General features: G+C 44.0%; 3 protein-coding genes across 6 annotated transcripts; all 3 read right to left on the bottom strand.

Annotated features, from left to right (window-relative positions):
• Positions 1-9,970: 9,970 nt before the first annotated feature.
• On the bottom strand, positions 9,971-13,504 carry LOC310812778 (histamine N-methyltransferase-like). Its single transcript, XM_083681480.1, has 7 exons — positions 13,444-13,504; positions 13,035-13,184; positions 12,900-12,952; positions 12,075-12,182; positions 11,088-11,221; positions 10,839-10,932; positions 9,971-10,488 (listed from the first exon to the last, which is right to left on the bottom strand). The coding sequence occupies exons 2-7, from the start codon at positions 13,166-13,168 to the stop codon at positions 10,136-10,138; spliced, it is 876 nt and encodes a 291-aa protein (XP_083537606.1). The 5' UTR covers positions 13,169-13,184; positions 13,444-13,504; the 3' UTR covers positions 9,971-10,135.
• A 4,449-nt stretch (positions 13,505-17,953) lies between these two features.
• On the bottom strand, positions 17,954-24,378 carry hnmt (histamine N-methyltransferase). Of its 4 annotated transcripts, none has more exons than XM_083682592.1 (8): positions 24,268-24,378; positions 23,664-23,830; positions 23,434-23,486; positions 22,379-22,486; positions 22,052-22,182; positions 21,665-21,758; positions 20,701-21,011; positions 18,117-18,455 (listed from the first exon to the last, which is right to left on the bottom strand). In XM_083682592.1, the coding sequence occupies exons 2-8, from the start codon at positions 23,798-23,800 to the stop codon at positions 18,246-18,248; spliced, it is 1,044 nt and encodes a 347-aa protein (XP_083538718.1). In that variant the 5' UTR covers positions 23,801-23,830; positions 24,268-24,378; the 3' UTR covers positions 18,117-18,245. The 4 variants fall into 4 exon arrangements, with proteins under 4 accessions (XP_083538721.1, XP_083538718.1, XP_083538719.1 ...); XM_083682593.1 differs by lacking the exon at positions 24,268-24,378 and adding an exon at positions 24,121-24,256; XM_083682595.1 differs by lacking the exon at positions 20,701-21,011 and having other exon boundaries at positions 17,954-18,455.
• A 3,922-nt stretch (positions 24,379-28,300) lies between these two features.
• On the bottom strand, positions 28,301-123,900 carry thsd7ba (thrombospondin, type I, domain containing 7Ba; the record flags this gene model as incomplete). Its single annotated transcript, XM_083682035.1, has 28 exons — positions 28,301-28,744; positions 29,298-29,385; positions 30,448-30,640; positions 31,223-31,305; positions 32,079-32,174; positions 32,811-32,984; positions 34,378-34,549; positions 38,103-38,248; positions 40,823-40,940; positions 41,259-41,374; positions 41,651-41,792; positions 43,195-43,348; positions 43,960-44,093; positions 53,172-53,350; positions 54,141-54,407; positions 60,117-60,308; positions 66,511-66,614; positions 67,301-67,433; positions 68,958-69,073; positions 74,564-74,795; positions 77,701-77,892; positions 77,986-78,039; positions 88,379-88,579; positions 93,761-93,919; positions 95,868-96,037; positions 96,764-97,012; positions 100,614-101,454; positions 123,747-123,900. 28 exons carry the CDS (start codon positions 123,898-123,900, stop codon positions 28,663-28,665), a joined length of 4,941 nt encoding a protein of 1,646 aa, XP_083538161.1. The 3' UTR covers positions 28,301-28,662.
• Positions 123,901-127,738: the final 3,838 nt, after the last annotated feature.

Raw genomic sequence — 127,738 nt, 5'->3', positions numbered from 1 at the left:
ACATTAACTTGTAATGTGTTGTTACATTACATAAGGCATTGGTAATAGTCCTCTGTGGCTCAGTTGGTAGAGCATGGCGCTAACAACGCTTAAGTTGTGCGTCCGATTCCCGCTGGGACCATATATACTGAAAAATGTATGCACTCACTGCAATGTAAGTCGTTTTGGATAAAAGCGTCAGCTAAATGGCATATTTTAATAGCTTTCTTAGTGCTTAGCACTGGAGTTTATTGTTTCCTGTAATAAGTGGAATACTGAACAGTCCAAATTTCTCTTGTGTAACAACAAAAACTCAACAACATGAAACTCCTCTTCTCAACGTGTGTCAGTGGTGGGAGGGTTTATAGACACTGTGTTCCGTGTGACACTGAACCTTATGCTTTACTTCCTCCTGGATGGCACCTGAGTGGCATAGTTGTCAACGGATGGATGAAGGCGGTAATCACACAAGCACGTTTTCTAATCGTTCTCTGTGAATGTCAGCATAGATCACAAATTAAGCTGTGACAGGTCGCTGATGTTCTCATCAAAAAAGACCGGAGTCTTGTTTGTCTCCATAGTTCAGCTCGATTACAGGCTAATGTCCATTTACATCAGAGGCCTGATACATTATGGCTCGGGGATCTGGCCAGAAGGTCAAGGAGACTGGACAGAGGAGTCTGAACCTGATCAACATATATTCATGTGGCCTTGAGAATAACACTTCTCTTTTATCAAGTTACTTCGACCGCTTTGAGGAGATCATATCTGATTCATTTTATGCATGGAACATACATCTTATTTTCATAGAAAATTGTTATTCCAACAAACACGGTTTATTTTCCATTCCATTAAAACCTCTCACATATCTATATGGTTTTCATATCTCTAGTCTAGTGGGGGCCAGCCTTTTAACTCAGGCAAGTGCACCCTATCTGTTGCCTTTGGTTCATCGACGAATTTCAAACATGAGAGGAATCATTGTCTGTCCGCCTGAGTACTCTCCTCTCCTCTCTCCTCTCCTCTCTCTCTCTCTCTCTCTCTCAGTCACGAGGAGAGTTCTGCTCCATTTGAGCCGGCATCCGGTGAGCGGAGACGTGAGCGGGGGAGAGGAGGACGGCACGGGCCCGTGTGGATCTGCAGGAGTCTGGACCGTCCCGCCTCTCCTCTGTTTTCATTAGCAGGCTAGTCACAGAGAAGTGGCGGAGCGGCAGAGTGGAACCTCTCAGCGCGGCCCGTGGGGACTGTCAGGAGAGTGACGGAGACAGATCGCAGGTGGACCCAGAGCAGACCTGCCACAGATTAACTCGTCTGCCAGCGAGGGGGACTCCATCCACAGCACCATTTGTTTTCAGCTCGAGAGATAATTTTTCTAATTAACCTTAAAGTGCATTGCTTCAAGTCGCCCCGTCTTGTAGAAGAACTGCCAGGAAACTGCCTACCTTTTTTTCCCCTGGATGTTTACAAAATAACAATGCTTTTCCACCTCCAGCTCCAGGTGGAAGGCACAGGCGTTGTCCTTGACCGTTACTGATGGCATCTGAGTTCACGCCTCTGGAAATTGAACGTGCTGTGTGTTGCCAAACGCACACATTTGGCGTAGCGTGTTTATGCTGCATTTTTCATTTGGAGAAGAAGGTTGCAGACCCTGACCTCTGACCCTGACCTCTGCTTGATCAGACCAATGCATTAAAAAAGGTACATATAGTCCTCATAGTAGAATCACATAGTGGAATACATAGCAACACCACAGAGCGTTCTAACTGTACAGCAACTCACTTTCAGGGAAGACAGAATGAAGTAATTTAAATGTAGACACTGTCACCAATGCCATCCACATCCTACACTCATCCAGAGAGAGATATTCTACTTATATGCCATTTAGCTGACGCTTTCATCCAAAGCGACTTACATTGCAGTGAGTTCATACATTTCAGCATATATGGTCCCAGCGGGAATCAAAACCACAACCTACGCGTTTGTTAGCGCCATGCTCTACCAACTGAGCCACAGAGGACCACATGTTTCTGCTTTCAAAATGAGAGCGCAGAAACACAAGGAGCTTTGTCCACTCCTATCTAAAGTATTTTTTCCCTTCACATTAATTTAGATAAATACAAAATAAATGTCCATACCGCATTCCTCCCCACCATGCGTATTGGTGAACAGAAAGAGAAAATAATGGTAACAAAGCATGATCAACCCCTGTTAGCAGCCAGGAGGGTCAAACGCCTGACTGAGGAATCTCTGGGAATGTGACCGGCATTTAATGTCCGGCCTCATATTTTACCAGCAAATGTTGCCCCCAGGGACATGGCCTATGCTTCCCTGCAAATAAATCCAAAATGGGTATCCCAAGAAGATTTCCCTGAGCCTAGAGAGGTTCATGCTTTAGATTAAAAAATGTGTAATTCTGCAGCCATCTGGCTGGGGAGAAGGAATTTGAGAGCTGTGCGGATGCCGGGCCGATGCCACATCTTGGAATGGGCTATTGCTTTCTAAATGGCTTTGGGCTGTGTGTCCTCTCTGTATTTGTGCAATGGCATTAGCTTGTTTTCTATACACCCCCCCCCCCCCCCCCCCCCCCCCCCCCCAAAGTTGAAAAAGTAATCTTGACTCAGAGCAGGCTGTTATGATAAGACATCTTAACTGGGTCAAGGGCTTGGAGTAAGTCATTCGACAGTAATTACAGCACTCTGCAATACACCGCTGTTCGAACACAAGCCTACCATGAGCTTTGAGATAGAAATCCACTCCAGGATTTGGAAATCCATTGTCTCTGACTTGCCTCACGAGTGAAATCATTTTCCTGGTATTTTGTTTCCTTTGAGAAGCTGAGTCTGTAATTAAGCTTGCTGAGTTATTATCCACACACAGGGGAGAGAGGGAGGGGAAAGAACAGGCTATTCACCTACACTACGCTGTAAATTGTCCACTCAATGAAACTGAAATGTATTTAAAAAAAAAAAAAAAAAGGCCTATTGACATATCAAACAATGATACTTGAGGCATATTGTATGCAGTCATTTTGCAATGCTGCTGGCTCCTTGCTTGAAACATTTATTGAACAATTGAAAGAACCAGTCTGGAATTTAATAATAATCAATATCCTGTCCATGGAGGGCAACATTAGTATTAGGAAATGTTTTGTTTAAATAGAAAATGCACATCATTTCGTCTGTCTTTACTGTATATATATTTACATATATATTTCTTTATATGTCATTAAAAAAGTGTACCGTTCCGTTATGCCCAGTTAAAAGCTAGATTCATTCAAAAAAAACGTTTAATTTTCGCTCAGGTTCCTGATCTTATGTGTGACTGTTGCATTATAAAATGTATAATCCTTCCCTGAAAGAAGACGAATGCGTGAAGTCAATGTAGCAGAGCCCCTTAAACAATAGATAGTGCATGCCTCTGGTTCCTCTGTTCCTCTCCAGCACGCTAAAAACCCTCTGGCCGAGCATTTGAAGTTTCTAATCCGGCGCTTCAGAGACTAAGGTCACCTTTCTTCCTATTTTTTTTATTTGCTCTCGCTTAGTTATGGCATCCCCCTATTTCACACACTATTAAAAGACACCCGCTAATGCGCGAACGAAGTCCCTGGATCCTGGAATGGAAAACGATGACATTTTTTAATTCTGTCTTTCAAAAAAGACCTTAGGCGTCTTGTGCAGGTTTATGACCCTAAGATCAGTCACTTTTTCGAGCTGGATGTACTGCCCGGGGCTATTTCGGCGAGAAACTGATTTTCATATTGATGTGCGACGTTGAGCCCTCTCCAGTCCACATATTGGCTCATGCATCACCTGGACTCTGCAGCTGTCAAGCCTCACTGATAGCAAGTGAAGCAGACAATTCCTCCCTTAATAAATAAACAAGTTAGCTCGCTGCTGGTGTATACCTATTACATTCCAGGCTTCCTCCAGGCATCCGGATACACAACACATACATTTCATTACCATTAAGATTGCATCTGTTTCAATCACTCACATTGTTCTCGCCCTCTCCCTTGATTCCACACGCGGCCTGATTATGACTGTTTTTCTACAATCATAGCTTTAAATGCATTAATGATTAGATCATTCTTGGATCATATTTGCCTTTATGCTGAGCTATCATTAATTTCCCAGTGCTCGATGGGTTTTTGAATTAATTATATGTTTCATTGTGACATTGATGTCACACTACAGCGTATTGTAGCCGTAATGTTTCCAGGTTAGAATCTATTTATATCAGACACAAACGTTTATACAATTACCTGCTGTAGCAGTTTTAACTTTCGACTTGTGAGCTGTGAAATATACTTCTCCATGTTCACATTTACACGGAAACATTAACTCCCCCACATCTCACAGTAGACTGTGTCACTGCCCACAATAAAAAGTAAAAATTGAGACATACTGTAAATATATAATTCATACTACTGCCTCTGTAATCCATGTCAGGGAGAAAAGCGCAGTCTGAGAATTACATGAAGCTGAGCATTGCGTGTGTTACAGAGAGTGGAAGACTGAGGGGAGATTATCCGGAACCAGATGACTCTTTCTTGGAGGAAAAGGGGCCGTGCTGCAAGACGCAGCTGTACCCTGGGGCTAGGAAAGGTCTAACAGCAGGGCGTCTGCAGTCTGCGGCCCTGGCAGCGCATTCCCTGTCTCTGAGTATGTCAGGTTTAGCATAGGATATCTTCTTTCTGTCGTTGACATTTTCATATCATCTATCATAATATAGTAAATTGACATTTACAAAAAAAAACAAAAAACTTTAGATCGACTGCTTTGTTCTGTAATGCAGAGGAAATCTCTGTATTTGTTCAGAACATGTTTGCCTCATGCGACATGACAATGTTACATTCAAGTCATTTGCAACGCTGCCTGCATAAACCCTTTGTCCAAATTATATTACAGAAAACATCGACAGGATCAACATTTTAAAAGCAACATTGTTTGTCTTGTTTCATTATGTACTCAGTGAAATTGACAACATTTAAAACACAGTTACATACATGTGTTCATTACATGAATAGTGTCAGGAAGAAAAGACAGTCAGATGCTTTCTAACATTCCACTGGGGGGACGGCAGGGCAGGGCAGGGCAGGGCCACCGCAAATGTCCAGCTCCTTGTGAGCTATGACTCCAGATGAGAAAAGCCAGGCTGCTTGGCCATCTGTACAGATTGCACTTTATTGAACCAAAGCTTGTCAGCATTTTTGGAAAGCTGGTAAAATATAATTGTGTCATCCTTTATAAAGCAGTGTTGGGATGACACCACACAGAGGAGCCTCATTACTCTGTGTTTTATTGGGGTGTGAAGATGGAACATTCCCTTTGTGATGAATAACGTCTCTCTCGCACCGAGTCAAGGTAAAACACACAATGGCAAGGTGCCTCACTGGCTGTGCATGGATCATTTCAAATGAAATCCATTCGGCTGAGGAATTAAGCCTGGTAACCATAATGGGTTTTATCGGACTCTCATCAATACGCCTATTGATCTGCAGAGGCTGAATCGACGTATGTGAGAACCGGAAAGATGGGGCGATGCATATTTGACCATCGCCACAAACAAATGCACGCGGGGGGAGAGTGACAAGGGTTCATCAGTCATGAGCTGTTTAACCCCACTGCAGAATAACCACTGATGAAAGTCAACATGGAAACAGGGAAACGGGTACGACAAGAAGGGTCTCCAAGAGACGCACATGTGTGAAAATGTAATGTTATAAATTATTGGCCAATAAACGCACAGAACACACTGTACTGTAAATTGAATATTCAAGGTTTGAGGATCAATTCATTTCTACCGATTGTTTTCATATATCCATGGGAAATCTGAGACAATTCACATGCCTCTGCTGTGGGGAACTCCTCTATCCAATCAAACCACAACTGGATGAGCTTTAGAATTGATATGTGAATTTCCTGAACGAGACAGTAAATAGCAGCCTCCACCTGTGATATAACTGTGTCAGGCTCCAACAGCCGTCTTTGTTAGTTTTAGGACCTCGGGAGCTTTGTAAACAGGTTTTATGGATCCAAATCAGTGTCATTTGACAATTCAACGGAACACTTCATTAGATTGGGTTTTGCTTGGAGACACCAGCGTGGCAAAATGGAAAAGAGGAACCAGGGGATCGTGATTAGATGTTATTAAGGCGAAGGGCCACTCCAGAGACCCGTCCCTTTAAATAGTGCATTAAGTTTGAAACTTCATTTCCTATGCACAATTTAGCTCATTCCCACGGGAGGGAAGAGATTTAAGATTCGCTGCATGGATTTGAACAAAGAAATTGCATTTAATAAAAGCAAAGTTAAGACACAACTTGATTAATAAAGTATAATGGAGCCAGAGGAGGTCTGTGGGGAAATGTGAGTGCCTGGTTTGTTATGTGGGATGGGGTTTAGACACAGATAATCCTTCTGCTGGTAATAACCTTTGGAAAATCTTAGGGTTTGGGTTTTTGTTGGAGAAAATGTCTCTTAGCTCTTTTGTCTTTTTGACACCATCATCAGTCATGCTAATGCCATCTTGAAAACATCAATGAGACAAATACAGTTTGAAATATTGTAGTTTACATAATTTGCCTGTTTCTGTTTTTTTTTATTTTATTTTTTTACATGAAGTACAACTCAAGTTAAAACATAATATACTACATGTGAGAGGAATCCGAGCTTTACGAAATGCTACAATCCAAGTCTTCCTCAGTGATGAACACCATTGAGCGTAATTAAGGAGGATGTTGCCCTCAGCTCTTGCTTAGTATTGACAAAGTGAACATCTGACACTGGCTCTTTAATTAAATGAGCAAATGTAGGTACGCCTTAAGACTTTGGCTCGAAGCCCAAATTAATTAACTTCTCCACAAATTTTATCACATTTTTCAGACACATGGAACAGTTCTCCTGAAGTTTTACTTAATTTCTCGTTTTTTTTTTTTCTTTCACAAATGAGACTCACAGCAGTCACGCAAAGAAAGGCCAGAAAAATATGATTGATGAATTTCAAAATAGATATTCCTTTTCATCTCATGGATCAAGATATGAACTGGGATCAATTAATAACATTGATAACACGGTTCATATTCAACAAAACAGATTAAATATGTGACATGCTAGAACAAATATGCTGAACCACAATAACACCGGTACATCACTGTCACTGCTATCTGGAGTAATCTCCTATATCCACCCACAGAAGAATGGGCCTTCTGAGGTAAATGTAAGGCAGGGTTTCACTAGATTAATGAGGCAGACAAAGGTAAACTTCATTACAGCACAGTGGACCCATTCCACCTCCTTCTGATTTGCAGTTAATCGCCCAGGATTGATTTAAGCCCTTTGCGCCTTGGTAGGATCTCACAAGACCTTGTATGACTGCACACCCAACCAGACTCAAAGCTAAGCCCCGTAGCTGGAGTCTCCACCTTGTTCGTGAGTGATTTAATTGACGCCTTCTACAGGACAGAACAAAAAACCCTAGGAATCGTCAATCAAAGGCCCTATATTCCACTGGGCCCACAGAGGACGGGTACTATATAACTGCAACTGCTAAACAGTACTAATTCCCCCAGAATGAAATACTCTACAGAGGCCAGCCATTTACAGGACTGATATCAGGGTTATATTTCAAGGCTGTGCTCTGGCTTTTACCCATTAAACTCCATTTGATGTATTAAAGGGGCCAGTTTATGTCCGGCTCAAGTCACGGACTATCACCTATCACCTATCACTGACATGATACGTGATAGAAGAGGCTCTGATTGATACTGTAGTCCCACAGGGCTTCAGAGGAGAGAAGAGAGACTACGCTTTAATGGGGAGAGACATTTGTTCATTTTGTTTGAGGTTTGGTCGTGTCAGAAATGGCAGATCCTGCTTCCCTGGACTTAGAGACGATACTGTTGGTCCAGGTAGCTTTTCAACAGCAGACTAGGGAAATAACAACAATCATAAGAGACAAGGATGTCCAAGAACGGACGCCTTTGTTGGTTGGCTTTTACTCACTAATAAGGAGATTGAATATGAATATACTGTGCTTGACTGTAAACATGTTTTTAATCTAGAGTTTCTTCAAAGTGTAATGAAAACATTAACCTCTCCTCTTTTCAATGAACTTGGAAGTAGGACTTCAGTTTCTTCAGTAGAAGTCAGTGACTCTGAAACCATGAGATATGTACCAGTATATTCTTTTTTTTTTTTTTTTTTGACAGTTTGAGATTTCCTGAAACTGAGGGATGAGAAAGTTCAACCTCAAAATAATTGCCCAGAAAGTGTTGCTGTTTTTCTGGAAGTAACACCACACACTAAGACATGTCAACAAAGTATAGCACTAACTGTCTTGTTAAGCAAAGTCGTGCTGGAGTATGATGTGGCAGAATTTATAGAGAGACAATATCTCATGAACAGTGAACATTACTCTAGTCTATGCCACTGTATTTACAAAGCATTTTGTGGTAACAATGGGTACTCAAATAAGTCAACATAAACAATCTACGATGTAATAGCTACATGTAAGAAAATACCAGGTAATTTCTGCACTGTAAAACCAATCGCTTCCCAATATTCCGATTGCGTTGGAAGAACATTACATTATAGTGCCTTCAGGTTGATTATCTCAACGGTTGTTGTGACAAATATTCCGTCACAACATGGAAGGAGAAAGCCCAGCCAGGACCTAATGAATCCGAGCAGGTGCTGCAAGCCCACCGACATCAGGGGGTATAGCGTATTGACAGGGTTTTATAATGGATTTCAATTACTTCTATATTACAGCTAATGAGGAAAATGAGAAACCAGAATGCATGTGCGATACCGAGAGGCAAGGCCATCCTTCCACTGCAGTGTGACGTATTGATGCAGTACACACAGGAGCACAGTGAACAGGGTGAGCTTACTAAGTTTATATCAAGTATTGTTGATACTTCTATCAGTACTAACCCTAACCCTAACCCTAACCCTAAAATACTCCAATAAGAGGGAATATGAATACACAATGAATAAGGAGTCCCCAAATACAAGGCCCTCCACACGAATGTGACTCCACAATTTGAGCACTCACCTCTTTCACCAGTGCCACAGGCCAAACCAGCCAGAGATATACTTCTATCACACATTCACCTTTTTAAAAAGTGTTAATAAACATACACAATACTCTGTTAACTGTATTTGGTTCTAGTGCTGACACGACTTTGCACCCGTTTGAGGGTAGGCTACGACGCAAATACAGTTTCATTTCTTATATGAAAACCTACAGCATCATCTGCTGGCGATCTTGATTCATGCATCTAGGTAGTGCTACTTGATTACTTTAATGCTACAGCGCCATCTACTGGCCTTGAGTTGAAGAACGACCTGTCTGACCAGGCCGTGTACTGTATGATACAAACTATACCATACTGACTATGCTTCCGTGTTACTCTGAGAACTAGAGGCATCTACCCGTGAATGGATTCTACATGGTTATCAAAGTAGTCAAGACCATTTCATACGACAAAAAAGGTATAGTTTAAAAGGTATAGTTTAAAGGGTATAGTTTATGCTACTGTGATGAACTGCAATGCAGGTTTGATTAAGTCCAGAACCCCAGATAAGGTATTCCCAAACCAAAAGTAGGCCCATCACAAAACACCACAAACAACACTTACACGATCAAAGATATGCTATTTGATTTACTGTGCATGGTACAGTATGAGAAAACAAATGGGGTTGCTTGTGATGTCGTAATATATTTTCTGCAGATAAAACATGTGGAATGAGGAAGCATTAGACACCTGGAGCACTATTTTATTTAAAAAATAACAGACATAACTATGGTTTGGTGAGAGCTGATCAAAGCTAGCACGTCATATCATATCCCTTCATCAACGGAGACGTTCAGAGCTACGTTAGAGAAAGTTCACAGGTGGGCTCTTCGCAGCACACTCTGACGCCGGTAGTTGCAGTATCATGGTAGTTGCAGTATCATGGTAGTTGCAGTATCATGGCAGAGCACAGTCTGATTATGAGCGGTAGGATTTAAATTTAAAAAGTGATACATTAGAGTGAAACATCAACTGGGCTATGAAAGTTAGATTTGAGTAAACGCCACGTTATCCAACAGCACACACACGAAGCCATCCGATGAGCGAGGACACACACTCATCACGCCGAAGGACAGCTCATGCACTAACAAGCAGGCAACTCAAGCTGCAGTCAAACAGGATCCGTCCATCTTTTTCCTGGCTGCACTTGGTCCGGAGCAGGTCCAGGATCCCGGCCCTGATCTCAGGCGTCAGGGACTGGTGGAAGTGGTCTTGTTCGGTCATGAAGTCAAGCAGCAGCTCGCCCATCTCGCTGCCCTGGTTAAAACAATCGGTGATATCTAGCGTGTTTGGAGCGATGTGCTCCTCATACTTCAGACCCAGGGCCTCCAGGTGGACTTTGATGGCCCCTGCAGACTGGTAGTCAGAGATGGACTTGGTACACAGCACTTTTCTGAAGGTCTTCCACAGTATATCCCAGCCGCTGTTTGCTGGACGTGGGATAAGATAATGGCTGTTTATTTATATATATTTGTCCCCAAAAGTCATAGAAATGTAGTAACAGTTAAGTTTATCGAAATATTAACTCCACTGAAATCAGATTTTTTTGAGGTGTATAAACTGCCTCCAAAGTTTCGTTTAATTGATAATCGTCGACAAAAATCGACGTTACTCCTACTGTGCTGTCCCCAAGCTAATGTGTTATAGAACTCCCTTCCGTTCTGTTCTCCCAAAACTGCACCCCAGAAATAAGCCAATCATTTTCTCACAGCACTAATTAGCATAGAGTTGTATGATAAACCAGAGGATTCTGGGTCCTCTTATTCAAGGCTATACTGACCTGCCTCATGGACAATGAGAAGCTTGCCGTTCTTCTTCAGAAGACTGTGGAAAAACTTGATACTGGCAGGGAGGTCAGACACGTAGTACAGCATCTATACAGGGACAAAAGTCACGGTTATACGCAGTTGTGTAAACATGCAAAGCATGTTCCACTGAAAAACGCTCTAAATGAAATTCAATCCATGCTATGAAGACTAACATGATTAGATCTTCGGGGTATTTTCCAAAGCAAATGGAAGCCTCTTACCTGTATCATGTGCATGAAGTCAAACCTTTTGATCTCTCCTCCTTTGTCTTTGACCTGCTTCTCATATTCATCACAGGTCATAGTGTGCCATGCAAACGGAATCTTCTGGAGGTTGGAAGTCTTCTTCACCAGAGCTACAAAACAGATGCAGGATAAATAATAATAATATTATTAATAATAATAATAATAATAATAATAATCCTAAACTTTATTTATTTAAAACAGTGTTCAAAAGTGCTTTACAAATAGATAAAACAGATATGTAAATAAAAACAAAAATATAACTTGAAACAGTAAAACACAGACACATTAAAAAGAATAAGAGCCCCATCAGAAACTAAATAAAAGTATAAAAACAGTAAGGATAACACAGGATAAACAGACTAAAGAAGAATAAACTGATTAATCAAACACACCGACTGTATGATATACAGTCCATCATACAACATTATCTTAGCGATAAGAATTATTCAGATGTCGTGGCCTGGGGTGGTCCAGTGGTCTAGCACCATGGCCTGGGGTGGTCCAGTGGTCTAGCACCATGGCCTGGGGTGGTCTAGTGGTCTAGCACCATGGCCTGGGGTGGTCCAGTGGTCTAGCACCATGGCCTGGGATGGTCCAGTGGTCCAGCACCATGGCCTGGGGTGGTCATGTGGTCTAGCACCATGGCCTGGGGTGGTCCAGTGGTCTAGCACCATGGCCTGGGGTGGTCCAGAGGTCTAGCACAATGGCCTGGGGTGGTCCAGTGGTCCAGCACCATGGCCTGGGGTGGTCCAGTGGTCCAGCACCATGGCCGATAGTGCACACGTATGCCCATGTCGGTATGGGTTAGAATCCCTGCTGACATGCTCTCTCCTCCTTACTTTCCTGTCTCTCTCCACTGTATCTATCTAATAAAGATGAAAAATATAAGAGTGGGACTGCCCCACTCAAAAAAATAACCTTTAAAACCTTTAGAAATGATTCAAATGTGGACGTTTTGCATACCTCTGAAGTTCTCTGTGAGTTCAGTGCTTGGCTCCAGGATGTCAGCAGTGACGGGTGCTGCCGGGACTTTAGACTGCAGGAGAGACAGGATGTGAACGTCCATCTCACCTGAAACACGAGATGAACCGTTTAAACTGATCTAGAATGTATCTAGTATTTCTTTGTTGTTGCTTAAATCCCATTTAATCAATTAGTTTGAATCCTTAAAATTCCCTTACTGTGTATTTTGTTCATTGATATGAAACAAATACAAATAAATTGTGCAAGGGTGATTCTTGACCAATGCAGCGGTGAGGGTTTGAGGAGAAGGGGTTAAATCTACCAGAGGCGATGCAGTCGTACGACGTTGCATCGCCACCTTGTGGTTGGTCGCATGTGGGCATACGCTTCGGAAGCGTGTTAGGCTGTGCAAAAGTTTGTTGTGCATACATTGTCGATTTAATTTATTTGATAATGCATAATAGTAATGCATTTCAAATAAATAGCGATTCCCATAGGAATACAGCTAGAGATCAGCTATAGATAATAGAAACGCATGACCAGAGTCAGCTGTAGGTAGAATTGCGGTTGAGGGAAACCAGAGAAAATAAGCAAATTATGCATACAGCGTAATGAATAGCACAACTATGTGTATACTTTGCTGTTCTTACACAAACACATACTGAGATCTGTACGATCAAATCGTATACGTCAATGTATGCATTCAATCGTGTACTGTGAGAACCCTCATCTTGGAGGGAGCGACAGCAAGACACTAGGATTTGGGCAAGTGTGAAGCAAAATGTGTGAGCGGTTCTCCTGAATTAAAATCGCGTGGTGCATTACCTCCGCCACTTCCAACTCCCAGCACATCCATGTTGGTTTTCCCCTCTGCAATCCTAGGAATGAAAATGACAACGATAATGTCCCAAATGCATCCCAACAGATTATCTACGTTTTCCCGCTTCTTCTTTACACTACCTTTCAAATTCACCAGGAAGAACCTTGTCAACGAATGAGAGGATAGCCTTATGTTCTCCTGAGTGTTTCAGGTAAAATTTAAAGCCTTGAACATATCGGCCCTCGTATGCAGCTTGCTTTGGTTCAGCGGCCATGGCTGCAGCCTGTGATCTAGACAAAAAATATCACATAAACAAGCTATTATTACACAATTACACACTATATATAACACAGTTATTACACTGAACTGAACTCATTATTACAGGAGCAGTCACAGAAAAGCGGTGCTATTTTTGCTGCACAATTTAAGTACCAGACTGTGTAGTACATAGTCCCTATCTACAGTACATCACACAATTCAACATTTAAAATGGTTAATACACATCCAAAGACTATATCAATGACTTTAGCAAGAATCATTGACAATTACCTTAGAACGTATAGAGAAGTGTCCTCTCTCCCCTAAACAGCACGGTTTAGTTTGAAGTGTGTGTTCCTACGCCCCGACTGGGCAAACTTAAAGCTGTGATTATGTAACTCTCTCTACAAGATAGATCGTCCCACTGCACAGTACTGCTATATAAACCATAGGCAGCTGTTCTGATACACAAAATGGTCCCCTGTCAAATATACAGGGATACATTACAAATGCCACCAGCTGTTTAAATAGTAGGATCAGCCTTCCAACTCAACAACATCTAGAATAGGATCATTTATTTTGGTTTCCTAATCAAACAATAAAGACTTAATCATCTTAATCATTAATCATTAATGTGTGTAATTCATGTATTCAATCACTATTAAGCACATACACATGCAGAATAACTTGAAATAGACAAATGAACAAATGGTTGTATTACATAACCAACTGAAACGTACTTTACAATAACTCAGTTGACCGAGTCCCTTGAATCCTGCCTTGCCTTTCCCACTGGCTGAGATCCAGCCACAGCCTGTTTCATGGTTACTTTTGGTCGGACTGACCCAATTCAACCCCCTAATTAATAAACATCCAACGACCCACCATTATCACTGCCGCTTCTGTCCACACTGTGAGCTGCTGTGAGCTGCTGTGACCTGCTGTGACCTGCTGTGACCTGCTGTGACCTGCTGTGACCTGCTGTGAACTCTCTTCCCAGTAAAGCAGATCGTTCTTCCAGCCGAGTCACAGCAGACGTTCATTTGAATTGGCCATTGTAGGCATATTTACTGAGCATACACATGTCTTCCAACATACACAAGCATATTTTATTTTTTGCTGACATTTAACAAGGGGATTTCTTGAAACGTAGGCTAATTAGATTTAAACGATGCTATTTATCATGAGTACATTCACTGATTTTGGCTTTGCTCTCGACCATGTACAGTGCCAGTCAAAAGATTGGACACACCTTCTCAGTAAATGTTTTTTCTTTATTTTTTATTATTTTCTACATTGTAGATTAATATTGAAGACATCAAAACTATGAAGGAACACATATGGAATTATGTAGTAAACAAAAAAGTGTTAAACAAACCAGAATATGTTTTATATTTTACATTCTTCAAAGTAGCCACCTTTTGCTTTGATGACAGATTTGCACACTCTTGGCAAGGTGTGTCCAAACTTTTGACTGGTTCTGTACTTTGAATACTGAAAGCCACTTACAATGCCCCCGCACCAGCGAGGACCAGCACACAAAGACAGTTCCCTCCACAGACAACAACACCAGTTCATCAGCTGCCAAGTGTCCTGGACTAACAGGCTGCTCAAGTAGAAGGATCACCAGACTGCAGGCCAGTTACTTTGCCTGCGTACTATGATGTGAAATAAAAAAAATAAAACCGTTATATTTCATATTGATGTATGCGTTATAGACCAGCTGGTTTGAGATGTGACTCTCACTGATGTTGCATGTTGTTGGAGAATTGACGGTTACTGTTTTCTTAATTACAATTTAAAAACAGAAAGGTTCCTTTTACCATGAAGGGAGCACCGTGAGACCTTAACTGGGGACTTGTATACTAGTAAGACTTTTATTTTGACACCTGTCAAAATAAAAGTGTCAAACAAATAAATAGTGCAGGGGTGATACCTGACCAATGCAGCGGTGTGGGTTGAGGAGGAGGGGTGAGGAGGAGGGGTGAGGGTTGACTAGGGCAGGGGTGAGGGTTGAGGAGGAGGGGTGAGGATTGACTAGAGCAGGGGTGAGGGTCCTCTGTGGCTCAGTTGGTAGAGCATGGCGTTAACAACGCTTAGGTTGTGGGTTTGATTCCTGCTGGGACCATATATACTGAAATGTATGCTCTCACTGCAATGTAAGTTGCTTTGGATAAAAGCGTCAGATAAACGGCATATACAGTATACTGTCAGTGTGGCCCCAGGGGAGGAGCCAGGGCTGTTGGGATAGACCTCAGTCGTGTGTGTAGAGGCTTAACAGGTGTCATGCTCACGGCTCAGTTTTAGTTGTCGCCAATAAGCTGTGTGGCTGTCCGATATTAACCCTTTCAGACAGACAGACACACACACACACACACACACACACACACACACACACACACACACACACACACACACACACAAATAAATAGCTGATAAGCTTCAAACATTCAGCAGTTTAGAGAGGGGACATTGCAACAACATTAACCAGATACTTCAATGATTAATAGCTTTAAATTCTTATACAACAGACTCTGGAGGAACGAAGCAGCAACGCATGGGTGAATGAGATGAGTGTGGTTCTAAAGTCCATGTCACACAGGCAACCAATCAGCAAGCCAGAGAGAGCCAGCTAGCCTCATATCTAAGGTTGACTGAGGACTCATTTGTGATCCTTCAACTGTAGCTACCAAGCTGGGAAACCACAATAAAGTAGCCGACCGCTGAGACACAGAGCTCATATCACAGCTGCCTGTCGTCAGCCGCGGCTGGGACATCACCTCAGTCTCAGATGAATGTTGTTAGTGGTGTATTCAACAACAATGCCTGGAACTAGATTTCCAAACTGACACCCACCTGACACATGAGAAGTACAGCACTTACCAGAGTAGTTACGCCCTGCGTTTCACAACAACTAAACCACAACCACAACCTCTTGCTGATGAAAGTCATCTCGAAGGTCAGTGACTCATTGAGGAAGAGCCTTGAGGAAGAGTCCTTTTTTTTGTGTAGAATTGTCTTAGAACAATATAGGCCCACAGTACAGTCTATGGCTTACCGCACTGCACATCATTTGTTTATGGGCTGTGTACCCTAGCTGAGCTACACAGACTGACCTCAAGATGGCGCCAATACTTCAGCTATAAGATCAAACTTCTGTTGCTCAAACATTGTGGATTTTGGCTCCCTTTCAAGTCAACAATCTTTTATTAAAAGCTAATATTGTGCGGGCAAAGCTAAATTAAATGATCTTTGCATTGCAATGTAGGCAGTTGTCAGTGTACAGAGTAGGTGTGAGGGGGGGTTAAAACAGTGCAAGCAGGAGTGTGGACCGTAGGGACTAATACATGGTGAACAAAAGCTTGAATGTAATAAAAGGAACCTTTTAAAATAAAGGGTGAGGTAAAATAACTGAATAACTGAAAGACTAAGAGCTCCCTGAGTAGAAGCAAGGCTAAAAAAGGTGTGTTTGAAGATGTCTTTTAAAGACGTCCACAGTGTCTGCCCTCCTCCGGCTCTTCGGTCGGGGGGACATATAGAGGCTTACACTGCAAATAAAAGTCTGTTTTGAAACTGCCACGCAGTTAAATGCCCAATATATGTGAGGTTGGTCTTGTTCAATTCATATCTCCATGTGTGCTGCATGTGTAGCCTAAAGAAATGAGTCCATTGTATTGACTTGAGTTTATTACCTTGTATACAGCTGCCTGTCATCAGCCTGCACTATTATTTGTACACAGAATACACAGTATTTGGCTGCTACTTACTGTCTTTACTGACTGTTCTTTTTGCACTGTTTAAATTATTTTTATTGAATGTTTTACTTTTAGTATGTCTTGTCTTATCTGTTGTGCCTGGGCACTTTATCTGTCTCACCGTGGGAGAGTGAGAAACGTCCTCTCGATTCCTTTGTATGTCTTGACATGTGAAGAATTGACAATAAAGCCACTTTGACACTTTGACTTTGATACTGTATTGCATAATATGCACACTGGCCTTAAAGTAGTAAGGGTAGAGTTGAAGCTGTTGCTCAACAGTCAAAGTCACATCTTTGCTATATTATATAGAGGCACTGAAGACAGGCACTGACTGGGCCTGAACAGTATTTTCACCTGCTGTCATGACTGTAGAGTCCCTACCTATCAGACTGTAGAATCACTACCTATCAGACTGTAGAGTCCCTACCTATCAGACTGTAGAGTCCCTACCTATCAGACTGTAGAGTCCCTACCTATCAGAGACTGTGGAGTCCCTACCTATCAGACTGTAGAGTCCCTACCTATCAGAGACTGTGGAGTCCCTACCTATCAGAGACTGTAGAGTCCCTACCTATCAGAGACTGCGGAATCACTACCTATCTTCCGCCGTAGATTGAAGACCCATCTCTTCAGGCTACATCTTAACTGTCCCTCCTAAAGACCACTTCATCCCCACAACCCCCCTTTACAAGTTTCTCTCCTGTAAATGAATTAATAAAATTTAAAAAGTAATTTTTCCTTCTTCTAGCATTGTGACTGCCAATAGCCCCTGGTCCTAGCATAGATTACTTGTTCTTATGATGACTGATGGATAGATGATTCACTTACTTAGACAAATGTATTTGTTGTAAGTCGCTTTGGATAAAGGCGTCTGCTAAATGCCATAAATGTAATGTAATGTAAATGTACAGTGAGTAATCTGGAATATTCAGTACAGTAGGTTTTATCACAATTAGTTGAGGTTGCTGAAACACAGTAATGTCTATCAAAACAGGAACGGACACACTGATACTGATTCCTGATGGTTATCAATATCTAAAAGCATCTTTGTACCAAGTTAGGTAGAACAAGTTGTACACTTTTCAGAGACGTTTATTAAAATTGATGAGAAACACGAAAAATGAAATGACTGACCACACCTTCCATCAGCGGTGCATGGACTAAACCTAGAACATTGTTGTTTCTAAGTCAGAGGGTCAACGACGAGCACACAGAGGTTGTTGTTAAATATAACCTTTCCGTCACGCTCGGTGCTGCAGTCTGGGTGACGCAGCAGGCCCAGCACACCTGCTCTCAGCTCACGGGAAGCTGTGTTACTGAAGTCTAACACCTCAGTCAGAAAATCGAGCAGCAGTTCTCCCTCCTCATGGCCCTCTGTGAAGCACTCTGTGATGTCCATTTGAGACGGCAGCTCATAGCTGGTGTAACGGACTCCCTTAGAGTCCAGGAAGCTTTTAATATCACCTGTAGTGACACACTGGCTGATCTCAGTATTGCACAGCTGGGTCCTGTAGGTCCTCCATAGCTTACCCCAGCCACTGTCACCTGAAAGGTCAATGAACAGCACACAGAACAGCACAGAAAAAGCAACTGAGAACATTTTTTTTTGTAGAATTGTCTTAGAACAATATAGGCCTACAGTACAGTCTATGGCTTACCGCACTGCACATCATTTGTTTATGGGCTGTGTACCCTAGCTGAGCTACACAGACTGACCTCAAGATGGCGCCAATACTTCAGCTATAAGATCAAACTTCTGTTGCTCAAACATTGTGGATTGGCTCCCTTCCAAGTCAACAATCTTTTATTAAAAGCTAATATTGTGCGGGCAAAGCTAAATTAAATGATCTTTGCATTGCAATGTAGGCAGTTGTCAGTGTACAGAGTAGGTGTGAGGGGGGGTTAAAACAGTGCAAGCAGGAGTGTGGACTGTAGGGACTAATACATGGTGAACAAAAGCTTGAATGTAATAAAAGGAACCTTTTAAAATAAAGGGTGAGGTAAAATAACTGAATAACTGAAAGACTAAGAGCTCCCTGAGTAGAAGCAAGGCTAAAAAAGGTGTGTTTGAAGATGTCTTTTAAAGACGTCCACAGTGTCTGCCCTCCTCCGGCTCTTCGGTCGGGGGGAAATATAGAGGCTTACACTGCAAATAAAAGTCTGTTTTGAAACTGCCACGCAGTTAAATGCCCAATATATGTGAGGTTGGTCTTGTTCAATTCATATCTGCATGTGTGCTGCATGTGTAGCCTAAAGAAATGAGTCCATTGTATTGACTTGAGTTTATTACCTTGTATACTGTATTGCATAATATGCACACTGGCCTTAAAGTAGTAAGGGTAGAGTTGAAGCTGTTGCTCAACAGTCAAAGTCACATCTTTGCTATATTATATAGAGGCACTGAAGACAGGCACTGACTAGGCCTAAACAGTATTTTCACCTGCTAACCCTAACCCTTTTCAGAGACATTTATTAAAATTGATGAGAAACACGAAAAATTAAATGACTGACTACACCTTCCATCAGCGGTACATGCTAGGGATGGGCATGATTAATCGACGATCGATTAATTGATCATTGGAATTTCGTCGATGACATTATTTTTTTAGTCGATGAAACTAGGCTTCGCGTCGTGCCAAACAACTCCCCTAACCTGTTGTAAAATCAGCGAAACCCGCGGCCTCTTGGGGCTTATTGCTTAATTTTACCACAAGGGGGCAATATTTGAAAAGAACGCCACAGGCCTACTCAGTTACCTGCGAGTTTCCGTGTATTTCAAAAGTAATCATGAAGAGGTCACGGCGAAGTGTGGTGTGGGACCATTTTGTTTTAAAAAATGACTTAGTTAACTGCAAACACTGCGAAGCTGTGACTCAAATGATGTACCACTTGAACAACGCGCATCCGACCCTGGTTAGTGGCGGTGCATCCTCCTCAGCCTCGACCTAGCATCACCTCGGTGTTAGCACGGGGAGCTGCGGTGCATCCTCCTCAGCCTCGACCTAGCATCACCTCGGTGTTAGCACGGGGAGCTGCGGTGCATCCTCCTCGGCCTCGACCTAGCATCACCTCGGTGTTAGCACGGGGAGCTGCGGTGCATCCTCCTCAGCCTCGACCTAGCATCACCTCGGTGTTAGCACGGGGAGCTGCGGTGCATCCTCCTCAGCCTCGACCTAGCATCACCTCGGTGTTAGCACGGGGAGCTGCGGTGCATCCTCCTCAGCCTCGACCTAGCATCACCTCGGTGTTAGCACGGGGAGCTGCGGTGCACAGCGCCGAAGTCATTGTTGGGTCGGCTAATCTCCCTCTTTCTCGACTTGGTGCCTTTTTTGATAGTTTTGAGTTACATTTGGCAAAACCTGTCCGACCTAAGTATTATATATTTTTGGTTAAGTTATTGTTTAACATGATTGTTTTTTTTTTAATATTATTATTATTTTGGAAAAAAACGAGGGTCAGTTGTGTTTCTAAGCACCGGCTTCGCTGCAGGCTCCAGCGATATCTTCACCTGAACGATCCGGTTTAACTGCCACTAGAGTTGTTCATCTTGTAATAAAGATCTCAATGAGGAAAACACGCTGTGTTTTTGTATTTTCATTGCATTTTGAATATAGCCTATAAATAGTGAATTTTAATATAAAAATATTAATTATTAATCGAAAATCGATCGTTAATTCTCCCGACGATCGACTAAGACAATTTAGTCGAATGCCCATCCCTACCTAGAACATCGTTGTTTCTAAGTCAGAGGGTCAACGACGAGCACACAGAGGTTGTTGTTAAATATGACCTTTCCGTCCCGCTCTGAGCTGCTGTCCGGGTGACGCAGCAGGCCCAGCACACCTGCTCTCAGCTCACGGGAAGCTGTGTTACTGAAGTCTAACACCTGAGTCAGAAAATCGAGCAGCAGTTCTCCCTCCTCATGGCCCTCTGTGAAGCACTCTGTGATGTCCATTTGAGACGGCAGCTCATAGCTGGTGTAACGGACTGCCTTAGAGTCCAGGAAGCTTTTAATATCACCCGTAGTGACACACTGGCTGCTCTCAGTATGGCACAGCTGGGTCCTGTAGGTCCTCAACAGCTTACCCCAGCCACTGTCACCTGAAAGGACACCGTCAATGAACAGCACACAGAACAGCACAGAGAAAGCTCTAAATACTGTACCGTGCTTGACAAATCCTTTACCAGGAAATTCACACAGTACCAGTGAAAAGTTTGGACGCACCTTGCCAAGAGTGTGCAAAGCTGTCATCAAAGCAAAAGGTGGCTGCTTTGAAGAATCTAAAATATAAAACATATTCTGGTTTGTTTAACACTTTTTTGTTTACTACGTAATTCCATATGTGTTGCTTCATAGTTTTGATGTCTTCAATATTAACCTACAATGTAGAAAATAATAAAAATAAAGAAAAACCATTGAATGAGAAGGTGTGTCCAAACTTTTGACTGGTACTGTATACTTCTGGTAAGGGTGATGTGTGTCCTTGCTTTGGGAAATGCGGCATAATGTTTTATCTCCCAAGGCATGTTATGCTGATGAGTGACACCTGAAGCATTTATAATATGCGGCTATGATGGCTTCATTAAGACTCAAAGGTTGCAATTTCTTCAAGGTGGAACCCTATATGCATACAAAGTGCTAATGTTACAGCAAAACAACAGATTTACACTCCGCCCTGGATACATTCTGTGTTACTGATTTCAGTGCAAAACTGCTGACCCCTTTAATGCCAACACAGAATCAACAGACTTACCAGACACAAGAATGATCATAAGTTTCCCATTCTTATTCAAGAGACTCTGGAAGAAGGAGACGGCAGCACCAGGATCCTTGACGTAGTACAACATCTGTAGATCATACAAACATCTACTTCAGACTCTCTGAGGAAGGCCTTACACACGTCAGCAGCTCCGGGTGCAGACAACCCCATTTCAGTGACCCATTTGTTTTTATTTCTAGGATAGTCACTGTGTGAAATGTTATCATCTTAGCTGAGGACTTTGATTTCCCCTTTCCGTGTTTCTTTCAAGCTGGGCTGTAGCGCGTTGGGGGTACACACTCCACACTGTCATATACTTTACATTGTTTGTTATGATGGAAGACTGCTTTAGGCGTTTCTCAACGCAACACAATTTACAACCTGTATCATGTGAACGAAGTCCATCTTCTTGGTCATGTTATTCTCTGTCCAGTACTTTTCAAACTCAGAGGCGGTCTTCTTGTTCCAGGTGAAGTTAATGTACTCTAGGTTTGGTGTCTTCGACACTAACACTGCAAAAGCATAACAAATAAAGGGTCAGGAGAGTCACTGAGTCAATCGTTCATGAAATAACACACAGGATTCAGCCTCGACAAGCTGAAAAGTCTGCGCATGGAATTGAATTAGCTGAATTAGCTGAATTAGCTGAATTATCATTCCCAACATTAGCATCAAGGAAGTGGACCATGCCACTGTAGTCTGCTCTACCCTTGTAGTTGTGTAGCTGCTGGGCACTGGGCTCCACCACCTCGTTATCCACCGTCAACCCTGGGTGCTTCAGACGCAGCTGAGACAACATCTCCAGGTCCATCTCACCTGCAGGCACAATCAGCCGAAGTACATACCAGATATTTTAAACATGCCAGAACCACGAGGAGAGCAAGCACGAGAGCCTGAGGGGATACTTGTTTGATGCTATTTGATTAAAAAAAAACATCAGGGAACACAGCTATCAAATCTATTCCTTAACTGAACTCTGATAAGTCAAATGAACGACACGGTTGGTCTGAACATGAGTAATGGCACTCAGCAAAACCGAGTTAGTTAACAAACTATATGTGTCTCTTTTACATTTAAGATCAGTGAGAGACCGCCAACAGACTCCCACAAGGTGACATGGAGGTAAATTATTGACTAATAGCAGGACAGATGTTTACCGAAGCCTGGAGAATAATTACAAGTGTGTTTTTCCCCTAACAGGGCAAAGAATTTTGTGCAACAATTAATTGTGGCCATAAATTAGAGAGAGAGAGAGAGAGAGAGAGAGAGAGAGAAAGAAAAAGAGAGAGATAACAGATTTGAAACCATTTCTAAATCAGCTCACTCCACTTCTAATACAGACATATGGTTCCAAAGTCTGTCAATCGTCTGCCAACTACATAATAAGTGATGAACGCTGTCTAATCCATGGATATCAATTTATTTGTCATGAGCAATGAGCAATAGCATGCATAGTCTCAATATGATTTGAATATTGCTAAATTCATTTACTAACATCCATAAAATTAGATTCAAGATTCTCTATTTGTCACGTACATACAAGTATGCAGTGAAATGCAAAAGTGACAGTGCCACAGAGGAGTGCAACAATAAATACATTTTCTAGGTTTAACAGGTCCTTGTATAGAATTTCCCCTGATAACTGATCTCTTTTGTTCATTATATAACAAGTATCATCAATTTGCACTAATAACTTTATGTTGGTTATGGTGGTCTTTTGTATACTAGCTTCCTGGTAGAGTTTGATTTGATATCTATCTTACCTGCTCCACTTCCGACCCCAAGGACATTAAAATGGCCTTTTCCATCCCCAATGCTAGGAAAGAGATGGTCATGCGTTAACTGGGAAGACATCGATTTTCAAGATAGAAACTAGGACTACTAGTGAAATAAAACTACAGTCATAAAGAGGATCCCAAACAGCTTGGCAGATGTTATGTTCATGTTCAGAACGTAATTACATTTTTATGGTTGTGCATCTGGGAACTGTTACCTGGCCAGTATGTCAGGGAGGATGCCATGAATGAAGTCTTGCATGCACTGATGCTCAGAAGAGCGCTCCAAGAACAGCCGAAATGACTTCATGTATCTGCTGTCATCTTCTGACAGGCTCTTCAGCGGAGAGGCCATGGTAATCACTGTTGTTCGGTCAGACAATCACTGGGTCGAAACATATGCAGTATATCAGACACCCAAACCGTAATAGTTGATATTTATTGATATCAAAAACACATGGTTTACGTGATAACCACCACGTACGTAAATATATACCAATACTGGACAGTAGGCGAACGACACTATCATATGACAATGCTTTACAGACAATACATCCAACTGAGTTAATTTGGGTCACGATCGGCCTGTTGTAAAGACATTGAGACACAGGGCTGATGTTGAAACCCGTTAAAAATGTTAAAAATCGCCTGTACTGTTCGTTCTGTATTTCTCACCGAGAGTTAATAAAACGTGTGTGGGCGGGATAGAAAACAAGCCTGACTCGTGCAAGTGTTTCCATTGACATTCTTGGGAAACACGGTTTGACGTTTGTGTTTTTGCGATGTTGTAGGCTGACATAGAAATGTAAAATGTCCACTTACTTTACTTTCCACAGGATACTAAACCAATTGATTTGGTACGCGTTATGTTACGACTGTGGATCCCAAGAAAACGCGCAAGATATATAGCCCCTCCTACGTGTCCTTTGCTCTGCAGACGGGGTTTTAAAGCAACGACGTCTCCGCCCCATTGCACACCGAATCAACGAATTACGTTAAGAAATGCATAAACGAAACAGGCCTACATTTTATCAGAGCTAAATTAACCCTTCATATACATGATGCAGGCTTATAAACAAACTCATAAAATCTGATAGAAGTCCTTACAGTACATTATGACATGTACACATTTGGTACCTTGCAATCAAAGTAGGCACATTTGGTCCTGTGCCAAATAGACATGATTTCACATGTTTTACTGAATCATCTATGTAGGCCTTATGAAGGTCTGAAAAGCCTGATACAATTCAAACGTTTCGCTGAAGGTAATCACATTTGCATGCAACCGGACATTTCAGTCGACCTTGTTTACTGTGCTGGAACTAAAACCTGCACACCTGCACGGTCCCCAGAACCCGGACTGTGGAACACAGACTAATTGGTTACTGTGTTTTTTGTTCTGCTGTTGAGATAAACGAATAAGCCAAGCTGCCACCTCATTCATTCTCTATTTGAGTGTCGTCTAAATATTCATTAGGACATGTTCTTGCTTTTCACTCAAATCAGCCAAACCACATTAAATTGTATTAACAATGATTTGGCTGCTGGTAAAAGATAAATCATGATTAAAATGGAACCTGGTAATTCCCAAACTGTTCAGGCCCTCATATAAAACTGCAAAATAAGGCAATGCCTTGAGAGAACTCAAATGGATGAATTAGATATGACATGATTGCCCCATCTCCTTGCTGCTCATCTCTGTGGCCTTGACACAACCGTTTGGATTCACCGTTCTCTTAAATGAAAGTGACAGTCTTAACGAAATGAATTAGATCAAACAAAAAATGTAAACTCTATTTCCCCACATCCTCTGAGAACCCTGGACCTGGGACAAACTGAGAGGCTATTTGGCAATCTGTGTGGAAATCTTCTCAGGCTAGAATCCATCAGCAGGTCCAGCCAGTCATCTGACATGAGTAATTACAATTTAGATTAAGACCCCCCAAAAAAAGCACCTTAGAATCATTGGGAATCACATCAAACATTGGGGAAAGTGAATCCGTCAGACATCTTGGTTCCATTTGTAACTCAGTGGGCCAACTGGATGAAAGCACATTCTTCACTTCAGTGAAACAGGTGGAGTGGGGTTGCTCTCACTGACGAGATGAAAATGGCAGAGGATTAGACCATTGCTGTAATGTTTATCATTTCAACATCAGTTGATAGATGCAGTGCTTGACAATTACCAATGAATACATGACAGAGGAAGTAGAATGGGGTGAAGAACACTCTTATTTGCAGCACCAGGATGAGAGCAATATACTGAATAACATTTACAATAGCCTAATGAAAATACTTGGCATGATTTCAGTGTTGTGGAGTAGTTCCACTACATGTGGTTGAACGATCAGTTTAAGTGCATTTTACAGTAGCTTGGTGGTCGTTAAACTAAATTAAAATCCTAGTGGTGTTTCCTGTAGTTAACTACTTTTTGCCATGTAGCGGTGTAGTAAGCTACTGTCACTACTTACTAAATTTTTCCAAAAGAAAACAAAACAAATCATTGGAATTAAGCAATTATTCCAGCCCTTGAATTTCAATTTCCCTACTATTTCTTACTTCACTGCCTACCGTCTCCGCACTTTGCTCCACCTCACTATTCTTCTCTCTCCTAGTGATTTCAGAACATTTCAATCCCAGGCTGTCACATGGTCTTCCTTCAGTAACTGATTATCATGTGTTGGTTGAAGTTGTTTCTATGTAGTGAACTCCTTTTTCAAAGTAGCTTTAGTTTGACAAACTATATTTCTCTCACGGGCAGCTTGGGTACAGTTCAACTTCTTTCCGGGTAAATAACAACACAGCACAATTCACAGTAGATCATGTGAGGCCTCGTTTGTCATGCTGTCAGTGGTACAAAAGGAGTCCTCGCATGTGTAGGGCAGAGTTTGTGTTACTGTGATGCAGTCAAGGAACTGAAACTTATCTCGACTTCTTAGTAACGTCATAACAGTAGTCAGGAGGTCAACAAAACAAACCGGTTTGTACTCTTCTGAGTTTCATTGTGTTGTTGTCACTTTACACACACAGACACTCCCAAAAAAAACCAGATACAAATACAGGCATATGAAATCCATTGAATTTGAGGTACATTTATTTGCACATCAGAGTATCACAATTTATTTGCATTTCCGTCCGACTCTGTGTGTACACACAATAAATAACTGAAATGACAAGGTACTGTAAAATGATAATTTACTGGGTGTACCAATGCGTTGATAGAGTGCAGGGTAACACAATAGAAGAGTCAATGTAAACAAAGGCATTTCAGATGGACTGATACGACCCTCCAATGATCACTGAAAAACATGTTCCTTAGAAATACACATGGAAATAAAACAAAATACTTGCAAGGCCACTTATAGAGAATCAATGATTTCTGTCAAAACTGATCAAGCATGCATACATACAATTGGGTGTTGAAATATTCATTGTTTTAGCAAGAAACAAAAATATCTGAACACCCATCACAGATTATAAACCTTTTGTAGGAGACATTCAGAGTTCTAGTAATTCACAATTGCAAATCATGTCCATTCAGAACAGAACATAGGCAAAGAGGAACAAGACAGGCCATTGTCATAACCAAAATAACAGACTAAGCAACTTCATTCTGTACTGTTCTTTAGGGACCATTCAGCAGATGTGTTGCTCAACTTAAAATCGTGTGCTTTAATCATATTTGTAGCTGTGAGGTTTCGAATGCATAACTAGCTGAATTATAAATTGTGTTATAAATAGTTAAATGTTTACAGAAATGTATCAATTAAAAAGTTTACCAATAAATAAATAAATATTACTTTGTAAAATGATGGAAGCAAACCTTTTAATATTTCTCCGATATGACATCACATTGGTTCCTTACCCTGAAAGGAGTCTATGGACAACTTCAATCCACACTTCTGTTTATCTGGGCGCTGTCACTAACAGCTAATTGTTAGCATTTTTAACCAAAACCCATTGCAAGTCAATAGACCCTAAGTTAGCATGTTCAAAATGTCATGCTAAAATCATCACAAATCAAGTAATTGTGTCTCTTCAGAGAACTTGAGATGATTTGGACATGACATTTCAAACATGCTAACTTAGGGTCCATTGACTTGCATTGGTCTGTAGTCTCTCTGTCAGTACTCTCTGTCAGTACTGCCTGCCTGTCTACAGACAGCTCTTGTTGGCAGTCAGTAGTTCACACAAACTCACACCAAAGCAGGAAACTCTCATGTCAAAGATAAATTCACTTGTTTTTGGATTCAAAACAACTTACTGGCGACATAAAAACAAGTAAATGATCATTCACCTGCACGATAGAGTTACTGAGCCACTTCGATCTCCATCTAGTTTCAATCATAGTGGGATACAGGTAAAATACATCGGTCTTTGCAGTATTTTAAATGAATGTGTAGTAATACTCCTAGTAATCAGAATGATAATCACCCGATGCAATGTAATGTATGATCATTGTGTTCATGTTCTGTTGCTATGTTGGAGCAGTTATTACAAATTTGCATCACAAAATGATGAGTGTTTTAAGTGACCAAGCCTTTTGAATGGACCAGAGCACTGTATCATCTTCACTTCTGACAGAACTCTGGCAAGCCCGGATTTGGTATACTGTTGAAAATCAGACCATACACATCCCTATGACATAATCAACAGAAAACACAGCATTTCACAGCCAAAAACTTGCAATTACAATGAAAACACTAGAAAACTTGTTTGAAAAGAAAAACAAGAATGAATCAGCACTAATGTAGTGCATAGAGCATTTTGTTTATTGGTCAATAATCAAAAAGTCACTCTCAGTCTGTTTGTTTACACAATGACCTATGGAGAACCTGTGAAGATGTTTCACTCCACCCGGAAAATGTTCCGGTACTGGCAAAACATCCTCCGAGGTAAATGTCAGATGTTCCATTGGTCCACTTGTTTGAATGTCATGAGTATCTCTGTCCGTTGATCCCAAACACTTGTCCTCCCATGTCACAAAGCTCGATACGCTTAATACATGTTTCAGGTGAGAAGGACTTCCTTCCGATTCTGATGGAAAATACACAAACGTCCACACCTGGCAAATCCCTGCCTACTGAGGTTAATGCAAGAGACCTTCTGAGAGGGACCTTGATGTTTAAAGGGGTTGCATACATTACTGTATAGAGGGCATGTCTGTGTGTGGCCCCGTCCAGGGTGGGGTGTGTCCTAGTAAGGATGGCACCATGGTCACATGTCCACATCGCCATCGTAGGCTAGGGTCAGAGGCTTCTGTGGTGGGGATGAGCTCTTGGTCGTTTTTGGCATTTTGCTGGAAAAAACACAAATGAATTATATATTTCTCCATCAATCTTTAGTTTAGGAAAAAATAAACACAGTATTGGAATGTGATACGCTGTATTCATGCCACAGGACTTTGTACAATGCGAACAGGTATTATGTAAAGTGGAGAGGGAGCTTGTGCTCAAACAACGTCAAATGATAAAAAAGATAAAAAAAACACTGCATTAAAAAGGTGAGGCACAACACTCATCCATTAAAATTAAAGTCTACATTTTATTTTACAATTCGGGTTAAAACCGTAAAGTTGACCTTCATCAGACACAAACAAAAACAAAAACAACAATAAACAAGGGATCAATATCATCCTCCTGAAATATTGGTTACTGCCAAAAGCACTGAGCTGCGATTCACTTCCATTGCAAAAGAAAGACGAGAGCGCCGAGAAATCCTTTCCTCTTTCCACTATTTCTACAACCCTTCATAATAAACGTGGTCTGTAATGGATTTTTCATTATGAAAGTTAGACTGAATAGGAACGAATGCATCGTGAGAGGATTCTCTTGGAAATGTAATATACGTACCAGACCAGGAATGATAATGCGATTATGAATAATATCAAGATGAATCCTCCAGCAGTCACACCGTAGACCCAGAGTTTTATTCTTCCGTCTGTGCAATCAGAAAGCAGGAGCTGTGTTATTAGATGCATACCTCTGCACCATTCTTCTACATCTCAATACTTTCTTTAATATACTGCACAGTGACAACATTTGGCCCTGAATACTCTGAGGCTTTAAAACATGTTTTACTCTGACAGGAAAGACACTGACGCTGTGGGCTCAGTGTAACTGAGTTGAGATGGTAAGCTCACTCCTCAAGTTCAGATACCGACCACCCACGCTGTCGAATTGCTAGCTGTTCAATAGCGTGGCTGGTTTACATTGTGTGTTTGAGGAGATGGTCACGTGTGTTGGCAAGCCAGAGGTCGTAGGTTCGAAGCTCGGTCGGAGCAAGTCGAATTGCGGGGCGACTGTTTGCAACAACTTCACGTCTGTTTAATTGGTGCCGTGACCCAGATGCGCAGTTGGGCTCAGCTCAACGGCTGGGCTTGCTGTGGTGTTGTGAGTTTAGAATTGCTGTCAAATTGCTAGCTGGTTTACATCGGGTATTTGAGGAGACAGTCACAAGCCAGAGGCTGCCAGTTCGAGACTCGGTCGGAGCAAGTCGAATTGCGGGGCCACTGTTTGCAACAACTTGACGTCTGTTTCACTAAGTCTAGATCATGATAAGCCAACTCCTTTAGAAAAGTTACCAAATATTGAGTGTGCGTCAATGAAGTGCGTCAAACTGTTTTAAGCTACGCAATGAAGACACTTGCCATGTTTGGAGACAGGCAGTTATGGTCCAAGCGGTTGCTTATTGACTGTAAATACAAGTAAATGACTTGTACACAGGGGAAATGGTGGGAAATGTAGTTAACCATATAGCATACATAATTTAGTTCAACAGAATACACATACAGTAAATACAGAGGCCCATACTGTAGTAGTAGGTGATGATATTTCTCCCCCAGGCATGCTCTCTAAAAGGCACTGTAGTTACACTGTAACAGTTTAAAAAACCTCTTACATCCCTTTATCCCTTCCCCTGGCCATGGTAACCTTGCAGACATTGAAGGCCAGAACAAATCTTATGGACCGTGAGCTATTGCTGTGATATCTATGTCAATACCTGGCCCAACAGGCCTCAGGGTCCACTCATTGAAGAAGTCTTGGATTTGAGAAGGCCCGGGTTTTAACCTCCCAGAGCTGGTCTTCACATCGGCCTTCTTGTTGTCAGCCCCGGGTGTCTTGGTGCAGTAGTCTAAGAAGCCGTGGGTGGTCATCACTTCTGTGTAGCCCTTCTCACAGCCGCACACACCACTCTGAGGGGGGAGAGCAGCCTCGTTTAAAGCCCGTCAATGGCTGGGCGTTGTGAGAGATTCATAGTTTGCCCAGCAAAGCAACAAAACACAGTCGATACTGAAGGTCTGTGGTGTACAGTATAGCATGTGTTGCCTCTGCCTACCGTTCAGACAGATTTTGAGTGTTAAGAGAGAGACTGGGGGAAACAAATATGCACATCTTAGTTGCAGTTTCACAGGACATCCTCTAAGGGGCAGTAAATGTCCAACCTGGGAAAATGGGCTTTCTCGCTTTCTTTGCAGAAATGACATGGTCTGTTTCTCATGTTCAGACTCTGTCTTTCAGTCACGCAAATGCTGATATGCGCTCTCTGCATAGCCTGAATTGGATCCCCTAATTTCTCTCATTTTACGTTCATTAGAATCTTACTTACCCTGTATGGTTTTCTTTGCATCAATACATGGCCTCAAGCATAAGGTATTAGATCTTGTTTTTAAGGCCATGGATTGTGGAAAAGGAAAACATACAGGGTAAGCAGATCAATAGATATGTAATAGATGAAAAGAAATACACTATTTATACCCATGGCACAGACATCTTACCGGGGTGCAGTGAGAGAAGGGTTTCGTACAAGGGGGGTAACAGTGTCGAACTGTTGTTGGTTGGTTCTGCAGAAAGCATCCCCCTTAAGCGCAGAAACACAGAAGTTCTTATTACCATTTTACCCATTGATAATTAAATTAATGCAGTTTCACGCCTGATTAATGGGTTGGGATCCTATCAGAGTTTATGATCAATCTGCAAACATTGTAATTCTGGAATGGAAAATTACATGTCAAAATATCAAAGAGTAATGCCTTGGGGCTTTACGCTTTCTCTGCAATGAGAGATTACTCCTGCAGAGCTTCGGTTTGCCCAAGACACTTTGTTACCCAGATAAGATCTGGTTTACCTGCTATTTACGACACATCAAGCCTAGAGCCTTAATTTCCTCTTTGAGAATACCTTTGTGCTGCTACCATGTACTGCTTCATTACCCACAAATAAAAAGGTGTTTTATTACGTTTGTAAAGATTGAGAGTCTCCTGTACATTCAGTGTATTATTGATTACTTGTGTTAAGGGGGGGGGGGGGGGGGGGGGTCAATGCTACTGGTGCTGAGCATGAGCAAATCTAATCTAAGGGTGTTAAAAGAAAGAAAATTTTTCGTCTGTGAATCTGTGAGTGTGTGTGTGTGTGTGTGGGTGTGTGTCTGTCTCTGTGTGTGTGTGTGTGTGTGTGTCTGTGTGTGTGTGTGTGTGTCTGTCTGTCTGTCTGTCTGTCTGTCTGTGTCTGTCTGTGTGTCTGTGTGTGTGTGTGTGTGTGTGTGTGTGTGTGTGTGTGTGTGTGTGTGTGTGTGTGTGTGTGTGTGTGTGTGTGTGTGTAAGAGAGCACCATTGTATGAAGGTGACTAACTACCTGTGACGTTGACCCCATCGGAGCGCTGGCACCACACCACTCGTTCATTGTCCCTCCATCCACTGGTCCTCCACTCGTAGCTGTGGCATTTCCCTCCTGCGACACACAGGCAGGGGAACGCTACACTCATTAGGGTCCTTTGTTAGGCATCTAGGCATGACTACAGGCTTCCCTGAGCATTAGCCACAACTCCACTGTCTGGCTGTCTACCACACTTTACAGGGAATATACTGTGTATGTACATATTCCAGCTGCAGTCAACTAAAGGCTCTCATTCTGCAGTGAGTGGACATACAATGCATGCTGTTTATTATCAGTCAAATAGGATGAAGGTAATAAGACAGAAATGCATGAAGCAGGTCTTTTTGGTCGTGCAAAATAAGTTGTCTGTCTTCCCTGTAAGGCCAGCCAACGAGGTAGGAATTCAAAAATATAAAACGATAGTTGCAGATACAGGTTTGCTCTCTTCAATGAGTGAATGTAGGCTATTCACACATACACATGAAACTGAAGTCACCACAATCAAATCAAATCAAAGTTTATTTGTCATACACACAGAATACAGCCGTAGACGGTGCAATGAAATGCTTAGGGCAAGCTAGCTCCTCAACAGTTCAACAGAGTAATAACAATAATAAAAACAATAACATAGCAACGGTAGCAATGGTTGTAAGCAGCAGAAAGAAGCTGTGATGTGATTCACACTGCGCCGAGCTTCGGTCGCCCACGTACCTTTGCAGGGTCGCGTCTCAAAGACCTGGTGAGGGCAGTTGTCCTGGTTCTCCAAGACCTGGACCACCACGGACCTGGAGCGGGCCTGGTTCCCCGTGGTCTCGAAGCTGCGCCCCTCCAGGCAGGTCAGCTGACAGGAGCTCCATGACGACCACTCGGTCAGGTGACAATCTCCTGTCGCCCAAAAAAGTAAAGCCACCATTCACGACCCATCAGTATTAACAGCAAACAGCATTTCTTGATGATAGATTAAAAACTCTATACAGAATAACAGTAAAATCCATACAGTGTAATTGGTCAACAGTTACCAGCAGACACATCACCACCCATACAAATTTACATGAGAAGAAATTAGTCACACAAAATACATACAGTACCAGTCAAAAGTTTGGACACACCTTCTCATTCAATGGTTTTTCTTTATTTTTTAAAATTATTTTCTACATTGTAGATTCATATTGAACACATCAAAACTATGAAGAAACATGTATGGACTTATTTAGTAAACAAAAAAAGGTTAAACAAACCAGAATATGTTTTATATTTTAGATTCTTCAAAGCAGCCACCTTTTGCTTTGATGACAGCTTTGCACACTCTTGGCAAGGTGTGTCCAAACCTTTGACTGGTTCTGTATATTCTAGTCTCTACAACACTGAGTGATCTAACATTGTAGGGAAGAAAAAGGAGGACATCTGTTATGTGTGTCTATAAACAACATGTATAAGCAGTCCCTTAACTGAAGGTCATACATCAATAGACCTTCTAATCCAAAGCACGGGTATCTCACAGTGATAATTTCTCCGACTGTGACGGCCCCTCAGCCATGACATCCCTTTCATTCCCTGCCCTGGCGCTCGCCATTAGCGACAATCTGTGCAGTGAAGCAGCTCATTATCTTTCATCTCGGCGGGAGCCGCTCGTCAGCGTTCCGCCTGCCCTCGTCGGGGCTGGTGAGACACATCACATGGCCGAGCCACAGCTCTTGGCTTCACCGCCGAACAGAGGCGTGATCGGCGATCAGAAGAACACAGAGCCCCATCGATATGAGACGTCTGTGCTATCTAATGGTGACGACTCAAGAAGACACATGCAGTGAGAATTGCGATCGGGGGGTGGGTGGAGGTGGGTGGAGGTGGTAGATGGTGGGGGTTGGGGGGGTGGGGGGGAATAAGTGATTGTTTTCAGCTCGGAGAGACATTTGTTTTGTTTGCTTCGCAGGTAAGAAGTAAAATGTTAAATCTATATCTATCAGCAGAGTGCACACACCCGAGCAGTGTTCAGTAGACAGGTAATGGATGGAGAAAGCCTTTGAAACGGAGGAAGTAGGGCCTACAACTATCCATTTATTTTCAAACAATTATTTGAGCTGAAGTGGAGCTGAACGGAAGGCACAGCAGGTGAAAGCACGGCGGGTGAAGCAGCGGTGAACAGGGTGGAAGTGTACCTGGGCGGGGGGGGGGGGGGTTTAGTACCTGGGCAGGGGGGGGGGCGGGTTAGTACCTGGGCATGGGGGGGGGGGTTTAGTAAGTGTACCTGGGCGGGGGGGGGGGGGGGGGGGTTTAGTACCTGGGCAGGGGACTGAGCAGGGCAGACGAAGCTCCTGCTCGCTCTGCTTCCTCAGCTTGTCCCCACACAGATCCTCCTCCACTGGTTCAGGAGAGGAGGCCTTGGGCCAGTCCCCCCAGCGCACCACACAGGTCAGGTTCCTCCTGCGAGCCCCCTCCCCACACTCTGCGCCCTGCACAAACACAACAGAAGCCTTTAGAAAGACACAGCAACAGACAAATAATTCATTACGTTTGAAGTTCCTGGTGAAAACAGACATGCAGAGAACACATGACTATGAAAACATTCATATTTAACCTTTTTTCCATTTTAATGACATTTTGAGATGAGAATGTCAAATTGTGATTTTGTTGAAATGTGTCTTCACCTGAATGTCAAGCCTTTAATTATATCACCGTTAAACTACTGATCCATAACATCCATGTAGAATATGTGAAACTCCAATAGATATTCAAACATACTCAACATCTGTACACATCAAGAAAATACACTCACCGGCCACTTTATTAGGTACACCTGTTCAACTGCTCGGTAACGCAAATATCAAGCAACTCAATGCATCTAGGCATGTAGACATGGTCAAGACGACCTGCTGAAGTTCAAACCGAGCATCAGAATGGGGAAGAAAGGTCATTTAAGTGACTTTGAACGTGGCATGGTTGTTGGTGCCAGACGGGCTGGTCTGAGTATTTCAGAAACTGTTGATCTACTGGGATTTTCATGCACAACCATCTCTAGGGTTTACAGAGAATGGTCAGAAAAAGAGAAAATATCCAGTGAGCGGCAGTTCTCTGGGCAAAAATGCCTTGTTGATGCCAGAGGTCAGAGGAGAATGGCCAGAGTGGTTCGAGATGATAGAAAGGCAACAGGAACTCAAATAACCACTTGTTACAACCAAGGTATGCAGAAGACCATCTCTGAACGCACGTCGAACCTTGAAGCAGATGGGCTTCAGCAGCAGAGGACCACACCGGGTGCCACTCCTGTCAGCTAAGAACAGGAAACTGAGGCTACAATTCGCACAGGCTCACCAAAATTGGACAATAGAAGATTGGAAAAATGTTGCCTAGTCTGATGAGTCTCGATTTCTGCTGCGATATTCAGATGGTAGGGTCAGAATTTGGCGTAAACAACATGAAAGCAATGATCCATCCTGCCTTGTATCCACGGTTCAGGCTGGTGGTGGTGGTGTGGGGGATAATTTCTTGGCACACTTTGGGCCCCTTAGTACCAATTGAGCATCGTTTAAATGCCACAGCCTACCTGAGTATTGTTGCTGACCATGTTCATCCCTTTATGACCACAGTGTACCCATCTTCTGATGGCTACTTCCAGCAGGATAACGCGCCATCTCACAAAGCTCAAATCATCTCAAACTGGTTTCATTGAGTTCACTGTGCTCCAATGGCCTCCACAGTCACCAGATCTCAATCCAATAGAGCACCTTTGGGATGTGGTGGAACGGGAGATACGCATCATGGATGTGCAGCCGACAAATCTGCAGCAACTGTGTGATGCAATCATGCCAATATGGACCAAAATCTCTGAGGAATGTTTCCAGCACCCTGTTGAACCTATGCCACAAAGAATTAAGGCGGTTCTGAAGGCGAAAGGGGGTCCAACCCGGTACTAGCAAGGTGTACCTAATAAAGTGGCCGGTGAGTGTATATCATCATATAGGAAACTCAGCATACTGTAACATTCTCTGTCAGACTGAAAAACACCTTGAAAGTGAGGCTCGCAATTAGGGCCAGACATTCTGAACAGGAGAATCGAGTGGCTGCCTTTGTTCAGAATGAGACAGAGAGTGGAGTTGCGTTGGAGTGGGGGGGGGGGGGGGGGGGAGTACAGAAGACCCAGAGATATTCAATTAAAAACCAACTCAGATGAGACATAACGGCAGGAATAGGAGATGAGGGGGAAAAGGAGGAGGCTTTTTGGCTTTTATTTCAATATATCTAAATAATAATATAATTATAAATAATATATATATATATATATATATATAATACACGCCGTTTAGCTGACGCTTTTATACAAAGCCACTTACATTGCAGTGAGTGCATACATTTTTCAGTATATATGGTCCCAGCGGGAATCAAACCCACAACCTAAGTGTTGTTAGCGCCATGCTCTACCAACTGAGCCACAGAGGACCACAGAGCTGACCAGACCAAGGGCTGTTCCGTTAACAGGAACGTCACGTTTCAACAGTTACCTCTAAAACAGAGTCAGAGGCATGTTTACTTCTCCTCTCTCCTCCAATCAGAGGGACGTTGTAAGATATAACTTCAAAGTGGTCAAAATATGTTTATAAAATAACAAAAGCCCTGTTTGTTATTGCAGTATGGTAATGGGACAGTGGAGCATGCTTTCCTCTTTTGGCTCTACACTCCAAAAGCTTGGATTTCAAATCAAACAGTTACTGTGAGAATAACGTAGAGATAACGTAGAGATAATGTACAGATAACGTACAGTTAACGTACAGATAACGTAGAAATAATGTACAGATAACGTACAGATAACATAGAGATTCTCAACACTTCTTAATAATACCTCTATTTCAGGGTACCTCAAGGTAATGGGACAATTGGCTTGACAGGTGTGTTCTGACATATAATTTGTGCAGGCATAAGAAAGATGTCAATGTCTAGCATTGATTCTAGGCTTTGCGATTGCCTTTGAAGTCTGCTATTGGTGTCTGTCAACATGAAGACCAAAGGAGTCAATGAAAGTCAAGGAAGCCTTTATTAGGCTGACATGCTACACGTAGCCAAAACCTTAAGCTTACCAACATTTTTGGAACATCATTAAAATGAAATAAATCACCAGCCGAACTACAGAGGCTTCACTGCAAAGTGCAAACCACAAGTTATCCTCAAAAAGGATGGTCACTTACAGTTTACAAAAAAAAAAACCTGGAAGGCCTGGAGTGATTACAAGTGGAAAGATTGGAGAAAAAAGCATGTGCCCAAGATTTACAGCATACCACCTCATCTGTGAAACATGATGATGGAACTGCTGACGGCAGCAGGGGAATGTATTCTGAAGTGTACAGAAACATGTTGTCTGCTCAAGTACAAGCAAATGCCTCCAAATTAATCATAAAGTTAGACAATGACCCAAAACATACTGCCATAGCAACTAGGGAGTTTTTGTTTTGTTATTGCATGCAAAGGATTGACCACATACTAAACATGAGTGCTTATTTTGGACATTAGATAAATCTGTCCCATCACTTTTGGGTACCCTGAAACAGGGGGGCTATGCATAAAAAGTGTTGTAATTTCTGAATGGTGAAACCAATATGTACACAAATACCATCAAACGAAAGCTAAGAATCTCTACTTTAATATAGTAATTTCAGTAATTTCAAAATGCTTCACTGTCCCATTATGCACACAGGCCACTGTATAGGACAAGCTTTACATTCTCTGACATCGTACGGTACAGGGGTGAGTTTCTCAAAAGCCTACTTGAGATGATCTTAAGTGCTCCAAAGCACTTAAAGCAAAGGAAACTTACCTCAGTCTGTTTGTGGGACTTGGACCATGCACAACACTGACCTGACACCAGAGTTAGCTAGCTAGCTACATACATCCTACTCTACATCCACCTAGACAGAACATACCTCCAAATGGCAGGGGGACCAGTCTCCCAGCTCCCAGCTGTAGCTGGGTCTGACGGGGCAGGGCTTGGTCTGGGACAGAAGTAGGGGAACATACCTCTACATGGCAGGGGGACCAGTTTCCCAGCTCCCAGCTGTAGCAGGGTCTGATGGGGCAGGGCCTGGTCTGGGACAGCAGTAGGGGACATGGCCGCCCCTCCTCGTGGGCCTGCTGGACGATGCTACGTGAACGAACGGTCTGACCTGCAGGGGACAGGCATCCGTTAGTCATGTACCAACCGTAGAGAGGAATCGTACTGAGAAAAAACAGATTTCTTGTCACTTCATGCATACAGTACAAACCTCTTAGATATAATAACATCATAGATATAATCCTAATAGCAAGCTTAGATTTACTTCCTGGAATAGTCTCATACTGACGCTTTAGCAACTGGAATATCTACGAGGTTTGTACGCACAAAGTTTGATGATATGTTGGGAGTTCATCATCAAAATTAGAAATTATGTTTTAATTTGTGATGTCAGTAATAGCAGCAACCCCAAAAAGGTTGTGAGTACGACTATAGTTACTGTGACTACTACTGTAGTCACACTGGACTTGACCAATTATTACATGGTTGCCATTTCATAGACTGAGCACAACAACATCAAGTGGGTCCACACAACCTGACGTGATGGTGGTTTACATTCCCAGAGTCCCAGAGTCAATTTCTCTGTCAATTTCTTCCCTGCTGTAAGACATTTTACTCTCATGAAAGAGAGGATTTATTGTAATAGCTCAATGCATCTCCTTGTCAACATGCCAGTACACCAAGTGGGCTGTTTTAGGTCAATTGGGCAATTACTGTAGTATTGTGAAGCAAGCAAACAACAACAAGGAAACTGTAAAAGGGAGCGAATCCATAGACCGAAGTGGAGTGTATTCGTGTGTGTGTGTGTGTGTATGTGTATGTGTGTTTGCTCGCACGTGTGTATGTGTGTTTGTGTGTGTGTGCATGTGTGTGCGCACGTGTGTATGTGTGTGTGTTTGCGTGTGTGTGTTTGCATGTGTCTGTCTGTTTGCGTGCGTGTGTCTGTTTGCGTGTGTGTGTGTGCGTGTGTGTGTGCATGTGTGTGTGTGCGTGAAGACAAGAGACATCCTACCAAACAGCGTCCTGACGTCTGGGAGATGTCACAACTCAAGAGGGGGGCCTGACAGACGCAGTAAACGCGCTCACTCTCCTCCGTCGCAAAATAACATGCCTCAAAACCGTCTCCCACGGTACCCTGGCTAACATCTTAGTAGCATCTGACACGGATATCGGGATCACTCAACACGGCTGACAGATGAGTTCTGGAGTGTGTGTGTGTGTAGTCCTTTATTTTTGGTGCAGTGCCTCTGTATCCCCAATGAGCAGCTTGCCTACTAGTGAGCTTTCGAGTGTGTGGCAAACAGCGTGGCAGAGATAGGCAGCCAACGACAAATTAAAATTAATGAAGAACGCTGAGTGTGTCTAATTAACTGAATAACAAGCCGATCTCCTTGGGAGAGCTGTCTAGGAGACCTGGGAGACCATATGCATCCGGGTTAAATAATAAGCTATTGTATATTGCATGAAATAATAACCTTGCTCTATCAAAATGACGGAGCAACCGATCTTTGGGGGCGATAGGATAAATATTTTACCTGTAATGCTTAATAATTTAATATATCTTAAAGTGAGTTTTAGTTCAGTAATTAACCTGTAATGATCCCAATGATATGATTCATAGTGTCACATTCATAATTAAATGCATCATTCCTGCGTTGCATTATAATGAATAAAGGGACAAGTTAATGTATCCATAACAGGAGGATATGCAAAAACAGATTACTCATAAATATTTGAATGTTTTTAAATGTATTCATGTATACAGTTCAACATAATTGTGCATGTCTGAGTAGCTTGAAAAAGGGGGACCAAATCTGTGTCCATACTCCTGTTTGTCATGTGAGGTTGTCCTTTGAGAAAAGTGTGTCCCACATAGAGGGAATATTGGTTATGTTAACTGGAATCCTTAGGATGGCCTGACTCTGACGGCACCCCACTGAAGATGAGATTTAAAATGGTTAAGGTAAGGTTTAAAGTTAGGGTTAGGTAAGGGTTATGGGTTAGGTAAGGTTTAAAGTTAGGGTTAGGTAAGGGTTATGGTTATGGTTACGGTAAGGGTTAAAGTTAGGGTTAGGTAAGGGTTAAAGTTAGGGTTAAAGTTAGGGTTAGGTAAGGGTTAAAGTTAGGGTTAAAGTTAGGGTTAGGTAAAGGTTAAAGTTTGGTTTAGGTAAGGGTTAAAGTTAGGGTTAGGTACGGGTTAAGGTTAGGGTTAGGTAAGGGTTATGGTTATAGTTAAGGTAAGGGTTAAGGGTAGGGTTAGGTAAGGGTTATGGTTAAGGTAAGGGTTAAAGTTAGGGTTAGGTAAGGGTTATGGTTAAAGTTTGGGTCAGTGTTAGGGTCTGGGTTAGGGTAAGGGTTAAGGTTTGGGTCAGTGTTAAGGTCAGGGTTAGGATAAGGGTTAAGGTTTGGGTTAGTGTTAAGGTCAGGGTTAGGGTAAGGGTTAAGGTTTGGGTCAGTGTTAAGGTCAGGGTTAGGATAAGGGTTAAGGTTTGGGTTAGTGTTAAGGTCAGGGTTAGGATAAGGGTTAAGGTTTGGGTTAGTGTTAAGGTCAGGGTTAGGATAAGGGTTAAGGTTTGGGTCAGTGTTAAGGTCAGGGTTAGGATAAGGGTTAAGGTTTGGGTTAGGGTAGGGTCGTCCCAAGGATCCCAATTAGCATTTACTGCAATTTAAGTGGTTTTCTACGTACCTTGGTTGCCACAGGTGTGTGAGCACTCTGCCCAGGGCGACCACGGAGAGAGGACGCAGCTGATTGGACAGTCCACCACACAGCTACCTGACAACCTCCACTTCTTCACCAATACAAGCTGGGAACGCAGGGGAACCAATAGGAGGAGGAAGGAAAGAAAGCAGGGCTATCATCAATCACGAACAAAAACGAACAAAGATGATGGCGCTATTTGCCACCATAAGACAGTGATAGAGTAATCTTTTAAATGAATCATTGTAAGATCACATCATATCGGTGACTAAAGGTATTAACTCCATACAGAGCGTCTCAGTTTCAACTTTGTCTCAATTAGAATTTTTAGCACATATTTCAAGTGAGTTTTCTGTCAGATCTGAGCCCCCCGAGGGTTTCCATGCCGACTTCCAGCTGTGAATCAAGCGGTTAGACAGGTTACCTCCTCACACACACTCTGGTCCACCACCTTCCCATCGCTGCGAACGCAGTCTAGGAGACGCGACCGTGACCCTGGACCGCAGACGGCGTTCTCGCTCAGCTGGCAGGTGCTCCAGTCTAACACACACACACACATACAGATGTACACACACACACACACACACACACGCACGCGCATGCACACACACGCACACGCACACACACACACGCATGCACACACGCACACACACACACACACACACACACACACACACACACACACACACACACACACACACACACACACACCATGACTGTTAGTGTTCCACAGAACATGTCCTAAGGCAGCACCTGCATACAGCCATTGGACATGCATGTATATCCTGGTCCTCCCCTCGGTGTGTGTGTGTCTACCTGAGATGTTGTAGTGGTGGGAGTAGCAGGTGCTGTTTGGGTCGCAGCCCTCTGTCTGGGCGTCGTTGGGACAGGAGCCCTCTGAGGCCGGGAGACGGAGGGTGTGTCTGGTCCTGTTCCTCACCATGGCCTGGTCACATGGCTACAGAACACACACACCACGCGAGGTTAATTGTGAAGAACATCCAGGCTGAGAGTCCTAATCGAGGATGGAACTTTGCCGATGAGGAGCTGTGTGTGTGTGTGTGTGTGTGTGTGTGTGTGTGTGTGTGTGTGTGCGTGCGTATGTGTGGGTGCATGTGTGTGTGTGTGTGCGTGTGTACATGCGTGGGTGCATGTGTGTGTGTGCGTGTACGTGTGTATGTGTGTGTGCGTGGGTGCAAGAGGCTCTGTTTTTCCTGATATGATTTCAGCTGTACTGATCATTAGTAAACGTAGGAGTAGCATTCACTCAGATGCTGCCTGGGCTGGCCTGATTGTTATCTATAACTGGAAGCAATTAGCAAGCCCGATCCTTGAATGGATAACGTTTCTGTTGCGTACTCTGGCAGAAACAGCAAAACATTCCAAATAAACCAAAATAGCTTTTTAACTGACACAGTGTGAGGAAAAAGACTAATTGGAGGGAGAAAAAGAAATGATATTTGAGTATTAGGGCTTTTGGGACCCCCGGAACATGCCGGATGTGTTTCCAATCACCTGTGTGTGAAGTGTAGCGTGTTAGCATCTCAACCAGAGGGGAACCGTATCCCAGGGTAACTTTGTGTGCGGATGTGTTCTCATTACAATAACAAATGTGTATGGTTATTACAGCTTCATTGGTATTCAGATTTGTTACTCTGAACTGTGTTTTACCGCTGTAACAGGAAAAGCCCTTAAATAGTGCTTTTCACCCAACGTCAGAGAATCACGCCAAGGCTTGTAGACTGGATAAGACAAACACCTCAGTGTAATTAGTTGTGGAGACATCGTCTTAGACTAATTACTGATGTCTTTGTCTTCCCTGCGCTTTGAGAGCAGGGCTCTGGATCACTGGCCCTCTGGCAGAAAGCCTATAGAGCAGTGACAGGATCAGTTACACAGGTGGTTGTTATGCCTATCAGATGAGGTGCGATGCCTGTCTGTACAATGGGAGGTGGGTTTAACGGAAAAAAAGCTGTGTAAATCTAGTCTATAATCACCTTCGTTACTACGTTCTCATACTATACAGTACATGTAGAACCTTTTTGGGTTCCATTTTAAACCCTTTTGTGTTCTACGTTGAACCCTTTCCAGAGGCTTCTAAATGGAACCCAAAAGCGTTCTACATGGAACCCAAAAGTGTTCTTCAAAAGGGCGCCCCTACAGGGACAAATGAAGAACCCCTTTTTTCGAAGAGTGTACACAGGTGGTTGCCATACTCGGTTGTGGATGAGGTGAGTCCTCACCCGCCCACTGCCCACCCCCCACCCCCCACCCGTAACATGCAAAGCACCTTGAGTGCCTTGAAAAGTGCTGACTAGACCTCATCCGTTGTCATGACTATGTAGAGTAGCAGGTCTTACCAGAGGACAGGCACTCCATGGGCCCCAGGGGGACATCACACATTTGTCAGGGCAGGGCAGGAAGCAGGTCTGGGCTCTGAGCGGCGCCTCCTCCTGGTCACACAGTCTGTCGTCCACCGCGACCCCCTGGCCCTCCTCGCTGCGTCCCACACACCTGACAGTCCACGGGGAAGCAAAGTCAGCACAGCCTTTTAAAGGTTATTGTTGGAGTGGGCCTATTTAGATTTTTCAACTTCATTGTTTATTGGATAGAGACAGTAAAGTAAGGAGGAGTGGGCATGGGTCAGCAGGGCATGGGTCAGCAGGGCATGGGTCAGCAGGGCATGGGCCAGATTCAAACCCATGCCGACATGGACATATGTGTGCACTGGACCACCCCAGGCCATGGTGCTGGACCACTGGACTACCCCAGGCCATGGTGCTGGACCACTGGACTACCCCAGGCCATGGTGCTGGACCACTGGACCACCCCAGGCCATGGTGCTGGACCACTGGACTACCCCAGGCCATAGTGCTAGACCACTGGACCACCCCAGGCCACCAGCACAGCTTTTAAAAAATGGCTTTGTACTACTATTTGATCTCTTGACACAGTCAAAGTCCAATGTGTCCAATACTCTCCACCCCAAAAATGGCAAAAGGCCTACACTTGACTTGACCTTAGAGTTGAGCCAAGCACTGAGAGTCAATTGGAGTCAAGTCAGGACTACGTTACCCAGAGGACCCTGCCAGTGCCAGCCCGGAGGTCATCATGCCCGCACTGACCTGATTTTGCGGCTCTGCACCCCCTCCCCACAGGCTGGCAGCTCGTCCACAGTGTTGATGATGCACACAGACCACGGCTCTGTCCTCCATTCATACTGACGGCACTCAGTGTGACAGGGAACGGCCTCGTACACCTGGGGACAAACACACAGGGGCACACCGGGGTTGGAGACGGACCACCTCGGACCGCATGGCAACACAGTCACTCAGGAGAGGAACACATACTTCACCTACGTTTTAGGTGTGAAGGTGTTAAAATACCTCTTTTGAAAAATCTGTGATCCTTCTGCAACCATTCTCCCGGTGAAAACCCAATGTCAACTTAAACATTTCTCATCATAACGCACGGGACACAAGGGAGAATGTCTGCAACGGCCATGACAAAAGAAAAGCATGCCTATTATTTGGGGGATTGAACCGTTGGACCATAGAGACACCGACTAATCTCCGTTTACATTTGGGGTTAAATGGTTAAATGTATATTGTAAAGCTCCTAGTAATTGCCTCTGCATGTGTGTGCACCCGTGACAGGACTGAATGAAATTACAACATAACCATGAAAGCACAGAGGAGCATACATAACTGTCATAGCAGTCAGCCGCGCTGAATAGACACGTGTGTGTGCGTGTGTGTGTGTGTGCGTGTGGAGGGAGTATGAGAGCTGAGTATTCCCACCCCGACGGTGCCCAAAGCTGCCTATTACACACCCTCATCATCCCCCATCTGTGCCTGCAGATGCCCAAGCTGGGAACACTGGCTCACACTACCCACCCTCGCTCACCGCAGCTCAGCGTCGCAATATGCAACAACGCAGCTAAATGGGCCCATACTCATCATTGGTTAATGCCTGCATGGCCATTTCCAATACGATGCCTTTATTGATGAACAACATCGGTGAGTGAAACGGCCATAATGTCTGAGGGGTGTGGAAGAAAGGCAATACGTCAGGATGTAAATACTGCAAACCAAGCACTGTAGCAATCTGACTGCACTGTGTGAGTCAGCAACAGATGCTTGCACCTCCTCCATCAACATGACAGGCAGAGACACGCGAATCAATTTCTCTCGACATGTGTGTCTACCAACTACCAACAACTGCTCATAAACAACACTAAAGAGACATTCCGCCGTTTTAACCTCATTTTCATTACCTCCAGCACCACACCGGTGTTCACATATGCGAAAACTGCGATTTTATACATTCTGTTGTCAGAAAAATAAGAGGAAAGGTCATAAGGAAATGGTGCCCTGTCATGTCATATTCATGTGGAACAGGGATGCAATCGTGAATCTCTCCCTTCCACTCCCCTTTCTTTCCGCTCACTCTGAATTCAAGTGTATTTTTTTTGGTTGGGGCTGGAGGGGGGGGGAAGTGTAATAATGGGCCAGGGTCAGCTCCTCTGAGCTCCCTCTCAAAAGGTTTACAGACTATTCGCAAGATAATGAAGTCCCACAACCCCCTCCGAATGTCAGACCGGGGGCACATGATGAAAATTGCAGACGGAACCTTCACAGGGCACTTCACATACATGTTCATCGGTGCCGAGCCCCTCGGATCAAATAAGCGATTGTTTTTTCTGCACATCTAAAGAGCTACGAGGAGGACATTAGAGGATAGGTGTGACTTTGTGAGGGACCTGGGCATGCAATCTGTTCATTAGCTAAAGCAGAGCACAATATACAGAATGAGCAGCACTGACCTGAGCCTGAGTGGATGTCCGTATTAGCAGTGACAGGCAAAAAGAGGGAGAGAGAAGAGAACAATTACAATAGCCATTAGTGTTTTGTTTCGTAATCCATCCACAGTACAATTATGTACTTTGCTAGTTTGTTCAAAAACTTGCTTTTCTATTCTGAGGTTTATTAATGAGGGAGAAGATGATTAATAAGTGCCTTGTGGTTCTGGACATTTTGTTTCGCTAAATGATTCACGGTGCAGAGTGAAACTAATGCTGTTGGCTGGAACATCTGTGCTGTAACCAGACCTGGAAGCTGAAGGCTGGCTGTCCTGAGACAATAATCTATCCAGAGATGTGGGAAGAGAAACTGGGGCTGTGAGCATAATGTTACAAAAGGGCTTGACTGTATGTTCTGTATCTAAAACACAACAACGTGACTGCAGGTGGTATCACAATGATCTATGCTCCTTGTGCCTGCTGTTGATGATGAGCAAATAGCACCTGTGTGATTTCTTAGTAAGAATACGTGAAGTACTGCAGAACTTTGCAAACAGCACCACACATACATCAACATGACACCGACACACGCACACGCACCCACCCGCACCCACACCCACCCACACACCCACCCACACACACAGCTCCTCTGAATGATGGTTATTCATTGGAAACGGAGACAATGGGATGGTAAGCCTCACAGGCAAGTCTACTCTCTATAAATCTCTTTAGCTGTCACAGTGTGACTCAAACTTCAAACAGATTGGGCCATTACTGTCGCCCGGGCCTCTGGATGGGATAGAAAACAATGGTTGTGCAGAACAACTTCGGGAGATAAATGCCCCTGTGTGATGATCTGGTGTGATACACTCATAAGATGATGTGCGTGGCGCCAGAAGAAGGATAAACTTCAGGCGTCAACAGAATGGGGTTGTTATATGTCAGTCTGTCTAAATGAGACAGGTGGAGATTTAATCCAATACATACAAAAGGTATTCGTGGAAATTTCATGACGGTTTATGAACATTGTCACGGCATCATTTAATGCTGTCATTTCAGCAAGGAGTTATTTTCTCACCCGAGTGCAATGCAATTTCCCATTCTATTAAGAAACGGTGGGCACTAACGGGCCGTTTGGTTGCATAGAGCCCCGCCCTGCCCTTCCCTTGTTCAACAAATCCTCCAGTATCGTCGTGGGCTGACGTGCCAAAGCATTGTTCGGCATGTAGAACAAATAAACATTAATTCATCTCATGAATTTTGTATAATAACTAACCAAAACTCATTTTCCCCCGCTTCATTGGCTTGAAATATGCGAGCAGCGAGTGGACTGTTACTCTGTGAATAGTGCATGTTTCTTTGGCTTAATGGATAAATTAAATTTCAAAGTGCCAATGACCTTTTTTCTCTAAGGAAGGGATTCCGGCGTTATCTGATGACAGATAAGAAGAACACTTATTATTACTTTTTATTTCCTCTCCATCCGTTTTGTTAGTGTAATTAACTCATAGGGCTACGGCTAACCTTTGGAACCGAACTAAATGCTTCGGGCCATCTGGACAACTGGAGGACTTTGACCAAGCTGGAGAGCCTCCAGGAGCACACAGCATTCAGCCCAGGCTCGCCACCGGGGACCATCCGAACAATATGCAGATTCACTCAGAGTTGGTAATGCAGACAGACACCTCGGCGCCTTGGCTGGCCTGGAGCGTGAAAATAACACATGCAACGGTACCTCGCGGTAATTACACCTCGCTGGCCTCCGCTATCACTACGGCCGACTGGATTCACCACCTCTAATACATATGATCCAGAGAGAAGTACGTCGACGGCATAAAGCTGTACAAACCCGAACCCTTTTATTTACTATGAGATCCAATCTAGGATCCTATCTATGCCATGGTAATGGAACGCATCACATAGCCGTGAAGACTGACTCTCTGCATCTCGTGTGTGACTGGCAAAAAACAAGCTGTACACTATACACTAGACCACGATGACATATTTCACTAAAACGACGTGCATGCAGCACAGCACTAGGCTAGAGAACACAGAGTGTTTTATTTGTTTTTAATAGAAAAATATAGAGAGCAGAGCACAGCTTGTAGAGACATAATCTCTGGCAGTGACGCTCCGCAGAAGATCATATATTCCGGAAATAGCGCTGCTGGTGATTTGTGATGCTCATATCCAACAAGAGGAACACGATCCCTCTGAAAATACCCTTCCGTGCAAAACAAAAGTGCCTTCTAAAAGTGCAGCGCAGAAAACCACTATCTGAAATTAACTGAATCCTGATTGAATGTCTGTGGCCTCTCTACAGGACTGTACCTCCTATTCAGTGTTTGTTGATATGACTAATCATGACTGAATAGCTGCATCAAATTTAGAAAATGAATAACATATTCAGCAGCATCAAACGCAGTTCTGACTCTGTGAGAGGCTTGGAGAGTCCGCTCAGGGGCTGCTGGTTAATGAAGAGTGGGCTGTGGCCCATATCAAAACATCAATCTCTCTATCTCTCTACATAGAAAGCGTACTGCAGTCAAACAAACCAAAGCCATCAATTTGACAGAGAGCATCAAGGCAGAACATCTCATTCACCTCATCGTAATTCGTTTCCCCTCCCCACACGTGCAAAGAGCAAATCAAAACATGAATGAAAAACATATTGATTTTGTTGTATTCAGTAAGTAGGACAAGATGATTTAGGGTGGCGGGGTTAAAGGAAAGCTGTTTAAGTCTGTAGTGAAATCTTGTTAACAGAAATACACTAGGTGACTGTCATTACCAGTAAGTGGTTGAAGGCGCAACCAATTACCATGACACACAGTATTGGGTGAGAGTCTGCGTCCACCTCCAGTAGAGCATGCCTACTAAAGCAGACCTACTGTGTGCACTGCTGTTGCCAGTTATATTAACTCATTTCATTTAGTAAAATGCAACCCCTCTATTTGATTTCCTCTTCCTCGAGCGAGAGAACTTTAATGAGAATGGACACGTTTCTCAAAAGTCTAGAAAGGGATTCAAATTGAGTGAGTCAAACATTTTTTACTTGCAACAAGGAACACATAAACGGGAGAAAATACCTTTCTGAACAGCACCTACAGTATCTTGTTGACAAGTTCCTGAGCCCACAGAGGGCTATAGTTATATTGGTATATTCTTCCACATTGTTTGCTCCTCCATCTTGAGATGGCAATCGGCGGTTGGTTATCTGCGGTTTCATGATTGTTCCAGTCTGTCTCTCGTTTGGAGTTTTAGTTATTGTCGGACATGGTGCAGAAACTATAGGTGACAAGTTTGAAGCACTTTGTTCCAGAAAGCTGCCTACAACTCTAAACAATTTGAATCAGCCGAGATTTCTGTACCACTGGTTGTAACAGACATCCAAACGCTGATAACTGTACTGTCATCGTGGTAAGCCTGCCTGCATTATGCTCAAAATGATCAGAAATGAAAACAACAACATTGATATATGCATCCTATGGGGGAAGGAATGCATGTGTAGGAGAGAAGCAGCATCCTGAGTAAACAGGAGTTATTACGGAGGTTTGGTGCGTAGAGACTTACTGAGCCTGTTAGACAGTGCAGGCCGGCTGAGTGTGGGGGCTCGCCACCGGCCAATCCTGAATTAAGGCCCATGATGACGGCCATATGGCAGGGAACACTGGAGGTAGGCGGAAAGAACGTTCTCCACATGATTGGTCCAGCCCAGCTGAGCCCAGCGCTGCAGCGCGGAAGGCCCTAGGCTCACAGTGAGGAACACCCGGCTAACCGCAGCTGAGGCTGGTGGGTGAGGGGACTCGGGGGACAACAACACTGTCTGTTGCAACTCGCTGAAAGAGTGGACAGTTTAGTTCAGCGTTACAGCCGATCTGTTATGGAAGCGTAAACCCTCGTAGAAAGAAAGGAGAAAAAAGTGTGATGTGATGTTTCCGGCAATGAAGGGATGTATTCTAACAAACATGAGCATGCCATTTGGCCACACTAGAGATCTGTTTGTCTTCTGTCGAAAGAAAGAAATACTTTCTTCCGGTTGATTGTGTAATATGTTAATGTGAATGTTTCGTAATATATATTTCTTAATATATTTTAGAAAGCCATGCCAGATCTTACATACTGCTTTAAGGGTTTAGAGTAGGAGGCAGTTTTGACTTAATGACAACAACAAAAGGTGCATATCGCTTACCATAGTAACACGAATGGAAAATGTGATGTACAGTACCAGGCAAAAGTTTGGACACACCTTCTCATTCAATGGTTTTCCTTTATTTTTTTAAATTATTTTCTACATTGTAGATTAATATTGAAGACATCACAACTATGAAGGAACACATATGGAATTATGAAGTAAACAAAAAAGTGTTAAACAAGATATGAGTAATTATATCACACAATTATATCACATTGATATAAGCATAGGATGGAAGCATGGAAAACGTGATATAATTACTGGCCTCCCGTTCACAACAGCCTATATACAAGACAGTCTGTCGCCCTCCTTCTACTGAGTTGCCGCTCAGTGAAGTTGTGACAGTTTTATTTGATATGTCCAACTATTTCCATACTGGCAGTCTCTCTTGCTCTCTCATCCGTGGAGGGAGGGAGGGAAGGAGGGAGGGAGGGAGGGAGGGAGAGAGGGAGGGAGGGAGGGAGAGATGGAGGGAGGGAGGGAGGGGTGGAGGGAGGGAGGGAGGGAGGGGTGGAGGGGGGGAGGGAGGGAGGGAGGGGTGGAGGGAGGGAGTGAGGGAGGGAGAGAGGGAGGAAGAGTAGTCTGTGAGGTGCAGTATAAATCTCGTCTCTGTCAAGCGTTTTTGGCAGTAGTGTGAGAGGAAACATCTGCTTGGGGGAGCGAGGCGGGTCGGCTGCGGTCGCTTCTGAAGTACAGGTCACCGGGGGTCAAAAGCGTGAGCGTGGGGCATCGCTGAGAGGTCAGTCCAGTCATTCTGGGTGGTATACACCCCATAATACCCTGAGTGACAGCATCTGGCACATCCGGCTGCAACAGTGACCGAAGAAAGTCGACACAGTAGGCAGTCAGACAACACCGAGCAGAAACAGCCGTTTTCTAGGTTCAGTTGAAATAAGCCGTTGGTTCTGAAGTTTAAATCTATGCCCCAATTCCTATCGCCGTCAGATATAAATACACAATCAACGTCATGCGCTGCTACGGTCCCTGACTGTCAGACAGCGGGAGACTGAGTGCTTCTGTCTCGGCAGCGGGATCCTGACTCATATCCAGACGGACAACGTACACTGTGCAACAACGACACCCGGAACCTTCCTCATGGAAACTGCTCTTAGAGTACGCCCCCGCGGACCAATGCTGTTGTTAGCCTTAGGAACCCAATATAAATATGTTGTTGATACGAATTAAGTCATTGCTTAAATGAGACAGTAGTGGAGTTGATAAGTAGGCTACTATCACTTGATTAATAACAGCATTAAGTAAGTAACATGACAGAGAGTCTGAAATCAGACAAATTAATCAAATCAAACAGATTAATCAAATGCTTTATTTGCCGTACAATCAGACTGTTAGGAATGGGTTCTTTATTGCAGAACACACACACAGCACACGCACAGGGAGATCAGAGCACAGGGTCAGCCCTAGTTGGTCGCCCCCTGGATCAGTTAGGGGTTAAGTGCCTTGCTCAAGGGTATAACGGCAGTGGTCGGCACCTCAGATATGACGCCAGCAACCCTCCAGTCACCAGCTCACATCCACCTCCCTCCTGGGGTGGGTATCGGCCTCTTTAACCTGGCAACCTGCCGCCCCGGTCACCTCTAAGCAAGCAAGACCTCCTACCAGGTGGCACACTTTGTATGTACAACATCACACAAGATGGCCGTGACCCCTCCCCGCTCCCTCCCCGCCGAGGCTGAACAGAGATCAGTCCTCTCCTCCCTCTCTCACATTACACCGGGCAGATGCGTGCGCTGCCTATGAGCCTTCGCGGCCACTTTCAGCCGTGTAAAACAATTAGCACTCATCTGCCCCTTTTAAAAATCATAGAGGAGAGCAACATTAGCCAGCGCGCACTCTAATTTTGGTGAAGGGTTATTACAGGCCACTACAACGGGGGGCACATAAAGCTCTGTTAGTGGGCACTTAACCATCTGTACACAAAATGCCCACAAGAACACATTGGAATATTCCGCACGCAGCCTGCCTCATTTGCATACTGACCTCTACAAGCCAAAGTGTCCTTTCTAGCCCGTTCAAGCATACCCACGGCATTTAAAACACAATTTTCCCCCCTCTTTAAACCACGGACCCCATGGGAGATGTGCTGTCACACATATTCGGAGGAGGAGGATAAAAACCGGACCGTGTCGTATCAAACGCTCCCATCTGTCCTCTTCATGCCGTCCTGTTTTTATTTGACTTTTTTCTCCTTCGACCTATCCGAGCGGTTATCACGTCAGAGGAACGCTCCAACATGCTGTGGGAAGCAATTGATCATGTCTGGATCAGGAAACAAAAGAGCTAAACGGGACGCTCAGGAGCCCCACTCACTGACGGCTAGTAAAGTTTGTCATTGAAATGTGAGGCGGCTACCAAAACGCTGTGTGTCTGTCCATCTGTCCATCTGTCCATCTGTCCATCTGTCCGTCTGTCTGTCTGTGTGTGACCACGGGGGCAGGGTGCCAAACAAAAAACTGGGGTGGTGTGGGAATACGTTCGCAAGAAACAAAAACGCGCTTGACAAATTAAGTACGAGAGATAAACTTCACAAACATCAAAACCGGTACATTAATGAGATACATCTGTGTAAAGCATAGAGTTGTGTGGATGTTATCAATATTATGCTAATATCTATTTATAATAAACGGCAGTGCCAATTACTGTCTCTGTAGTGATAAACCAGAGGAGAGAGGGGTCAGGCGGAGCGCGGTCCTCATCGGCATGCTCCACCACAAGCGCCCGCTAACACACTGGAATCTATTAGCAACTGTTGTTAAGATACCATTATTAAACAGATTTTTCTCATTAAAATCTCACTAAGATTGGTTCTGGGGAACAATCAAGTCCAGAAGAATAACAATTTTGAGGACAATGGCAGATGGTTGATGAGATCTGGTGCGTTTGGACTCGAGTCAAATCGAAGTGCATTCTACAATGTCCAGTTGAAGTTGGTGTAGTGTTGTACAGTGTATAAGCCAGCATGGAGAAAAATTAATTATGTATGGCAACCTTGAAAAAAACCAAGGTCCATGTACCATGCAGCTCCCAATACAATACCCTCCGTACCCAATGCTGTCTTAGATTTAAATACTGAGGGTAGGCATGATAAGGCACATTTTAGAACTCATGTTGTCAGTAACTCTTGACAAGGCCATCAAAAATATGCAACAATGCTAATTGCTAATTGTAGATGACTTCATTCAAATTTTTCCAGTCAGTCTGTGCTGATTGAATGTGTGTCGTGTCATCTGTGAGAGTTAAGGTTGGGGTTAGGGTTAGCCCTAACCCTAACCCTAACCCTAGCCTTAACCCTAACCCTAACCCGTTGGCGTTTCACACCTCACCTGATTCTTCAGGTCCAGCTTGGGGCAGGGCCGGCCGCCGTTGAAGGCTTTCTCCCGCAGCCACTTGGACCTGATCTTCAGCCCGCTGCCACAGAGGGCGCTGCAGGTCGACCAGACTGACCAATCGCTGAGCTTGCAGTCCAAGGGGCAGGGGATGTGACAGACTTCCACCACGTAGCCTGGGAATTAAACATTCACAGTGTGAGGGGTGGGGTCAGAGTGGGAGCTCCGTGCTCCAGGAGATCAGGGAGAATATCACACTAATGATGTCAGGTGACATGTCCCTGGACCTGTGTGGAGACGCGGGCTCATTTGCAGTGACACCGGGAGGACCAGAGGGCTCTGTAATGACGACCTCATTCAGACACACAACCAAAACACCGGGAGTCTACAGTGTCTGGGTCACAGTTACTTGAATCATGGTCTCTTTCTGCAGCCACTGTGTCTAGAGTCTAGAAGCCTGTCTCACCGCAGATGAGAAAATCTGCTGTTGCGGCGATGATTGGCTACCTTGTGACCCGAGACGTCAAGGCTGCGATCAGCTCTCCTGCAGCTCTGAGCCTTGTAAGTACAGCACAGCCACCTACTGTTGGACTCTCATCCATGGCATTCCAGTGCAACACATGTATAGGTATTCCTGCTGGGACCATATATACTGAAACATGTATGTATGCACTCACTGCACTGTAAGTCGCTCTGGATGAAAGCGTCAGATAAATGGCATATGTTATTGTACTGTATGTGCTGGGGTACAGGGGAGTGTATGATATTCAATGACATTCTTATGTTATGAGAGTATGGTTCTGCAAACTATCAGTAACTTCATTTCGTACATCAAAAGCACACGCAAAATGCACTGTCCTACGTGGTCCAAGAGCTGTTAGAAACACAACGCCTGCTGCCGGCTCTAAGCTGCGGGAGTCTGGCATGCAAGACGTGTGTGTTTCAAGTTTCAAGTTTGTTTTCTACCTGAGTCGCTGCAGAGAGCGGGGCTGACGAGGTGGCCCTCTGGGTCCATGCAGGCGATGGGCCTGTAGCGTAGGCCTTGGCCACACTCCTTCATGTCCCTGTGTGTCCTCCAGCCCTGCAGGGACCCGGGGGCAGGAGGCTCTGGGAGGAGGCAGGAAGACCAGTTCCCAAAGGGCTGGGACAGGAACTCATCACAGGGACACGGCTCCTTCTCCTCCAGTGGGTGGAGCTCCGCCCTCAGACACCTCTCCTTCTTCTTGCTGCGGCCTGAGGAGAGGACAGGTGACAGGTGACATGTGACAGGTGACAGGTGACACTGGCGTCAAGTAGTTGCAAACAGTAGCCCCGCAACTCGACTTGCTCCGACCGAGCCGCGAATTTGCGACCTCTGGCTTGCCGACACATGTGACCGTCTCCTAAAATACCTAAAATGTTAACCAGCTACGCTATCGAAAAGCTAGCAATTCGACAGCGCGGGTGGTGGGGGAGAGGGGGGAGGGGGAGAGGGGGGAGGGAGGGGGTGGTGGGTGTATCTGAACTTGAGGAGTGAGTTTACCATCGCGACTCGGTTACACATGGTCCAATGAAAACAGTGTATCTCACGTCATGGTCCAATGAAAACAGTGTATCTCACGTCATGGTCCAATGAAAACAGTGTATCTCACGTCATGCACCTCTTACGCCTGTGCAGAACTACTGCTGCAGACGCAGCCTCTTCACGGCAAATCAGATTTCAGCAATTGGTCAGTGAACCAATCAGACCTCAGAGACATGTTTGAGGGCGTAATCTGGGGCTGAGTGCGTGAATGAGCCGCCTCACTCCGTCGGTGCAGGGTTGGACTGACTGCTAACTAACCACCGCTAACTAACCACCGCTAACTAACCACCTCCTTACTGCTCTGAGCATCAATGGCAAAATACAACTTCTCCAACAATTACATCATGGCTATAAAGCAAGATTCTGTCCAGTGTGTCTATGAGTTATGATGATGATGATGATGATGACGATGATGACTTCATTAGTAATAGCATTTGACGTCACACAGTACACTGCATTTTTGAGGAGTACACAAATGCTTGGTTTAAGGCCGCAGTAGGCAAACTCCTTTTACAGATAACCCTGAGACATTTCATTGATCTTCTTTCTTTTCCTTTTTTATTGACAATAATAATAATAATAATATTAGAAAACAAGAGAGACACATAACAAGACAAGACAACAAGACGTCACAAACAACATCGAAGCATAACAGCCTAGACTACTGCTACTGAAAAAATCACGAAATGGTGTAAATTAGTGGAACCACTGTACTAAAAGCTGTACCTAGATTAGCAATCATGTTCAAATGATTCAAATCCCCAGAAGAAAGGTCTGTGATGGGAATTCATTCAATATCTGTGTTATATCATATAGGCTATTACCAGAGGGCCCATTAGTGTACACTGTTTGAGCCCTATTTACAATCAAATTTGGAAATTGTTTCCCAGGCTTTCAAGTCAAAAATAACACACAGCATTGTGCAGCTGAATAGCATGTTTAAATCAATATGCACTTTCTGTAGTTGCTTTTATGTGTCCCGCGGTATGCATTGTGAGGTTGAGTACCTAACTCCAGGTGCACATTGTGAGGTTGAGTACCTAACTCCAGGTGCACATTGTGAGGTTGAGTACCTAACTCCAGGTGCTCTCTTTTAACACATGCGGAAGTCCTTCACCCCATCGTTTTCAGACTTACTGTAGTCTGTTAATCTCTCTCTCTCTCTCTCTCTGTCTCTCTCTCAAAATACTGTATGGATGACACTGAAATTGACTTGTTCTGTGACAGACAAGGCATAGAAAGTCTCTCTCTCTCTCTCTCAAAATACTGTATGGATGACACTGAAATGGACTTGCTCTCTGACAGAGAAGGCATAGAAAGCCTCTCCCTCTCTCTCTCTCTCTCTCAAAATACAGTATGGGTAAGGCTGAAATGGACTTGCTCTCACAGACGAGGCATAGAAAGCCTCTCTCTCTCTCTCTCTCTCTCCCCCTCTCTCTCTATCAAAACACCTTATGGATGACACTGAAATTGGAATGGATTGACTTGTTCTGTGACAGACAAGGCATAGAAAGCCTTTTATTTCATGTATGTCTCCTCCTTCCTCTTGACAGCGGAGAGTCAGTCACCCATTCCCGTATCTGGCATACACTCCATATAGCAACTCAATCTCCCTGCTCTAATGAGGGGAAAAATGAATATATTTCACACTATAAAGACCTCAATTTGAGTGGCCATTAGCGTTTCTCACCAGACCTCACTTCATGGCAGTTATAATTAGTCTTGTCCATTAGATTTGATGAGTATTATTAGGTTCCCAGTCGAAGTAACCTATTCTACAGAGGGAAAAATTATGTTCATTGAAGGCACACTGTCTGCCACTCACATTGCGGGGTATGGAGAAAGCTACATTTCCTGACCCGTCAACTCTATCTTGTCAACACTTCATGCTGTGTTGAAATGCACCTTGGCATTTTGAATAATAAACAATAATAATCAGTGTCCATTGGCTTTCAAACAAACCAAATCCTGTATCCAAGAAGTCACCTTGACAATACATGTCCACGCGCACAGTATTTCACCACAGTGAAGGTGTCTGTCGATGACTGTCAAAACTACCTGAATGCTTCCTTTTGACAACAGCATTGCCTGTGTGTCGGGGCTGAAATTAAAGCCCACAGTGTGTAATAACACAAACACAGCCAAGCCTGAAGAGTGCTACTGAGAGGCTTAGCTAAGCAAGTGTCTGTAGTGGAACTGTGTTGATGATAAGACACCCTCACTTAGTCAGGCGGCGACAGGGACGCTTCAGCTAAAGCAGCTAGCCGAACTGATCCTTTTACTTGGACAGAGAAGGCGTACAACGTTTGTTTTCTAGACATTGCAGTGAGCCGTTCCCGCAGTGAAGGCCACACAGAAAAGAGGCCTTTGGTTTTGAACCAGATGGTAGAAACAGAGGCAGAGAGAAAAGCTATCTTCTGTGTGAATTCTTCTGCAGTCCGCCCAATGTGTATCCAGGGCTGATATTCTCCTCCAAAACAAACCGGCTCCTGTGTGGCAGTGGGTGTCTACCTTCCCACTGAGCCTCCATGAGCGACCATCTGTTTCTGCTGTTCAGAGGAGGCCTGATTGCAAACAGTCCTAGCAGTGTGAAATCACTGTCAGCTCCTACCGCAATCTGTTCCACATTGACACCGACAGAAACACACCAGTCTAGCAACCTTCCTCATTTGACTGTGACTCAGATGTTATTGATGATAGCTCTTAAACCAGGCACCTGCTGGATACACTACACAATTAAGCCATATAGCTTAACTTGTTTTCCTTACCTTGCAATTTTTCTGATCTTAAAGGTCTGCTGTGTATTCCACACTCATGTTCTCTGATTAGGGGACGAACAGTGGAGGGAATTGGATTTAACATGTCACAGACAGGTACAAACAACCAGTCTTAGTAGTTTAGTACAAAGCTAGTCTGACACAGAACAAGGCCATGCTTTAATACACTATACAGTATATGTATATATATATATATATATATATATAACATAATCTACACTGTAAAACAACGAGCAAAAAAATATCATGATGTGGGAATGAAACAAAACCGTCTACAATGAAGCACCCCTAGTCACACTCTCAAACACAGCTTTCTAATCTGCTCCCGAAATTGTTCACAGCAGGTAATCTTTGAATATGGAAATGACTGTCAAATGACTATGGAAAACAACACTCGGCGGGCGCATTAGCGGAGGGAAGCGGTTGCTTGCAAACAAAGGGAAGTGAATAATGAGGCCACTTTTCAGAACTTTTCTCTCTCGCTGTTCTGTCCACACTTAGACTGCGCCTCTTGTAACGCCGCGTCCTAATTGGCAGCGCTGCGCGAAAACGTCGAGGTGAAGAACAGACCTCTCCCAAATACGTACAGTTTGGGTGTCCTAATCCAAGCCGTGTCTGTCAGAAGGCTCCGCGCGCGTCTAAGGTGTGAAGTGACTCAACGCAGGCTCCGTGTCTGTTTCAGACGCTCGTGCCAGCTAGTTCCATCCATTGTGGTTCGTTTTGGCGTTTGTCCTGCTGCGCCGTCTGACAGAAATAATTGTTGACTGGCAACACAGTTTCTAGTCTATTCTGTTGAGCTCATTGGTGGCCGTCCCTCCTACTGTAAAGACAGTGTGCACACTTTTGGTCCCGTCCAGCTCCAACATGCCTGATTCTGTCCATCAGGACCGTGATTAGCTGAGGTTCATTTGGACTGATAGTGTCTGCACCCACCAGTGTCATTGGCATCAGTCTGTGGGTTGGGAGTCTTTGAGAAGGGCTTATCAAAAGCAGCTATTTTAAGACCATTTTACCACATATCATTGCTTTCATGGCAACCCTGTGGTGATCAGACACGCTCCTAGAGCTTGCTGCTTTCTAATGTCCCACGGGTGTCCACAGAATTGGGAAAAACTGCTTCTAGCTACTGTGCTCCTCAGACTTGGAACGATCTTCAGGGTAGACTGAGGTTGGAGCACTTGATCATTTTAAGTCGTTGGTCAGGGACCAGCTCACAGAGGCATGCTCTTGTTTGGAGTCATTATTGTGTATCTTTGGTGTTTTACTGTGTTGTATAACAGTTCATTATCAATCCAGGTACAGTACCCGGGTACTTTTAAGTCCTTGTTCAGGGGCCAGCTCACAGAGGCATGCTCTTGTTTGGAGTCATTATTGCGTCTATTGTGTATTTTACTTTGTTGTATATTCAATTTGTTGTTTTGTAATTGTATTTATATGTGAACGCTGCACCCGCAGAAGAGAGACCCTGGTGCCACAGTGTGTTTTCCCTGGATAAATAAAGATCAAATATAACATCTCATATCGTATCTCTGGTACAGGTCTTCCACTCCCACTCCCTCTCCTGTGTCCACTGCTCCCCGCCCCTCATCTGACAACCTGGAAACTACTCATAGCACGACTGTTTAAAGAGCTTTGATAAAACCTCTCGCAGTAGCCATAATGTCGTATGGAAAGTGCATATTCTTCATAAAAGCGTCCAGCCGTGCACAGCTGAGTTAACATCTAAGATTAAGAGCATTATAGATGACGGCAGGGGATATTTACCACAGCCCAAAGGCAACAGATCAAATATTCATGAAGACAAATGGTATTGAGGCTGGTGCAGGGCCCCACCATGTAATTCAGCCAAAAGGGTTTGTCATCTACATTGAAATAAAGGGATTACATCCGATGTGAGGCAGCCTAAATTAGACCTGACACTAGACTACTGGGACACAAGCTAACAGGGAGAGAAGAGGGGCCAGTTTAAGCATGAGTAAGCATTGTGCCACCTCCGTAACTCTACAAACAGTAGACTTCATATGGCCATGAGTATGTTAGACAGAGGTATGGACTGTGTGGCTAATATTAGCATGGCGCTAATATCGGTATTTGGACAACATGGCTTAAAATGGAACGTGTGGCTGAGAACCACGGCCGAGAGGGCTGAGAACCACGGCTGAGAGGGCTGTACCCACGGCCGAGAGGGCTGTACCCACGGCCGAGAGGGCTGTACCCACGGCCGAGAGGGCTGTACCCACGGCCGAGAGGGCTGTACCCACGGCCGAGAGGGCTGTACCCACGGCCGAGAACCACGGCTGAGAGGGCTGTACCCACGGCCGAGAGGGCTGTACCCACGGCTGAGAGGGCTGTAGCTTCGGCAGTGAGATTTGGATGAAGCGCACGACCTGTGTGAAAGTGAGTGTGCTTCACCTGTGAGACTGCTCTACCTGTGGATATGAGTACACTTTACCTAAGTGAGTGTACATTCGATTGTGAGTGAGTACAGTTTACCTGTGACAGTGAGGGTATCTTAGAGTGTGAGCTTCACCTGTGACAGTGGATGTGCTTCAGAGTGAGCTTCACCTGTGACAGTGAAGGTATCTTAGAGAGCACTTTTACCTGTGAGCGAGCGCTTCCGGCCTCTGGAGCTCCCGCAGCCCGAGCACTCCGTGAATCTGGACCAGCCCGTCAGGGTGCAGTCGTCTCTGCAGGGGACCCGGCAGTCCCTGACCCGGGCCGGCACGGCGCCAGCCCACTGCAGGCACTCCGTCACGTCCGTTGGCTCCTTGTCCGCCTCCACACAGCTGACTCCTGGGGACAGGGAGGTGGGCGAGGGTGGCGTGATGATTTAATGCACAATTTACATGCCAGCTCTGATCTTCACATGCTCACCAAAGTCTCATTGGGATTCAGAAGTGGTTCATACTGTGGGTAGAAAACCACATTACCATTTAAATATAGCGTTTCATTTATTGGAGCATAACAACATTGTGAGTTCTCATTGTAGAACCTGTGTTTCGACCTCAACCCCGTTCCTCAGTGAGCAGGAGCACTTTGTAAATTGAACATTTTCTCTGGATTGTTGAGTTCATCAAGCTGCGAGCGGCGTGGTTTACATTGTAAAGAAGAAGCTGCTTAAGCTGATACAAATATAGCGTGTCTGTCAACACAATTAGACAGCAGAACCATTAGAGGAAGAAGAACAATGAAACCAGCGGGAACTCATACTTCTACAGTAGTGGCAATGTGCTACGCCAGAGAAAGTGTTGGTTGTGAAGATTTACCCGTCGCACGGGTGCTCCCGACACAAAACCAATAATAATCCCACCGAAAAAAACCTGCGGTAATGCCAAAAATAAAACAGCAATTAAAAATCTGATTCATAACTAGATGTGGCTTAGTTTGATTATGACCTCACGAAAAAGAGTTTGTTAATGGAATTCAAGAGTCTACTCAATTCTGAACACCCCCTGTGAGAGATTAGGAAACAGTGCTATTTTCCTTGAGAGTGGTTGTGAATCGAGGGCTCTCTCCTTGTCATAGTGGGAGATAACCAGCCGGACTGTGAAGCCAGACTCACTGACGACAAAGACCAACAGAGGACAGGATAAAAAGAGGTAAGCCGGAATCACTTAAATGACAAATGACATTGTCTGGCTTTCACACCACAGAAAGAGACAGACTTGATGAAAAAAATGCTTTGAGCTGCATTCTGCACTACAAATTACATCCTACAGTACTACTAATTAGGAAAGATTCTACTATTCCAATTAAGCTTGACTATTTCTTTGCTGACGGAGAGAGTGAATTAGAAGCTTAGAAGTGATAGTGAGTGAAGACAACCAACCAACTAAGAAATGAATCTCTTCCTTGATTGTTGACATTGACATTTCACTGCTCATGGTAATTAGACAGGGGAGTGGAAGGGAAATGTCATGCAGAGAGGGACAGAACCTCTTCTAATATTGCCTAGTGTTTATTTAGTTGCCATTTTCAAAACCTTGAAATCAAATCTGACTCGTTCCAGGTTCCCTCAGGGAACGTAGCGAGCTGCTAACATGGAATGTGACCCTCTGATGCCTGTGGGGCACCATTGATCTACAAACATGCCTTTAATACATCCTATTGATTCCTATTTGACTTTTAAATTTCGCCCTCTGACAGAAACTCCTAGATTTTACACTTGTGTTCTGAGACTATGTGGGCGGGGTGGGGGGTTGAGGCTCTTAAAGGTGTTGCCAGGGTCAATAGAGCTTAGAGGATGCTTCTCAAAAGCCCTGATGCTCTTCAGTGCCTTTCACTTGACCTGATACAGCTTTCAAACATTGTAGCCATGAACCACTCTGGTTTAGTGAATACGTAATGGTATATGTGTTCTGTTGTTTTCAATATGTCAAGGAAAAAATACATACATACATACATAAGTCGCAGTATGCAATCGCTGAATTAGCGAAGTGATGAAGGTCATTAGTTTGTCATTTCCAAATTGAATCTAATCTCTATTTATTTATTTTTAAGAGAAAAGACCAGCCTGAAGACCCTTTTTACAGCTGCATACGGTTGCCCTTAGCGACTGCCCCCCCCACTGCCTTTCTCCTCCCCCATGCCGAGGTCATTGTGTACCCATGTGTTTTTATCCATGTTATGTGTTTTGTCTGTGTGTTTAATTGTATATGCTAACACTAACCTTGAACTCTACCAACCGTACGGCACTGTATCAATGTATTCTCTCTCCTTTTCTCCCTACCCCCCCCCTCTCTCTCTCTCTCTATCTCTCTCTCTCTCTCCCTTTCTCTCCATCTCTCTCCCTCTCTCTCCATCTCTCTCTCCATCTCTCTCCCTCTCTCTCTCCCTCTCTCTCTCTCTCTCTCTCTCCATATCTCTCTCTCCATCTCTATCTCTCTCCATCTCTCTCTCTCTCCATCTCTCTCTCTCTCTCTCTCTCTCCATCTCTCTCTCTCTCTCTCTCTCTCTCTCTCTCTCCATCTCTCTCTCTCTCTCTCTCTCTCTAGCAATGCCCCAGCGTTGGTGAGGGTTGACAGTAGTGACATTCTCATTTAGAATAGTGATCTCTCATTTTTAGCACAATTATTTCACCTTCACTTCCCTTCGCCTCACACAGCCGTTCATAATATCTCCTCTCCGAGACGTTCGCATTTCATTCCTATCTCAGCCGGTGACAGGGATCATCTTTAATAATACAGATATCCTCGAAAGTTGACAATGTTTGCTGACTGTTTAGAAGGACATTGTACCAGTTGAAACTTTGAACACTATTCAAAGATGCAGGTGGTATATTGTAATATAATAATATACGCCATTTACCTGACGCTTTTATTCAAAGCGACTTACATTAGAGTGAGTGCATACATTTCAGTATATATGGTCCCAGCGGGAATCAAACCCACAACCTAAGCGTTGTTAGCGCCTTGCTCTACCAACTGAGCCACAGAGGACCAGCTTAACACACCAACTGCCAAAGAGTTCCGGAACACTCACCACCTAGAGTGTTCCAAGTGTTCTATGTGTTCTACCAACTGAGCCACGGAGGACCAGCTTAACCCACCAACTGCCAAAGAGTTCCGGAACACTCACCACCTAGAGTGTTCCAAGTGTTCTATGTGTTCTACCAACTGAGCCACAGAGGACACATATTGTAGCACAACAACACATCGCTACTGTACGTGACAGGCCCCCGGAGACGTGAGGTCAATATAAAGACCAGCTCATAACCCATCTTTCCCTCCATGCCTCACATTTGCATTCTCCCAACATTTCACCCTACACTTCCTGCATAGGAAATGGCCCACGGTCTTTTTGGACGTGTCTGACTTGCACAGACCCCCGCACGAAACCTCTCCGACAGCTCTGTGGGGGATCCTCATGGGCTTAACAACGCCGGTGCAGCATTCAGGGTCAATGTATGTACAAGTGCCTAGATTCAGGTACTGTTTATTGCATTGCACCCTGTTATTGTTGACAACCAAACACTGACAATGAACAACAAAACATGGCTCGTAGATATAATGTAGATCTAATCGTAGTAGAATGATATAATGTAGATCTAATCGTAGTAGAATGCCTTACGCCCAAAACCTGCTTGCCTTGGGGGGGGCAGTAGACTTTCAAATGCCGAAGTCGATGACTAATCTTCAACTCGGATGCTTATAGAATAAGGCTCATCTTAGAGTGACAGTATAGTATAGTATCCCATATATATCCCATATATATAGAAAGGCCAAGTAGAATCAGTCATTCATCCCTCATCTAAATAGTATCTTCCACTAACTTTTATACAAGATCCTACAATGTCATTGTCTGAGGAATCATTGCTCATCCTCACTGCTTTCTGCAGAGGTGCCTCTATTGCTGGTTCACTGAGTGCAATTTACAGACTCCTACCTCACCCTGCTATTTATTCAGCGGTATGCTGATGATGCAAGTCTGTGCGGCACAGCAAGACTCTCTCTGCCTTGCTAATTTGCATCTCTGGTGCAGAAGGTTGCTGTCAAACTACTCCTAACTGCTGTTGTACCCGAGTGTCAACTTCAGCAAAAACATCATCAAATTAAATCAGTGTGGACGCATTTCTCTTATGTAAGTTCTACCCGAGTGGATTCTGTGATATATCATACCGTAGCAGGGTAGTACACAACTGTATGCAGAAGACGCCTCTTGAGACTACAGTGGCCTCGTGGGAGGTTTTCAGTCAAATTCCATTCATATTCCATTTGGTTTGGAGTGTCAAGATGTTGCCTTTGCCCTAACATGGCGTCTTTATGATAGTAATCTTTCTCCATCATAAACATCACATCATGTCATATATGTAGTGTATGTGTACATACCTATTGTAAGTCTAACCGTGCATTATGACCGGACCATACTGTGAACTACAGTGTATCTGTTGGGTCTGAGGTAAAGTTATAAAGCATTTGGAGGTTTGAGTTTTTGAGGCATTTTTCCGGAAGTGTATTTATCCCTTTAAGAAAATGAAGGTGAAGATAGTCAGGATGAGCACATCTCCCTGAATAAAACAATATTTTCATATTCTCATTATTTTTAATGAGTGCATTTATAACATGTATCATAAATTCTGACCTACATTTTAGTTTTTTAAATGTCACAGGTATTTTACAGAGCGATATTCAAATCATATTAAAATAATAAGTGGTAAAGGTCAATGAAGGAAGGGTATTCTAAAACTGGCAGTCGACACTGTATTTAATAAATTAATTGTTACTCTAAAAACACCCCAAGAGTGACAGAGGTTAATTTTGTGAAAAGCCTTCAGTAATTACAGTCGGCTATATAAAGAGAGGGAATTATATTGTAAAACCCAAAGGAGATGTTCTGAGTCCTACAGTAGGTTCATCAGACAACAGGACGGGCACAAACGACTGAACAACTAAAAAACTCACACTGCAGCTTTGCAGCCACAAGGGAGTCAATTAGATGTAACAACTAGGTTCTTAAATTTATAAGGACATTTGCTCTTCTTAGTTCAAGTCAGAAAAATTATCCAATTAACTCCCGACAACGAGCTGCAGCCTGACTCAAGGTTACGTCCAGAAAAACGTTCCGCTCCGCAACTATACTTCTTCAAGGACACAGAAGCTGTGTAGCTAAATATAAACATAAGGAAATGTGACAAGAGGATGCTTTTAAAAAAACACCCGTTGAAAACATCAGACACTGCACTGTATATCTGATTAGTAAGAGAGGAAGTGGCATTGAACTTGGGGCCACTGCGGTCTTCAGTCATAATGAAGGATGTAATTCACTTTAACAACCACAATAAATCTACATCAGCAGGAGACCCTGTTGTGAGTTAAATACTTTTTAAATGGCTTTAAAAACGTCTAGGTTGATATATTGGGTGAATATGAATTATGGAATCACCATTGGGTGTCTGAATGCCTGGATGCAAATGTGCACGGGCACGTGTGTGTGTATGGCCATACAAACTTGATTCATTGTTTAATGGATACCCTGCTTCACATAAAAAAAAAAGAAAAAAAAAAGATGATAAACTATTATTAATATGGTCTGGTCTGGCCGGCCCAAAGCATAGGCGAAGTAGGCGATCGCATATGGCCCCCAAATACAATTATGTGTTGTATTATTTTGGCAGGTATGAGACAAAAATTCGGAGCGCCAGCTGAAATGTGAGAGCTGACAGTGGAGAGAATTCAAAGTTAAGAATCTCGGACAGAAGTGCAAGTTGTTTCATCATTAGGCTACAATTGGATTTGCTTTGAAGGTTTCAGGTCAAACATGGCCAATGTTTAAATAGCAGCACTTTCATTAAAGCCACAGTCTGTCATTTTCCCAGTAAAATCAAATAATGTATACTGTATAGGCCTACACCTGAATTTTAGATAAGCAAAGACCTAAACTATGGCCCCCAAATTAATTAATGTTAATATATTTAATATTCAGACTTAAATGTAGCATAATATTCCTCATACTTTTCATGTTTATCCATCTCAGATGGATATTTGTACACTATATAATTTTTTTTTTCGTCTCACTTTCCTGAAAATGAAATCTGTTAAACCATTCATCAAGTTTGTATGATCATCATGTTTGCCTAAGGAGTTAAACATCATGTCAGCCTCCTGCTGAGAGCTGTCATCTCATGGGGTGTATTCATCAATAGGGAAACTGCAGTGACGTGATGCTTTTCTGCCCCCTATTCATCAACAGACAGCTTCCACTGGCCAGATCTGACATTAGGGTTGACAGTTTGCTGGGTCCTTTATGTTGCCATCACCAGTGCTATTCTGGGATGGCGATTACATCCCCAATAAAGAAACACATCTAGTTCAATAAGACGTATAGAAACACAGTATGTATGTGTGTGTATGTATAAACACAGTATGCTCATATGCTGTTGAAATGTAAATCAAGCTAAAACAAATCTCTAGCATCTACATGCATTTTCTATCACTACGCACAGAAACAAAGAATAGATGCACATTTAATTGAGCTGAATTGAACAGTGGACACTCACCTCTCGTCTCCAGACCGTTCCCACAGGATTCCCCGGGCCCTGCCAGCCCCTGTCGGACGGAGTCAGGAACCAACGTGCAGGGGTGCCACTTGTGTGTTTGCCACCTGTATGTAAGTTCAGAGCCAGTGACTGAGAACATTAGCTTCTGACGTCAGTGGGAATCTCTATTTGCTGTTTCGTTGCATATTCATTAAAGTCATATTTGACAAATCTACATATCATTACCATACTGGCTTCATAAATGGTCTAGCTCAGTGTTTCTCAGCTTGGTTCTAGATTTACAATTACAACGGTTGCAGATTTATGTTCTAGACAAGCACTTACACACCTGAGTTAACTATTCACCTGTATAATCATTAAGCCCTTGGTTAGTTGAGCAAGGTGTATGAGTGCTAGGCTCAAGCAAAGATGTGCAACCCCAGAGTTGAGAAACACTGGACGAGTAGGTACAGTCTATTCTTAAAGGTAGACTCTGGGATCTGACGTCACACCTGTGAAAACAGACCAATTTTCATCAAATATATTGTAGTGAACAAGAGGGAAAGGGAACGTCCACTCATTTCACAGCCCTTCACTTTCACTTTCTCTCCTTCCATGTCTCTCGTTTCTTCTTTTTTGGTTCAATTTCTCAGAAAACTAGCCGACAGTCAACAGCTGCCTTTGATCTTTGAATTCTACGCTCACAAGAAAACCTTTGCTGTTTTCTCTGTCGCATCTGTTTATGAGAGTCTCAGGCAGTCATTTTCCCTATGACGTCACACCCCAGAGTCTACCGTTCACATGTGTTTACCTATAGACGGGACACACAGGAGGCGCTTCGCACTCTCTCTCCTCAAACAGTGTGTCTGGGCACTCTTGCCCCTCATTGGCCGACCTCTGGATGATGGTCCGATATCGGGACTGTGTGGCTGCTGTTGAATTGTCTGTAACGCGTAAACAACACGTGGGCATTAACCGAGCGCTCACCGACAAGCTAACACAGATGGAGAGGCAGAACGGAGCATAAGGGAAATGGAAAGACATTTCCCCAAAGCCCAGATCAGCTGACACTCTCCCTTGATATTCAAATGTCCTCCACTTCCTACTGTCTCTTTTGTAGACACCCAGACTGACATAACAACTTAATTTGGCTCTGGCTCTCGTAAGGCTCATTACACACAGCTAATTACTAAACATTAAAAATAGCGCAATTAAGAACGTGATCGCATCATCGCCAGACTCAACAGGGTAAAGCATATTTACAGATGGAACGCCACTTCTCTCTAGAACAATTACATACTTTTGATTTCTGCTTTATCGTATGACGGTTCAAACCCATTAGATATCGATTTTCCTCTTGATGAGTCATCCTAGTGTAATTGACAATTATCAGAGTAAATTATGTACAAATGCAATCATTGGGTTTTCGGGGGGAACCGTTCCTCAAGAGGAAGGCTCTCTAGCACTGCGGCTTTAAAGGGATGGTTCAGCCTAGTTGTCCTCGTAGGCCAGCAGTGAAAGCTTCTCCGGTTCTTCGTTCTACTCTTTGCTACTGTAGCACAGGCTAACAGTTGGCAGCGCCCTCTCCAATAGACAGGATTAAGACAGGCCTTGAGTTAGCATCGTTTAAACTACATGTTTAAACGATCTCCTCAGAGAAACTTCATACAAAGTTTCGCTGCGGTAGCAAAGTGGAGTAGGGCTTTCGCTACTGGCCTATGAGGACAACTCAGGGTTGTCACGCCTGAGGTTGCTGTTCTGGTGTCTCTGGTGCCCTCTTCTGGTGGTCCGGTGCCAGTGCTGCCTCATCACCACTCATTCCGATCACCTGTGTTTTCCTGCCCTGTGTTGTGTATATATAGCCCTTTTGTTCCCCTGTGTCTTTGTCAGAGATTCTCCCTGTCCGATCGTAAGTGTATCCTGCCTGCCAGTCTGTTGTCCATGTTATCTAGTCGTTTACCCCGTTGCCTTGTACTTTGGCCTGTTTATTATTATTTCTTAGTATATGCCTTTGTTCCCTGTGCAATCCTCTCATTAAAGAGAAACTTTATTTTTTGCTATATCTTTCATCTTGAGTTATCCATCCGCACTTGGGTCCACCCTACCAACACTTAACAAGGTAAGATGATATGGGGTGCTTAGTGGCGTAGCATACTGGTAATCGCAAGGTTCCTGGTTCATTTCCGACCCTCGACCTATCTTGCATGTCATCCCTCCTCTCTCTCCCATCCTTCCTGTCAATCTCAACTGTCTCTATCCCAATAAAGCAGAAATGCCCTAAAAACATATTTTTTTAAAAAAAGAAAAAAATGGTATTTCAATGATATTTCACCTAAACATGAAAATAGGCTGAACCATCCCTTTAATGCCCTATCTAAGAAAAGTCAAAGTCTATATTTAGCAATATCATCCCCTGCTACTATAAAACAAAAAACTGAGTCAGAGTAATTTGTTTCCTGGTCCCTTACCTGGCAGGCAAGTCGAAGGACAGGCCGTCCATTCACTAAAGGGAGTCACAATGCAGTCTCTCTTGCAGGGGAGTAAACAGGGTCGTATGGTTTCTGGTCGGGCAGAGTCTGGACACCTAGGGCACAGAGAGAGGTCTTAAATTCTATTCTCTCCGGGTGATAAATGATAAGCGGTCTGATTCACACTCTAACAGGGCAGAGCAATGAAACAGGTGCCCTGTCCTTGACATCAGACCACGTCACACTAGGAAACATGAGTGATTGGATCTTCTCCTGAAGCACTCTGGGAGTTGCTGATAAATGCAAAGATTGACAGTGTTCGCAGGGGGTTTAAGACGCGTCTGTGGACCAGTGTGATTGAATGAATGTACTGTAGCACTCTGAAAAACAACACAGTCCCACACAGCGCAGAGCAGCAATCACACTGACAGTGTAGTAGCATTGTTGTAGTGGGGTAATATGTGTATGCAGTCCTATTGATTATATCAGGATGCATAATTCATGAGCAACAATTAGCCTACTATAAGCTCATTATCATGCAGTCTCAGCTATCGACCACAGCTACAGAACCGCAGGCTGCATTTCTGATGATTGTCAGTATCCAGTAAAACCTTATTGTTTACTCTTAAAACAATAATCCATGAATTCACAGTGAGCAAAATACACGACGCATCATTTAGAGAGTGATGGGTGAATGTCGGGTGCAATGTAGAAAGCATGTTACAGGCTTGTGCGTTGTTTGTAGCTGTGAAGGACAGACATTTGAGATAAGTGTACGTAAATGAGTGCGTTTCAGTTCAAAAGAGTGTGTCTGTTTTTGTGTGTTATCTTTCCATCCTCAGAGAGACCATCACCCAACAGAGCACACCAGCTGCTTCTTGCCACCCAGGAGACCGAGCACTATAAGAGGGAAATCAATCAAGGTCCATGACATGCCCACTAATTAAAGCTGAGAAAAGAGACGATATGCAAACTGTTTACCAATGATTTAGTCCTTCAGTCGGCTGGGACAACATCACACACGCCTTTTAAGAGATCTTTTTATGGAGCTCCCTCATGCTGAGCATCCTAGGAAGGAGAGTACGGATGCTTGGAGTCAGTGACACGAGAGATAAAAAGATAGGAAAGCCGACCGAAGCGCCGTAACTGTTCAAGTTGTGTGTAAACAAGCAGACAACATAATGTGTGAGGAATGTGTGTGATGGGTTTCAGTCTCTGGGAGTGAGTGCTCCAGTGACTCTGCGCCGTAATAAAGTGATGGGTCTGAATATAAAGAGAACGGCGGTCTCCTCTGGGCTCAGACGTACTGTTATCATCCAAACCTGAGTGGAAGTTGTATTTGTTTTCTTCCAAATACTTTGGGTATGCTTGATTTAACTTGTAAAGCCTGATTGGATAGGCAGGTGTTTTTTTTTAATTATTAGTATTTTTATATTTTTTTTTACAAACTAATTCAAATCATTCAAGTATTTGAAAGAAAATATTACAGGTATTTTGACACAGGTCTGCTTTAGTATAATCTGTGCCATAGTTCTTCCACAGAAGTAGAATTACATTTCTATCAGTTGCTCAGAGAACATCACAACAGCCCACACTCTGTGACACATCCTGGTGTTCTCTCCCACGTGACACACATGTTCTACCCAGGTCTGCCATGTGTGCCGTCCAGCGGCCCCTCCATCCACATCCAGTCTTTACTAACCAGTTTCTCAGAGAGCAGCACAGCACACCGCCCTGAGTGACGCAGCAGTGCTCACCCATGTGACTTACGCGGCGGTACAAAGACATCCTGGGTTTTGCGGGAGAGCCAGCGTGGTGCTCCAGCCTTCCAGCTACAGAGGAGCTGAAGTTGGGTTTAGATCAAAGTAGAGCAGGAAGAGGCTAGATACATAGAGTCATGCTTCCATCCCTCCGCGCGTTTCTTCTCTTCTCTCTGGTGAGACATGCCAGTGGGGATGGTGATGCAACAGCAGCAGAGGGCTGGAAGACACACTGTGGTGTTAGGAGTCAGGAAGACAGGAGAAACGGACTGTACCACTGAGGGACCGGGGGGGAGAGAGAGAGACTGTACCACTGAAGGACAGGGGGAGAAACGGACTGTACCACTGAAGGACAGGGGGAGAAACGGACTGTACCACTGAAGGACAGGGTGAGAGAGACAGAGACTGTACCACTGAGGGTCCGGGGGGGAGAGAGAGAGACTGTACCACTGAAGGACAGGGGGAGAAACGGACTGTACCACTGAAGGACAGGGGGAGAAACGGACTGTACCACTGAAGGACAGGGTGAGAGAGACAGAGACTGTACCACTGAAGGACAGGGGGAGAAACGGACTGTACCACTGAAGGACAGGGGGAGAGAGAGAGACTGTACCACTGAAGGACAGGAGGGGAGACAGAGACTGTACCACTGTGAGGATAGGAGGGAGACAGAGACTGTACCACTGAAGGACAGGAGGGAGACAGAGACTGTACCACTGAAGGACAGGAGGGAGACAGAGACTGTACCACTGTGAGGATAGGAGGGAGACAGAGACTGTACCACTGTGAGGATAGGAGGGGAGACAGAGACTGTACCACTGTGAGGATAGGAGGGGAGACAGAGACTGTACCACTGAAGGACAGGAGGGGAGACAGAGACTGTACCACTGAAGGACAGGAGAAGAGACATGAGGACATGTCTGAGGTCAGAGAGAGAGACGGCTGTGGAGTCATCAGTATTAATTCCTCTCTCAATCAATTTCAGTCACTGTAGGTAATTGAACTGCATTCATGTGTGGAAAAATTCCGTGTCCAATTCAACTCAACAGAAACTGAACTGAATTTGAACCCAACTCTAGTATGGATGGAGCTGTGGTCATGTGATAACAACATATCATATACTCAGGGCTTGTTGTTCTCTTTAATTATCACAAGAACGCCTGAGCAAAATAAAAAAAATGCAAATTCCTGCAAAAAAATGCAAATAAGTAGAGTGAACGCATCTTTAGAACAAGTAAGGGGGGGAAAAAAAAAAATCAAAGAAGCAGTTCACAAGGCTCTTTCAAGTAAAGAGCTGTTAAAATCACCTCAGGATTTCAATTGACCTCCATATGGTTAAGCTGAGATGATGTGGAAAGATGTAGCTGTAAACTAGATCCTAAAACATGACCCAGAACACATGAAAGGCCTTTCCTCCCCTCACTTTGCCTCAAAGAGATGCGTCCGAAGCCTGTTAGGCATTCCATTATGAATGAAGGATGTTACAGTATATTAGGCTCAACATGCCATATGGTACAGCACTGGAGACGGATTTTGGTGGCGCCAGCCTTGACTTCAATGTGTATAACTAACTATTTATAGTTGAATGAGCCTGGCAGACATCCTGAAGAAGTCGCACCCTCACCATTTGTCAATTCCTTTGTGATTGTAATGTGTCTGAAGAAGTCGCACCCTCGCCATTCCTTTGCGATTGTAATGTATCTCACATCTTGTCCTTTGATGGGAATGATATTTAAGGAGAGGGACAGCCAGATATTCTTGGAGTTTTGGGGTAGGCCCGTCACAGGCACCATTCTCCTGTGTCCTTGACGCACATTAACGCATGGTTAAAACTTAGTCATATGCTGCTTTGAAACCGTTAAATTGGTTAATTTGTTGATGCTCAATTCTCATTCTTCCTATGTGCATTAATGTGATGTTGTGCGCTAGTTAAAGGTTCTGTTAATACAGCACGACATAATCGTGACCAGGTTCTCCCACTTAATGTCTGATGTTCACATGCATAGTTAACGACACGTAGAGTGACTCATCAGCCTCAGATAGTGGCCTGAGCGTGAGCTCATCTTACCTTGAGGCCGTGGTAAAAATAGCATTTTGGGTGTTCTTAATGTAATCTAGGATCCGATATGATCGATTGTCTGTCACACGGGGATGAGCAAAGCATTATCAATCATTATTAACCATGAAATATCTTTTGGAGTCAGATATGATATAACGTAAATGTCAACTTGTGTTAGTTTGTCATGTGACCACTTGTGTTGAGTCACGTCCATGACTGTTAGAAGTCACCATTGGGAATAAATGTATGTCTTATGTCTGACCTATTCTTTCAGTGTCTTATTTCCACATTCTATAGCACCATACGCCATCTGTCAACGCCCACTTTGACGGAGGCCTGTGAAGAGGGAGCTGAGCGCATGCCCTGGACGCCCTTCTGTGTGATGTAGAAGTCCTACGGGAGGCTGCGGTGTTGAACAACCCCGAGGCTATGAGAGTGGAAACATGCCGAGGTCTGTTTGGTGAGCTGGCTCATCACACGAATGCACTTTTCCCACAGGCACGCTGGGCAGCCAATTTAACTAGGTCACAGGAGTTCCACTGGTGGACTAGACATGGTGGGTTTTATTAAAACCGCCCCATTAGAAGAGGACAGGCCTAGGGAAACACTGACTTCAAACAACAAGCACATGAAATATGCCCATCCATAAACCACTTTGTGGCCATGTCAATAATATATATACATATATATATACATACTCACCGGCCACTTTATTAGGTATACCTGTTCAACTGCTCGTTAACGCAAATATCTAATGGTGTGGGGGATATTTTCTTGGCACACTTTGGGCCCCTTAGTACCAATTGAGCATCGTTTAAACGCCACAGCCTACCCGTGTATTGTTGCTGACCATGTCCATCCCTTTATGACCACAGTGTACCCATCTTCTGATGGCTACTTCCAGCAGGATAACGTGCCATGTCACAAAGCTCACATCATCTCAAACTGGTTTCTTAAACATGACAATGAGTTCACTGTACTCCAATGGCCTCCACGGTCACCAGATCTCAATCCAATAGAGCACCTTTGGGATGTGGTGGAACGGGAGATTCGCATCATGGATGTGCAGAAAATAATAAAAATAAAGAAAAACCATTGAATGAGAAGGTGTGTCCAAACTTTTGACTGGTACTGTATATATATATATATATATATATATATATATATATATATATATATACCAAGAGCAAGACAAACTGGTTCAATTATTTATATATACGACATCCTGACGTATGACACAATATATCCTTATTACGCCATTAAGAGAACAGAGCACCTCAAGCTGAGACTCCATTATTGTATTGCAAGAAAGAGGAGTAGATAATGGTTGGAATCTAATGAAAATGGACCTCAGGTTTACAACAAAAAAAAAACAGCACCAACAACAAAAACAGACTGCTCTATTCTGTGCTTTACTGTACTGCAGCTCTCCAGGGACGGGGTTATGGATCACAGGCTCGCAGTGCGGACTGCCTGTGAGTAAAAGCGTATGAGGTTTCTTGAAAGCAGATAGAGTGCTCTTCTGAAATGATAGAATGTCAAGGAAATATGATAGGCCAATGAACCCCGTTGCCCGCTAGAATTCACTGTACAATCCTTCTACCAAACCGTAGTCGGGTATTGAGATACCGCACGAGACAGTACAAGTACCCAGTGATGATGCCAACTATCTATTCACTGAATATGTATTCCTAAAATCCGTCAAGATTACATTACTGACTGCCGTGTACAGTGTACGCGTACTAAATCACTATTCCACTGCCATCTGTGACGTGTCATACAGGTACCTTTTCGGTATGACCTGTCCAACGTTAATCTTCATACAGTTGACTTTGCGGCTCTGGACTCCGACGGCGCAGGTGGGGGTCCCGTTCCAGGAGCTGGTGCCGTTTAAATTCACGGACGAGTCTTCGACGCACGGCTCCCAAGGCGAAGCCTCCCAGTGGAACACGATACACGGGTGGTCATTGCACGCCCTCCAGGCCTCCAAGGCAATGGCCGCCGGACAGTCTTTCCCTCCTGGAGATTAAAACACATCAAAGAGTGACATCATTAAAGGTCTCCACAGTCAGACACTTCAAAGGTACTTTCTGTGATTTATTTTTTATCTAGGCTAATTCAATTTCCCAAGTGGCAACTCGAGGTACCCGATACCCACACCCAGCGTAAAAAAAAAAACGGTGTTGGGCCGAAGGGGACGACGACAACGATACAGTATAAAGCTCTGAATTATCCTCAGCGGCTTTTTTCTCTGTGATATGTGATTAAAGCTGTCATTCCAACCTGCCGTGCCCTTGAGGCAGTGACTTTAATAGTGACGCTGTGTTTAGCCGGCGACGCCGTGACTCAGACGATGTTTCAGACTGCGGGATAATATACGAGAAGACAGGTTGGCTGAATAAGCCACTGTTGTTAATACCACTCTGCAGCTCTGTGGAGATATGAGTCACATACATTAGAATAATAATAATAATAATAATGGCAATAATAATTACAATAATAATAATAATAATAATAATAATAATAATAGGGTTCTGTGCCCTACAGGCTTAGACCCTTAATAATTGATTGCATTTACAGTGCCCTGCGTAAGCAATAGGAAAGCATTGTCAAGCATTTTTATTCTTTCGGCTCCACACTCCAAAAGTTTGCATTTGAAATTCCAATGAGGTTGAAGTAAAGATTCTCAGCTTGTATTTGACGTACAATAAGAACAGAACAGAACAGAATAGAATAGAATAGAATAGAATAGAATAGAATGCTTAGTCCCCCTATTTGGGGTTACCCAAAAGTGATGGGACAATTGGCTTGACAGGTGCATTCGACACAGTGGCAACACGTGTCTCGGCATGTCTTGCAGACATTTCTGCTTGGATGTCAGCCAACCACCTCAAGCTCAACCTTGACAAGACCGAGCTGCTCTTCCTCCCATGGAAAGCCTGCCCTCTCCAAGACTTCTCATCACAGTATAGAACTGTACTGTGACCTCCTCCCATACAGCCAAGAACCTTGGGGTGATCCTTGACAACCACTTATCCTGTGTGGTGAACATCACAGCGACAGCACGCTCCTGTAGATTCTTCCTCTACAACATCAGAAGGATACGTCCATTCCTCACCAGAGAAGCAGCACAACTTTTGGTCCAAACACTTGTAATCTCTCGCCTTGACTACTGCAACGCACTCTTGGCCGGTCTCCCCGCCTCCACCATCAGAATTCTGCAGGTCATCCAGAACGCTGCCGCGTGTCTGGTGTTCAACCTCCCCAAATTCTCCCATGTCACGCCCCTCCTCCGCACCCTCCACTGGCTACCAGTAGCAGCTCGCATCAGATTCAAGACCCTGGTGCTCGCCTACCGGGCGGCAAAGGGAACAGCCCCTCCCTACTTGCAAGCAATGGTCAGCCCCCAAACCCCCCCTGAACTAACCCTAACCCTAATCCCCGGCACGATCACTCCGCTCCTCCACCTCGGCTGCCTGCCCGGCACCGCCGCCTCTACGTGGATGCAGCGGCCGCGCCACTCGGCTTTTCACTGTCCTGGCGCCCCGCTGGTGGAACGAGCTTCCCACCACTGTCAGGACTGCAGAGTCACTACCGTAGATTGAAAACCCATCTCTTCAGGCTACATCTTAACAGTCCTTCCTAAAGACCTCTTCACCCCCACTTCCCCCCTGTACTAACCCTAACCCTAGAGACCTCTTCACCCCCACTACCCCCCCTGTACTAACCCTAACCCCAACCCCGAGACCTCTTCTCCCCTGCTACCCCCCTGTACAAGTTCTCTCCTGTTAATAAATAATTAAAAAAATAAAATTAAAAAAATGCCTTCTGGCATTATGACTGCCAATGGCCCTTGGTCCGAGCATTGATTACTTTGTCTTATGACTGTTGGATAGATGATTCACTTACTTAAACAAATGTATTGTATTTGTTGTAAGTCACTTTGATTAAAGGCGTCTGCTAAATGCCATAAATGTAAATGTAAATGTAGGTGTTTCACCTTGTCAGGTGTGTTCCATCACACCATTTTAATTAGGAGAGCATCCATAGCAGAGCTCTCAATTGATTCCAGGCATCGCGTTTGCCTTCAGGGCTTCTATTGGTGGATAGCAGACTCCAGGGCAGGTTTCGTGACACCCGAAGCGCTTTGCATTGTAAGGGGGAGAACTCACCTTACCAATGTGTAGCACCCACTTGGCTGTTGCCACGGCAGCCATTATGCGCCAGAAAGCTCACATCAGCTGTTAGTGGCGAGGTGAGGAGAGAGTCTTGCCAATTAGGCTTGATGACTTTGACAACATGGCGACAGGGACGTGCTGTTGAGACGGAGGAATGGAGAGTCTTTGCATGAGGGGCAAGTGCCCTTTCCCTTGGCACAGGAGTACTTCTGCCTTAATTACACAACTCCTACGTGTCTTAAAACAAGGCACGCACGATTCCTGTCACTGAGAGTCCACCTATCCCACCTGGTACATTCACACACACAGGCGGTCACACGCACACACGCACACACACACACACCCACACACACACCCACACACTCTGCTAGCAAAGAGATAACAGTTTACCAGCACGTACGGTCTAAAAATCCAACATTTTCAGACCCGGATTTAAACTTGGGAGATAATGTTCATCAACTGGAGTTCTAGAATTGTATTCGGTTACAAGGATTAATTGGCTGTCGATGGGAGACAAGGCTTCGCGGTCTGAGGAGAGGATGAGGCAACAAAATGCTATCTAAGGAAACTACTGTTTATCTCGCCTAGACAAAGACATCATCAACATGTTTGGCTTCTTACTGTACCCACCATCTTGAAAGTCCATCATCTCAGATGAGAAATGGACATCTTAAATATAGACATAACCTGTCAAGTTTTAATGTTTGTAATGATTCCATGTTCACGAGCAGGAGAGACATAGTTACCTTCTCCAGGGAGAGCCAGGACGGTGCGGGTGCGACTCTGCCTGCCCTCAGAGTTCTTCATGGAGCAGGAGTGGGAGCAGGAGCTCCAGTCCGACCAGGAGCCGACCACACAATCTCCAGGACAGGCCACCTCACAGGCCACCGAGGTGGGAGGAAGGTCATCCACACACTGGGCACTGGGCACCTCCTGGCCTGGAGGACAAGACAAGAGACAGGGTGTCAGGGTGACCCGGTTCTTTGGGGGCGTTTAGGATACAATGCCTGACTGAACAGTTATCAGAGCACCGCGTCGCCTGACATGCTCCTCTGACCGTAGGGCCCTCCGTTCATTAAACACAGCTAAAAAAAGATCACGGACACAGAGTCAACTATCACTTGAGTTTGCAGAGAACTGCTTTGTAGTGGGTTGTGATGTCATTGTGGTTGGGACAGCAGTGTGGCGTGCGAGCTTTGTTCACTGGTCAATCGGTGTCATACAAGAAATCTCACGTCAACTCAGCACGATGCACTGCAAGAGACAAAATGAAAGGGAGGTTTTTTGCGTATCTTCCAGTTAATCCCAAACTCATCTGTTTAAATCAAGTGAAACTGTTTGGACAATAAAGCCAGTTCAAACTAAATTATTAAGAGTGGAAATCCTCATTTCAGACGGTCTCATATTTGGGGAAATGTGTATTTTATTACCACTTTGATCATCAGAAGAGGGCAATGCTTCTCACCCCTTAGTGAGAGAGATTCAGTGGTGAACTTATTCAGACAGTCAAAAAACCCCTCTGTCAAATACAATTTGAATTTCAATTGATCTAATAAACATTATAGATTTTCTATTGATATTCTAAGTTAGTTTAAAAGCTCATCTCTCTCAGTAATCAATTAAATAAAAGTTAGTCAAACTTACTGCTAACAAAGTTAACTATTTGGTATTTTGGTTGATTACAAAGTTGACAACGTCATTTGATAGGATTACACTTCTTTGCTTGAAAGAAAATCATTTTGACATGTAGTAATTACAGCATTACTATACAGCGTAAGAGGAACTTAATGTAAAGTGCCACTGCATTTATAAAAGTTTATTTCGCTTTTAGCAGTGTTAATACCAACATGCATCTTCTCTGCAGTAGAAGTATCTATCTGTTTGACTCTACATTTACATGTATGGGATTGAGCAGACGCCTTTATCCAAAGCGACTTACAACAAATACATTTGTCTAAGTAAGTGAATCATCTATCCATCAGTCATCATAAGAAAAAGTAATCTATCCTAGGACCAGGGGCTATTGCCAGTCACAATGCTTTTTTTCTTTCTTAATTTATTTACAGCAGAGAAACTCGTACAAGGGGGTAGTGGGGATGAAGAGTCTTTAGGAGGGACAGTTAAGATGTAGCCTGAAGAGATGGGTCTTCAATCTACGGCGGAAGATCGGTAGTGACTCTGTGGTTAGCATTTTGGGGGGTGATTGTGTAAGGGTGGCCAGCAATCACCACCCCAGGGGGGAGCCGGATGCGAGCTGGTGACTGGAGGGTTGCTGGCATCATATCTAAGGTGCCTACCACTGCCGTTGTGCCCTTGAGCAAGGCACTTAACCCCTAACTGCTCCAGGGGCGCCGAACATGGCTGACCCATGTTTGGCACACCTGGAGCGAGGGTGTAGAAATACCACATTCCAAACAGTCATTGATTGATTTATTGATTGATTGATGATTGATTGGCAAATAAATAAATTAAAAAACCACATGGTTATGACCCTGGTCACATGGTTATGACCCTGAGTGAGTTTACTGTAAGTGTTACAGGAGTACATCGAACCTTCTGTATCTATATTCTGCAGCTATATCCAGTCAAGAGCATCACGGAGGGCACACCCTTCTGAGTGTCTCACCCTTCTGAGCTATGTCCAGTCACACACACACACACACACACACACCCTTCTGAGTGTCTCACCCCTTTCTAATGTGCCAGATCAACTCTCACAACAAGAAGTCACCAAGACAAGACATTAAGACATTGCCACAAGCAATGCCGACTCGGAGACTTGTGTTTCTCTCACAAGGTGCTATCATCACTCCTGTTGAACTCTGTTGCCGTTCCTTCTCACACGTGTGGTTTAACAACAACAACCCCGGGGCAGATTGGTTATCACTTTATCTCTCCCCCCCCCCCCCCCCTCACAGAATGCAAGGGATGTCACGCCTCAGCCGATGAGCCGTGGTTGTGAGGGAGTTCCCTCAGGGGGATCAAGAACCTTCCACCTAGAAAGATGAAAGTTGCAGCGTTTCCAGCTTTTCAAAGCAGAGCGGAGAGGGAAGAGCTGTTGGTGAAATCGGAGGGGTAGGACAGTGCCACAAGCCACCACGTGTCCCACTCTCGTGGGTTTGGAGGTACTGCAAGTGGAATACACCATGAGGTGGAAAGCCCTCCAGTGCAATCCATTAACAAATGGAGAACAACACTCAAATCTTCCTTCCTTCATTCATCCTCACTCCGGCTTTGACAGCAGCTCATTTGTGAGAAGAGGTACTTTATCCTCTCCAAATACAAACACTAAGCTGTCGGGATGGGAAAACAATGATATAGCATTTACACTGCAGGGAACTCCATGCGAACCGTTTTTTCAAAACCCAGAGAAAATGACCAGTAATCTTACCCTGGCTACACAGAACACTTACTGTAAAGGGCACATTCGCTAGACAGAAGCCTCTGCTCAACTTAGCTGGTTTAAACAAAGCAGGGCCAAAATGATTCGACTCAGTGTAGAGAACAATTTGTATGATTGCACTTGCTGCCAATTCGCCCACTTGAGTAAGATGGGTAACAGTTGAAATGGGTACTTCATATAATGGTTATGACCCGCAAGTCATGTATTAAACACCGTGGGATTTCGTTCTCGCTGCACAATGCAGATTTGTCCTCTAACTGTCCAAAAGTAGTAATTGTAAAAGTTTGAAATGTGCATATTGTGTGACTACTGAGAATGCTATAAAATGGAATATTGTAGACTATGAAATTTAACCTCTTCAACCCATATACAAAGAGAAACTCACACACGGAATATCTTCACCATCCCTATTACTGTAAGTGAAAAGTTAACATGGTAAAAAATTAGATTTTTTTGTTCTAAAAGCCGAAAAATGGACAATGAGATGCAGTAGCTATACGCCTTTAGTTGGAAATAAGAATTGCAAATCATAAAGATACATCTGTACGATTGACTTTCCTCCTCTGCGGTAGAGCCTTCATCCACTACAACCACCTATTACATGCAAAACACTGTGCAGGGGGGGAACAGGCCGACACTATACTCCCGAATAAAGTGAGCGAGGAACTTTAAAACTATGAACACTGATTCAGATACTTTGAGGTTAGAAAATGCGTTAATATTTAGCTTTATATACAGTACCAGTCAAAAGTTTGGACACACCTTGCCAAGAGTGTGCAAAGCTGTCATCAAAGCAAAAGGTGGCTGCTTTGAAGAATCTAAAATATAAAACATATTCTGGTTTGTTTAACACTTTTTTGTTTACCTTCATAGTTTTGATGTCTTCAATATTAATCTACAATGTAGAAAATAATCAAAATAAAGAAAAACCATTGAATGAGAAGGTGTGTCCAACCTTTTGACTGGTACTGTAGGTCACTGACTCTCATGACACAATGCCTTCTTAAGCTCTAATATGAACACAACCTGATGGACAGTAGTTATCTACTCCAAGTGAAGGTAAATGCACAAATTGAGTTCACAAGGGGATTAGGTATTATGCGAATTAAACCCTTGAATCAAGGCCATTCTAATATACCCATAATCCTTGTCCTGTTCACTTCTAGGGTGATTAACATATACACTGTTATAGCCGTCTACTCCATCTCCGTACATTACAGAACATTATTAACGCCTACAGTACATTAATCCTTTGGTGAAAAATAGGGAATAAACTGAATATTGGCCAATACCGTGTCATGTCCACATTCATAGCATTAATAGAAAGCTCAAGTTGATTTTATAGACGTATAAACGTTTCTTTGTTTCTTTTACAATTCTTTGTGTTGTAAATACACAACGTTTAGGCCATAGAACTGGGATGGGGTTATGGAGTTATCAACTGTTACGGAGGGACGGTTTATAGAATTGATCAAAATTAGTCCTCCTCAGAGCGGATATCGACAGCCCTGTTACAGTCCCCAGACAGAAAGGTCATTTAGCAGATTACTGTCAACTCCATTAACTGGACACACTGATAACTGGAACTTTGACAAATCATACAGTCACTAGGAAAACAGACAGTGGAGTATTTCCAAAGCTGTATCAACACTCAAAGCTATAAAGTCACTTGCAAAACTTTGTAATCATGTCCAATCAAACTGAAGTTAGCGTTAGGGTTAAGATAGGGTTAAACACTATGTAAACAAGTTGAATTGAGTAAGTAATTAACACAAACATGTATTACCATGTACCTCTACCTTTACCATAGCAACCAACAGGTCTAGAGCTGTGGGCTTGTGCAGAAGCATGCTTAAGCATTATTCCCATCATATATTAATGCTCTAGAACAAACAGACCTGGAGCAACTTATGAATTATAACTGTACTGTATCAGTGTCTGTTCAGTTACATGTTTATTGATCAATGTTGTAGGCAGGCATACAGCAGAGATGGTCTAGTTCTCATTTTCAATATAACAAGAAATGAAGGCCCTTATGGATGGTAAAGTCATCTAAAGTATGTAATGTTACTTTACAATGTCGAACTCTGAGACAAAGCTAGGCCTCTATGTATTCTTTATTTTATTTAGTTCTCCTCTTGGTGATGGTTGCCACTATAAACATCAGATTCATAATGAATAATTAATGATCAAACTGCGCGACTACTACAGCGGGAAATAGTGTGTGGGTGAGTACGCCACAAGATAACACGGCACAATGTACCAGTGGTTCAACAACTCCAGATGCATTCCCCCCCAACAAAAATGCCTTGGGGCAGAAATACCTACAGAGTCCTAGAAAAAAAATAGAAATAAACAAAGTTAGGGGGGGATACATGCGAATATATTCATATTCAGAATGAGAGTTGATAATTGGTGGAGAAGCAGTAGAGTATGAGCGCGGGGGAACCGGCTCCTAAGCGAGGGGGAACTCTGTAAATAGATCGCCGCCCTGGGGTCCTCCTGCATTATTAATATCTGCTTCTGTCGCGGCGAAGCCACTGCTTGCCATTCCAACTTGATGTGTGCCTCCACACCCACGCACCATTTAAACTTCCCCACTAGTATTATTATCATACAGGAGCTGGCCGCTCAGAGATGAGTAAATCTGAAGCGCTTGCCGTCATGTGAAAGCTTATAATCACTACATACCATACTCCCGAGATGAGGCGGTTTTATGTTGGAGTGCTATAACATTTTCCATTTCCATCTTTGAAGCACACAGTTTTTGGTAACCTGCTGTAAAATTGCATCCACGCCGTTCATCATTTCCATCTCCACCTGATAATGTAAATGACTTATAGTTTATGATATTCACTGACATTTGAGCATCCATACTGTACCAAGGAAACGTGGCAATGACACACATCAGCGCTCACACAGAGATAATCACCAACTGTGTGCTGCAGGGAAACCAGAATATAGTTACTTTCATTGGCTCTTACCGAAATAGAAAGTGGGAATGGAAGTTACAGCTGCATTTCCTGATATGTGCCAAATGCACAGAGTGAAGACAAAGATAGTCATACATCTGACGTAAAACCTTATATTACTGAGGCACAGGCTGAATAAAGTGAAGAAATCTCTGCCAACTGGACTGATAAGAAATATACAGAGTTGAGACAAATCCCTTCATATTTCAATAAGAATAACGGCGACGCGTCCTCACTCAGCTGTGGTTCGTAATCTGACAAATGGATTGTACTGTAGCTCCAATTGATCTACACGCCACCCTGTCATCTCACTTTAGGTACTTCACCAATGGTATTAGCATTTTAATGGCAAAGACGACAAAAGGCCTGGAGTGAGTCGGAGGAGATACCAGTGATGAAGCCACGACTCCAATTCGTCTGAGACCGATGACGAGAGGCTACCCAAAAAAAGAAAGAAAGAAAAAAAAAAAAACGTACGCAATTGTTGATTGTGTTTTATGTGTAAGGTAACCTTGGGAAGGAATCTATCCACACCACACAGCCAGGGAAATGCCATTAGGGTGATGAAAGGTTCAATCAGAGACAAGAGGAGCCCAGAGAATAAATAAAGAAGTGAAGGAGAGGCACACGGGCTTCATTTATCACATGTGGAAATTGATTTCCCAGCACATATCAGTCCATTGCTTCTCCAGCCCTCTATCCATCAGTGCCAGAGGTCCTCGTTTTGACATTAGACAATAATTACAGCAAGATCCTGAGATTGATAAATCCCAAGGTGCCAGAAATGACTGAATTAGCCCGAAGGTAGCCGAGTGTTGAAGCCGCCGTCGACTCAGGAATAATCCTGAATACAGCAGGGAAATGCCGTTCCGCCCTCTCAATGTGCTCCTCACAAGTGCAATGTGAATTGCCCTCTAGCCAACGGTGTCAATAGGTTACATAAATGAAGCAGTTACTACCCAATCAAAACCCAACAGACCTCATCAAAAACTTGGAAACTAGGACCAACTTAGGGGAGTACCTGTCTGTGGCTCAGCACAGCAGAACAGACCGGAGGGTGCAATAAAGAAATCCTCTCCCTGGCGCCAGTGTCCTTTTTCTTCCTGCTTCTCAGGCATGAAACGGAACGGAGAGTCGCTCACGTCCAAAGACCGAACGGAATCCAAACGCATAACCAATGTTCAATTTAGAACCAAACTGACGGGCGAATTACACACCTCTGAGGTTCTCCGAGCCCCTTGAAATCTGGAATAGCACTCACATTAGTAGATGGAAGCTGCCACTCCTCGTTACGACATTGGGCTTTCACATGGGCAGCGGGAACCAGGAACTAGTCTCCTGATACTGTTGAATGGACAGCAGTGTTGACAGGATATAACTCCTCTGAGGGCTTCCTGTCTCGTACTTTGAGAAACCGCCCTAGTGGAACATGGTACCACTGTTCACACCCCTCACCTGGATCCAGGTCTCTGGTCAGTCTAAACAGGCTGCTCACCCGTGTGTGTCCTCGGGAACGCATTCCTGAATGGCATTTCCTCAGTGGAAGTGTGCATAGATAGTGGGTTGGGAGTTAGCTGCTCTTGTCACAGTGAGACAAGTGGAGGCCCCCGCTAGATAACCATTCGTAAATAGAAAAAACTCTAACGTTCAAGTTTTAACTTTCGCTTTTTTCAAGTTTAGATCGCCTTTCAGTATCCCGAGGAGCTGAAAAACCGTGTCTGCCTTTCTTCGTCCAAATGTCCTGGATAGTGGACTGTCAGTCAATCTTATGCATTCACACCACTGCTAAAGGGGGAGAACTGAATGCTTTGGCTCATGTGCTCTGACAGACTGGGTGTTGCTTTAAACGGCTTGGCCCTTTGAATTGCACTCGGTAAGGTGTGTTAAATTAATCCGTCAGGCCCAACAGAGGAACAGAGGATAAGATACAGGGCTGGAAAGGAACACTCTGGAACACTCTCTCGCTGAAGAAATACATTGTAAATAGGAAAAAAAACCAGTAACACGTCTCTGATACCTAAAGCTTTAGTTATTACTCATGTAACAGCATAGTAATATGATGTTGTTACATAATACATACGACTTGTAAAGGTTCTTCAGTACAGGTGAAAATGGAAACCCTACACAGTATTTCTACACCTAAATAGTCAAAATGATGTGTTTTTGAGCCTCATAAGCATAGACACTTTAAACAACACAACAACATAAACAACACATGAACATTGAAAAAGATAATCTTGATGAGGGTACCAAGACAGAAAGCGGACAAGAATGTGCTGAACATGGAATAACAATTGCATCTGTCTGTCTGTCCACCCAACCACGCATCCATCCATCCACCCACCCTATCATCCCCCCACCCACCCATCCATCCATCTATCCACCCATCCATCCATCCATCCCTCCATCCAAACACACAAAAGGATACACAGAAAGACAATGGGTTTCAGTCACCAGTGGGCTGTATGAAGTGTAATGAGAGTCCAAACTTAAACACTTGGTTTAAATTACACACGTCAGCACGGTCACGTCCCCTCAGACACCTCAAACAAAGACAGAGATATCATTTCAGCTCTCCCTCCCTCCCAAGTGATTTGATTTTATACGGGAGCTGTCCAGAATATAAAGCAGAGACTCGGATATACTGTATGGATCCAGTAGCTTCCATTTCACTTTTCTCTCTTCAGCTCAATTATGTGTGACACCGTGTAATCTGTACAAGAGAGTCTCAGAGACTTTGAACGCATCAACGAAATACAAAACACTAGCTCCCTGAGATGAGTTGCTTAGACATGCAGTAATTGTGCCCATTCAATGTCCATACTCAGTGTATGACGCATTTCAAATCTAATTTGATTGTGAGCTACATCAATATAATTAAAACAATCAAAAGGGTAATTATCGGTAATAACATGCTGCAGTGCCCTAACTTGGTTTTCAAAGTTATATTAGCTTATCAGTAAATACTGAATGAAATTATTTTACAGCATATTATTGATGTGTTGAATGAGACTTGTATTCATTGATTCAGACTTCCTGTGGTATATTACTCCATAATGAAGGTCTGTGTGGAGAAAATGTTTTGAAATGTTTCTTTGATAAGCCATGATACATGCTTTTCAATTGTAATAATTGTTCACTTGCACGTAAAATGCATATTATGTTCATATTTTGAATGCTTATATCAATTCTCCAACACTCATCAGCTAATATCACATACATTACTAAAACAGATATTAATGGCTGACAAGTCAGAATGAGTAAGATGCTCTTCGCCACGATATGTCTGTTTTTATAAACCTCTTGTTTTGGACCTGGAAAGTCGATGTATAGTTCATACAAATATAATCTATTAAATGATTCACTGTTTTACCTCGTTCAGTTCAGTCAGGACACTAACAGTCAGTTTAACCACTGATTGAAATGAAAATGGTCATATATTTGATCTTGACGTAATTGGATGGCTCCGCTCTTTCTGGCTCTCTGACTGGAGTTTAAATGACCGGAACGTAAAAGCATACAATACGGCAGGAAGCCCATGGCTTATCAGACTCACGGTAGGTAGGTGGAGCCTGGGGGTGGTGGGTGGGGGCTGGGGGCGGTGGGAGGGTGTGGAGGCTGAGGGCGGTGGGTGGGGGTGGAGACTGAGGGCGGTGGGTGGAGGCTGGGGACGGTGGGAGGGTGTGGAGGCTGAGGGCGGTGGGTGGAGGCTGGGGACGGTGGGTGGAGGCGGTGGGTGGAGGCTGGGGACGGTGGGTGGCACGACCACACAAAATGTACTCTCATAGCCAGTACAATCATGTCACACTGTTCAATGCCATGAAGGACTGTAAAACGTTGCTGCTTTTAAGCCTCTGTCCCTTGATATGTGATGGTGTTTTTGTATACATGTGAACCAGCTGTCCTGTCACCTGACGGACAGCTGCCCCGTTCAACTTGAAGTGCCCCACATGTGCTTCATCCACGCAATCTCTAGTGTTCTGAAGTGCTTCAGCAGCCACTGTCGGTTTCTAGCTTGGCTCGCGTGCCCGTGGCTTGGGCTCAGTGGAATCCCCACGCACCCCACGCCGGCACGCCACCGGGACCCGGTTTCCGTTCATGAGCACCACTTTAGAACTATAGGCTGTAAATATATAAATTAACCCCATTCAAAAACACTTTTTGTGTTTCCAAACCTTACCCTTGGTGTTCCGCTGAATTACTGACTCCCTCTGAGGTTTTCATTACTCGTAGTCCGTAGTAATACAACATAATTAATCCACAGTGCTTGAACGGTGAGCTTTACGAATCAATTAATATCTCCAAAACTCGGAACAACTTGTTACAACGTGTACAACAACAACAACAGAGTGTGTGGATACAATTCCGACACACTTTCTTCCGAACTCATTCAAGCAAGTGTTCTCAGAACGCGACGTCAAATCTCGTTAGGATCTTCCGTCGGGTAATTCATCTGGACCCTCCGCCGTCTCCTTAATAAACACACACCTAATCTATTGTGACAGAATAATAAAACATGCAAAAAAAGATGCAATTAGGTTTATAATCTGTAGAGATGAGCAATTAAGGCCTTGTGGAAGCCCCGATTCTCCTGATTTTTAATCAGGTTAGTGTTGCTGCACCCATGAACGTCAGATTTCTTCCGATATGAATAATGGATGCTCTATTAGCGGTGATGTGAAACCTGAACACAATGGAGCTCCGTGGCCGATTCCCCTCGCAAAACAAGATGCCACGGATCTGCTTAGGGCACGTCAGGAACGCCGGCTGCACCGATGTTCCGGCCTCTTCCAGCTTTATTTACGTCTAATCAGTTGAGGCTGGTGGAGGGAGAAATCGGAGGACAGACTCAATGTAACGGGTGGAATGATACAGTATCAAAGGAATGGTACAGTAGAGTACATTCCATCCATTACAATGACCATGTACTCTGATGTCTCCCTCCACTGACACATATACAGCCCTCCCAGTGTGGAGGTAGGAGAGGTATTCACTGTGGTGCTGTATCTAACATACAAGTAAAGCTGATTGAATTGGATTGAATTGTACCTTGAGTGTTAATGCAGAGCACGTTTTGGGCTATGACCCCAGGGCCGCAGGTTCCTGTGCTGGGCACACATCTGGCCTTGGACTCTACGTGCCACAGGGAGCAGACAGGGTCCTCACAGGGGATGGACTCAAGGAGATGGGGACAGGTCTCTAGTGGGGAGGCAGGTTCCCACATCACCTGCCTTCTCCTCTGCCTGAACCCTGTGGATGGAGAGAGAGAGGGGGAGAGAGAGAGAGGGAGGGGGGGGGGAGAGACAGAGAGAGACAGAGAGAGAGAGAATAAGGAAAGAGAGAGTGGAGAAAAGGGGAGAGTATGAGTGACAGACAGAGTGAAATAAAGGAAAGAAAGAGACAGGAGAGAGAGACAGACAGACAGACAGACAGACAGACAGACAGACAGACAGAGACAGAAGACTTAAGTTAGCTGAACTGAGGATTTCACAAGGTGTACTGCAGGTGACATCACCACCTGTCCGTCTCCTCATCAGCCCGTCCAATGAGAGGAAGGAAGCCCTGGGGTTGTGTGGTGTGATGGCCCAACGAGGCAGGCTGATAAGAACAGGCTGTCCTGTCTGTCCTCTCTGTCCTGGCTGTCCTGTCTGTCCTCTCGACACTGACAGACATCTCTCCTAAGTGATCCTGTCCTCTGCTGCAGGGCAGCTGGGGTCTACTTATGTATGGTGGGTCCCTCCAGTAATGGTCAAATACAACTTGATCAAATTGCCAATCTTATTGGGGGGTCTACATGAGGGGTCTGGAAGGATATATACACAAACTGTGTGAGGTATTTTTATTTTTGTGTCATTTATACTCAAATAAAGCATTCAAAGAAGCTGTTAAAAAAAAAAGAGAACAAATGTTTGTGTGTCCCTTGACCTGAATTAAATGAGCCCAGACTAAAATGGAACCTGTCTGCTCTCCACCTGTGTTTGTCTGTGTGTTTTTCCACTCGTCTAAAATAAATACTTATGTTTTTGACTTTATATATAGAACATGACGGCAAGCTCCCCTGTTCCTCTGCTCTGCACCAAGCACAAAGACAGTGATTGGAGAGATCTGAGCCTCTGAAATAATCACTAAAGCCCTGCAGCTTCAAGTATTGAAGAAACACAAAATGCTGCAAACCCTCTAATACATCAATGTCACGTACCTGGAGAGTTGAGGGAGTGTAGAATACTCAGTAGATTTCTACTTTTTACTTTCAGTCTTGTTTTCCCAAATAAACCTCAGGTATCAGAAGGATGGTGGAGCCTTTGATACAAACGTAAACCATTTTAAGCACATATTACTGTCACTGGACCCATTGGTACAATATTGTGTTCTTTTTATTTTTTTTAACGGTCAGGCAGTCCCACTCTTATTTTATTATTGGATAAGAGAAATTGAAAAGAGACAGTGAAGAAGGACGGGAAAGTAAGGAGGAGAGGGTCTGTCAGCAGGGCCGGATTCTAACCCATGCCGACATGGGCATATGTGAGTACTGTAGGCCATGGTGCTAGATCACTGGACCACCCCAGGCCATGGTGCTAGACCACTGGACCACCCCAGGCCGTGGTGTTAGACCACTGGACCACCCCAGGCCATGGTGCTAGACCACTGGACCACCCCAGGCCATGGTACTGGTACTAGACCACTGGACCACCCCAGACCATGGTGCTAGACCACTGGACCACCCCAGGCCATGGTACTGGTACTAGACCACTGGACCACCCCAGACCATGGTGCTAGACCACTGGACCACCCCAGGCCATGGTACTGGTACTAGACCACTGGACCACCCCAGACCATGGTGCTAGACCACTGGACCACCCCAGACCATGGTGCTGGACCACTGGACCACCCCAGACCATGGTGATAGACCACTGGACCACCCCAGGCCATGGTACTGGTACTAGACCACTGGACCACCCCAGACCATGGTGCTAGACCACTGGACCACCCCAGGCCATGGTACTGGTACTAGACCACTGGACCACCCCAGGCCATGGTGCTAGACCACTGGACCACCCCAGGCCATGGTACTGGTACTAGACCACTGGACCACCCCAGACCATGGTGCTAGACCACTGGACCACCCCAGACCATGGTGCTAGACCACTGGACCACCCCAGACCATGGTACTAGGCCACTGGACCACCCCAGACCATGGTGCTAGACCACTGGACCACCCCAGGCCATGGTACTGGTACTAGACCACTGGACCACCCCAGACCATGGTGTTAGACCACTGGACCACCCCAGACCATGGTGCTAGACCACTAGACCACCCCAGGCCATGGTGATAGACCACTGGACCACCCCAGACCATGGTGCTAGACCACTGGACCACCCCAGGCCACGATATTGTGTTATTGATACAAAATGTGACATAAAGGATATTACAATTCTTTGCACGTGTGAATATGCATTTTCACGGCACCGATGTTACAGACGTCATTGCGCTGTAAACAGTATTGCTTCCTCTTCCTCATTAACTCTCCTACCTGCTTCCTCTACTCATTAACTCTCCTACCTGCTTCCTCTTCCTCATTAACTCTCCTACCTGCTTCCTCATTAACTCTCCTACCTGCTTCCTCTACTCATTAACTCTCCTACCTGCTTCCTCTTCCTCATTAACTCTCCTACCTGCTTCCTCTACTCATTAACTCTCCTACCTGCTTCCTCTACTCATTAACTCTCCTACCTGCTTCCTCTACTCATTAACTCTCCTACCTGCTTCCTCTACTCATTAACATTCCTACCTGCTTCCTCTACTCATTAACTCTCCTACCTGCTTCCTCTACTCATTAACATTCCTACCTGCTTCCTCTACTCATTAACATTCCTACCTGCTTCCTCTTCCTCATTAACTCTCCTGCTTCCTCTACTCATTAACATTCCTACCTGCTTCCTCTGTATTGCCAACACACATGACCGTCATCTAAACACCCGATGGAAACCAGCTACATCCCCAAAAAGCTAGCAATTCTACGGCACGGGTGGTGGTATTTCATCTTGAGGAGTGAGTTTATCAGATCAACCCTGTTACGACAGACAGCATAAGCCTATCAATATTAGGTTCAGCTGGGTGATTGGAATATGAATGATTCTTACCCAATTTGCTCTAATAGAATCTAAAAAACCACCTTCCCTAACCATGAATTGCATTTTTCTTTTCACTAGGATTAGGGTTAATTCTAAAACAATTCCTGAGCCTTTCTTGTGCAGACGACACAAGACAACACCAGGGTACCCAATGGACAAATTACATCTACCAATCATCCAGAAACTAGAGGCCCCTGCGGAGGAGCCGTCTCCTGCGAGCCCAGCGAACGCCGTCTCAGACAGCCGTCTGAGAGAGCAGGGATCGATCCCGGGATCGCCTTGGTACCCGCTGCCCAAATCCAAACTGTGAAATACAATTTGGTACAGACACATCCCCATGGATATTAATAATTGAAAGGTTCTGCCGGTCATATCAGATTTATTCAGGGGAAAGGAGTGGGGCCCTCTGTTACACCCCAGTGACCTCACCTTGTTCCCTATCAGTCCTACTTCACTGCTCGCCTCTAGCCTTTCCCTGCAGGGACACATTTGGTATGCAGAAATATGACTAATCCCTTTGTGCTCAATACTCACATCTTCACATTTGCCAGGCCATGATAACATGTAAACGATAAGAAGTTACTGGGGGCAATTTAAATTCATCATGTGTAGGAGAGCAAAGCAGTCCAACATGGCTCAGCTCTCCGAGCCCGGCATGGCACCCCTGACTCAACGCGCTGATCCAGTCTAAGATATAGCTAATGAGGTAAAAAAAATATATTATGTCTCAACCAAGGAGTGTAAATGAATGATTACGAACCACGTAATGATGCGTTGTTACCCACTAACACATGTTCTCTCCCTTCCGATCTCTCCACACCTCTCCAACCTGGCGACTTTAAATTAAATTAATCTTTTCTTAATTTGCAATCATAATGAAGTCTAACGGTAATGTCTGTGACTGCGTCTGGGCAGAAGTCAAAATGGACTCCTTACCATTTTCTTTCACCTCAAACTTTTCAGCAAGTTAAAGTTTGAGAGAAATGACCTCCGCTCTACCATGAGCCAGGACAGGCCCCCCAAGACTGATTCATAAAAATGTATTTCAAGGACATTATTCATGACTTTGCCACCAAGACAGTTCGGTTGCTCAATCAGACGGGCATTACAGTTCAGATAAGACCCGTGTCTTACCTTTCCCACACACTGTGATTACTGCCCATAGTTTTATTCCGCATACAAAAAGCAATTGATTTAGAACTGTTACACCTCACCTGCGCTATTCCGTATTCTTTTTACTTCAGACCTACTTGGTTTGCATGCAGGCCTACAGAACTTGTTTAAAATGTGTAGGATGACAATAAAAATGTTTATTAATATATAATTGTGTGGTTTGATATTTCTCTCTGATGAGCTGTGGTAATATATATTGTATGATACTTTTTTGAGTATTCCCTCCTAAAGACCTCTTCACCCCCACTACACCCCTGTACAAGTTTCTCTCCTGTTAATAATAAAAAAAAATATATAATAATAAAATAAAATAAAAAGTCCTTCTTCTAGCATTGTGATTGCCAACGGCCCCTGGTCTGAGCATTGATTACTTTGTCTTATGAAGATTGATGGATAGATGATTCACTTACTTAAACAAATGTATTTGTTGTGAGTCGCTCTGGATAAAGGCGTCTTGCTAAATGCCATAAATGTAAATGTAATGAGCATGATGAAATGAGGACAATTAGAATCAGGCATCTCTGTCACCACCATGTTTACCAATGCTGTTTGTTTATGTCATGTGTGATCTTGGCCCAATTAAGACCGGAGCAGTTTCCAGGATACAGACGGAGCACTGATCAAGCCCACACCTAGCACCTTTCAGCCTCAGTGGGAAATGAGACAACAGTAGTGCACATTGCCGGCTCCTCTGGTGAAATTAGACTATTGACATTATGGATGACTCATTCCATAGACATCCAGACTACAGTCTCTACATCACGGATCACGGGCCATTGTCCTGGCCTGCCCTGCCCTGCCTCCCCCAGAGGGGGCGCTCACAGCCGTTCAGTCACATCAGAGAGCGGGTCCTTCTGTTCTTTAACACAGCATTATCACATCACACACTTCTCCACTGCTGAAATACAGAAAACACACATGCAGGCGGAGATACAAAAATAAGACTTATGTCTGCTGATGTTTCCCCATTCCCTGGAGTGAGCAAGCTGAGCTATAGGAATGACCTGTTTCTGTCGTTCGGTCAGGATCTGATACATGTGCTGCACTCTCTCTCTCTCTCTCTCTCTCTCTCTCTTTCTCCTCTCTCTCTTTCTCTTTCTCTTTCTCTCTCTCTCTTCTTCTCACCTTTCCTCCCATGGGGCTCCATACAGTTGTCATGGAGGCAGGCTCCCCAGGAGGACCAGGGGGAGAGCAGGCACTCCTCAGGACAGGGGATGGAGCAGTGCTGAACGGCCAAGGGAAGGTCTCCACCCACACACAGCCTCCCACTCACTGGCCTGGACACTGCACACACAGAGACACAGGAAACTGTTAGTGCTGGACACAGCAGATACAGGAAGAGGGGGAGAGAGAGAGAGAGAGAGGGGGAGGGAGGGGGAGGGAGAGAGAGAGGTGAGGTGAGAGTGGTGAGGTGAGAGGGGGAGAGGGAGGTGAGGGGGGAGGGGGAGAAGGGTGGTGGGGTAGGGTGAGGGGGTGAGGTTGAGGGGGAGGGGGAGAGGGGTGAGGGGGGAGGGGTAGGGTGAGGGGGGAGGGGGGTGGTCGGGTAGGGTGAGAGGGGTGGTGGGGTAGGGTGAGAGGTGAGAGGGGGTAGGGTGAGAGGGGAGGTGGGGTAGGGTGAGAGGGGTGAGGGGGAGGGGGAGAGGGAGAGACTGAGTGAAATGCCTGAGATGTTGCATCACCTCTAATTGGTTGGTGTTCGTCCCAAATACTGTACATTTTCGGGAAATTAGCAGAACTCTTTGTCGATCCACAAAATAAAAAAAAAGATTTATTAAATGAAACACTGTATTTTTTTGCACCTTCTCACATCACTGAGCCACACATTTCCATTTTAATGAAAGCCCATCGAGAAATACACTGTCGGTCCATTGTTCTTTCTGCATTACAAAAAGTAATTTACAAGGTCTTCCGGTGAAAAAAGAGGGTTGCTTTGCACTGCGTCAATAAAAAGCATAATTCGGGACTTGTTCCACTTGCTCTGCAGTGTTTGACAATTCCTTCATTACGTTTGACACAACACCCTGGGGTAACAAATTGCTTGCCACGATTCCAAAATGGAGCTCTCCATATCAGGATTGCAATCCATTTACATTAGCTAAACCTGTGTAAGGTCATGTCTAGGTAAACATCCCTGCTGATTTCCATTGATCTCTGGCCCAAGCACACCATCCATTTCAAAGAGCCATCTTCATTCATATTCTGCACCGGTCAACATGTTTATACGCTGTCCAAACACAGCTGGGATCTTCTCCCATCTCTTTTCTTTTCTGCGGTTGCTTTGATGAAACAAAGGGACATCCCATAACGTCGCTCCTTTGTGCAGGAGATTTTTCTAACAGAACACAGCACACAGCGCTTCTCTACAGTACAATGAAGTCACTGTGGACTGCTCAGGCACATGCCATAAAATCGATAGAGAGATTTAACAGGGTGACAGGATGAAATAAATGGCAATGATGTTTATTTGCCATGAAAGAGTCGATCTGATTGCTCTGAGGAGCTCCTTACCCAGCGCTAAAACACATGAATAATCAGCCTAGCGTGTTTTATTACAGATATAACTGAATTAAGCGTTCGTCTGCATCATCTATTCATTATTCCTTATGGAAGTAATTCTTCAAAACCCTAAAAAGGAAAAAAATCAATGTCTTGAGGGTTGGTGGAAATGTTTAACAGGTCAATAGAGCTATGTGGAATTGGAGATATAGCCAGTCTTGTCCTCTCCCTGATCCCAGCCCTACGACCTACAACTCAGACTGTTGTTAAATAATCAATGCCGTACACTCAATGGGCTACAGTGCGTGACCATTATGTGGGTAACACATTATGTCACGCTGCTGTATATATATATATATGTGTGTTCATTTGTAAATACTACAGACTTACTCAACGCGGTCCTCTGTGGCTCAGTTGGTAGAGCATGGCGCCAACAACACTTAGGTTGTGGGTTTGATTCCCGCTGGGACCATATATACTGAAAGATTTATGCACTCACTGCAATGTAAGTCGCTTTGGGTAAAAGCGTCAGTTAAATGGCATAGATATGTCAACCGGATTTACTACTCTACTGCATATATATAGTACATATATAGTACATACATATATATATATATATATATATATAGTACACCTCCTTTGCAGTTTTCCTATATCCCAATGTTTTTTTACAGGAATGAACCAGAATCACTGTTGTTGTCTTTGATTGGCTGTAAGAACAGGAAGTATCCATTACCCTCTTTCCTGTGATGAGGAGCGGAGTCGTCTGTCACCTGGACACAGTAGGTCTCTCTGGTCTGGATCCCGCCCCCACAGAGAACACTGGTGTTACCAAGGCGACGGTCCTGCTGGCTCAGCAGAGGGGCCACACGACAGTCCCCCCAGTCTGTGGTCTTCCAAACATACCTGAACCAGACACACACACACACACACACACACACACACACACACACGCACACACACGCATACACACGCATACACACACACACACACACACACACGCACGCACACACACACACGCACACAAACACAGACACACACACACACACACACACGCACACAGCCACGATTAGTAATGATTAGATAACTGTATGTTATCCCCAGTGCTGTTGAATGTTTAAGGACATTCATAGACCAGAAATTGATCTCGCTGGTTCTTAATGTTCTGTGTGAAGAGCAAAGCCAATAGCTCTGAATTCAACAAGGACGTGGACTAAAATTAACTGTCTGTTCTCTCGGCAGAGCACTGGGAAACCGTGGGCAAGAGCAAATAAGTGCATGATTATAGTCATTTTCAGATTTACCAAGTGCCAACTAAAAGTTATGACTATGAAAAATGTTATCATGCAGAAAGCAATAATAATATCTGGGGAATTTAATAGACCAACAGTCTGAGGTAATCTATCAAATGCTTAATCCCAGTAATGAGTTTTCCTTAATCAAGCAAATTCTCCAAAGCATTATACGTAGCTTTACTGTAACAAATAATAATTAAATCCCACAGCATGGAACGTATAATTCTCTATTGACCACTGTGCTTACAGCACACAATATCTGATGTTCCAAATCTAGAAATGAAGTTTCCTGTTAAAGCCTGGAGTTAGTAGTACGAATCAAAGTAGTACAAACCACCTGGGACAGTTAGGGAGCAAATCTCCAATGATGTTGCACGCTTCTTTTTCTTCCTGGGCGGGACATTCTCTTCCTCCACCAATAGGGACCTGTGTCATTAGCCGAGTCCTGATCCGGTATCCGGGCGACAGGTCCATCGCACGACAGGTCTTCGAGCACGGGCTCCACGAGGACCAATCAGACGTCTCACAGTCTTTGGGCATTACGCAGGACTGGAAGGTCAAGGGGGCGTCGTCCTGGGTACAGAGGCTGGAGGGGGGGAGGAAGAACAAGAGGAGCTTATGATGAAGACGAAGACAAGAGACAGGCACAAAGAACCAGTCCAACTCATGAGTTATGTAATCTCATAAATTAACGTCTTATTCACCTTCTCAGAGTTTGATGAATATGTTCCCCAGACAAAGAGTGGGTGAGAAAACTGAGAGGAGGGATGATGGCTGTCAGCAGTGTTGGCATTTGTTTAGGCTTCATGATGTAGAGACCCAGTTGGACACATTTCAAAATAGCACATCACAGAAAACAGAAATACCATCTACACTGAGGATCCACAGCACTGGGAGGAATACAGGCCCAGCAATGGGGGATTCGTTCCATCAGTGCTTCATTGCAGTATTTAACCAGTACCTCTCCAGTATGGCTCAGTTGGTAGAGCATGGCGTTAACAACGCTAAGGTTGTGGGTTTGATTCCCGCTGGGACCATACATACTGAGAAACGTATGCGCTCACTGCCATGTAAGCCGCTTTGGATAGAAGCGTCAGCGGAATGGCATAGATATTATTATCCTTTATTGTACGTGTACAATGGCAGGATGGTTTCCGTTATAAATATAGCAGGTAGGCCTCCCCGTAATTTATTTCAAATTATTTCCCAATTCTCTTATAGATGCCGTATGTGCTTCTATTTCTAGTGAGCCACGTGTGTGTGTGTGTGTGTGTGTGGACTATTCTGCATATGTATTGTGCATAAACATTGCTTTGGCAGGTTTTGACTGAATCCAGAGAGGAATTTGTCCCCATTTACAGATTGCATTCAAATGAGTCCTCTATCCAGATCCCATCCTTATCCTTGTGTCCACATGAACAGACTGGTGGAAATGGAGAAGAACAGACACACCTGTCCAGGTGGACGTGCTCGCGTTGTGGCCGCACCACGGACGAGTGTGAATGCAATCCCGACGCAGTGGTCGTTAACATTTCAATGGTTTTCATTTCATTTCCACATTCCACATTCGTTGGCACCTGATCAGCCAGAGGAGGATGGGTCCCTCTGGAGTCTGGTTCCTCTCAAGGTTTCTTCCCCCCAGGGAGTTTCTCCTTGCCACTGTGCCCTATATTTTTCTCCCCACAGGGGAGTTTTTTCCTTGGTCTACTTTTGGGGGTCTATGGTTTGGTGGTAGATCATATTGTTTATATTGTATTTATTGTTTATGTTGTTTTGTATTGTATTGTTTTAGTACTTTGTGACATTTGTCTATGTAAAAAGTGCTACATAAATACATTTGACTGATTGATTGACGTGAACGCGAGCCGTGAGAAGGGACATTTAAATGAAATCTGATCACAGTGCAGACGCAGAAATCTCATAATCCGATCACAGGACGCATGTTAAGGAAAGACCTAAATGGGGTCACTGGGTATTTCACCACATGCTACTTCTATGGACATTTAACGTGACAATTGAATGTCCTTCACATGTAAGAACTGCATGTCTTAGAAATGGTCTTAAATACAGGTGCAAAGATAATTGCGTCTAGACATATTACATTTAATTAGCGTTTTTGTTGATGTATTGTGGAATGAATGATTGCAGCAGGAAAGTATTGGATTCTCTCAGGTCCATTTCATAAAGTCTGTCCTCAAGAGGGTTGAGCAGCTCACACAACAACACAGATCTGAACAGATGCATTACATAATCACACACAATTAGAATTTCATCTGTTTAATTCAGACAATTTAATTAGTTATAATGTATATTATGATAATGTGTGTGTTCATTTTGGTGTGATTTCACTTGGTAATTAGACTTTAATTAGAAAAAAAGAATAAAACTGAACTCAGGTGGGAAATCTATATTCAAACCCCTAAGCTTACTCTTGTGATTCTTAAATGAATATGTTAATTCTATACTTGAAATTATTCTCATTCTACCTGCCAACCATGTGCAATATAACTCTAATCTAGCTTTGTATAGTACGAATACAGCACAAAGGTCTAAAGTATCTGAAATCTAAAACATTGTTTGATGTATTACGTTTCCTATTCATTTGTATCTATGTTGTATAAACTGTGTGGGATGAATTCAATGATGGATCAAAAACGTGTAGTACAGAATTCTCCTGTACAGAACAGGAAAATCTAACTGATTTATACTGTCATTTAATACCTGATCGCCACAAAACCTTTCTTCCGCTAAACATTCACTTAACCAACGGACATCAATCACCGGAAACGCACTGGGCTCGGTCGCATATATAAAAAGGGACGTGGGGCAGTAATATTCCAGTACGCAGCGCATGCATATGAAATCAAATCAATCTCAGCTGCTGTTCATGAGGCCGGGGTAAAAAATGTATGTTTCTGGATAGACGGCGGTAGACATTTAATCATACATATATATATATATATATATATATATATATATATATATATATATATATATATATATATATACACACACAGTACCAGTCAAAAGTTTGGACACACCTTCTCATTCAATGGTTTTTCTTTATTTTTTTATTATTTATATATATTGTAGATTAATATTGAAGACATCAAAACTATGAAGGAACACATATGGAATTATGTAGTAGACAAAAAAAGTGTTAAACAAACCAGAATATGTTTTATATTTTAGATTCTTCAAAGTAGCACCTTTTGCTTTGATGACAGCTTTGCACACTCTTGGTAAGGTGTGTCCAAACTTTTGACTGGTACTGTATATATATATATATAATGAAATATTCAGCTAATAAGATCTCTTAAACCAACCAGATAGGATTGTGACCCTTCATCAGTATTCCATACATGCAATACCTTTCTGAAAACATACTGTAGTTGAAATACAGAATATTTCAACCCTGGTGATGTGCAGAATGTGCCGGATGTGTTTTTTTGTTTTGCGTGCATGTGCCTGCGTGCATGCATCTGTGTTTATGTGGACAAGTGACTCTATCAAACCAAATAGCAGGGTTAATTGTGAATACCAAGGCTAATATGGAGGCTGTATTTTGGAATTCGTCTCAAGAGCATTGTACAATGTGAAGCAGGACAGGTAATAGGATTTGTCTCTCAGAATGTGTCTTTCTCTCAATAATTGAAAAGTTAACAGCCATAAACAATTAACCACAAGGTCCCTTTCACTGAATAAACCTTTTACTGTGACTCAAGGTTGAGCACAACAAGGAAAGGAACATCAGCACAATAAAAGTGATTGACCATTGATTGTCCCAGACTCCTGTAATAGATCCACCGACCGTGGAAACACAACAAAAGCAATCCTTTCCTTTTCAGGGGGCAAGCGCCCCGGCCACCTCCTATACAGCTACAGACCATGTCCTGTCCCACACCTTGTTTGGTACACTAGTGGCAAGGAGATTCATGTAAAACTGATTTTGCTGTGCCAACTTCACAGACTTCTCTCCTCAGTCCTCCTATTCTTCTCACAGAGCCAGCAGCAGCTGCACCTTGCTTTCATAAACGTAATCTGGGATTTAGACGGTTAAAAAGGGCTTATTTTCACAGCATGTTTATCTCTCCCGCATTCAACTCTTGTGCAGATCATCTTCCATCGGATAAACCAATGGCGGTTGAAATGCCGGCGCATGCCTGGGTTTACGGTAGACGGCTTACCTCAGCATGGCGTTCTTCCCATCGCTCCGCGTACAGCGGACCTGCCGTGTCTGGTATCCGACCTCGATGTCCCACGCCTTGGGGTTGTGGTGGTGGTGTTGGTGTTGGTGGTAGTAGGAGCTCTGCGTGTGCCTTTTGGTGACCGAGTTTTTCTCCTTGGAGCTGGTGGTAAAATCCAGCATGGTCCTCCCGTTTAGCAGGACCCCCTTTTGTTGGGGCAGACGGCACTCGCTCCAGGGCCCGACTTTAAGGCTGTACTGGTACTCACTCTCTCCCGCGGGGCAGGCCGTAGGGTTGGAGCAAGTCCTAGTCTGGGTCAGGTTGGAGCAGTTGGCCCCTCCGTACATGGGCGCGGCCAGGACGTCTCGCGTCCGGTGCTGAAGGCCCGCCCCACAGCTCTTACTGCAGGCGGACCAGGAAGTGAAATCCGACACCACGCAGTCCTGGGGGCAGGGGATGAGGCAGGCCTGCTCCACGGCGGGCTTCTGGGAAAAGAACTCGCAGATGCGCGGGGTGACCACGGTGCGGTTAGACGTGCGCACGCACTGGACCGCGCGGCGCTGGATGCCGTGCTGCGCCGTGACGCACTCGGCAGTCCTCAGCTTCAGCTCGTTGGAGAAGAACGGGACGAGGACGCACGCCCCCCAGTCGGCCACCTCCCACTCGAACAGGTCCTGGTGCCACTCGCAGACCTTGAAGCAGTGGCGCTGCCTCTCGGGCTTGTCGGCCTGCGGGCAGTTGGAGTGGTGCGTGGTCCAGCCCTCGGTGTGAACACACCACACTGTCCTGGTCTGGTCCCCACCGGATCCACACTCCTCCCCCATGCACCTCCCCCACTGACCTGCAGGGGGGACAAGAAGACGCAGGGTCGTCACACAAAAACAAACATGTCTGTTGGTTCTAATGCAAGCCCTTGAGCCAGTGACAACGCAGGCATAATTCACGCCCCCACACATTACTGCAAATGCATGTCTTGTTTCTTGCAGTAACAGTAACAGTAGAACAATGCGAGGTAAAAAAAAACAACCAAAAAAACACACTAATCACAGACATGAGAAACACATTTCAAAACAGGTTGAGTTGATTGTTGACAACAAACTGGCTATTGTACTGTACACTCCAAGTCACAAAGCACAAACTAATTTGACGCTTCTGTATCGTTTCATTACGCCATGGTCGGCCAGCACAGAACAATTACAACTCCAGTGGTCGTCAACAACGACCCAGCAGTGAGGTTTTTCATTACAGGGTGAATCTGTGAACAATCAGCTTCTCTTGGCTTTCTATGCAATGCTAGGCAGATGATTACATCTCTAGAAAAACCCAAGAGTGAAGCAGAGTAGATTGAATCGGCGAGCATAATAAGGTCTCCTCTCTTCAGGAACCACAGTACATGCTGCAGATTTGTTTACAAAAACTAGATAATAGAGTCCACACAAGTTGTGTGATGATGTAGCCTATTATATGGCAGTATACTGTAATCAACATATATTACTTTCAGTGTAACAACTGTCAATTTACTGTAATTTACTGTAATTTACTGTACACCACAGAATAAACACAACGTTTAGCCAGATCATGTCCTAAGGCTATTCTTGAATTCCTATTTTATACCATATTAGAGATGGAATCATAGATCTGTATACAACACAGTTTGAGTCAATTTGTATCCGTTATTTGCTTACAGTAGCTGATAATGTTTCATTTTATGCAGATTACAGTCACCTTGGCCATATGCGATGAAAGGGATCGTTTGTTTCATTCATCTTAATTGGGTGCAAATTGCTGTAATAATGAGAGAGAGCCTCATAGATTGCTTTGAAATGACAACTCGTTTAACACATTTGGGTCTGTAATCGCTCGCTGAACAGCCACAGATACACTGTACAACAGTAAACTACCTTCTTTGATTCTTACATTGATCAACATGGCAACAATGACTTCAAGCTGCTATTTTCTGCTTAAGGGGGCAATATTTCAAACTGCTGAATTGTTTCATAGTTCATCGGAGCATATCATTGACTTTATTCGCCCCCACATTGCCATACCAATGGAGACTTATTGTGTGACTCATTTTGGCTGAATTATTATGGGCATCGCTTACACACTACATTTTCAGAGCAAATAAATAAGCCCACAAACAACAATGACATTCTGAAAGGCATAAGAACATACAAGAACATTCTTACTTGTACAACATATGATAGATGGTTAACTACTATTCATGCCTACTCCAAGAGCTACCACACACACACACAGACAGACACACACACACACGTACTTGTTGTTGTAAGTCGCTTTGGATAAAAGTGTCTGCTAAATGTCAGAAAAGTAAAAAAATGTTTTAAATGTAACACACACACACACACATACACACACACACCTCTGTGGCTCAGTTGGTAGAGCATGGCGCTTAGGTTGTGGGTTTGATTCCCGCTGGGACCATATATACTGAAAAATGTATGCACTCACTGCAATGTAAGTCGCTCTGGATAAAAGCGTCAGCTAAATGGCGTATATTACACACACACACACACACACACACACACACACACAGATGTGTCTCAGAAGTATGATGAATTTGCATATGGCTGAGGCCAATTTGGGCCCGGAACGCCCTGTGGCACACTGGACAGGACATGATGGTGGGCGTGTTCTATGATAGTGGGAGTGTTCTATGATGGTGGGAGTGTTCTATGATGGTGGGAGTGTTCTATGATGGTGGGAGTGTTCTATGATGGTGGGCGTGTTCTATGATGGTGGGAGTGTTCTATGATGGTGGGAGTGTTCTATGATGATGGTGGGAGTGTTCTATGATGGTGGGCGTGTTCTATGATGGTGGGCGTGTTCTATGATGGTGGGAGTGTTCTATGATGGTGGGAGTGTTCTATGATGGTGGTGGGAGTGTTCTATGATGGTGGGAGTGTTCTATGATGGTGGTGGGAGTGTTCTATGATGGTGGGAGTGTTCTATGATGGTGGGAGTGTTCTGTGATGGTGGTGGGAGTGTTCTATGATGGTGGGAGTGTTCTATGATGGTGGTGGGAGTGTTCTATGATGGTGGGAGTGTTCTATGATGGTGGGAGTGTTCTGTGATGGTGGTGGGAGTGTTCTATGATGGTGGGCGTGTTCTATGATGGTGGGAGTGTTCTATGATGGTGGTGGGAGTGTTCTATGATGGTGGGCGTGTTCTATGATGGTGGGAGTGTTCTATGATGGTGGGAGTGTTCTATGATGGTGGGAGTGTTCTATGATGATGGTGGGAGTGTTCTATGATGATGGTGGGCGTGTTCGATGATGGTGGGAGTGTTCTATGATGGTGGGAGTGTTCTATGATGGTGGTGGGAGTGTTCTATGATGGTGGTGGGAGTGTTCTATGATGGTGGGAGTGTTCTATGATGGTGGGAGTGTTCTATGATGGTGGGCGTGTTCTATGATGGTGGTGGGAGTGTTCTATGATGGTGGGAGTGTTCTATGATGATGGTGGGAGTGTTCTATGGTGGTGGGAGTGTTCTATGATGGTGGGAGTGTTCTATGATGATGGTGGGAGTGTTCTATGGTGGTGGGAGTGTTCTATGATGGTGGGAGTGTTCTATGATGATGGTGGGAGTGTTCTATGATGGTGGGAGTGTTCTATGATGATGGTGGGAGTGTTCTATGATGGTGGGAGTGTTCTATGATGGTGGGAGTGTTCTGTGATGGTGGTGGGAGTCAACATGGCATCGTTGACCTTCTTGGCTTCTTGCACCATGCCTAATGAGCTTATGCCAGTCAGGACGCTCCTAGGGCAAGACTTTCCCAAGACTTTCCCAGGACTTTCCCAGGACTTCAGCTCTACCTTGAAGCTTGTGAGGGACTTCAGGGTGTCTTTGAAGCATTTCTTGAGCCCACCTTGCATTCGTTCCCCACCCTTCAGTTCACCAAAGAAGATGTGCTTCGGTAGGCAAGAGGAAGGCGTCCTGGTAACATGGTCAAGTTTCAAGTTTATCGTTACGTCTCATACACAAGTGCAGGGAGTAAAATTCTTAGGCTTGGTTCCATGACAATGCAGTAGTGCAATGAAATAAAGTCAAGACAATAATTGACATAAGTACAAGACAGTTGGACAGTGACGGTGGTTGGAGACACATAAGACAATAGACATGACAAAATTGCAGTATGAATAGTAAAAAGTAAAAAAGTCAAGTGGGTCAGTGGAATGTCATTATTATTGCACTGTGCCGTTGGTGTAAGAGGTGGTTGTTAAAGTGTGCTGGTAAGTCCATTCTGGGGGGGTGCTCAGCCCATCTGAGTGGTGCTTAGGTAATGAGGGAATGCTCAGCATGTCAGTGGACTTGAGAACGTCTGTGTCAGGAATTCACACACACACTCGCACACACACACACACACCCCCCAGAAATATGGACTGAAAGAATTTTTGGCAGACCAAATCAATCGTTTGCAACCCATTGATCTTGCAGCAGCTACAAATAAAAAAGCAGAATAAAACACTGCTTGATATGAGTTTCATATGACTTGGCGGTTTGTTGAGTACCAGCGAACAAACAAAAGATATGGAGCGGCATGAAAATAGGATGCAAGGGGATTTAATCGGTATATCTGCCGTCTGTGTGGTGCAGAGACTCAAAAACGCATATTGTCCCAGCGACAGAGCAAACAGAATGTTAAACTGCAAAAGCACACACACGACTCTGAGTAGGTCACCACATTCCCTCGATTTTCACCATCCTAACAAATATGTCTATCCAATCATGTTAGGGATATAAAGTAGGTCTATCCTAAGCCTGCAGAATAAACACTGCCATGTTTGTACAGGTATGAATAGTCCTGCCTTTTTGAGCACTGTTTGGACTCTTTCTGTGCTATCAAAACATGTCAAAGAATGTAATCTAGACACCTCTGCTCCATTCTTAAGCTACTGTATGTACACAAATGGGGCAACTCGATGCTACAAAACGACCAGTGGTCATTCATTGTCAATAGAAGATGGCAGATTGACGAGACTTCGGGCGATACGACCCTCGGCGAGGTCGTTTTCTGTTCACCGTGCGACCAGACTGAATAGGATCCAGGTTGTTGCTTTTTCAAATCGCCGCCGATGATGCTAGGCGATAACCAATCAGAGGACGGAGAAAGGTCCGTCTCGTAACATTGAGTCCTGAATGGTACGCAACCATCCTTTAGTCCCACTGCATACTTTGGTTCCTACCGTTTGGGGAGAACGGTGACAGAATGCTAGCCGGCCAAAGTTTACCACGGGTCGCGGCGCGTCAATTAGCCAGTAAGTCAGGACACAACATGAACGCAACCCGAAATGAACGGGCTGACCTCCAGCCTCAGAGTCTCAGGACCGAACCCGCCGCATGTGTGCACGCCGCCTGAGTGACGGACGGTGACAAATCACACGTCAGCCTCCTTTTGTTCAGGCCCGCTCCTTCACCTGGGCCCACCGCTCCGCCGCCGCCGCCGCCGCCGCCGCCTCCAGCTGAGGCCGGGGCGATGATGGCGTTGTTCCGCGCGGGACCGGCACGTGAGCTGCGCCAGCCCTTTTAGCAGCTCCACCTTTGCTCCGCGGGAGCGCCCGGCCCAGCTGCACGGCGTGTGTGTGGTGATTTATGGAGGTGTGATTGGGAGTGATTACGCTGACAGAGAGCCAGCACAACACAGCCACCGGTTCCTCTCCTGCACCCCTCATCTCACCACCAGGCCGTATAATCACTCTTCACCTGTCAGCATGTGTGAGAAGGCTTGTCTCGGGAGGAGGAGAAGCCAACAGCAGGCTCACAACACAGCTCCCTCATTCCTGTCTGGGTAACCACATCAACACCTTAGGGGGTGTAAACACACACACACTCACACGTGCACACACCGACACAGATACACAGATACACAGACACACACAGACACACACACAGACACAGATACACAGAGACACAGAGACACACACACACACACAGACAGACAGACAGACAGACAGACAGACACACACACACACACACACACACACACACACACACACACACACACACACACACACACACACAGACACACACACACACACCCCAGGCTGACTGGTATGTTTACTGTTCCATAAAAGGCCTCATTATAAGGAAAAGAGGGGTGCTGTGTCAGATGTCATATTTATTTTATTTTGTTTATTTATCAAGAATGGGACGGCAGCTACAGCACAGTGGGTTCTTCAGTTACGGGCCTTCAGTTAAAACGCTGATGTTTCATATCTGCGGTACCACCTCTAACCTGTTTTAACGCCAATGTCAATTAACTTGAGGTGTGAGTACCTTGATGATGGTGGCTTTTGTTTTGACGTTCAGTTGACATGGAGATGACAGATTTACTCATACTTACACACCCACAAATCCTGTTTATTTCTGTATTTTTCAACAGTTCTACCGAACCATGACAGCTGCTGAGAGGACCTGTCATCCGTTCTAAACTCCACTGCATTAAGTTGAGTTTCACTGTTTACATTAATACAGTATAACACTTTTAATTAAATGCTACCTATGGCACAGGCTAGAATTATTCATAAAGGCATCCCACAAGCCATACTTCATCTCCTACAATTAATGGAGCGAGGTGCATCCTTAATTACAACATTTATATATGCAGAAACTCATGTGATTATCATCAGCCAGTCACCCTATCCATCTCACAAATTCCTGAATCAGCTAATTTCGTCCAGGTGTCTGCTCTCCATGCTCCGAAGCACTGAGCGATCGGAGAGATATTTATGAGTGACATTTCATTTTGAAATAATCACCTGGGGATAGCTCACTGGAGAAATAAAAAAACTGTCACCTGCAGAAAAGGAATCCTTCATATCTGCAGTGGAATCATATCATCACAATATTCTAGATTTCGTTGTTTGTTGTTTGCTGTGAATGCAGAGAGTAAATATCAAACTGAACCATTAAGCTCTGGCTTTGTTTGAACGCTATTTTAAGAGTCTTTTGTTTTCCTAAATGGTCATTAAATGCGTCAGGTGTTTGTTTTAACTGTGCTTGTTCTGTTTTGCTTGTGTAATGAGTTCTGTTCACAGAACCACGTTGTCCCCCTGGAGCTCAACATCAAATGCAGCTCAAACATCTCCCACTAATTAATTACCTTTAGGGTGCAAGAGGACGAAAATCCCCAAAAGCTTTCTAGTGTAATTCTCCATCTAGCCTTACGGCCTAAACTATGCAAGACTTTTCTGGCTCATCAATAATATGTCTATGAACACTCGTGTCTACAAACAAGGAACCGTTTCCATGTTCAGTATGGGAGCTCTTACTTTACTTTATATTACCGCAGTGACTCACTTTATTGGTTCTAAATCTTAATATTTGCAGATTTGCAATCAAAAAGAAGTTTAATATAATTGTAACATATGTAATATATTATTCCTAATCAATACCTCATCTTCCTTTGTCAGTGGTCTCATATAGTTTGTATAATATATACAAAAATGTCCCTTACTACAGCAGAGTTACACTGTAAGCAAGGGAGGCTGGTGGAGGCAGAAATCGGAGGACGGGCTCATTGTAATGCAGGAAATGGAATGAGGAATGATATGAAACATGTGCCAGTCCTCCGATTTCTACCTCCACCAGCCTCTAACTGGTGTGGAGCCGAGGAGTGAAGACTGAGTGACACAGTGGTGGGTGTCATCCTGTAGGTAGCTGCTCAGTCAAGAGTGAGCACCGTGAATTATTCAGATAAATGTCACACAGGGAAGATTAATTCTAAGCCGGGCATTTCAGGGGATATTCTCATATTAGAGGGATAAATCTATGAAGGGGTGTCTATGAAGCTGCTGACATTGACATATCACAGGTTGTTTGTGAAATCAAAAAGTTTGTGTCACAACTGTGATGGCTGCCCATGGGCATATGTGTACCCTGACTATGCTGCAACATTACCTCAACATTTAAATCCATCGTTGCGTCGTTACAGTGTCCTGCTCAGCTGGGCATAATATCTTGCATTGTTATTTCCCTTCAACCAGGCATGTTTTCTGGGTCATTGCTTGATACGCATTTGTCTTTGTTTTCAATCTTCCTTTCATAACCTGCTCACAGCAGCTGGCTCCTCCGGGGTTTTTCAAACAGGCTCTTTTTTTAATACCCCAGACGCCGGTTCGCCGACAGAATAAACAAATACATACACAGATAGGTGGCGGAATAATGACAATGGTGGATGAAAGGTAACATATGGAGATCTTCTGTTTACACGTTTGTTTCTCGCCAGCCTGATGCTAAAGATCCTGGACACCAACTAAATGGATGAATAAAGATAAACAGGGTGGCAGCTCGACGGTGAGCCAAGCCTTCTGTTTGGTAAAACCTCTGTTTAACATGCGCCCCGGCGACGGAGCCCGATCAGCCTCTCACGTCGCCTCGCATTCCCCACATGCTTCTCTGCACCCCGGCTGTAGTCTCAGTCTCAGCGCCCCACGGAGTCTGACATCATCCCGTAGTGTAAGGTCACTCAGAGTCCGAGAGAGTCCGATTGGCCGGCTTGCCCTGACGCCGGGCTGATCATTGGCCGATGGCGACAGCATGCATGTGCGGCATGAAAACACATTAGAACTTGTAAAGGTGCAAAACCGATACAGTTTAACTTCTTTCTAATGGGGGGGGGGGGGGGGGGGGGGGGAACACACAAACGGATGCGAGTTCTGGAAAGAAAACCACCATTTGTTTACATTCACCAAACACTTACCCCGGTGGAGTGTATTATGTTGATGTACTGGACAGATAGTGCAGCGTAAGACAAACAGAGGTTGCAGAGTCTCAGTGGCGACCAGATACCTCCAGGTGTAATTGCTTGGTCTCCTGAGTTCCAACGCTCAGAGCTGACAGGTAATTGGATCGGGTCACTCTCCCCTCCGTCTGACCATCAAAATAACTACTATCCCCTACAAGGGAGTGATTCCAGACTCGTAAGCATAGGACCAGAACTAATGGCCGTATCCAGAGACAGAAACTTGAACGGGAAAACAGTGGAAGACCCCTGAGGTTAGAGTGTGACAGAGACAAAGAGGAGGATGGAATACTTCTGTTCTGCTGACGTGACTGTTTGAAGAATACTGCACGGGTTTGGCCACAGGTCATAAGAAATTCATACCGCAGTCTCGTGACTATCCGCCATTTTGGCGCCGGGTCTCATCGGGAAAGACAGGCTCATTACACAGTCGGTCCCAGTGTACGTACATTTAGAAACTGCCGGGAGTTGATACCGTTGACTTTTTGTCAAGCTCAACATAATCTCTCTGAGTCGTATCTCTGCTTCCCATGTGCTTGTGCTGCAATCCATTTCCGATTTTTTTCCTTCTTCATCAAATATGGTTTGATGTTTGATGACATCACATCATCAAAATGCAAAAGAGGATTATTGCAAAAAACGTGACGTAAAAAATAAATAAATTAAACCCGAAGTAAGATTCAGAGAGGCATACTGATGTGCTTGTAGTTGGATTGGCTTGTTTGGGAGGCGTTTTAGACAGAATCTTCAGAATGAATGGAACCCGAATGGAACCCCACTGCCAAGGTACCTGTGACATCATCCTCGTGCTGAACGCCCTATTTGACTAATTTCTGCCGAAAAACCAGACCCAAACTAATGTACTTATAACATTAGACATATGATGATCAGATGCAACATGAGGATGCCATTAGATAGGTAACAACTTGAAGATTTGTGTGGATATGCTCAGATCATAGTCCAGAATAGCATACTGCACATGACAAGGAGATAAAGTAATGAATAATCAAATTAAAGCCGAATTTGGGCCCGTATATGGGCCCGTCTGGCTTACATTTTGAGTGAACCATCCCTGTAACTTAATCTACGTGCATTATACACTCATTCCTTTCTCAGCCCTATGGGGCAAGTGAGGACTGTAAGGACCATGTGGATAAACACTTCAGGTCCTCTCCCTGTGTCATCTCTGCTCCCTCTGTCCCTCAAGCATTAATCAGCTCCTCTCTCCCTCTACGCCTGTCCATGAGAGGTCATATCAATTATGTATGGGCAAATCAACTGGCACTCTTCACAGGGAAGGCACAACACTCCCCTCCCTGTGCCATTCTTAACACTCCAGGATATGAGGTTAACCTCGATGTCACCTGTCTCCCTCTCAGTGTGTGCATGAATGATGATTGGGTTTTGGGCAAAGTTTTTCCTTTGCTTTTTTTTTCCTTAGCTCCAAATTGCAACATACTACAGTACCCATCAGTCAAAACCTTGTTGCCCTCAATTAAAAGGCTGTATTGTTATTGTCCACAAAAGCTAGTGGAGCGACATAACTGTCTTCGCCTTCAAATTATTACATTACTTTATAACACCAAATTGTACACACAGCACACAGCAGTGACATTTGAGGTCATGGACACCATCAACCAGACAACAGGCTGGCACGGAGAAAAGTTGCTCCACTGGCAAGTACTCGATATTCAAGGTTACTCAGCGCATGTACAGTATTCAGCACGATGATGATCTCATCAATAACGAGCCCAACAACAATATCACATAATCACCCCAGCCTTGCCGTTATCAGGAGGCCCAAACAACGCCATCAGCTGCTGAGATGCCAGCTAGTTGTTATCATCACCGGCTCCATTAGAGATCTGCAGACGCTTCAGATCCCACTCCTTTCCGTGACTTATTGGATAGGACACAAGACAAATTGATAGTCTGGGAGCTCCAATGGATCAGGTGCGATATGTACCTTCATCTTCCCCCCAGATAAGATAGTGTACAGTACACCTGGGGAGGCTGGTGGAGGCAGACATTGGAGGACGGGCTCATTGTAATGCAGGGATGAAATGAGGCAGTACATCAGGGGATTCTGGTGGAGGTAGAAATCGGAGGACAGGCTCATTGCAATGCAGGGATGGAATGAGGCAGTACATCAGGGGAGGCTGGTGGAGGTAGAAATCGGAGGACAGGCTCATTGTAATATGGAACATGAAAATAAATGATATAGTAGATGTGTTATGCTACAGTAGCACTGATGTGTTGTCTTCAGATTTGCATCAAAATTCTCTTTGAAATGTGTTCTGTTCATTTTGTCACTGAAAACAACAGCCGTCAAAAGACAGAGAGAGAGGAATTTCTTGAGATTCAATTAAGATGCCAATGAAGGTGCACAACAAATACATTTCATCAATTACTGAAACATTTATCTTGTGAATTTATCCTTAGACGTATTAGCAAAGCAAATTCCATCCACACTTGAAGTGGCAAAGTACGTATTTTCCTCACTCTGTACTAAGCTGCATTAGGTCCTAAAGAGTCTACTTCCAACTCATTTCTGTTTTGCAGGGAAAGCTGTTAGGACGCTGTTACAACATGTGTCATGGGATACCGAACACATTATTTCCAGCACTTACTAGAGTGTCATCTTCATCCCTGACTTCACAAAAGATTGGGGAGGCAATCACATAAGCATAGCTGCACGTTGGGGAGAGGCTGGCTGGTGGGATGATGCATGGATTTAAAACGGCGGTGCAGCAGTAAGAAGTCACCACACAGCCCGTCCTGAGAGTCAGCTGCATGGCTCGTGTGAAGCCAGTTTCCTGAAGCATGGCAGACGCTGAGACAAGGCATTATGGGAAGTCACTCTGCGATTCGGGGCAGATGGTGCCTTCTCTGTCACCAACTGTGTGATGTGAATATCTTGCCATACTGGAGGAACTCCAGAAAGATAGCAAAAAATAAATAAAAAAAGTGAATGCATGAAATAAGGCCTGGATTCTATTGAACGAAATATGCCACCGAAGATTCATAAGGGACGAGACTGAAAGATGACTTGGAATACATTTTTTTGTATCTTTTTAATCACAGCCATGTCCCGCTGATCTGAAATGACTGTGAATGAGGCATAGATCCAGTATGCTTGGAAAGTTGAACGCGTCCTTGAGCTGTGATGACAGCGTACGTTTGAGTCGCAAAATATATCTGTATGCAAATCTGTATTGTTGGAGAAAAAAAACTGACTTTTTCTAATAGGGGCTCCTTTGACAATAATACACAATAAATGATCATTGCACTGCAGCTGTTGATGCACGGATCTGAAAGAGTCATCGGAGATGAATAGAGTGCAACAGGTCAGCAACGTGACAAGTGAAAGAGCTATTCATACCTATAACATATTATAGCTAGCTATTATATAGCTATTCAGCATCTATAACATAACTGATAATTGACATCCACATTGCATGTACAGCTCGTGAAAAATGAATCAACAAGCAAAATAATTCGAACCAATCTTAACTTCGTATTAGTATGATCTATAAACTATGTATAAGCAATGTACATACTTTCAATAGTATTCTAGCATCTACTGGGTCTGTGTATACACTTTGTGATACACACATATGATCATTCATTTTGTAAGATTTTGGCTTATTACTGTAGACGATACCATTAAAAATGTATTCTAAAATCATCCTTTCTCTCCTTAGTATCATGGAGCAACAGTGTTCATTTAAAGAGGAGATGAGAAGTCCCATTGTGAGCTTGGCCTTTCAATCACTCAGGGCTATATTCCTTTGGATCGGAGACCTTGTAATTCCAGCCAGAGAGATAACATTATTATTACAGCCTTACTTCATCAAGATGAATCTAATTACGTACCCACCATATCTGGGTAATGAATTGAATAAAAAATAAAGTAATTAATTGCTTAGAATAATCTGCTTTCATAATGTGATCATTTGTGGAAAAAGGTCAACCAACTCTGTCCATTCACAAAACCTCTCATAGTCTCGTACCGTACATTGTTTTCTTTCTTTTGGAGGTCTGGAGAATTTTAGATTAGCTGTTCCTGGCTTGGATTGAACTGTATGGAGCGATGGGAGAATGTGCTCGCAATTTCATTGGATGTTACATTCCAAGAATCCCCCCCCACATGTCCGTAGAATGGTTGCTGGTTGTTATGTGTGTCTTCTTTTCCGACCAGGTTGGACTATTTCGCAGAGAGTTGTTGCCTATGCTAGCTTGCAACATTGAAAAAAAACCTGAAGAAAAAACTGAATTCTGTTGGGTTTTTTTAGCTCCGCCCAAGCAAGGTATTTGATTGGTTTAATGTGATCCGAGACGTCACTCATTTCAAACGGGTTTCCACCCCTTTGTACCTACTTTCTGCGAAGGATTTTCCGAGCCTTTCCGAATTAGGAAAGCCTAGTCTCAAACGAGGTTAATCCTTCCCCAACCCATAACCTGCTAAAAATGTAAATTGTGAAAACAAAGTTTCAAAGCATATTACTCAAATATTACGCATATTATTCAAAGTCACTTTGAACACAAAGATCCCACAACGATCTCTAACCCATCGAGAGAATGCAAGCTCTGATAGTAAGTAAAGGCAGAATGCTATAGGTACTGTCGGCTACCCCTCAGGGCAGATATGGGTGAGATCCGTAGGCTACCCCTCAGGTGATTTCTGTGAATTGCAACCTTTTTTCCCCTCATTTGTTCCAAACTGCTTCACTGCTTTATGTCAGAGTCTCCATCCACCTGTTGAAAGGGGTTCAGGTCATTGGAGCCCTGTTGGAGGTCTCACCTGTCTCTGTCGGTCCCCTGCGGTGCTTATACTTCCGTACAGCAGGGATGTGACACCATGCATACGGAAACATTCACAGATGCAGCAGAGATAATTGGCTATTAATGACGGCCTCATTCAAAGACCTTGCCTATTACCTCCAAAAGGTACGAAGGAGCAGGTAATGGTCTCACAGTAGGATACCGGTTTTTATCAGAGGGGGACTAGCGCTTGGTCTGTGCTCACAGTATTTTCACTGTTTCTTTTATAAGACGACCAAATTCACACTGAATGTAGCTTGGAAAAACTAGATGAAGTACCCCGTCGCTTTTTTCTAATGTGACATGTTCCACTAGGACAATTTCTAAGACAGTGAAAACATTTTAGAATACAGAACATTCTAGTCCCAATCACACTGTATGTCCCCTGTGTAGCTTATACCTCCGTACAGAATGGATGTGAAACCAAGCATATGGATACATTCACAGATGCGGCAGAGATAATTGGCTGTTAATGATGGCCTCATTCAAAGACTTCACCTATTATTACCTACAGGAGGTACAGTACCAGTCAAAAGTTTGGACACACCTTCTCATTCAATGGTTTTTCTTTTTTTTAAAAAAGACATTGTATTTTCTACATTGTAGATTAATATTGAAGACATCCAAACTATGAAGGAACACATATGGAATTATGTAGTAAACAAAAAAGTGTTAAACAAACCAGAATATGTTTTATATTTTAGATTCTTCAAAGTAGCCACCTTTTGCTTTGATGACAGCTTTGCACACTCTTGGCAAGGTGTGTCCAAACTTTTGACTGGTTCTGTACGTGCAAGCAGGTGCTGTAATGGTCTCACAGTAGGACACCTGTTTTTATCAGAGGAGGACTGTACAGCTTGGCATTTTCGTGTTTCCGGTTTTTTCACAGTTTCTTGTACAAGACAATGAAATCCCCCCCCCCCTCCCCCTTCCTCGTCCTGTACTGTAAATGAGGGTGTTTGGGGAGGAAAATGATACATGGCTTGGAGTTTCACAGGTTCTAATTACAGTAATTAATTAATTAGTGTCTGGCAAATTGACACCCTGCAAACTAATGGCAGAACTGTCTTCCGGTTCGCACTTAGGAGGAGCGGCAATCAATACTGCTGTCGCATCTCCACACCAAACACGACGTCAGAGGAGCCGGGCGGAGAGCGCCAACAAGGGCAGCGACGTGGGTTGTCGGTAAACAGCAGGAGCAGAAGTCGTTCACTCATTCACTCACTCATTCTCCAAGATTAACGACGACGGCGGGCGGCCCTCGGAGGGGAGGCGGGCCCGGGCTGTCTCTGACCGCCCGGTAGAGCATGAGAGACGAGACGGGGACCTCCACGGTATGAAGTTTCAGCACATTTGTACAAACTCCAGTGTCTGGTGTACGGTCCACGAAGGCAGTAGTGTTCCCCAGGGAGAAATGGAGCTGATGTGTTGGACACCTTTAGGGCTGCAGCGCCGCACGACTACCTCTAGAAACTGGAGCGTTGATTTTTATCGTCTTTGCGAGCCCAGATATTGTGTGAGCGACGGGGAAACGCTGGGAGATGATGAGAGAGAGAGATATTTTCCACATCTGCAGTGCTAACATTCCCAGAATCAACAGTGACAGAGCACATAGACACACACGTGTGTATCTCATTTAGATAACCCAGTTCTTTGTACGTATGCCATTCATCTTCACTGGAGCCATCCACATAGCCGGAGAGATTTCCTTTTGATCAAGGAATGCCCTGCAAGGCCCCTCAGAGCTGAACCAATCAGCAGCCACCTCTCCACTCCGTCTGTTTACCATTACACAAGGGTTACGTCCCTCAGCAGTAGGCTCTCTCATGGGTTACGTCCCTCAGCAGTAGGCTCTCTCATGGGTTACGTCCCTCAGCAGTAGGCTCTCTCATTGAAATGCAACCTCGGGAGATCCTCATTTAGTTTCCTACTGCCTTACATCGGAGACCTGCAATCCCAGCTGAGATATACAGACAAGTTCTGCAATAAAACTGTCTGTTTGTAAAACAAAATATTGATTTTTTTACTGGTTAGGGGGGAAAATACCCCTGGAATGCATAAGGGTTTTTTGCTGAAATGAGTTATTCACAAACCTAGACAGTAGTATTGACCTTCCCATAAGACCGCTAAAACATTTTCTAATGACTTGCAGAGGTATTGATTTGATGCACATTGTGTTGATCAGGTATTCATGGCATTTTCTGGAAGGAAAACAGTCTATGGCGACATTCACCCGAATCCAGATGTGTTCTCTACTCTAAGGAGCCTTCAGATCTACAGTTGTTCTATGATCTCTGTAGTCTCTGAGTCCGTCCCTTGCCTTATCATTTGGCATGCAGGACCTTACTGTAGACCAGTAGGGCTTTGATAGTACAGCATTACCCCAAATAATCAACCCTGCCCATCAAGCCAAGCGGTAGCCCCTCTCATAGCCAGTGTATTATAGTGTATTATAGTGTGTCCTTTTTTTTTTATCAGTTTGTAAGACAAAAAGAAATGAACAAATGCGGTAAGGCGGAGAATAGACGTATCACTGCAGAGAGAGATCCTCGTGCCAATCTCTGAGTTCCTGCAAGATAATGCTGGTTAGAAAACATGTTAAAGATAGCACGGCACACAGAACTGGAATGCGTCTCGGGTTACAATAAAAATTCACATCGCTTATCTTCGCAGCCTCTCCAGTGCAGACCCCCTTGGGTCAAATATACATTGGCCACAGTAGTTATTTTAACATGTCCCTATGGATGCGATGCTCAAGTGCAGCCCACGTTACAATTTACTCTCCTCTCGTCAGGAGTGTGACACCGAGCGGATGACACCCTCTCTAACCGCGAAGAGGCCTTCGAATAGAGCCCCGAGTCTCCCCCCAGGGCATGTAATACCATGTTAATTACCACAGCCACACAGACATAGTAAACCTGGGCTGCACCAAGGAAAGGATTTCATATATTATCACAAGGTAACCAATTTGACACTATTTACCTCTAACTCCAGGACTAGGAGAATAATTCATGATGATAAGAGGAGGAGGTGTTACAGCTGGGTTGTTCGCTGTTCTAAAAATGATACCCTAATGGAAAAACAGTATTTTCTAAAAAAAAAAAAAAAAAAAAAAAAATCTGATTTAAAACATTTGTCTACAGCCATACAGGTACTTTCTGTAGTGGTTCCAGGTGTGTTGGCCCTGTATGAGTAAATGCTGACTGGATATGTATCAGACCTGCAGGATAATGAGAGTAGCAGCAGGACTCAGCATATAACTGCATTGCCAATTACTATTTTCTAGTTTGGTAATAGCAGGACATCATATTTTACATAATGGAAATGTGTTTTTGTGGCTTTCTCCAGTGTAAACTGTAGCTCCATACTTAGCATTAGTGCTATGAGCAACACTATTAGTAATAATAATGGTCTGTAAAATGTCATTCTGCAGTATGGTAAGAGCATCAACAGTTCTATGCATGGTTGATGATGATGACAGCTGGATGGCCACACCGTGTCTACCACATAGTGGATATTCTCTGCACCCTGAGCCCACGTACACCATGTTAAATCCCTCCCAGACTGAATGCTTTCTCACTGGCTGGTTTACTATGCTGTCTTGGTTGCAGATCAAGGCAGCCGATGGTTTGTCCATCAAGCCATCAGCCTGGACAAAGACCATGTCTGTCACGTGTGACATCTGTGTGACTTCAACCGTTTAACACTAATCGGGAAAGCATGACCCCGGTACAGTACAGTACCTACAGTAGAGTAGGCTGCTACACCGTCCGATTAGTTTCTAAGGATTTGACCGTTGCACTATTCATCACAACAACCATAACATAACCAAAAATGCCCAAGAGGTACAGTCCCATCAAGAAAGACAGTCCCATCAAAGACACCCTGAGGAACGGCAAATTGTAAGGGAAATATCGATAATACCCTTACAGTCTGACCAAACATCAACACTTTAGGAACCAACAACACGTCTGATTTAGATGACAGGAACCGGAAAGTCAAAGATACTTCAGAGAGAAATACAGACTTGAATACACACAAAAGGCGATAACAGAAACTGTACAAAATGTGTGAATTGATTTTCTGTCTTTCTCTAGTATTGCCAGACAGTGTACAGTATCTGCTTATGATAATCACCCAGACAAGCCATTTCTTGCAGGGCTTGTTGGTATCAATTATTAGCAGTGTTTTAATATCTCCTCCTCAAATACGTTTACCATCCCTTCTCTTTCCTGTCTTTCCCTCTTCCCTTCTTCTTTATATAACTCCCCATGGAAAATTCAACACGGAACATTCTCCTGAAATTGGAACACTTTGCATATGGCTGACGTGAAAGCCCTTCACAACTTGAAAAGGAGTCCTGAGATGGAGAGCAGCTCTGAAAGCTAACTCTTCTCTAAGAATATTCTCAGGGGATTAAAATCTGGCTGCTTGGAAATTCCTCCCATGCGGGTCCCTGGAGACTGGCCGCCAGCTTTTATGACAACCTCAATCAGTTCCCATCGGAGCCAGATAGCAGAGCACAGGGTGCTCGGCAAGATCTCGATCGCATGATCAATGTGGAGAGCCCTTTGAAGATCCACCTTTAACATCTTTCAAGGTCACTTTGATAGTGGGCAGACGTGAGTGACCATTACAGCAAAATGTGCATACTGGACTGTCAGCTAGATCATTTGAAACTCCAAAAAATCTTCTTTAAGGTTGTTTCAATCACCTAATCTTTTTATCAGTTATATATATATGTATTCCAAAGACAGTTTACCCGGTTATACAGTCCAGTATAAGTATTTGAAATAGCTTGAAGTGTAAGATATTTAATTGGAGCTACATCTTTCAGCTTCAGATTAATGGTCAACTTTGAATTTTTCAATCTGGATCAGATCTTGTCAAACGTGGCTCCTTAAAAGCATACCCCGAGGATGTGGGTGGAAAAGGTATTTCCTTATATTAAATTTGAATGAAACAACTACACGTAGAGATTGGTGGAAATTCTACGGATTCAGATGTCAAGTTGTGGAACTGTAAAACAGCTAACACAGCAGAAGTTAATACAGTTCTTAAAAAAAACAGAACAATCGGATTCAAAGCTAGTACTGTATGACGAGAGAAATGCCTTGAATATATTGCATGGCAACAAAGAAAATAACTGTCTGGAAGGAATAATGGATGCCCATTATTCAATAATGAAATGCCCCCACTGTGTTCTCCTGAGATGTATTGTTAATATTTCCTTTTTTGTTTGGCCAGCACCTGAACCGGAGGGGGCGTACAGTTCCCTGCTCAGTCAAAATCTCTCACTCTCCCGTTTTCTTTCTCCCAGACTGACAGTTGGTCCTCGACAATGGAGCGATACAGTAACAGTGTTTAGATCAGACGAAGCTCCCTTCATTAGTGAATACCCTTATTGATTCCTCATTCTGTGGAATCATTGCCACTGAGCAGCCTCTCACAGCTGAAAGTTCCCACAACTAATTTGGATGAACTCTGGGAGACTTAATCATTCAAACCTCTTGAGGAGCTTGGCAGGATTTATCAAAGTACACTGGCGCTGGATAAACTCCACCATAAAATGCGGGGAAATAAACAAGAATAAATGAGAATCCATAGTCGCTTAATAAATATAAGTTCCGTCCCTTCTCTCAACTACAAACATAGCTTGGGGCCTGTACTGTAGACAGTGAATTGGGATGCAGTGATCATTTTTGGGTGTGGGGGAATTCTTTTTGGCAACAACTGAGTATATTTTCCTGTCAAGATGTTGGCCTAATAGTGAAATAGTTCCTCCTTTGGGGTTTATTCAGGACAGCCTCGTGTTATAGGTCACAGCAGCTTTATGTTGGACATATTTCAGTCCGAACCTAATCGATAAATGTGTTTTTTTTGCGCCAAGAATGGAAAAGCTCTGATGCACAGTGTACAGCTCCATCAAGCGAGCCGACGTCTTCACAGGGGATAAACAACTCTTTTCCCTAATGTTAAAAAGGTGCTCACAAGTCCCCCAATGAACCCCAAGGTAAATCGTTTTCAGAGATGACAAATACAGACCCAGAAAAATTCATGTCCGTGATTTGAAGCTGAACATGGTGTCATCCCATTGAGTTGAAATGCAAGCATTCACAGGAGCTAAATTAAATCCAATTGAAACGCTCTGCATTGGAAGATATCGACTCTCTCACCCACACAAACTAATGGGACTTTTTTATGGTTCCTTGAAATTCAAAAACATCATAAGAAGAATGTGTGAAGAAGGCAGTCACTATTTTAACTGGATTATTACATTTTAAAAGATCTGTAAAGAGCAAGAGTTTCCAACTTCGTATCACTATACATTTTCAACCATTTCAAACCATTGCACTCATGTTAATTGTAGTGGTCCTCTGTGGCTCAGTTGGTAGAGCATGGCACCAACAACGCTTAGGTTGTGGGTTTGATTCCCGCTGGGACCATATATACTGAAATGTATGCACTCACTGCAATGTAAGTCGCTTTGGATAAAAGCGTCAGCTAAATGGCATTTCTTATTGGTTACAGCTAGATTGGTGGCTACTTTACACAGCTGATTTTATTGAATAATTAGGGCACCTGCCATTTTAAATAGATGTTTTTGAGCCACATGACTTTAGCTGCCAAATGTGTTTTTTGCTCTGTGTTTGTACTTTCAGTGATTCTGTTAAACCTTTTAAGTTGGGCATCGGCCAGCCTTGCACAGTTTACCTCAACACTATAGTGCCAAATCATTTGCACTATACACATCTCAAGTTGTTGGAATATTTACTGTACTAAAAAGTAATCCTATAACTGCCAACCCTCCCAAGCCTGCAGTTCCCATTTTCACATTCTGTAAAACATTCTGTAAGTCCCTAGCTCTATTTCATGCCAGGGAAGTATATCGATACAGCTTTAATGCAATCTGGATCCACATGTGACTGTTGTAATGAAATCACTCTTGGAGTGCTGCGATTCATGTAAAAGTGGATCAATCAAAACAACTTCTGTGGAGGGGATAATTAAACAGAGTACATGTTGTTGACATATTCTGAAGACCAATACGCTGAAGGGACTCATTTCTCAAAATGTAAGGTCAACAACAGGAACACAGAGAATGAGGGTTGGTGTCAGTGCTGGAATTGTGACTTTGTTAAGTTCTACAGTGCGATCGCTTTGGTGGTTATGAATTCAAAACCATGTCTGTTTGCAGTAACTTTACAGTCACTACTTTACTTTACAGAACATTACAACTTTACATCACAAGTTGCTCTTACCGATGCACTGTAGTATGAAATAACTACGTAGTGACCATATGAACATGCCACCTTGGTGCAGAGGTCAGAAGACAGTGTGTATAACTTTACTGAAAGCCAGCGCATAATGGAGTAAATTAGGTTCTTCTCTGTAAAAGGGACATTCAAAAGTGCTTGTTTTTCAAAGGGTCTTTGAAGGCTATGTTTAAAGAGATAAATGATTGTCCAATTAGCCACAGCCTTGGGTGATCTATCCTCACAGACACTGATGAAGGTCAGACCTAAACAGATTTCCTGTCTGAGCCACAGTCACAGTGCTTACTGTACTGAACACCACTTCTCAGGGGAGGAGAACACTGTACCAACGTCTGCCCACAGGACACCTGCACTCTACAGAATAACCAGTAGCAAGTCAGCTATTGCATTGCAGCATTTTTACAGCTGGAAAAACAGCACATACACATTTGTCTTATTATTATTTATTATTCCATTTGGTATACTCTGTTGTTATAGCCTACAGTATGGGCTACAGGCAGAGTTGGGGAATAACTCCAGACACAGCTTAGTATTTACATTTCGAACCTATTTGTTTAAAGAGAAATGGCGTATTATGAAGGCATTGGAAGACATGACAACACTGTAATTACCCTAGTAACAACTATAGTTTTAACCTGTTGTCATCCAGTAATTGCTTTCAAGTTGAAAAGTCATATAGTTGTAGTATCTACAAATGTTTAATAGCACCTTTTGGAAAACCTCTTCTCAAAAGATATCAGCTAACTGTTATTAAAACCGACTAACATTTTTCACAAGCATAACTGACATCATATCATCAAATAAAAGGCATTATAATTCATGATGCAGTTGCTGTTTTTGTTGTTAAATTCCAACAAATCATTTCACTGTAAGAAAGTTCTTTCAGGTCTTGGATTGAACTTCAAGGCACTGTGACACCTTTGGTTCTGCTTCTTGAAATTCTCTGGGGTGTCAAGTCGAAATTAGAGCGATATATCTCGATGTGTGAGGAGATTTTGTTTCCTAAAGTGATTTCTCACTTCCAGTTAGGCATCAACTGGCATAACCCGTCTTAGTTCCGTATGGAGGTCAAATCCTCACAAGTAGTGTTCTGATAACGTCCCTTTTGAACGTACACTCTTTCAAGTGAAACCAATCAATCAATCTCTTCATCACTTGGGCAGTATCATTAACCAACCACAGAGAGAGGGATGAAAGTGCTAATCGCATAACGAGGGGGGGTCCTTTGTGTAGGAAGGGAAAGTTTTCCTTTGCAAGCTGCTTGAAAGAGGAGATCAATACTGATAAACAGAACTGAGCCACTGATGTTTCATATACGTAGGGAAAGGGCCTCATGGAGGACGGATCTAACCTAGACTAAATATTTTGTTTTCAAATACATTTGTCATACATTCCTATCCCACACAAGTAGTTCATCATGAAAAAAAATAACACCTTTTGTAGAGGGAATATTTATCTTGCAACGAATAAATCTCCTTCAAGACAGAAAAGCCATATTCTTGGGAAGAATTAGGACATAATCTGATGTACCTGTTTACAAACCCAGTTTGGAAGGCAAGCCAGGGTGTCATTACTTACTTGTACCTTTGCAAACCAGTGGCAGATTAATATGCAACAACATATACATCATTACAGTATATGTGATTACATTCTCAGAGGAGGAGAGGTCGGCATGGATGTGGAGATGGATAATCTTCAGAAAGCATGTATTATTATGCTAACCACCATGTATCCTGCCCTGATCCCTTCATCAGGCTCCCCATTGTGGTCGTATAAAAACATGGGCATTATTTGTACCACGGGAAATTGGTTGCAAAGTAGGTGAATCTAAATATACTGTACACAGTCGTTTTTGCCCCCTGCATCGTGCTCATGTAGGGTACATTTGATGTGTCACAAAAGAGTGAAAACTGCTAGAACTAATGTACTGTCCTGTGAGTGCTTATTAAAGAGAGTTAAAATCATGAATAGATGATACACTTCATTTAAACTACAGCACTGTATTTTAACTCGTAAAATGATGTTGCAGCACAAGAAACGACAACATGTTTTGGTGACAGTAATTATGCAACAATGTGCAGGTGATCAATATAATGCCTAAATTACTGCACTCAATCTGCAGTGATGAGTATATTTAGGAAATACTGTAGGTGCTAATTTGGCAGGCCGCAAACAAGAGAGGGATTAACCTTGAGTCACCCGCATTCACAGGCTCAGCCATTGTTCAGTATCACATGACAGTAATGACAGTAATTTGCCCATCTTACCTGTTTTCCATGTAAAGTGCTTGTCCTTGGGAAACTCAATGTCTGAACGGACTTGAATTGTAATGAGAGACGTGACGAGGAGCAGGTAGTTCCCGACCCGCCATGTCCAGGCGATTACACCAAAGTCATCTTTTAGAATCATAGTCCAACCCATTGACTTTGTCTCCTCTCTTACTCCTGAGGGGGAGAAACAGAAAAACGTCAGGCTCGAACGTAACCTTTCAACAAGAAATGAGGCATTAACAACAGCAAAAACTGAGGAGAATATCCCTAACCCTAACCCTAACAAAAAAAAACCCGTCTTAGCAAACTTCAGCATTGTCAAAATGGTGGGCAATTGATATCACTTGATGAGAATCACATACTGTACATTTTTTGTCAAACCATTAAAAAATATAAGTGATTCTCCCCCCCCCCCCATATGAACTTTATTCCAACACCTCAGCCGCCTGAGATTTCAGGCTTGGGATAATTCAAGGGTGTTAACAAGATTCTTTTTATTGATAATCAAGGGTGTTAACAAGATTCTTTTTATTGCAGTTCATTTACTTGTTTCTCCTCCTACCACCATGACACAGGTCTGGGGAGGATTAGTCCTCTGAATGTACCAGGTCTCCAACTGTGTTGCACCAACATAATAAACCAGGAATTTGATTTGTTCCAACTGATGTTTGGGAACAAATAGCACAGAAACGATGGCGCCCTCCGTGATTTAATTGGGAAAAGTGTGAATTCTCACAGAATGTGCTACTGTGTGGGCATTCAGAGATGGCCTGCCTTAGCGAGTAAGCTTAGCACACCTCAAGGGGAGACGCCACTGTTTCAGTACACGTAGGTGTGGATGAAGACCCTCACTCTGCTAGCTTGGCTTTAATCCTCAGGATCATTGATTCATTGAGGAGCCCCATCATCTTGTGCGGTGTAGTGCACTGCATCCCTGTGATAAACAAATGAGATTTCTGATGCGTCCCCCCTCTCTCTCAGTGGCAGACCACAATACCATTTTCTTCATTCAACCATGGCCCTGATAGCTGAATAAAATAGGTGTATTGGCGGAAGAATAACTTGAAAGAATAACTGTTGAAGGGCGAGCACGTATTTTGCAATATGGGATTATTTCCACATGATTTCTCCGGGAAAGCCTCTGGCTGCCAATTGTTTTTTGCTTGATTTCATTTAGGAAAATTAGATTTTGATCTCCCCGCCTTAGCTCGTATCCCCTCAGTAGTGGCTAAATCTGCTTAAGGAAGGATGGGGGATGGAGCCAGAGATCCAGGAAGAGCACAAACAGTCTCTCGTTGTCATTCAAAAGGGATTCTCTATTCAAAATCAGAATGCATCTTTCAAAAACGGCTGCCTTTGTTCCAAGGTGCTGATCACCAAAGCATCCCATTCTACCCCTCCCTCCCATTCTGCCTACCCCTCCCATTATGCCCACCCTCTCCTACCAAGTTATGTATGCAGACATATGCCAATTAGACACCTCTGCCTGCTGAATACTATCCCAGCCATCAGCCTCTTCCTTCAGGAAGGCATACCTGACTGAACACAAATTACAACCTTCCTCCAGCCAGTATCATTTGACTATTCCCAGGGCATGCATTCCCTTGCACTGGTAGAGCATGCTATGTAGGCTGATAGAACATGCTATGTAAGCTGATAGAGCATGCTATGTAGGCTGGTAGAGCATGCTATGTAGGCTGATAGAGCATGCTATGTAGGCTGGTAGAGCATGCTATGTAGGCTGATAGAGCATGCTATGTAGGCTGGTAGAGCATGCTATGTAGGCTGGTAGAGCATGCTATGTAGGCTGATAGAGCATGCTATGTAGGCTGGTAGAGCATGCTATGTAGGCTGATAGAGCATGCTTTGTAGGCTGGTAGAGCATGCTATGTAGGCTGATAGAGCATGCTATGTAGGCTGATAGAGCATGCTATGTAGGCTGGTAGAGCATGCTATGTAGGCTGTTATACAGCAAACATTGTGATAGGCCAAGAGGCATCCGAAGCCGTGCTTTATTCCCTGATAAAGTAACAGCTATGACGTGTTTTTTCCCGCTTACCATGTTACAATAACACCCTTGCATAATATCTCTGCCTCTCACGCCTTATTACTTAAACAGAGCATGCCACGCCTGATTGGAAAACTGTCTGCTCCACCAACTGCAGGCATGAGCCCCCCAAACATTCCATGCTGTGTTCAAAGCATGTTCCAATGCACGTCCGAGATTACCCGAAGGTTAGATATAGTTAATCAAATACCAGGCGGCTTGAGGGGAGGGAGCAGACTGCAGAGAGTTCTGACGGACTATCTCTGTAGGACTGTCAGTTCTGAGAAGAGGGTGAATACCAATGTGTACTCAAGAGTTTGTCTCTAACCCCCCCCACCCCCCACCCCCACACACCCCCCCCACCCCCCGTGTGTGCCTGTCAACGGAACAAGATCCCGGCTATCCCGAAAATCTCATGTGTCAAATTCTTAAGCCGTTTTTTTTTAGAACAACTGGGTCAAACTAGGCGTGCAGGGCTCTCTCAGTAGCAGGAAATGCTGCTGGAAATTTGGCACGTGTGTTATTGCTGTGGCTAAAACACTGCTGTAGCATCCTGTTAGTTTGCTCAATGATCTGATGGAATGCAATCTTCTCCACTCAGCTCATCAGGCACCGGAGTGTTTGGGATTCAGTGTATTGCTTGCTGCTCATCTCACATCGAGCAGACTCTCCAATGTTCATCAGGGAACAGAGCTTTGGGCAAGGCCCCTCCCACTACACAGGTGGCCACAATAATTAATGTTTGATTAGGGCTCCCCAAATCAATTGTGGAGGCCATTTGTATGCCTGGGAACACTCTGATTCCTGTACAATCGCCTTTCCATCTTTCTGCCTCCTTGTGACGGATGGGTTCCAGCTTGTGGCTGGAGAGGAAACAAAGGGCTTCTAATCCCAGTCCGTTTAACACAGATGCCATCCTCTTGCTGGGATTTCCATACAATTATCCTGCCAACCGGTTCGCTCTGAGCACAATAAAGCCAACTGTTTCTGTCTGCATTGCCATGCTGGTCTGTGCTCCTCATCCAACTGCTTCTGAAGTTTGATACTATTTCCATACACCAGCAACACAACATTTAAACAAAACTAAAATTGAAATGCATTGTCAATTCTTTGGCACCTTTTAGGAGTATGGCAAGACCAAGGCAATGTAATCTGGTTCTGGCAATGGGCAACTGTAAGGGAAAATAGCATCTTTGTTGATTCATGCTGGTACTGTATACGTCTTTACTGTGAGCTTCAGCAAACGAATGGGGCTTGGAAAGAGAGGGGCTCAGTGGTGAAATGTACAGGGAATTCCAAACCTGATGAATCAATGACTCTATCTATCATGACATTTAATTCAAAACGGCTGTGCATTTGCTCTTCCTGACCTTTACAGAGCACAGGACCACATCATGATCATCAGATCAACATTGAGGAGTATTCGTACATCGAGTGTCGACAGTACCTGAACTGTAGAGCTGCCAGTCATCCCTTTCCGCTAACTGGCAGAAGTGGCGGGCGAGGTGATGGCGATGGCGATGACAGTGGCGGTTGTTCCTCCCGGAGATGACTGCGGGGTAGAGGAGGTCTCCTGTGTTGCTAGGGCTGACAGGGACAGGAGATAAACTGGGCCTTGTCTTCCTCCTGACGCATCATCCAGCAGCTAATCCTCGGTGAGTCCCCCCTCTGGATGGACGACGGGGCCGTGAAAGATGTGCCTGTCACACCATCCCCAACACTGGGCACAGATAACCCCGCCGTGATCGCTCGGTCAACTATCCACCGACTGAAATTCCTTCTGGGATTGGATGGAACGGGAGCCAGCCCAGGCTGGAAGTGAGGAGAGAGAGAGAGAGAGAGAGAGAGAGAGAGAGGGGGGGGGGGGGGGGTTCAGAGAAGAACAAGGACTGACACTGTAGTGATCTCTTTCCAAGAAAAAGCCGACAGAGATGATGCCCCA

Source organism: Argentina silus, assembly GCF_951799395.1.
Source record: "Argentina silus genome assembly, chromosome: 12".
NCBI lineage: Eukaryota > Metazoa > Chordata > Actinopteri > Argentiniformes > Argentinidae > Argentina > Argentina silus.
The sequence above is the reverse complement of the archived record's forward strand: the minus strand, read 5'-3'. Positions and strand labels throughout refer to the sequence as shown.

What these genes read in the sequence shown, in the direction of transcription:
- LOC310812778 (XM_083681480.1), bottom strand. Translation starts at nt 13,168, where the DNA reads ATGGCCGCTGAACCAAAGCAAGCTGCATACGAGGGCCGATATGTTCAA. An exon ending in CTTCCTGGTGAATTTGAAAG is followed by an intron (nt 12,953 to 13,034) that starts GTAGTGTAAAGA and finishes TTTCATTCCTAG; the next exon opens with GATTGCAGAGGGGAAAACCA. An exon ending in ACTTCATGCACATGATACAG is followed by an intron (nt 10,933 to 11,087) that starts GTAAGAGGCTTC and finishes GTCCCTGTATAG; the next exon opens with ATGCTGTACTACGTGTCTGA.
- hnmt (XM_083682592.1), bottom strand. Translation starts at nt 23,800, where the DNA reads ATGGCCTCTCCGCTGAAGAGCCTGTCAGAAGATGACAGCAGATACATG. An exon ending in CTCCCTGACATACTGGCCAG is followed by an intron (nt 23,487 to 23,663) that starts GTAACAGTTCCC and finishes TCTCTTTCCTAG; the next exon opens with CATTGGGGATGGAAAAGGCC. An exon ending in ACTTCGTTCACATGATACAG is followed by an intron (nt 21,759 to 22,051) that starts GTTGTAAATTGT and finishes TATGATCTACAG; the next exon opens with ATGTTGTACTACGTCAAGGA.